Below are 144,179 nucleotides of genomic sequence, written 5' to 3' on the forward strand. Positions count from 1 at the left end.
ATTTATATTTTAATTTTGTATGTATTTGATGATGTACTCGACACTCTGACTTTCATTATTTATATATTGTATTTTTATTGGTCTACCTACTGTTGTCTTTTATTAGAATTTAGCGGTGTATATTTATGAGTACAATAAAGCAACAAGAAAACATTGGGTGATCTACAATAATTCAAAAAATTCAAAAAAAATTGTTCTGTAGATGGATCTACGGAAGTACCTTTGTTCCAAAAACATTGGGTGCTTCCGTAGATGCATCTACGGAAGTATTGCTAAATTGAAAATAAGGTGAAATTAACTGTGTTTTCTTTTGTTTTATACGCTTCCGTAGATGCATCTACGGAAGGAATCAAATTTTTTTAAAATATGGGGTGCTTCCAGATGTGCATCTACGGAAGCTCAAGGCAAAATTGAAATTTTGCATGGTGTGTAAGATAACCATGGGGTGGGTTGAGAAATCTTCTAATTTTATAGTTCATCATGAATGATATCACAAATGATTCCACATGAATCCTTTAGAAATTCTTCAAAGACCATATATCATAGACCTTCGAACAATGATAGACACTTTTATGTGAGATCCTTTAGGGATGCTTCATTTCTAAATTATTCTAGGGTTTATTAAAAATAAATATTAAAAAATAAATAACAAAATAATTTTTAATAAAAATTATATGCACAATAAGAATAATTGACATTAAAAAATTTATGAAAAAAACAAAGTAACAAGATATGTATAGTTATGAAGAAGATGATGAATTCTAAGTTCTAACCTCAAGATCTTTACAAATGATTTTCGTTAACAAAGATAAAAAAAATCATAATATGTGAGCGATCCTTATTTTAAAACTCTTAGTTCTTCAGAAATTATATATCACAAAGGATTTTCGTAGTGATCAAGAATAAACAATTCTTTGCTCAATCCTTCTAGGATGCTCAATAAAAAATCTTCAAAATCATGTCACAAATCTTCACATCGATAAAAAATAATAATTCTTTAAGAAATTCTTATTTTAATATAATTCATGCAATCCTTTTGGGATGCATGAGAATCATCATTAATTTTTTTTAATCAATTGGTTGATACATCATAGGTAGAATCACTAATATATATTATGAAATAAAATAAGAAATAAAGTTACCCTCTAAATCTTGGAGCTTAATGCTGATAACGTATTATAAAATAAGGAGAAAGAGCGTTAAGCATTACTACGAAAAATACATTTAACCATGGTTGGATGAAGTATATTACCATGGGTGGAGGACCGTGGTAAAGTATAGTATGGTAGTAAGTACACTCTTTACCACCATGGATAAGAACTCGTGGTAAAAACACAGTAGCGCTTTACTTATCACCACGATTTCTTATGATAACCATAGTAAAATTTAGAGGTCAGAGGTTCGATTCTCAAGACGCATTTTGGTTTTTTTTTCAACTTTTCACCACGGTTGTTCTTTTCAACCATAGTGAAAGACTGAGCGCACAATTTTTCACTACAATTTTATCTTTCAACCGTGGTGATAGGTTCTTTTGAGTTTAGTATAACATATGTGGAATGCTTATTTCACTAAATAATCACTAAACATATAATATTTCAATGTGATATAGAAATTAATAATTTGATAAATTAATTCATATTAGAATATTAAGTTAATTACGATGATCAATGTTTTCCTGGCTTTTTTCTTTCATTCTCTGTATCTTCGGTCGCTTTTTGAGTGTTAGAATTAGGTTCAATGATTGTGACTCTTCAACCAACACTTCATTCTCTACTAATTCATTGAAATAATAAAGAAAGAAGTGTTGATTGAAGAGCTATAATCATTAAACCAAATTATAACTCTTAAAAAGGGAGATAGTTACATAGAATGGAAGGAAGAAACTCGAAAAACTTTTATCATTGTAAAGTTGTTTTATAACATAACTTAATTGTTTTTTTATAAATTTCTAATTCATTTAGAAAGGTTATTTAGTTAGTGAGGGGTTGGTAAAACACTTAAACTATATATGACATAATAAACTCATCTAATAGAAGTGTTTATTTAACATAGTGAAAGCTATATTGTACAAGGTATATCATTAAAATTTAACAACACACAACAATAAATCATCATTAACAACATCAACTTTTATCAACAACAACATACAACTTTTATCAACAACATACAACTTTTATCAACAACAACATATATCAACAAAAACTAAATCATGAACAACATCCAACTTTTATCAACAACAACACACCTTAAACAAAATACAATACATAACAAAAAAAACTAAATCAATAACAACATACAATTTTTATCAACAACAACATACCTTAAGCAACATACAACATATATCAATAAAAACTAAATCATCAATGACATACAACTTTTATCAACAACAACATAGCTTAAATAACATACAACATGTATCAACAAAAATTAAATCATAAACAACATACAATTGGTGGTCGTGGAGACCTTGATCTTCTCCTCACTGAATCGGGCCAGGTACTCGCGAAGAGTTTCTCCTTGCCCCTGTCTGACGTTGAAAAGGTTGGTCGTGGAGACCTTTCTGTGCTTGCTAGCGGAAAACTGGTGGATTAAATTCTTTTCCAGGTCTTAGTAACTTGTAACCAAATGTTTCGGTAACCCCAAATACAAGCGGAGGGCGGCCTCGGTGAGGGTGCCTGCCATTAGCTTACACTTTAACGAATCACTGGCGCCTATTATTGCCATCTGATTGTAAATGGTGAGGAAGTGCTCCTACGGATCCATCTTTCCTTCAAAGCTAGATAGAGGCGGTGGTTTGAAATTTTCTGGGACTTGGTCGTTCAAAATTTCTTCCGACACAGGTTGAGTGTCCATTGGGTCATATGGATCGTCTTCTTCTGGATGAAGGTTAGGTTGATTTTGTTGCAGATCATGAACGGTGCCCTAGAGTTGTTTGTTCTGTTGGCACAAAAGATCTAGCACTGCGGCAAGCTCCTCCATCGTGACCTGCTGACCTTGTTCATTGCTGTCAGTCCTGTTCTGGTGACGCGAGCCACGTTTGTTCGTAATTTTGACGTGGAAGTAGGAAAGTTTTACGCTTTCCCACAAACGGCGCTAACTGTTCCTGTAGAACAATATTGTTAACTTCCCCGTGCGGGTCGAGAGAAGTCACAGTGAAGTTTGTGTTTCAGTTTTATGGATTGCTTGCCTCTCTCTAGGAGAGGATGACTCTATTTATATTATTTTCTTGTTATGGTATAATTCTCGTCTTTTATGATCATGAATGTCGTATCCCTTCCTATTCCTTGGATGATTTTTGGTATTCAATGTCGTTAATGGGCTCATAGTTGCTTAATGAAGGGCGATGACCATAGACGGCGGCTTGGAGTGCGTACATTTAGCTGAGGTCTCGGCGGGTTGGTAATTGGCCCAGACTTGGGCGACCTCACGAGAGATCTTTGGGCGTTTTGACTAGGCGTCCTTTGGGAGGCCCCTTCTTCGACAAGACTCATAGCGGGCCCATCTTATCCTGTTCAAGATATTCTCCCCTTGCGTATGATTTAAGTCACCTTCATGCTTCTGAGAGTATATAACCACCAACCGCGAGGCGTGGAAGGGCGAAGCGCTTGAGTTAAGTTGTCTCTAAATTTTTGGAAGTGTATATATATATATATATATATATATATATATATATATATATATATATATATATATATATATATATATATATATATATATATATATACACACAAGGCCGTCACAAGTTTTTGGAGGCCCTGTGTAGATTAGCCGCAATTTAACCATAAAAAATTACTAGAGGCCCTATGTACTCATGATTTAACCTACCTGATATTTTATGAGGCCCTATTTAGCTATAGTTTAATTTTGGAAAATTTGAGGCCCTGTGCGGTAGCCCGCTTTGCACGCCTTCAAAGACGGCCCTGTATATATATATATATATATATATATATATATATATATATATATATATATATATATATATATATATATATATATATATATATATATATATATATATATATATATATATATATATATATATATATATATATATATATATATATATAATCACGTTTGATGTATTGATAATCTCCAATGATGATGAGACAAATAATGACCTGCATGTATACCTTCGTTGAAAACTTTATAGTGAGAGAATAATTTTAATTTTTATGTTATCTTTTAATTGGCTACTATAGAAATCCGTATGAGGTAGAAAACGAACTTAAATATGTTTTTAAATGACAGAAAAAGTAATAGTAATGCAAGAGAAAGAACAATATAACAAAAAAAAGTGCATGGTGTATAATAGAGTAATAGACCAATGATCAATAATTTAAAATCGAGTATTTAATTAGATATTTCCAACCTCTTTTTCTTTGATCTTTTCATGTTATTCTGAAATTTGTAATAAAAGATGAAATCTAATAAATAGCCAATAATATGACCACAAAAAAGATTCTACATTTTAATGGGAATCAAGAGCTTATGCTATCAATGATCAAATACAGCATATATATTATTGCGAATATAAATGTATGTGGACTGCGGATAAAAAGAACCAGAGCACAAATAATTTTTTATTTTTTCATCCATATTTTTTTTTTAGGATTTCATATTTAAATTTCAGTGCATAATGTATTCGGATACAAAAAGCAAAAGGTTATGAAATGTGCAAGCAGACAGAATAAAAAGAAAAAGAAAATATATTTTTTGAAAGATTATTAATTATAAAGTTTGTGTATATGAATAGGAAGAACAATGAATTGTAGATCATGGCGAACATTTAAAGACTGATAAAAGAATGTGAATTAAGTTCCTTCTTCACTGGATCTTGTCTTTAATCTTTTCATGTCATTTTCGTTTTGGTTTTCCACTTACATGACTAAAATTTTATCATTTAGCATAAAGTGTTGGATCCTATGATAGTTTATATATATACATATTCTCCCTCCACTTCCTTATATTTCTTTTGCTTTTCTTATAATTTTTTATTTATTTCAAAAATATCAATTTTGTTTTTATTTCAAAAATATGATCAGTTTGCTAAATTTATATTAGAACATAAAAGATATATTTTTGGTAAATATGATTTACTAAAAAAACTATATAATTAAGAAATACTTTAATTCAAATAATATATGAATTTTTTAAAAATATATATTATTTATGAATGGTTGCGATGCACTGACTGTAAAATATTTTACACTGACAATGCATAACAATTAATCTCTTTTAAAAGAATTTAATTGAAATACACTGAAAGTGTAAAGAAGTTTAACACCGTCAGTGAATCATATCCGTTAAAGTTTTATAAATATTTGACTTTTTCTTTAATCACATATAAAATATTATTTATGAATGGTTGTGATGCACCGACGAGTAAAATATTTTACACTGACAATGCATAACAAGTAATCTCCAAAAGAATTTAATTGAAATACACTGATAGTGTAAAAAAGTTTTACATCGTCAATGAATCATTGCCGTTAATGTTTTATAAATATTTAACTTTTTTTAATAACATATAAAATGTATATTAGTTATGAATAGTTATGATGCACTGACTGTGTAAAATATTTTACACCGACAATTCATAACAATTAATTTCATTTTAAAAAACACAATTTTAAATAATAAAATAGATAATTACACCAATCTATATAACAACATAGACTAAATCATATAATTATCTCGACCAATCATATTCAAATTATTAAATTTTCATCAAATTAAACCACAATAAAATTCTTTGTATTTTAATTTTAATATGATTTTTTCTTACAAATTCTCCAATAAATATTATTTTAATATAAAAAAATCAATACTCACAAGATGCAATTTAATCATATTCACATATAAAATGGACATATTAATTACCCTATTCATTTTTTAAAATAAAAATAAAATATACAACAATTAAATATTTATTTTTAAATCTTTAAAAAAGGAGAGAGTATTTCTCATCAATCAATTATTCCAAACCACCTAATATCATGACATCTGCCATAATCTTTTAAATCTTCAACCATCTTACCAACCCCATATACATGGACAATATATAGTGATAAAAAAAGAGAGGAATAGAGGACCATTTTGAAACCAAGTCAACCATAAAAATGAGTCCATAAATTATAAGAAACTTGACATGAAAAACAATACTATAAAATAAAGAATAATATACCATAGGTAATTCCCCTTTAATATAATTTTGCATAAAAAAGAAAGGAGTTTATTACCTATACTCAATTACAATGTCCTTAAGTGCCCCTTAAAACAATAAAGAATATATTAAGATGACATGAATTTAAGAAGGAAATATGGGAAAGAGGTTGTGCATTTGTATTGCACTTTGAGACAAGGGTTTGTAATGTCAACATACATGCCAAATTAGAATAAGTATAGTTCAACTAAAAAAGGTATGTCCTTTCATTATTGTGTCATAAACAAAACATTCCGCATGTCTCTCTCAAACAATGACCTCGCATGCCTTTGCTGACCCCTCTTAGTTTAGTGACTGTCTTTCGATGCCATTTGGCTGTTTTTGGGCTTCATATAGTGGAACTAAATATGACAACCAAAGCTTTGTTATTGAGAAATAAAGCTTAAAAGGAGGATGAGTTCAAATACTTGTTGGAACAATCAAGTCACTAGATTTTACTTATCTTCATATCTTACTCCACCATATTACTAAGGTCTAGGGATGATGCATTGTGTTACTAGAAAATGTTGAGTAGAGGTATCATTTATTTAATAAATTTTGGAGCTGTCAAACATATGGAAAATGGTAGTGACACTAAGTACCTTTAGGGTATACGATCATAAATTAAAGAGTCTTAAATTTTTAAGGGTAATAATACTTTTTATGGTATAAAAAAGTTATATAGTAGATAAAATATCAAAATCTTCCAAAATAATTTATAAAATAAAAAATATTTTAAATTGTAAGTTTGAATATATAAAGAAAGATAACTTCGGATCGTTGGTAACATAAATAGTTGGTTAATAGGTGCTCAGCTTAAAATACTACTATCTAAAGGGGTGTTGTGAAACGATGTCAAGAACAAAATATAATAGAGAATTAGGGAAGATAAGAAGAACACAAGAATTGGTTATAACTGTTATTCTTTTACTTTCTCTTAAAACAATATTACAAGTTTACAAGAATAACAAATAACCTCTCTCACCCTAAATTAGGATTTGCAGCTTAGCAATGATAAGAGACTAGTATGCTATTTATAATGAAACCTAACATACTAACTAATAGGCTTCTTCCACAAGACCCATTACACAAGTCAGCTTAATAAACAAGCTAACTTAACAAATTAGGGTTTAAACACTAAAGCCTAATTTAACATGCTAACAACCCTAGCATCTTCGACACAAGCATGTGAACAACCTTCGACTTCATGCTTAATCCTGTCGAACCAAGAAGCTACCCTTCGGCCATACTAGAGTTCGATCCAATATCTCACAAATCTCCACCTTGGACCTAACTCTACAACATCAAGGGAACAAACTAGCTTTCTTCATGCAGCTTTATCAACTGCATACAGTGGAAAAACTTGCAACTCGGCAATGTCTTCTCCGTTGCCGTCAATTCTGCATTCATGGCTGCCTCTTCCTTCAACGCTTCCAAACAACCCTGCTGAACCAGTAGAGCTTTCATCTTCAAGCGCCACAGACCAAAATCATTCACTCCGGTGAACTTTTCAATCTCATACTTTGTTGAGGGCATCTTCTCCACGCTCACCGCACCAATTTGTTGTGAAAAACGATGTCAAGAACAAAATATAATAGAGAATTAGGGATGATAAGAAGAACACAAGAATTGGTTATAACTGTTATTCTTTTACTTTCTCTTAAAACAATATTACAAGTTTACAAGAATAACAAATAACCTTTCTCACCCTAAATTAGGATTTGCAGCTTAGCAATGATAAGAGACTAGTATGCTATTTATAATGAAACCTAACATACTAACTAATGGGCTTTTTCCACAAGACCCATTACACAAGCCAGCTTAATAAACAAGCTAACTTAACAAATTAGGGTTTAAACACTAAAGCCTAATTTAACATGCTAACAACCCTAGCATCTTCGACACAAGCATGTGAATAACCTCCGACTTCATGCTTAATCCTGCCGAACCAATAAGCTACCCTTCGGCCATACTACAGTTCGATCCAATATCTCACAAGGGGTTTGAAGCAAGAGAATCTTCTAACTCTTTTTCCTACTTATGGCTGAGGGGTTAATTGCTTAGTTGTTGGAAATGAGGAGATCGGTCTTTACTCTGCGTTTAGGGTGAGAACATATGATTTGGTAGTATCTCATCTTAAGTATATGGATGATACTCTCCTAGTGGCAATCTTTTCTCTTGAGAATTTGTGGAGTATTAAGGTGATCTTAAGAGGCTTTGAGCTGGTTTTGAGACTTCAAGTTAACTTCTTCAAGAGAAGTCTTATAGGAGTTAATGTGGACCCTGTCTTTTTAACCTTCTCAAGTGATTTTCTTCACTGTAAGATTGAAACACTTCCTTTTAAGTAAATTGGTTTTTCAATGGGGGGCTAACCTTAGGCTTAAATAAACTTGAGACCTTTTAGTCAATCTACTGACAAATAGGCTTCATTCTTGGAAGCACAAATATGTTATTTTTGAAGGTCGAGTGATTCTCATCTTCTTATTGTTTTTTTTAGATACTTGTAAAGGTTTAGAAGAAGTTTGTTATGTTACAAAGAAGGTTTCTTCGAGGAGAGGTAAAGAGAGAATATAAGATTTGATGGGTTGAGTCGAATGATGTTTGTAAGACTAAGAGTAAACGAGGCTAGGAGTTAGGGACCTCCGTCTGGTTAATCTAACTCTTTTGTAGAAATAGAGATGGAGGTTGTTTATAGGTGCATTAGGTATTTGGTGTGATATTGTTATAGCTATGTATGAAGCTTTATTTGTTTCTCCTCTTCGAAAGGGGGAATTGAGTTTTTTATCTACTTCTAGTTGGTGAAAAGTGTCTCTCTTCTTAGGTCCAAAGAGGATGGATTCTCTTATAGGTTTTCCTAAGAAAAATTGGATTGGGCCTCCAAACTTCCTTTTGGAAGGATATTTGGTTAAAAATCATTCGTTTGAAGAATAAGTTCTATGGTTTGCTTTCTAATTCTATTCAAACTTATGGTTGGTGGGAGAGATCGGCCTAGTGATAACGAAGACCAAGTTTGAGTTCTTAGATGGAGGAAAACTTTCTTTCTTCGAGAATCACGTATGAGGTGTTAATCTCCCTTAGGAGAGAGATAAGTAGATTTGGACGCATTCTAAATATGGTTTTTCCCCTGTTACCTCAGTTTACAATGTTCGACTAGTTAGTTCTATCTCTTCTTGGGCGTATCATACATTTGAGAATTTGACTTTTCCTATTATTTGGGTTAGAATGGATCCTTCTAAAATGTTGGTGGTTTCTTGGAATATTTTTTAAAATAGGATCCCTTCTAGAGAAAACCTATCTAAATGGGGTGATTCTTAATTCCAGTGGGATATCTTGTCCCTTGTATGGGTATGTAGTTGAATCAATCTCATATATTTGTGTCACCTATGAGTTAGCCTTGTCTATGTGGTATAAGATCTTCTACTGGTTGGGTTAGAAGATGGGTCTTCCTAGAGAACATAGTATTTTTTTTTACTTTTTCCTCTAGTTAGGTGGTAAGGCTAAGTCTAGGGGTGGTTTTATTATGAATTGGCATGTTGTAGTATGGTCTATTTGGAGATCCCTTAATGATGTTATCTTTAATGATGTTTCAAAAACTATGAAATAGGTGGAAGAGAATAGTATATTTTGGCCTTGAAAAGGTTTCTAGGTAATTTAGGGGTGAACTCTTGTATTTACTTTCATTATCTTAAGAACCCTATTATCTTTCTTAATCAATAGAAGATTAGGTGTTTGCTTTGGGTTCTAAGGAAGGTTGTGGTTGTGGTTTTGTTGCTTTTTTGATGGGTCCTGATTTATTGATTGTGATTTTCGACGGTATAGCTCTAGCCTAAATCATATGAGATTGGATTTTTAGTTGTTTGAATTTTTATCTATTGGGTTACTCTAGCCTTTTTGTATTTGTTGTAATGTTGGTTACTGGTTTTTCTTGTTGTATTTTTAGTTGTATACTCAATAACTCATTAGATACTTCATGTGTTTATGTCTCTTTATACTTGTATAATGGTGTTTTTTCCCTTTATTAACATATTATTTTACCATTAAAAAACTAGAACTATATAGTATATTAAATAATTGCAACATAATAGGAATTAAAGAATATAAACAAAGAATGCAAATGAACGAAGAACAATCTTTAGCCGTGTGCTAAAATATCTTTTGGAAAAACATTATAAAAATAGTAGCCTTTCCATATAACTAAATTAGGAATATTAAATCAATCATGCATGGATTATTATCTTCTAAATGGATATTTTTCTTCTTGTTCTTTTTCCTTTTCTCTATGTGGTAATACATGATCTATGTGTTTACCTTATTTTTCTCCTTTTGGATAATTTCAAGGGGGGAAGTATATTTTCAAGGAGACTACGATGTACTCTCTATATTTTTAGTGGAATTTAACCACTCCAATCTGAGAGATGCATTTTCATAATAAAAAAGTGGAAAGTATTTAGTTATATGCTTGCATGTACAATCATATGTAGATGGTCTTAGTAGGGTATGACCCTTGGTTGTTTTGATGTTGACAACACCTAATATCAAGCGACATTCGGTGAACTCAATCAATATATATGATTAAGAAACCTCTAATGATGGAGTATATCAAATAAGTCATATCAAGCTACATCATATAGAAGAAGTCAAGTTCCATATGAAGTGTTGAATCTATGATGAATATATCAAGGTAAGATTCAAGGTTGTGAAAGAGAGGAAGTGTGAAAGCTCGTCTAGTCTTATGTCTGAGTGATAAGTGTTTTGTAAAAGTATAAGAGTATCTCATGAGAAACTAAGAAACTATCACACACACTAAAAAAATTTAAAATCCTATCTGATTTTATAAAATTACCTAATAATATTTTACGCAAGTAGCTATTTGGTTCCTAGCTTGAATAATTCTTTAGGGGTGTAGTTTACACTAGATAATCGATTAGCACATTAAAGTTAGTTGATTATCTCTTACTTTTATGCCTCCTAAGTGAATTTGAAAATTTTCCATATTTGACCTAAATAATCGATTATAAACATTAAAAAGCCCATGGATTATTTTCCTTTTTGAACCATATATTTTCACACACACACACACACACACATATATAAGACTTCTCCTCATTTCAAAACACTCCAGAATTCAAATTTCTAATATTCTTTTCTTATTTTCTCTCTTCTCTCCTTTTATATTATTTTGCTAAAAGTTGCCTTAGTGCATTGTGAGTGAAAAATACTTCAGAAAGGTCTTTAGTTATACTGGTGTTTGTGTTGAATTATTTTTCATCAAGAGTGTGATACTCTTGTGTTATATCTTTGCTTCTTGAGATTTTTCGTGTAAAATCTTTGTTTGGTTTTTGAGATTAGTCAGTAAAATCTCTATTTGATTTGTGAGCTCAGCCTTCAAAAGCTCTATTTGGTTAGGAGGATCAACATGTATAAAATATATCGTCTTTATAATAAAGTTTGTGGACATAGCAATAAAAACTAAAGATATTTAATAGTGGAACTCGCGAGAATAAATTCTTTGGGAGAGGATATAAATTAAATGGCTTGGTTAAACCTCTACAAATTCTGGTGCAATCTCTTTTTATTTCTATTGATTAATTTTCATTCCTCTTTAATTCCTTCTCTCTCTTTTTTTCGTAGTTTTTATCTTTATACTAACATAAATTGTTTTTAAAGTAATTTTTTTTTAATTAATAACAATTTCTACAATTCATATTTCAAACCCCCCACCCCCCCCCCCCCTCACCCCACCACCACAAATTGTGTTTGGAGTCACTTGTTCAATGTTAGAAATATAATATAAATCTTATTTTTCCTTTAGAAAAAGGAAATGGGAGTTATGACACAGGTACTTTAATCAATATCGTTAGAGACACTAGAATATCTAAAGAGATCAAACACCTCTTTATGAAACATCTTCCAATTCGTAGTCTCACATGTTGATGTTATCCCTAGAGGTCAATAGTTTTACTAGAATTTGGCACTTATATTGAATTATCTATTAAGAGTAATATATAATTTATGTATTATGTTTGTATTTTTCAAAGTAATAAAGCCCCTATAATAGTTAGTCCATTTGATTAAGCATTAAGTGTAACTTAGTCGTGAAACCCCATAAAACATGAGCATATTATTATTAAAGTATCGTTAGTCAAACTTTGTTGTGAAATTACATAACATTAAAATATTGAGACTAAACATGTTAATTCGTATGGATTGCTTAAGGGAATCTTTTCCTTATGTGTATTTTAATTGTGATTTCCCTTCACCACCAAATCTCTTACAACGAGAGTAAATCACTTTATAATGGGAGAACTCGAATCGTAATGGTTTCGCAACCCCCATTCCATCAAGTTCTATTTCACGAATACTCACCATGTCTAAGAAGGGATACAGATAACAAGGCAAATGAAACACAACAAGAAAAGTAAAAAAAAAGTTATACCTTTTGAAAGAGACCAGCACAAAGACAAACAAATAACTTTTCGGATAAAAAAGAATGCAATCACAACTGAGGAAGAAGAGGAAAATAACACTCTTGTATATAAGAGTGTTAGAACAAGATTTGTTCTGATCAATATTCTTAGTTTTGATGATAACAATGATATGAATTTTGTGTGAGATAATGTGGTACTTTAATACATTGAAATTTCCCTTTCAGGAAATATATAAAGAGTATGCACAAATCCGCGCTCAGAAGCTTTGTCTCAGAAGGTTCAGCATGCAACATCAGAACATGGTCTGGCAAGACATCAGAAGATGGTCAAGGCAGAATCAGAACATGGGTCTATGAAAGCATCAGAAGAACTTGAGATCAGAAGCAGAAGCACTGAAGTTCTCATGGTATCACGCTCAGAAGCACTTCAAGGTCAGAAGACAAGAAGATGCTATGCACCAAGCTGTTTGACTCTGATGATTTTCAAACGTTGTATACATAAACATCAGATCAGAAGAAAGTACAGGTGGCAGGCTACGCTGACTGACAAAAGGAACGTTGGAAGCTATTAAAGGCAACGTCAGTAGACACAGCGTGAACAAGGCTCGAGGTAGTTGACAAAAGCGTGAAACATTAAATGCAATGCTGTACAGAATACGCAAAGCATTAAATGCTCCCAACGGTCATCTTCTCAAGTGCCTATAAATATGAAGTTCTGATGAGAAGCAAGGTTACCAATCCTGAACGAACTTATTCTGAAAAACTTGCTGAAACGCTGTTCAACTCAAAGCTCAGAAACTTCATCTTCATCAAAGCTCACTACATTGCTGTTGTAATATATTAGTGAGATTAAGCTTAAACGTTAAGAGAAATATCACTGTTGTGATTATAGCTTTTCAGAAGCATTTGTAATACCCTTAGAATTGATTACATTAATTTGTAAGTAACTAGAGTGATCAAGTGTTGATCAGGATACTCTAGGAAGTCTTAGCTTGTGTCTAAGCAGTTGTAATTAGAGTGATCACGTGGTGGTCAGGATACTCTAAGAAAGTCTTAGCTTGTGTCTAAGCATTTGTTCCTAGAGTGATCAGGTTGTGATCAGGATACTCTAGAAGACTTAGTCATGGGCTAAGTGGAAAACCATTGTAATCTGTTGCGATTAGTGGATTAAATCCTCAAGTGAGGTAAATCACTCCGTGGGGGTGGACTGGAGTAGTTTAGTTAACAACGAACCAGGATAAAAATAACTGCGCAAATTGTTTTTATCGTTCAAGTTTTTAGACTACACTTATTCAAACCCCCCCCCCCCCTTTCTAAGTGTTTTTCTATCCTTCAATTGGCATCAGAGCGCCGGTTCTAAGGTGCAAGCACTTAACCGTGTTTAGAAAAGATTCAGGAAGAGAAAAACGCTTCAGTAAAAGATGGCTGGTGAAATTCCAACAAATACATCTGCATCTACATCTGGCTCTGCTGAGCAATACAATGGTAACAATGGTTATACTAGACCACCAGTATTTGATGGTGAAAACTTTGAATACTGGAAAGATAAACTGGAAAGTTACTTTCTTGGTCTAGATGGTGAACTATGGGATCTTCTGATGGATGGTTACAAACATCCAATGAAAGCTAGTGGCGTAAGGCTTACAAGGCAAGAAATGAATGATGATCAGAAGAAGCTTTTCAAGAATCATCATAAATGTAGAACTGTTTTGCTGAATGCTATCTCTCATGCTGAGTATAAGAAGATATCTAACAGGGAAACGGCCTATGATATATATGAGTCATTGAAAATGACCCATGAAGGAAATGCTCAAGTCAAGGAGACTAAAGCTCTTGCTCTAATCCAGAAATATGAAGCCTTCAAGATGGAGGATGATGAAGATATTGAGAAGATGTTCTTAAGATTTCAAACTCTAACTGCTGGATTGAGAGTTCTGGATAAAAGCTACACCAAGGCTGATCATGTAAAGAAGATCATCAGAAGCTTACCCAGAAGATGGGGTCCAATGGTGACTGCATTCAAGATTGCCAAGAATCTGAATGAAGTTTCGTTGGAAGAGCTTATCAGTGCCTTGAGAAGCCATGAAATAGAGCTGGATGCAAACGAGCCTCAGAAGAAAGGTAAGTCTATTGCGTTAAAATCAAATGTTAAAAAATGTACTAACGCTTTTCAGGCTAGAGAAGAAGATCCTGAAGAATCAGAATCTGAAGAAGAAGATGAACCGTCCATGATCTTCAGAAGGGTAAACCAACTCTGGAAGAGCAAGCAAAGGAAGTTCAGAGGCTTCAGAAGTTCAAAGAGATTTGAACGAGGAGAATCTTCCGGTGATAGAAGATCTGACAAGAAGAAGGTTGTCTTCTATGAGTGCAATGAGCATGGACATCCCAAGAAGAAGTTTCATAACAAGAAAGGTCTTATGGCAACATGGGATGATTCTGAATCAGAATCAGAATCAGAATCAGACTCTGAAGGAGAGCAAGCCAACTTTGCGCTGATGGCTACAGAAGATGATGGATCAGAATCTACATCAGAATCAGATTCTGAAGAGGTATTTTCTGAACTATCTAGAGAAGAGTTAGTTTCCAGTTTAACAGAACTTCTGGAACTCAAGGCTCATCTTAGTATCAAATACAAAAAGCTGAAAAAGCAGTTTGAATTTGAAACTAAGAAGCTGGAATTGGAAAATTCTGAATTAAAGGAAAAAGTTTTAAATCTATCCAAAGATAGTGGATCTCCTTCTGAAACAGAAAAATCCATTCCTAGTATGAATCATATTCTGAAAGAATATGACTCGAGCTTCAGAAAGTTCTTATCTAGAAGTATTGGCAGAAGTCATCTTGCTTCTATGATATATGGTGTTTCTGGAAATAGAAGGTTTGGTTTTGGCTATGAGGGTGATACCTCACATAAATTTGAACCTATTGATGATCTGAAGATCACATACAAGCCATTGTATGATCAGTTCAAATATGGCCATGCACATGATATTAGGCTCACTTCACATGCACAGAGTTTTAACACTGTTCACACCAAGAAGCATGTGCCACATCCTAAGAAATATCATGCTGACAAACCTAAAGAATATCATGCTGTTCCTCCTGTTAAATATTTTGCTAAACCCAAGTTCAATCAGAACTTGAGGAGAACTAACAAGAAAGGACCCAAGAAATTGTGGGTACCTAAGGAGAAGATAATTTTTATTGCAGATATCCTTGGCGGCAAAGAGGACAAAAAGCAAAATGTCATGGTACCTGGACTCTGGGTGCTCGCGACACATGACGGGAAGAAGGTCTACATTCCAAGACCTGGTGCTTAAGCTAGGTGGAGAAGTCAAGTTTGGAGGAGATCAGAAGGGCAAAATCATTGGTTCTGGAACCATAAGTCTTGGTAACTCTCCTTCCATAACTAATGTACTTCTTGTAGAAGGATTAACGCATAACTTATTGTCCATAAGTCAATTAAGTGACAATGGTTATGATATAATCTTCAATCAAAAGTCTTGCAAGGCTGTAAGTCAGAAGGATGGCTCAATCCTATTTACAGGCAAGAGAAAGAACAACATTTATAAGACAGATCTTCAGGATCTTAAGAATCAGAAGGTGACTTGTCTTATGTCTGTTTCTGAAGAGCAATGGGTCTGGCACAGAAGATTAGGACATGCTAGTTTGAGAAAGATTTCTCAGATTAACAAACTAAATCTGGTTAGAGGACTCCCAAATCTGAAATACAAATCAGATGCTCTTTGTGAAGCATGTCAGAAGGGCAAGTTCTCCAGACCTGCATTCAAGTCTAAGAATGTTGTTTCTTCCTCAAGGCCGTTAGAACTCTTGCACATTGATCTGTTTGGCCCAGTCAAAACAGCATCTGTCAGAGGGGAGAAATATGGATTAGTCATTGTAGATGATTATAGCCACTGGACATGGGTAAAGTTCTTAAAACACAAGGATGAGTCTCATTCAGTGTTCTTTGAATTCTGCACTCAGATCCAATCTGAGAAAGAGTGCAAAATCATAAAGGTCAGAAGTGATCATGGTGGTGAATTTGAGAACAAATTCTTTGAGGAGTTCTTCAAAGAAAATGGTATTGCCCATGATTTCTCTTGTCCTAGAACTCCACAGCAAAATGGAGTTGTAGAGCGAAAGAATAGGACTCTACAAGAAATGGCCAGAACCATGATCAATGAAACCAATATGGCTAAGCATTTCTGGGCAGAAGCAATAAACACTGCGTGTTATATTCATAATAGAATCTCTATCAGACCTATTCTAAATAAGACTCCTTATGAATTGTGGAAGAACAGAAAGCCCAACATTTCATATTTCCATCCTTTTGGATGTGTATGTTTTATTCTGAATACTAAAGATTATCTTGGTAAGTTTGATTCTAAGGCACAAAAGTGTTTCCTTCTTGGATATTCTGAACGCTCTAAAGGCTACAGAGTATACAATACTGAAACATTGGTTGTAGAAGAATCAATCAATATCAGGTTTGATGATAAGCTTGGTCTTGAAAAGCCAAAGCAGTTTGAGAATTTTGCAGATATTGATATTGATATCTCAGAAGTTGAAGAACCAAGAAGAAAAGTTTCAGAAGCTGAAAACCTAAGCAGCAAAGAATCAGAAGATCAAGTTGCTGCATCCTTGGAAAATCTGAGAATTTCTGAAGAACCAACTATCAGAAGATCATCTAGACTCACATCTGCTCACTCAGAAGATGTCATTATTGGAAAGAAAGATGATCCTATCAGAACAAGAGCATTCCTCAAGAACAATGCTGAATGTCAATTAGGTCTGGTTTCTCTGATCGAGCCAAATTCTGTTGATCAAGCTCTAGAAGATCCAGACTGGATAATTGTCATGCAGGAAGAACTCAATCAGTTTACAAGGAATGATGTATGGGACTTGGTTCCTAGACCAAAAGGATTTAACATCATCGGCACTAAGTGGGTGTTCAGAAACAAGCTAAGCGAGAAGGGAGAAGTGGTAAGAAACAAAGCCAGACTGGTGGCTCAGGGTTATAGTCAGCAAGAAGGGATTGACTATACAGAAACCTTTGCACCAGTGGCCAGGTTAGAATCTATTCGTCTATTAATTTCTTTTGCCACTCAACACAACATCACTCTTTATCAGATGGATGTTAAGAGTGCCTTCTTAAATGGTTACATAGATGAAGAAGTTTATGTCCATCAACCTCCTGGTTTTGAAGACTCCATGTCTCCAAATCATGTTTTTAAATTAAAGAAATCATTATACGGATTGAAGCAAGCTCCGAGAGCTTGGTATGAACGTTTAAGTTCTTTCCTTCTGGAAAATGGTTTCACTAGAGGAAAAGTGGACACTACTCTCTTTTGTAAAACCTTTAAAAAGGATATTTTAATATGTCAAATATATGTTGATGATATCATCTTTGGAACATCTAATGCTACACTTGGAAAGGAGTTTGCTGAGTCTATGCAGGCTGAATTTGAAATGAGCATGATGGGAGAACTCAAGTATTTTCTTGGGATTCAAATCAACCAAACTTCTGATGGAACCTATGCTCATCAAACGAAGTATGTGAAAGAACTTCTGAAGAAGTTTAATCTTTCTGAAAGTAAAGAAGCCAAAACTCCTATGCATCCAACATGTGTCCTAGGTAAGGATGAGGTAAGTAAAAAGGTAGATCAGAAGTTGTACAGAGGTATGATTGGATCTCTTCTATATTTAACTGCTTCTAGACCTGACATTCTCTTCAGTGTTTGTTTGTGTGCTAGATTCCAATCAGATCCAAGAGAATCTCATTTAACTGCGGTTAAGAGAATTCTGAGGTATCTGAAAGGTACTACTAATGTTGGTTTAGTTTACAGAAGATCCAAAGATTACAACTTAGTAGGATTCTGTGATGCTGACTATGCTGGAGATAGAATTGAAAGGAAGAGCACTTCTGGAAGTTGTCAATTTCTTGGAAGTCATCTGATCTCATGGTACAGCAAGAAGCAAGCTACAATTGCCCTCTCAACAACAGAAGCAGAATATGTTGCTGCTGCTGGTTGTAGCACACAAATGCTCTGGATGAGAAGTCAGCTAGAAGATTATCAGATATATGAGAGTAACATTCCTATTTTCTGTGATAATACTTCTGCTATATGTTTATCTAAGAATCATATCTTGCATTCAAAAGCTAAACATATTGAGATTAAACATCATTTCATAAGGGACTATGTTCAGAAGGGTGTTTTATCTTTAAACTTTGTGGATACAGACCATCAGTGGGCTGATATCTTTACAAAACCCCTGGCTGAAGATAGGTTTAAGTTCATTCTGAAGAATATCAGTATGGATTTATGCCCAGAATGAGAAGATGAGAAGATCTTATGTATGAGTATCTTCTGAAATGAGATTGGATTAGTCTTTTATAAGAAGTTCTGATTGTGATCAATTAGAAGTAGTGATTTTGTTATTACTAACGTTTCATTGTCTAAGTTGACTCAGAATCTCTTTAAAAGAAAAACAGCTGTAACTGGCTATCCAGATGGTAAACACGTGTTCACTATTTCTAGACAAGCGTGCGTGCAGTTGAGGGGACGCCTACTTAGGTAACTGTGCTAATCACTTCTTTTGTCATTATTATCTCTCCTACAGTGGAGGTTCTAGTCTGGACAGGCTTATGACTAGGCTAGGGTCTTAGTCTTCAGTCCTTGTAGTTTTCTTTGTTTGATTGCATCTGTTATTCTGCATACATCTTTTGTAATCCTGTTTGCTTAATTAATGAAAAGTTTAATTCTGTTTCTTTCCTTTTTTCGTTTTCTACATCTGAATCTTTTATATTCTTTTTGATGTTATGACAAAAAGGGGGAGAAAATATATGATAAATGATCTGATTAATATTATCAGTTACCGGGTAAAAAGGCCCCACATTACTAACAGAACTTGCAAAGTTCTATGCTTTAAGTTGTGTTGTTGCAGGAATTGAAAATTCTCTTTAAAGATCAACATGAGAAGCAACAAGATGAATGTTGTGGATTCTTGAAGCAAGATGAGTGCTATGAAGCTTCAGAATCAGAATCAGAAGCAAGAAGGAAGAATGTTCAGATATTCTGATATGATCTGAAACATTATGTCTATATGTTCTGATACATTATATATGGCTCTGATACATATTATGTGTTCTGAAACATATTCTATGTTCTGACTCATTCATGCTGACTTTTGTCGTTTAGTTTTGTTTTGTAACATTTCAGGATGTAGAGATGCTCTGATGATGCTCTGGTACATTCAACAATGTTCTGATACAATCTAGCATGAAGTGATGTAAGAAGAAATTCAAGCTCTGAAGCTGTCCCAATGGAAGCAAGAATCAGAAGTTGTGGATGTTCTGAAGATCTAAAGAAATTCAAGTTCTGAAGCTGTCCAATGGAAGCAGAAGTCAGAAGCTGGGAATGTTCTGAAGATCAAAGAAATTCAAGTTCTGAAGCTGTCCGATGGAAGCAGGAATCATAAGCTGTGAATGTTCTGAGGATTTAAAGAAATTCAATGTTCTGAAGCTGTCCTATGGAAGCAGAAATCAGAAGTCATGAATGTTCTGAAGATCAAACACTGTGAACGTCTCTACTGAAATACTCAGGGAAGTCTTTTATTTATAAAATTCTTCTAGTATTAATTTCAGGGGGAGATTATTCATCTCAGGGGGAGATTGTTAATCTCAGGGGGAGACATATTCACATGCTTATGATTTAGCTGTGTAATTGTCTTTAGCCGTCTGTTTTTTCTGATCGCAAATTCATATCATTTATATATGTTTTTATCATCATCAAAAAGGGGAAGATTGTTAGAACAAGATTTGTTCTGATCAATATTCTTAGTTTTGATGATAACAAGGATATGAATTTTGTGTGAGATAATGTGGTACTCTAATACATTGCAATTTCCCTTTCAGGAAATATATAAAGAGTATGCACAAATCAGCGCTCAGAAGCTTTGTCTCAGAAGGTTCAGCATGCAACATCAGAACATGGTCTGGCAAGACATCAGAAGATGGTCAAGGCAGAATCAGAACATGGGTCTATGGAAGCATCAGAAGAACTTGAGATCAGAAGCAGAAGCACTGAAGTTCTCATGGTATCACGCTCAGAAGCACTTCAAGGTCAGAAGACAAGAAGATGCTATGCACCAAGCTGTTTGACTCTGATGATTTTCAAACGTTGTATACATAAACATCAGATCAGAAGAAAGTACAGGGGGCAGGCTACGCTGACTGACAAAAGGAACGTTGGAAGCTATTAAAGGCAACGTCAGTAGACACAGCGTGAACAAGGCTCGAGGTAGTTGACAAAAGCGTGAAACATTAAATGCAATGCTGTACAGAATACGCAAAGCATTAAATGCTCCCAACGGTCATCTTCTCAAGTGCCTATAAATATGAAGTTCTGATGAGAAGCAAGGTTACCAATCCTGAACGAACTTATTCTGAAAAACTTGCTGAAACGCTGTTCAACTCAAAGCTCAGAAACTTCATCTTCATCAAAGCTCACTACATTGTTGTTGTAATATATTAGTGAGATTAAGCTTAAACGTTAAGAGAAATATCACTGTTGTGATTATAGCTTTTCAGAAGCATTTGTAATACTCTTAGAATTGATTACATTAATTTGTAAGTAACTAGAGTGATCAAGTGTTGATCAGGATACTCTAGGAAGTCTTAGCTTGTGTCTAAGCAGTTGTAATTAGAGTGATCACGTGGTGGTCAGGATACTCTAAGAAAGTCTTAGCTTGTGTCTAAGCATTTGTTCCTAGAGTGATCAGGTTGTGATCAGGATACTCTAGAAGACTTAGTCGTGGGCTAAGTGGAAAACCATTGTAATCTGTTGCGATTAGTGGATTAAATCCTCAGGTGAGGTAAATCACTCCGTGGGGGTGGACTGGAGTAGTTTAGTTAACAATGAACCAGGATAAAAATAACTGCGCAAATTGTTTTTATCGTTCAAGTTTTTAGACTACACTTATTCAAACCCCCCCTTTCTAAGTGTTTTTCTATCCTTCAAAGAGTTTTCTAAAGAAAAAAATTACAGATCCATTAAAGGAACATAATGATTCTCACCCTTTTGGTAAATAAATTGAGTTTGACATATGTTAAACATTGTCTGAAGAGAATGTGTTACGTTGTTAGAGGTAGTGTGCGAGCATAAAGGAAATTAAAATACATACATGTTACACATTGTTTCATATGGGAAGAGAATATTTAATTCTCGCAAATTGAAACTCAAAGGAGCTTATGCAAGTTTCTACACCAACATAAAGTTGTTGACATTTTGTCTTAAACATATCTCGCGCTCAAAGACATCTTATGCACTATAGACCGGTTTTCATATGTCTACTTAAGCATTTCTTCCTTGCATGCTTTGCGTTTGTAGGGATGTCAATTTGTATTTGTTAATGGAGATCCCTGTGGGGATTATCTGTTTGGAGCATCGAAGTTGGAGATTTTTTTCCCTGCAGAGACGGGATGGAGGGAAAAGTTTCTCCGAAAACACTTTGGGGCGGAGATTGAAAAAGTACCCTCCGCCCCGTGGATTCTCCAACTCCGACTATATTATTTAACTTTTATATTTTGTATAATATATAATATATAATTATAAAATTTTATAAAAAAAATATTAATGTATTTGAAAATGAAGAGTCATTAGTGTAACATTTTATTTTTATGTTATATTGTATAATGTATTATTTCACTATCCAAGTACCTAACTCTAGAAAGTGCACCCAATACATAAAATGTACACACCGTCTGCTCATTTTATTTGTCTCCTCCATTCATCTTCTTTTCCGTTCTCTTCATCATCACAACAACCACTCTCTTTTTTCATTGTGCTTATGGTAATTACCCTTCAAATATATGGTAATAACGAAATACTAGTGTCATAGTATTGATCAAAAAGTATAAAAAAAATCTTAAGATTCAATCTCTGTGGGAATCTGTAGGGATGAGAACAGGGGAAATATCCCTCCGTGGCGGAGATAGAGGGTGGGGATGGGGAATAAATTGGGGGGGTGAGGTGGGGAGCGGAGAAGCATCCTCCGAGCATTCCCTGCCCCGTTGACATCCCTATGCGCTTGGAGTTATGGAGCGTCATGGTTTTCAACATCTATTCAATCCTTACCACATGTGATACAATGTAGGTTATAGATGTATTTTTGTATCTGCTTAAACGCTTCCTCATTACAAGCTTCATATTTTGAGGGGTTGTGGACCGTCATTACTTCCAACATCTACTCGGCCCCTGTCACACAAGACTTCTAGGCCCACTACTAAGTAAGAGGACAAAATACTCATGATCAACAAGACAATTTCTTTATAAACCCCCCTGTGGGGATAATCCCTGCTGAAAACCCCAAAATACCTCTGCTTCGGAGATGCATCTCCGAAATATTTTTTTATAGATTTTCCCAGAATTCAGAGATGCATCTCCGAAAACACCCATTATGTGGTGTTTTCGGAGATGCATCTCCGAAAGCACTTAAATTTCAATTTTGCTTCCCTTCTCCTTCTCATTCCTAAAACTTACACGACTCTCTCTCCGTTCTCTATCAACTTCAATTCTCCATCTCAAACCTTTTAAACTGGACAACAACAAATCGCATATACCAATCACAAAATAACCATGATAGCATCATCTCTTACATGATTACTCACTCAAATTCGTGGAAACAATAACAACAAATGCAACCAAAAAAAGGGATGAAGGGTACGAATGGTTTTGTCGACGTGGTGATGGTCGGAAAGAAAGTGGTGCGCCGGATACGGTTTGAGGATGGGTCCGGTGGTTGGTGGCGGTTGCAGTGGGGCGACGCGTCGACTTTAGTTGGATGCGGGTCGGAGAGCATCTCGACGTGATGGAGGCATCGTACAGATCCGGCGGTATCTCGAACTTGGCCTGAAGCGCTTACGATTCTGTTTTAGATTTCTCACTTCTTTGCTTCAATTTTTTCTTTGTATTGGTATTTGTTGTTCATTGTTTTGTTTGAGATGGTTTTGTGATGAACATGCTTTTGCTTAAGGTCTTGAAGTTCGACCATGTTGTTTAGTTGTTATGATGTCACTGCCAAAGCTACACAAATGGTGTAAACTAACACAGTAAAAAACATAGACAATGGTCAAAATTTGGAAGTGCACTTCCGAATATTTTCAAAAAAAAGTGATTTCGGAAGTGCATTTCTGAAAACACTTTTTTTTTTAAAAATGTGTTTTCGGAAGTGCACATCTGAAACCACCTTTTTTTTCATAAAAATGTGACTTCGAAGATGCACTTTCGAAATATGAGGGCATTTTTGAAATTTCCCCGCGAATTTCCAAAAAAGTTGAGGGTAAACTATCCAGCAAAAATCCGAAAACATTAATATAGTTTCACTTATTTATATCATAAATACATGTATATATAAATAAAATTAATTTTAAAAAAAAAAATCAGATGTAATATTTTAAGATAGTATATTTATACTGATTTCTTTATCATGTTAGCATTAGCAGTTATTTTTGTTTTTTTTTAAGCAGTAGCTATAATTATATTTCTCTTATACTATTACTAAATGATATGCATATAAAACTTATTTATCTTATACTTTTATTTTGTTATTATCTCTTTCACATGTTTCTTGTCCATAATTCATTCAGAAACCAAACAAATCCTTATATTCCTTCATGCCTCGGATAAAATTATGTCCGAAGAAAAAACAACCTGTAAATTTCCCCACAAATGCTTGTGGTTTGGGCCCCCAATGCCAATATTATACCATTTGCCAGTAGTACTATTAGTATATGGTCTGCCTAGATTCTTCAATCACTGATTTTTTTTATGCTCTCTTATCACTGTTGCTACAAATATTCTCTTAACGTCAATCATCGCAAGAAACAAAATCTGACAGATGAACTTTATATAAATTTATATCTTAAAATTAATCACCAATTTGTTATTCAAAATCAATTATTTAAATATTCTAAGTATACTCATTAACAGTTTTGGTCAATTTAAACTCTATTTATGACGAAAACATATGTAGTACTACAAACAAATTATATGTAACTAATTAGCCTTAACTTTAATTTAATTTAAAGTTTATACAATAAACTTTTCTCAAGCAAAATTCAAATTATAAATGATTGATTGATTTCTTTTTGTAGACTTCAATCCAATTGGATACACCATTGAATTTGGTTATGAAAAATTAAGTTAATCAAGAATTAATATTTTATCAAGAATTAAGATGAAATTTAATAAGATTTCCCAATTCTCTTTCTAATACTCCCTCCGTTCTTTTTTAAGTGTCGTTTTAGAAGAATTTTTTAGTTCCTATTTAAATGTCGTTTTATAATTTAATGTTATAATTTGTCAATTATACCCTTATTTTCTCAATAAATCATCCTCAAATTTTTCAATTAGTTATTGGAAAAAGAGAGTTTATGAATGAATTTATTTGGAAAGAGAAAAATAAATAAGGGTATGATAGAAAAAGTAACTCTAATAATCCACGATCTTGATTGAAGAGTTTTTTGCTAGAATGACAATTAAAAAGGAACGGAGGGAGTAATTTTTAAATATTTTCTATAAAAAATATTTTAATTTTTTTTTTAAAGTATACTTTCAAACGAGTTTTTTCCACAAATTTCTTTTCAATATATATAATTATATATCAATCAATGTGTTTTTTCTTCTCCACTTCATATTTTTAATATTTAAAATGATAAAAAAAAATATCAAGGGTCAAAGTTTGGTCTATTAAAAGTCGTTGGCAGTGAGTTAGAAGTTTAACCTCAACCACGTCAAAACATTCTATATTGTAGGGTCAAAGTTACTTCAAATTGCCTCAAATGTCAATTATGTGAGAGAATGATTTCTTTCTCTCATGATGATTTTTGTGATCATTTTGATTTTGAGTACAAGGGCATGAAAGTCAATCAATTGAAGCCTTAAGGGTTCAGGCGTGTTGAGTTTGTATAATCAATTTTAAAATCTCAATTCAATGATCATTTGGATACTGCAAGCTTCTATATCAGCCAGATGAAGTGATATGAGAATGTTTCATTAGATCACTCAAAAAATTCTCTACATGAAAGCAAAAAAATGGACAAGAGTCGATGACCAAGATTTTTACTCAGTGTGGTTGTTGTTGACTCAAAAAGAGGTGAATCAGGTCAAGTTTATTATGAATCAAATTTCCATCTCCAAGTCAAAGTTGGAGCATCCATTGTTCTATACCTCGTTCAATCAGTATATTATTGAGAAAAATGGTGTTCGTCAAGTTGATGCTGGTCTTAAAAAAAGCGCTGAAGATCTTTAATGTATTGTTATCAAGCTGATGAAGTATCACCGAGACAAAAATGGTGTTTACTATTACCAGGACGAATTTTCAACGATATATGAGGACACGTTTGTTTCTTATGATAAGACTTCAAAGGTTATGTTACTGGGAAGGAGACTCTCAAATCTGCATTTGCTCATACTCCTCCTCTGTCTCCTATTGGTTCCACTTTAGAGATCCTACCTCTAGCTATGAAGCTTATTGGACGTCTATGGAATGAGAAGTTTCAAAGGCACCATCAACATTTATATCCTTAATGGAACGAGAAGTTTCAAAGGCATCATCGAAAAAGTTTGGCATGGCAAGCCTAATATTCTTGTGTTTGTTCCTTCCATAATATTTTCTCTTGTGAAGGTTACTATTTTTAAAGTAGCTGCAACAGGAAGTTGATAGGAGAAAGAAACTATTATAGCCATAATAGAAAGAAATATGTTAAAATGAAGATGGTTGCTACCATTATAGAGCAAAATGGTGAAGATCATGTTTCAGATATCATGGAAGACATGTTAGAAACTAAAAATAAGCCAAGGTACAAAAAACTTAGGGGTTGTTGAAAAGAAATTTGTCATATGTATACTGATCTCAATGTTGAAGAAGGAAGTAGTTATGAATTTTGCCAACTTCAGAAGCAAATCAAGATGTCTTACAAGATGGTTCAACATCTTACTCATACTTTTGAATTACGACATATGGTATTTATGAGACTCAAACAATGAGTTATCATTAAAGGGAAGGTTTGTGGTAAAGCTAGAAGTCCTCCCAACTTTGTACAACCAACAATGGTTCAGAAGTTGAAGCCAAAGAAGAATATTGATTATGCCATAATTCTTCTTATTCGAGCTACTTCTCATATCTCTAGATTTTTTATCAACCAAAAACATAATTGTTTGCTTGATATTGGTATTCATCTTATTCAATTGAACCTTTTCAATAATATGTATGTTCCAAATATTACTCTCCACAACATTCCATATGCTGATAAGTCTGATCTAGCTGGTGGTGGAAATGTGATTGATGTTTCAATCTTGTATGGGCCTATAAGAAATCATCATCCCATTCAAAAGGATTTTAGTAAGGAGACCCATGCAACCAATCTTGGAAATCAAGATGATGATAAAGATGTGTCAGACATCCTGTCTGACATGTTGACATAGTCTTAAATGCATGAGAAGAATGATGATCATGTCCATGTAAATGTTAAGGTTGATACTGTTATAGCTAGTGGTGGGGTTTTTAATAACCATGATCATACAATAGAAGATGTGGAGACATTATATGAAGATGTGATAAGTAAGGATGAAAGCTTACTTCTAGTTAGTGCTATTAATAGCCATGAGTATAGATTGTTTACCAAGAGCCCGCCATCTAAAAATGATATGACTCCCCTTAATGATGAAGTTTTTGATATCATTGGTCTTGCCGTGGAGCAAGTTGTTACTAACAAATCAGGAAACGTTATGCTTCCTCCAAAAGAAAATTGAAGTTTTTGGGATGCTGAAACTTTTAATCTTATTGCCCAACTTGGAGCCATCATATTGTTAATTAGACTGTCATGTATTCTGAAATTTAAACTTTATTAGATGGATGTGAAAAGTGCCTCTCCCAATAGATATTTGAATATGAAAGTCAATCAGGATGTTAAGAATTATACTACTGACAAGGATGGTGTCATTAATAAAGGTGATTATGTGGAAGTTGAAGACTTTCCTTTTGCCAACATAATGAAGAGAATCATGGAGAATTTAACCAAGTTTCATGATAAGGTTACTCAATAAAAGGATCATATGGTGAATAATGTGAGTGAAAATATTGATGATGTTATTAGTGCTGATGATGGTTCTATACCTATGAATAATTAAGTTCATGATGGGTCTGAATCAATCAATGAAGGTGGTAATAAAGATGCTTGTATTTGTAAAAGCTTTGACAGGAAGTACAAGAAAACAGTTGATGACAATAAGATTTCCACAAATGTTTCTATTCCTTTCTTATACTTTATGTCTTTCCATTATGAGAAAAGTGTGATGAAGTGGAAGTATTTGTATTAGAAGTGGATAGTCCTTGAAAGGAAGATGTCAGAAGAAGCTTTGACATTTGAAGAGGTTGTTTTGCTATTGAAGGATATCATTGTGAAAGACAATGAGAATCTTATGTCAGATAAGATGTTAGAGAATCTTGTTCAACAAATGCAGTCTGAATTTGAGTTGAGCATTGTAGGAAATGTTACTAACTTTCCTAATTCTCGAGTGAAGCAAATGAAAGACTACTCCTTTGATTCCCAAAGTATATATGATGGAAGTAGTTGCACTTAACTACTATGGAGAAACCAATTTCTCAAAGATATCACAGAAGGTTGTAATGAGGATGCCAACCAATATGTGCTAGACAACAGGTATGACATGTTGGTCACTGAGTTTCCAACTCAGAGGAAGGATGAACAAGTTGCTTGTGTCAATTATGAAGTGAATAGAAGGCTTGTTCAAAAATGTGATTCTAAGATAGGTGTTAAAGAAAATGCCTAGAATATTGTGTCCACCATAAGGAGAAAGGATGATCGGTAGAGAAATCATGTGAATGTCACCTCTGTTCACATGGATAATGTGTCATTTCATAAAAAAGTGTTAAGAAGTGGAAGTATGTTTTTCAAAGAAGGAGTGAACTTGATAGGGAGTTTGGTAAAAAAAATCTCTTGATAGTAAAGAAATCATGGAAGCGGATGGGCTAATGAAGATTGTTACTGATATTGGTTCTTGCCTTGAAAAGATGGTCAAGAGGTTTATTGTGAACATTCCTATTGTGTGTAATGTTGAAGGCATCAAGGTGTATAGAAGGGTGTACGATAAAGGAAAGTATGTGAAGATTTCATTTATTAATTAATTGGACAGAAGCAATGTTTCCTCTACTAACAAGATTAGTACCTAGGCAAAGGAAACTAAAGAAGAAAAAGAAACTGCAAATGAGGATGCAGAAGATCTATTTATTGAAGCACTGAAGTATAATGAATTTATGGAGTTTCTTAGTGATACATAGTTGTTGAAGATAACGATTGTATGTTGGGGCTTTTTTTAATTAAGGATAAGAATGGTGGTTTTCCTCATGGGTTGATGGGTAATTTTTTGGTTGGGTAAGATGTCTTAGACATTATGTCGCACATATCAGTTTCACAAACATTGACAATGGTATGATGTCGTCATTTATTAAGAGATGGCCCGTTTATGCATTTTCTTTCCATCTACATATTGTTGAGATGATTGTTAATTCGGTGATGTGTCTTGTCTGTCGCATTTGTCCATCAGTAGTCGAATGTTGGATCATTTGATGATTCATATGTTAAAAGCTTTAGAGATGTTGTTGAAGATTTAATGCATGACTCTAGAGAAGCTAAGATTGTGATATTTGCAAGTTGGAGATGTCATGTGGGATTTAAATGAACGGAGAAAGAGTACGAGAATCATTGACAAATCGTGAAGACGATAAAGTTTAGAGATTAAAATATAAATAATGTGTGATTATGTGTTATCTCGTATTTATTTGACACGACCATGATTGGGTATTAAAATATTATGAAAAAATTAAAAGATTTGCGAAACTGTACTGATTAAGTTTTAAATGTTTGAAAAATCTTATATGTTAAACTATGAAGCATGTACACCCATATACGACCCTAACAATGATACGATAACACTGATAATAATTTTAAAAAATAAATAAACTAAATATAAATATAAGTGTTGGTGCAGAAGTCCGACATCGACACAAATACGCATTATTTTAGAAGTGTCGCTGATACATAGATATTAAACTTCCATGAAAGGTGTCCAAAGTGTTTTTAACAATATATAATACCAAAAATATTATTTTGTGACTCTGCATTTTATGAAAGGTGACGCCATCACACTTATACGACGTCGTCCTCTAGTTAGAAACAATTTCTTTTGTTGTTCTAGACGGTAGGTGGGGTCCATTAGTCAAATTGTGTCGGTGGGTTTACAACCATCTTTTCTTATCCAAACTCAATTTGCATTCCTTTCTTCGTTTTACAAATATTACTTTCCCGAATCTGATTCCTTTTTTGTTTTTTTAAATTAAATTCCTTTCTATCAAAATATGAGGGAAACACGGATATATTTTGTTTTTTGGTTTTTTGTTTATTTTTATGTAATTTTTTTATAAAATAGAAAATGAGAATTTAACGCCTACACCATTCAAACATATCAAAGTTTTGGAGTTAAGTTATATTTACGCAACAGTAGTCTGAATTTTTAAATCATTGTTTTTGTTTTCAATTGAATGTTCATTTTTACTACACGGCATGAAATGTGTCATATTGAATAAGGAAGATTTTGTGGTTAATCAAGTGATTGGTCTATCTAGACGATAATATATTTTAATTTAATAATTAATTTAAAAAAATATTTATTAGATGTAATACTACTATTGAATCCGTGTAATTTTTAATATAATTTTTTGACTATAATTTGATCATTACCTATATATTATTAAAAAATATTATCATATATATTATAGTACAAATTTTTGAATTTAATCTATAATAATTTTATTTATTATTAAATTGTGTCATAATTTTATTTGTTATTAAATTGTGTCAGAAGTAATGTTCTTTGAAAATATTTTTTATGTTAATTTTCATGTATTTTGATGACCATAAATTAAAATTAAAATTTATAAATATGATATATATATATATATATATATATATATATATATATATATATATATATATATATATATTTAATTTAATAATTAAATTAAAAAATGATTAATCGATGTGATATTATTGAGTAAATGTGATATATATATTTTGTGATATAAGCAAATAATGCAATTCTAATATCAGTCTCAGTGCCACCAACACTCACAAACGGTTTGTTTTTGGGCCCCTACCGCCAAACAAATTTATGAAATGATCTTACTGGAATTATAACTAGCCCTCAATTCCTCCCAGCCACGGAGAACAAAAAACAAATGCAGGTTGAAACAATGATACACAAGTATAGTACTAGACTGCTAGTAGTAGTATTGCTATTTGATTAATGTTGTGTTTTCTTTATAATTTATTTCAGATATTTAATTTATTTCGGGCGGGTGTTTTGATTGACCGTGGATAGAATTGACTATAGCATAATTGAATTTGTTAGAATTGATTTTATTAGAATTGAGTTTAATAAAATTTATTTATGTTTGGACACAATTATGTAAAAGTGACGTTAAACAATAAGTTACAGTGTAAAAATCATCCAAAATTAATTTTGAAGATAGAAGCTACAAATTTTAGTTTCAAGTAGAATCAATTCTGGAGACATAATCATTTCTAATTTTGTCTAACTAAAAATTATAAAATCACTCAGAATCAATTATACACATCTAAAATTGTTTTTGGCCTTTCCAAAAGCCAAACCAAACTTGCACTTCACCTTTAATCTTCGCATACAAAACTCACTATTTTTAAAAAAAATATAAGTCTAAAAATATCTATTTATTAAGTTATTTATTCCGATTAAAAATTACGTTTTGTCCTTACTTGTATTTGTGAAATACAATGAGGAAGACCGCTCGTTTCTCTTCGACAATTTTACATTTTCTCTTTGGTATTGCTTTTAATGTGAGATTAATGGCGAGGCGGTGACACAACACTAGTGTTGATTCTTGTCATATATGTGAGAATCCGAACAAATATGTCAATGTTCTTTCTGAGCAAGGCAACAAGGGTTTCCTTCTAGTTTGGTGGTGTGAAATTTCTAAGACTCGATCTGGAGCTTCTTCAGGCCTTTTGTAGGTGTGAGTCCCTCCTTCTAAGGTTCTATCCTACGATTCCAATCGACAAAGTTTATATTGCGGATGTCTGACTGTGGCGCATGGACAACTACTATAATCGCCCTCTTGATCCTTAGATTGTCTTGCTAACATTTTTTTGCGGTTTCTTGATCACCTTGGATCTCATTGATATTCCCATTCGGTAATGGATACTTCATACTCAAGTAAAGCATTGACTGGGAAGCCTTAAGAGGTTGAAAGCATATCACCCAATGATTATTGTACTTGCTAAAAAAATACAATACATGTACATCCCTAGTGATTAACGATTGTCAGAGGTTTTAAGGTATGTTATAGGGTTGAGAGCTAGCTCACGTAAGGGGTGAAAAGCTCTAGATATATGGTTTTTTCTATGAGAGTGAGATTATCCTTCAACTTCAATGTTGAAGTATTTATAGTAGTCTTGAGCTTAAATCCTAGGCCCTTTGGGAATAGCAACTACCAATAAGAAAATGCAGGAGTGGACGATTAATCCAACGTTATTTTGGATATTATGGCCAAATGATCCCTTTTGTACCATTACAAGATAGGGACACATCATTTCCCCATTTCCCCATGTCTGGCAATCATTTCTAGATGGAGTCGATGTATTGTATAACATGGTGACGCACCTACTTAACGGGCGTCTGAACTAGTAAATCGACAACCATGAAGGCGCTATGGACTCAATTAAAGTCCATTGCCTCTACTTCACCCCTTATGGTCCTTTTTTCAAATATATCAATCCACAGTCCCTCAAGCACGGGGGCTTGTAAAAGACGAAGTATTTTAGTTTCTTTTCCTTCATTCGGACGCCATAGAGAGGACCTTAAATGGAGAATTTTAAGTAGGCCTCAAGTTGAGTTCCTCTTACGAGACTCTATTTGAGTCCTTCTTACGAGACTTTTGTTGAGTCCCTCTGGAAAAATTTAGATGAGTCCCTTAGGCGAGACTTTAGTTTAGTCCCTCAGACGAAACTTTAGTTGAGTCCCTCGGGCGTGACTTTAATTGAGTCCCTCGAGCGAGACTTTAGTTGAGTCTCAATGCGAGACTTTAATTGAGTCCCTTAAACGTAATACTTTAGTTGATTTCCCTAGGCGAGACTTTAGTTGAGTCCCTCATGCAAGACTTTAGTTGAGTCGTTCACGCAAGACTTTAGTTGAGTCCCCCAAGCAAGACTTTAGTTGAGATGTCTTATAGAGATGAAGTTTATACTACCCCATTTCTAAGACATCAAGGATCTTATAATGGAAGTCCAAAATTTATATTGCACTTTTTAAGGCAGCAAGGATCTTCATATGAAATTCCATAATTTACATTCTCCTTTTTAAAGTGGCAAAGATCTTCATGTGAAAGTCTAGCATTTACATTACCCTTTTTAAGGCGGCAAGGATCATCCAGAGGAAGTCCAACATTTATATGCCCTTTTTTTAAGGCGACAAGGATCTTCCTTTGGAAGTCTGGAATTAACATTACCCTTTTAAGGCGGCAAGGATCTTCTAGTGAAAGTCCAACATTGATAATATCAGCAAAGCTAAAATAACCTGTTGCAAATGATAAAAGATTTTTTCAAAGATATTCATGCATTGATATGCGACTCGCCTTTCTAAAAATCAACTATAATTAATATCTTTGATTGACTGAATTCCAAGTTTTGGGAATGAGTCATCCATATAACTCCTTAAAGGCTCCATAAGTTAGCTTTCAATATATGTGAGATGGTCCTTTGCAGTTGAGTTGTAGTTTCCCCTACTAGGCAGGCACGACAACCTGTCTCCGTACCAGGCCGCCCTTTTGCATTTCCCTTTGAACCACTTGAGATTTATATCTTATAGCCTCTCTTTTCTTGGCAGAAAATTCTCGAATGTGGGTAACATCTCTTATTTTGTTGACTAGATCGGCATCACATCTTAACCTTGCCTCGTTCTCCTCTACTTGAACTGAGAGCATCGTTAGAAAGGCGTGTCAATTTTGACAGGCAACATGGGGTTCACCCAGTACACCGGAGTGAAGGGATTCTCCTTAGTAGTTGAATAAGGAGCGGTGTTATATGACCATAATACTTTATGCAGCTGCTTCGACCGTAGTCCTTTGGCATCATCCAACTTCTTCTCAATCTCTTTCAGTATTACGTCATTTGTTGATTCTGATTCCCATTCGCATGTGGATGGGAAATGGAAATAAACTTTGTTTGCATTCCCAGGTCATGAAAAAAATCAACTATGAAAATGCTGGCAAACTGAGTTCCATTGTCCAAAACGATGACCACTGCACATAATTCTCTACCAATAAAAATAGAAAACCCTTTCTACTATGATTTTGGATACAACTTCAACCTCTATCCATTTTGTGAAATAATCTACTCCAATGATGAGGAACTTTATATGACAGAGATCTAAGGGAAAAGGATTTAGAATACCCATGCCCCACTAGTAAATGGCTAGGGCATCGTGATAGGGTGGAGGAGTTCAACTAGTGCGTGATAGAGATTGGCGTGCTTTATGGCAATACCATGACCCTATAAAACCTATAAAGACCAATTTACCTAAAAATTTTGTACGTATAAAAAAATAATGACCTCTAACTTTTGATATAAACACCAAGGCTCTTGAAATACTTGTAGAAGAATGAGGAAAAAAGTGAAAAACTAAGTTACATGTTCTAGACCGACCAGAATGGCCATCAGCCGCTACTCATATGAGGAACACTTCTTCGCTCAAATTTCTCATAACATAAAGGAACTACCTTGTGTAAGAGTATAAGAGATCTAGGGTTAGGATACATCAAATGGTTCTCTGCATCACACGTCTAGAGAATAAGAGGTTCTTGTAGCCTCTCCTTTATATAAAAGGGGTTTGTGCTAATTTTAGGTACACAATTTCAATTTCAAATTTCAAATTTCATTCACTATTATCCTCCGTATATTGACGAGAATTAGAGTGATAACCTTGGAATTCAACCCCTTCTTCATCATATTTGAGGTTCAAGTCCACCGTTGCTCATCACATCCATCATTCTCCGATCAACTCTGGCTCCACAAAGGAATAATGGTGTTGTCTGTAGAAATCAACTTCTTATTCATGAGTTTTCTACGATTAAACCTTCTCGCATAGATTCATCTATTCAAACTCTCTCGACCTATTAGATCACAGTTCTTGAGATCGAACATTAGATCCTCTATTTTTTATCTAGTCCAGTAACATTTCAAATTTGATTATCAGAGTTTCAAAATTTCTGATCTCCAAACCTACCAACGATGGTTGGATCTAAAGCTACTCATTCTACTGCTTTATGAGAAGCAGTCACCACTATTATTTTCGCTCAAGCCATAAGAAATCAACCTCCTTCACCTTAATTAATGTAGACCCAATCGTTGTAAACACTCTATTGCATCCATATTTACTACAAAATTCTTAGATAATAGGATTTGTGTCGCATCTTCGACAAGAAGATCCTTCACTCAGACCTCTAGTGTCACCATCAACCTCAAGGCCGAAAACATTGTATGGTTTCCAGCTGTTGTAGGATAACCTCAGAATATAAAGCATTAATGAGTTGTTAAACACTATGTATAATATCGTTCGTCAACATAAATCATGGGAGACATGGGAAATATTGCTTCACCTGGAAAAAAACTTACATAATATGCCTCTGAAGGGGAACACACTACAGGATGTCGTTTTCAAGAGAAGTCGAACTGTCATTCTCAAGTTGGTCGTGTCATGGAGAAACAAAGCTAAAAGTTCTTTGGATCACCAGAAAAGAAATAGGCGTTTAAATCCTCCTCAAATCCTCGGGGGAGACTGAGGTAGCCACATTTTTCTCCTTAGGAGAAGGTAGAGAAATTATCAACGAAGAATATGTTGAAGCATCCTCTCTGCGCCCCACATTCTATACACTAAAATACTGAAGTCACTAGAGAAACCTCCAAAGTTAAACGAGTATGACGAGAAAAGAGATCCCAATGAGTATGTATAACTCGTTGAGGACTGTTTGAACAAATTCCACGCTGATGACGCTTCCAAATGCAAACTATTTGCACTAACTCTGACAGGATCTTCCAAAATCTAGTTTAAAGCTTTACTAGATGGGGCGTTTATTCATGGACTAACCTATGCGAGAGCTTCACCATTCATGTCATAGTTCAAAATAGGAAGCTAGTGACAATATATACCATAAGAGAGATAACACAAGGAAAAAAAGAGAACTTACAAGCGTATATCAAACATTTCACCAGGTAGTGCTGGAAGTAGAGTGAGCAGAAGAGGGACTCAAATGCTATAGATTTGATAATGGTCTATTATAAGATAGTTCTTTTAGGTAGAAGGTAGGGCGCAGGGAGGCCCGCAATATGAAAGAATGGTTGAGCAAGGCAAAACCCTTCATAACCATGGAGGAAAAACTCAACGCCCAATTCGATAATCTGGCCGCAACAAGTACATGTTCCCATTTATTATCCAGGAAAAATTCCCACGAGAGGAAGGATGAATCTGATTGGGGAACCCATGGTCGATATAGTTATACACTCCTCTAAATAAATTTGACAGGGGAACCTGTGGTACATAATAAGTAAATGTAATTCCAAAATGGAAGAGTCAGAAACCCATTTCCCATCAGAGAATCGTCCATAACTAATAAGACAAAATATTGTCGCTTCCACAAGGACCACAGTCACAACATCGATGATTGAATCTAGCTGAAGGATGCCATCAAGGGATTGATAAAGAGGGGTCATTTATTTGAGTAAGTCATGGATGGAAAAGGAGATAGGTAAGAATCTCCCAAGAGCAAGTCCACATCCAAAGTTATGGATGTCGTGACCAACAGAGAGGGACCAGTGAATAATATGAAAGAGAAAGCAAAGGGAATCCTCAATACATTGCTACTATCACCGGAGAAGCACCCTCGACAAACATCTCATCTAAAGGGACGATGAAGAGAAAATTTGTTGAATTGATGGCCATCCATAAAAAGGAAGGGGGCACATCCACCAAGACCCTAAACAGACCAATGCTCTAGTTTTAAGATTGCGAGAAAGTCGGGGGAACCCCGAATGAAATCTTCCTCTAGTCATAACTGCTATGGTTAGGAATTTTGACGTCTCCTGAATCTGAACCAATGGCGGTAACTCATGCGATATAATGTATTCTGAGCTGTTTGGGAAGATGTGCGTCAATAGAGGAAATTTATGGTCGTATGAAGGGTCATACTTACATGTGTTGAACAACACAACTACACGCACGTGGGGGTATGTCAAATTAATGATATCAATAGGATAAGGAAAGGATGTTTGAACCATGAACTTGCAATTCCTTGTGGTCCATTGCAAGAGCATTTACAAATGCATTCTTGGAAGACTTTTTGCAACTTCCCTATACGTTGTGGCTTCACCAGTCCACCTCAAACTCAAATTTCACAATCTTCATGATCAATCCATCATAGTCAATGTTGATCTCGAGGGAGCCAAAAGGACATACCAAGTACTCCAGTAGGACCTGGAAGAGAGAAAGCTCATGGAAATCAATGTAGCCTCCCTAACCGACCAACTCAAGAGCATGAACATCAGACTTCCTAGAAGTGGCTAACCCGACGAGATGTAAAACAAAGAGAATAAGCAGTGGCCAACTCACATGGTTATGTTTTGAAATTTATAGTTGGTCTTATTTCTCATATAAGTAACGACGAGTCTAGGGTATGACCAAAGGGATTGAAGCCCTAATACAAAGAGTCAATGGTGTTGTTGCAAACGCCACAAGCGTGTAACTACTACAATCCTAAATGCGAAGTACACACGTAATAAAATGGTCAAATCACTAAACGACAATAACGGCCCACCCGACCATAGTCTCTAGCCATTCAAAAAGCCGCTGTGGATTGGCCACACGTCAACCTTGAACTAGGTTTTCACCTGGAGGGGAGGTAACGAACCTTCACCGGGAATAGCCCAAGAGACATCCAATAAACTTTGAGGGAAGGCCTCATAAGTTTATACAAATTCCATAGCAATTTACACAAGATCAAATACATATGCCGTAAAAAAGTAAAAACAACGACATGATATCTATTTCATTTCACCTACGTTTTATAATGTAAGGATTACATAAAAAATCTAAGGGAGATGATGTTCCCGTCTTTGAGCATCACGTACGGCCGTACCTGCTCCTTTGAAATACGTAAAGGAAAGTGAAACTGATCTACCTACTACACGACATTCTTAAAGGACTAAAAAACAACTATGATATTAGCAGCGAATTGTTCTTCTAAATTATGAGCCAAAGAGGAAGTCTCACGGTGCTTGTTTTCAAGGTTTCCATGAGCAACATAAAGGGACACCTCCATAGCAAATAAATTAGTCCTCTTAAAAGCCAAAGCTTTATCCTTCCTTGTAGCATTCCTCACTAAAATGATTACCTAATCAACTAACGAGCCATAAATATTGAGGGAACTTAAGACATCACTTACCCGTATAAGAGAAACAAAAGTTCTTGATATTTCCTGTAGGCATGTATCCTGCTGGAGCGCCAATCTACAAATACTTTCCTCCAGTTTTCTACTTCTCCTTGCATCGTTAATCAGAAAGGAAATCTTCCCAACGACCGACCCCACCAATGGCCAGAACAACATGTACATGTCGGGTATAATACGCCAGATTTCACAGTTCCTCCTCAAGATCCTCGCCGATTAGGCTATCCATATAAAAACAATCTTCTTTTGAGGTAGACATCCAATTTTCTTTTGGAGTGCATGGGCCCGAAATCATAAGTGTGTATGAATCATGGATCACTTAGAACACCTTAAGCAGGCCCTAAGAGGGAAGGAGCACTGACCAACTTCGAAGTATTCGAAAGGACCATGATAGTCGTGCTAGAACAAGAAATGTTCTGATCAATATTCTTAGTTTTGATGATAACATTAAGTATGAATTTTGTATAAGACAATGTGGTACTCCAATCCTTTACATTTTCCATTTCAGGAAATATTTAAAGAGTATGCACAAATCAGCGCTTAGAAGCACTGACTCAGAAAGTTTTGGATGGCTTCATCAGAACATGCTCTGGCAAGACATCAGAAGATGGTCATGCAGAATCAAAACATGAACTGGAAAGCATCAGAAGATGGAAGTCAGAAGTAGAAGCTCTGAAGCTCTGATGGTATCACGCTCAAAGCTCTTCAAAGTCAGAAGACAAAAGATGCTCTGCACCAAAGCTGATGACTCTGATATTCAAACGTTGTTATCTACAAATCTGAGTCCAGAAGAAAGTACAAGATGAAAGGCTGAAACGTCAAATCTCTGACTGACAAAAGGAACTTTAGAAGCTACAAAAGGCAAAGTCAGTAAAAGCAGCAAAAGCATGGCTCGAGATAGTTGACAAAAGTGTGAAACATTAAATGCAGCGTTGTACTATTCACGCAAAGCATTAAATGCATCCCAACGGTCACTTCCTCTCAAGCGCCTATAAATAGAAGTTCTGATCAGAAGCAATATACAACACTTGCGCAAACTTACAGAAACGCTGTCAAATTCAAAAGCTAAAGAACTTCATCTTCAACCTCACAAACTCTTTGTAATATTTTAGTGAGTGTTAAGAATAGAACTTAAGAGAAATATCACAGTTGTGATTACAGCTTTATTAGAAGCAATCTAAACTCTTGTAAACTTTATTTTACATTGATTGTAAAAGGATTCCTAGAGTGATCAAGTTGTGGTCTGTAGACTCTAGAAGACTTAGAGGGTATATAAGTAGAAAACCATTGTAATAAGTTGGATTAGTGGATTAAATCCTCAGTTGAGGTAAATCACCTTGTCAGGGGTGGACTGGAGTAGTTTGGTCAACAACAAACAAGGATAAAAATAATTGTGTTCATTGTTTTTATCTTCAAAGTTTTTGAGTTACACTTATTCAATCCCCTCTTTCTAAGTGTTTTTCACTCCTTCAAGTCGGGTGCGTTAGATTCCCCTTCTTAGTAGACAAATTGTTTTTGTATTCTTCATCGAGTATGCAAATAATAATTAACAAAGTAAGCTCATTATAGATAAACGAATTGACGTAGGGGGGGAAATACATAAAAAGTTCACCAAAAATGACCTTCCTCTCCTCCCTGACTCAAGAATCAATCAGCCAATGGGTCTCGATAAGCAATTTCAAATGTTTTTGTGAAGCCTCGTGGTGAGGAATGACGCCTCGTCATAGACCAACTCTTTAACAAAACCAACAAGCCATCTCTTTAGATAAAGTTCCTCCTGAGACGGATCATTTTCTTTTTAGACATACAATTTATTCCCTATCAAGAAATAACCTTTGTTCCAATACTTAGGAAACATGCTAGTACACCTATCTTCCACCCCGCTCCTTACGGTACATACCGCTGCATAAGCCTCTTTATGGACAGATACCAAGAAGAATCTATTTTCGAAATGCTTATGGCCCTCCGAAAATGTTCTGAAGTTACGAACAACTTGCACCAAATTAATTAAACTATGACCCCACGTCTGGGTCGATGAACCAAGTTGTACTTTAAAGAGATGGAAAAAATGGACATAAAAGATTTTCGTTTTTTATATTCGCATCAGTACTGAAAAACTTTAATATACACCCAACTCGTAGGGTGCAGTAGCGAGGGAGCAACAATCAAATGATTCAAAATTTCTATTTAAAAGTTGTTAAAGAGCAACTCAAAATCTAAGATTGAGAAAGTACATTCATAGAAAGGAATGACACATTCGCCATACTCGCTACAATTTTTTTTTATCTTCATTAGGGGTTAATACGCCCTAATTCAAAGATGGGCCTACGTCTAGAAAGGCTTCGTCAAGACCACCCCCTCGAACAAAGACATAAACAATTGATGAAGAAATAAGGTTAAACCATGAGGCCAAAGTATCTTTTTTTATTTTTGACTCATGATGGTCACTACTTTATTCAAGTACAGAAAGAAAATGAGTCATAGAAAATGTAAGTGATAGTGAAGTGAAGATAACGTCTCAAGAAAATACGAAACTGACTATTCGAGAACCCTATGATGACTTACTTAAAGGAATAAACACTATCAACACTCTAGATCACTTCAGCGAGGCACTCAAGTGTTTCAGTTCTCGAAGATAATTATGATGGAACTTACAAAAAGAAGTTTGAAGCACGAGGCACATTAAAGGCGCAAATTCCCAAGAACAGTAACATCGTCCCTGACTCTTCGTTTAAGATAATGTATGACTGATAGGAACTAGACAAGTACGACAAACTCTCGCAATGCTAAACAGAGACGAGGGCTTGGGGGAAACTGTTCTGCGCCGACCATAATGGGCATTCGCCGCGACCTAGAGAAAACAAGGATTCGCTCAAATTGCTCACAGCACATGAAAACTAACTTACATAAGAGTATATGAGATCCAGAGGCAAGATACATCCAACGACCCCCTACATCACACGCCTAGAGAAAAATATATTGTTATAACAACTCTATTATATAAAGGGCAAGCAACTAATTTCATGTACAAATTTTCAAATTTCATTCTCTCTTTTCCTTGAAATACTAACTTGAGTGTTGAAGTGTTAACCTTATTGGTCAGTCTCCCCTTCACCGCATCTGAGGCTCAAGTCTACTGTTGCTCATCGCAACCACCATTCTCGATCAATTCTGATTCCACGAAAAAACATCGCTAAATATTAAATAAACATTGAGTACTTAATCTTGACATGTCATATTTGAGGTCTCTTCATTGATATAAATTTAGTTTTTTTTTAAATTGTTTTGACATGTTAATGGATTAAATAATATAAATAATATTTTTAAAATTATACATTTAATTTATTAAAAATTTAAAAGTTATTATTCTTAATATAAAATTTTTATTTTTAAATTTTTAAAATATAATTTTGGAGTACAAATTAGTAAGATTAATTTTTTTATTCATTTCTTAAAACTCAACATGGATAAGGAGCATTGATTGACTTATCTCCACACCTAATATCATTAAACTCTACTGTTCGAAAATTTATATTCATTCTTGAATTCACCAATTCATAAAGGCTAAAGCCCCTTATTGAATTACTACATGACATTGCATTACTCCTACACTATCCTCGTCTATCTGTTCCCAATAGCCAAGCAGTTACTCTTCCAAATTAGTAGTCTCGAGTTTCTACCCTTATCCTAAACCATTTCCTTGCATGATATCCAAGTGCAAGAATCTCCCTAAATCATGGTTTCAAAGAATAGAGCTAGTAAATACATTTGAACAAATTCAAAAGTAGTCTTCAAATATGGAATTTACAGCACCACTTTCAAACAAGGAAAAAAATCATTAATTAACCTTTCCCCACATCACTACACAAGTGCACGCACCCATTTGGCCATTTTACTTACCCAAAGAGATAAACCCCAGCACACGCATCTTATTACAACCCAAAAATTTACCTCATCCGTAATTATCCACACAATTCTCTTTCTCCCTTTTTCAAACTCACATCACTCAAAGATTCTTCCATTACATGCAACAACATCAACAACCTTCACCCTCACTCTCTCTCCATTCCCTTATAAATAAAACCCATCACCAACACATTCTCAAACCCAAACACAAAACACACACTCTTTGTTATCACTATGGAGCCTCTCTCTTCCACCAAACAAATCAATAATAATATAACCAAGCCTTCTTCTCTCCATGTCGAAACACCACCTCTTGAACCAAGTCCCCTCCGTAAAATCATGGTGGTTGCATCCATCGCAGCCGGTGTTCAATTCGGCTGGGCCCTACAACTATCTCTTTTAACTCCCTACGTCCAGCTCCTCGGTATCCCTCACACCTGGGCCGCTTACATTTGGCTCTGCGGCCCAATTTCCGGTATGCTCGTCCAGCCTATAGTCGGTTACCACAGCGACCGTTGCACTTCCCGCTTCGGTCGCCGTCGTCCGTTTATAGCTGCAGGCTCAATCGCCGTCGCTATCGCCGTCTTCCTTATCGGCTACGCCGCTGACCTCGGTCATTCCTTCGGCGACAACCTCGACAAAAAAGTCCGTCCCCGAGCAATTGGAATCTTCGTCGTTGGATTCTGGATTCTCGACGTCGCTAACAATATGCTTCAGGGACCATGCCGTGCACTTCTCGGCGACCTCTGCGCCGGTAACCAAAGGAAAACGAGAAACGCTAACGCGTTTTTCTCGTTCTTCATGGCGGTTGGTAACGTCCTTGGTTATGCTGCCGGTGCTTACAGTAAACTCTATCACGTGTTTCCGTTCACCAAAACAAAAGCATGTGATGTTTACTGTGCGAACTTGAAAAGCTGTTTCTTCCTTTCAATCGCGCTTTTGACAGTTTTAGCAACTTCCGCTTTGATCTACGTGAAGGAAACTGTTCTTACGCCGGAGAAAACCGTTGTAACGACGGAAGACGGTGGTTCAAGCGGTGGCATGCCGTGTTTTGGGCAGTTATCGGGTGCTTTCAAAGAACTAAAGAGACCCATGTGGATCTTACTATTGGTGACGTGTCTTAATTGGATTGCGTGGTTTCCTTTCCTCTTGTTTGATACTGATTGGATGGGGAAAGAGGTTTATGGAGGAACGGTTGGGGAAGGTCATGCGTATGATATGGGTGTGCGCGCGGGTGCTTTAGGACTCATGTTAAACTCAGTCGTTTTGGGTGCCACGTCACTGGGTGTTGATGTCTTGGCGCGTGGAGTTGGGGGCGTGAAGAGGTTGTGGGGAATCGTTAACTTCTTGCTCGCAATTTGTTTGGGTTTGACCGTTTTGGTTACTAAATTAGCCCAACATTCGCGACAATACGCCCCCGGTACCGGTGGTTTACAAGACCCTCTTCCACCTTCCGGCGGTATCAAGGCCGGCGCGTTAACTCTCTTCTCCGTTCTCGGAATTCCACTCGCGGTATACTTTTCTCCTAATCTTTTTCATTCTTATGGTTTATTTTATTCACTTAAACCAAGTTATCTGATAGCACAGACATTAGATACAAGTCTAAATCTGCGACATCTTATTTATTCTTCCTAGTGAAATCTATTGGACTATCTCTGACAATTTTTTTATAACAAGTTTTTAAATAAAAATTATTTTTCTATAAATAATTCATTAATTACTGAGACAAGGGGAAAGTTGAAATAGTTTGACCAACTTGTAATTAATAGAAGGAATTGGAGTTTGCCATGCATGAAAGAAGACATGTGAATTTTACGATCTCCAAAGATTTTCATTAATTTTTCTTTGGGTGATAGTGCTGTGAGTTGGGTCCCATTCAGTAAATTACAAACAGGGTCATTAATTTTACTTGAGAATTTAAGTTTTGCTTTAGACAAATTTATTTTGGACTTTAGTTTGAAATAAAGATTTTGCTAGTCTGTTGCTTTTGTTTGAATTGGAAAAGACAATTAACAACTTGTTCTGAATTTCTATGTAAAAAATAACATTTTTGAAGTGTTTTAGTTATTCCTTTTGATTATGAACTGTCAATTTAATTATAATAATATATAGTAAAAAACAAACCAATCATGGTTTATTAGATTAATTTTGGAATAAAGGTGCAGATGAGATGATGTATTAGTTTTATATATATCATATTCTAGTTTAATTTTATAATAATAAAATTATACTAATCTTGTGTTATTATTTTTTCAGATTACTTATAGTATACCCTTTGCTCTAGCATCTATATTCTCTAGCACCTCAGGGGCAGGCCAAGGTATAAGAAAATTCATCATAATAATCCACTTAGTTAAACAATTTTACTAACAAAAGTGCTTAACCTTTTGCTTTTTGTTTAATTTTTTGTTTCAGGGTTATCTCTAGGAGTTCTTAATCTTGCAATTGTTATACCACAGGTACTTTACTTTACTTATTAATATATTAAAAAATCAAATGAATCTTATTTAGTATATGAATTAAATTATTGACCAAATGTGTATGTGTAGATGTTTGTCTCTGTTTTGAGTGGACCATGGGATGCTCTATTTGGAGGTGGCAACTTGCCGGCGTTTGTGGTGGGTGCGGTGGCGGCTCTAGCAAGTGGCATACTATCTATAATCTTACTGCCATCTCCACCACCAGATATGGCCAAGTCTGTATCAGCTACTGGAGGAGGCTTTCATTAAAACAGTGTGGAACATTTTCTTCATGTGTCTATCTTTTTTTGTCACCGCTTTTAATATGGAAGAAGAAGAAGGAAAACAAGAATGTTTTTTTTTTTATATAATTTTAATTTGAAGCCGTTGTGTAGAAGGCTTTTTTAGATTCCAACAAAATGCTGCTCTAGAATTGCCATTTTTGTGGCATGAATGACTAATAACCAGTCATTTTTAATTTGTAAAGTTTGATGAGAGGCTGTATACAGATCCTGCTAGAGCAGGACTCAGCCCTTTCTTTATTTATATGTCATCTTTTGGTACATTTTGGATGCTTAGAGGATAATGTAGTGATGAAGTAAACATGCTTAGATGCATGTTTGTTTAATCCATTAATAATACTTATGGGGAGAATGTTCTGAATTGAGCTACTCTTCCTTCTATTGTAATTTGTAACAACAATCTCTCTTTTTTTCCTTCCATCATAGAGAAATAAATGCTTACATTAAGTACTATTTTATGGCTATCAAGTTGTTTACCTCCAGGAATTTTATGCTTACATCCAAGAATTTTTTGGGCCCAACTTGGAATTTGTTTACCTCTTGTTTTTGTTCCATTTGAAAAAGACTAATAAAAGATGTTTCAATGTATTTTTCCTAAAATGAGCTTCGAATTTATTTACAAGTAACTTATATAATAATCGTTAATTATTTACGGTAAAATATGAGAATATTTAATTACAACCATCGTAATGAAAGTGTGAATGTGATTGCTACTCTATGTCTATGCTAGTGAGACTGATGCAGTTCTTAAAAGACTATGTTGGCTAGTTGGCTTCTTATTGGTATGCATAGCGTTTGTTCAGAGCCTACTATCATATTATAGAAGATTTAGTTTACAACTCTGAATTTCCAAAAGAAGAAGGGAATTGGTTTAAGTTGTAGAAATTGAAAATCCCGCAAAAAGTAAAGCTCTTTCTTTGACCAACTGCAAGATGATAATCTTTCTAACTAGACTAAACCTAACTGAAAAATGTCTTTTGTATGAGTCTATATCGTTTTGTAATTTCTTCTGAATAGCAAATATTTGTAGGGTGGAATTATGTAGAATTGAGGTGGAGAGCGGCATGATACAACAAGTCTTATATTACTAAGTAAAGAATCAATATAATGTTTTATTTAGAATTATGCTTCTAAATAATTAATCTTAATATTTTTCTTATTCTTAATAAATTCTGAATTATAGTTTTTCTAGATTTCCCCTACTTTTAGTTAATTGACTTCTTTTTATCTAATCTACTTTGCTTACCACAAAATTTATGAATCTTCTTTCTACATGGCTAAATTCCATAAGTCTATTTTTCACAATCTTTTTTACTACAGATGCTACTCTAATACTCTTTTTAATATTATAGTAGTAGATAGACCACTTTCATGGTCTATCTCCCAAGTATAAAACCAAATTAATTCTCAGTCTCCGTCCAATCACTCTTTCTGATAACTTCATGGTATGATTCATAAGCTTATACCCCCTACATACATCTTCTCCAAGTCAATAAAAAAATAAGTACAAGTCTTGTTGGTCTATCTGATACTGTTCTATCACACGTCGTAGTAGATAGATCGCTTCCATGGTCAACCTCTCAGGCATAAAATCAAAATGATTCTCATTGACTTGAGTCTCTTTTTTTAATATCCATTCAATCACTTTTTCTCTAACTTCATGATATGATTCATAAGCTTAACCCCCTATAATTTGTAAAATTTTGTATATCACCATTGTTTTTATAGATTGAAACTAAAGTGCTTCTTCTCCATTCATCAGTCATTTTGTTTGACCTCATAATTTCATTAAAACATTTTGTGAGTCACTCAATACCTCTATCACCAAGAATTTTCCACACTTTATTATGTATTTTGTTCGATTCAACTTCCTTACTATTACTCATCCTTATCAATGCTTCTTTTACCTCTTGCTTATGAATTCAACGGTAGTAATTATAAGTTTGATCCTCTTTTCTAATGTCAAGACTGCTGGAGTCTATTGTGATATCATATCATTCATTAAATAAACTATAGAAATACGTCTTTCACATATCCCTCATATCTTTTTTCTGAACCAATACTTTGGCTTCTTCATATTTAACACACTTCACCTTGATCCAAATCTCTGGTCTTTCTTTCTCTTCCTTTAGCAAGCCTATATATAGATTTTTCTCTCTCCTTGATTCCTAAATATTGGTATAACCCATAAAAAACCTGAGTTCTTTCTTCACTCACCGTGTTCTTGGTCTTGTTCTTAACTTTATTATACATTTCTCAAGTTTTGGCATTTTTACACTTAAACCATTCTTTAAAACAATCTTTTCACTCTAACTTTACTCTGAACACTTTCATTCTACCCCCGCGATTCTTTACCATTAGGCCTAACACCCCTTGATTCCACACATCATTCGATCTTCCTTGTAGTTGTCCAAATTTTCCCTCAAAAATCGTGTGTTGCAAACTTCCTTGATCCATGACGCTTCCATGTGACTTCTTCTCTTTGTTTTCCTATTGATTCTTCCATCCATAACAAATACTCTATGTTAAGTAGTCAAACTTTCTCCTAGAATAACTTTACATTCCAAACAAATCTTACTGTTCGACTTCCTAATAAAAAAGAAAATTATCTGACAACATATCGCTCCACTCTTATATTGATAAGATGTTCATCATATTTCTAAATCGGGTATTAGTTATAGTAAGATCAAAAGCTGACAAAAACTCTAAGATAGATTTACCTTTTGCATTTACTTCTCTCAGGCAATACCCTAATGCACAATCTCAAGACCTCTTGTTACGCTCCCTACGTGTCAATTTAGATTCCCTCTTAGAAAAAACTTCTCTCCTTGTGGTATTACCCTAAAGTAAGTCTTCTAAATCCTCCCAAAATTTTATCTTAAAACGTTATGCTAACCCTACCCAAGGTGCGTAAGCACTAATAACATTAAAGGTGTTTTGATCTACTTTAGACTCAAAGCTATGATTTGATCTCTTACTCTTTTCATATCCTTAATACCCTTCTTCCACTCCTTGTCCACAATAATTCTCACTCTATTTTTTCGATCTAATTTTTCCTATGCACCCTTTCTTTTACCTTTTCGCATGTCCACTTAGTTTCGTGTAGGGACATGAAATTAATCTTCCCCTAACTATAGAGTCTACTATCTTCATAGATTTTTTAGTATGTCTATATTCCATGAATCCTACTTTCATGAAGTAACTTCTTTACCCACATCTGTTTACGAAAGTGTGGGAACTCTTGTGTATTTTTCACTGCATCCATGAGGCGATGCAACATCCCTTGCTCTTTTGATACTGCAGTCGAGCCATACGTGTTGTTTCAGAACAATGACCTATCATTCAGATTATTTCGTAGATGATCTATGTCATTGAGACTCGAGGAAGTTTTACTTTGGGTGTCGTAGAAGCGAAACAGGTACTTAGTGACTTTAGATCCATGTTCTTCAAGATGCTAGATGTCCTGGATCATGGATCATGAACAGGGCCACAAGCTTGCGATGATTATGTGCTGTATCAGAATCAGTCAAGTGAAATCTGTGCTGTCAGTGCAGCCTCTTAGCGTGTATCTCAATGATCTAGTCCATCACTAAAGTGGACCTCAGGCCCATAACAGAATATATTCACCAAGCATTTGCATTCTTATCCACTTCAGAAGCTTCTTGAACTCATGTCAAAGTGGTGTTAACTGATGTGTACCTTACTTTATTTTTCAGTTATTTTCTGTTGATGGCAGTTAGTGGTAGTTGTAGGAAATTCAGTTCATACTCACTTTTCCTTCACAGTTCACACACTAATTTCTTTCTCCTTTTTTCTTCAACACTCATGTTTACAGATTATCCTTTTCAGATTTGATTCTTTAATTAAGATTAAAGAAACATTTTTCTTACACTTTTACTAACAAGAAAATGGTGTAAAGATAAGTGCTCTTACTATTGCAACATAAGATACGATGTTTTCACTTATCTATAATTTGAGGCCACCACCTTTTTCAATAAGGTGATAGTAACTAATGCATGTAAGTGTTAAACTTTTTCTATACAATTCCCAAACAGCAATGTAGCTTTTCTGTGAAATTCACCAAAGCAAGTTCCTTGGTTGTTTCCATTTTATCCACTTCTTTTATAAAAGAAAAACAGTTAAAAGTGAAATCAAAACACTTTTGCAAAACATAAAGCAAACAAAAGAGAAGTGAAAAGGGTTATGCATGGCAAGATAGTAACAACTCTATACTTTTTCTTAATTACTAAACCATGCATATATTCGTTTGTTTATTAATATGAAACATGGTACAATTAAGGTGGTGAGAGGAATGTAGTGACGAAATAATTAAGCACACATGGTTGTGGTTGATGAGTTAGTAATGGTTGTTGGGAGTGGAAAATTCTGAGTTGGACTTGACTACTTTTCCTATTTTCACACTCACTTTCCATTGTCTTCTTTAGTGTTTTGCCAATTTTTTTATCAACTATCATAATAATAATAACAATAATAATGTGAACTATACTACTGTCAATTATTTCTGATTTATTATTCAAAGTTCAAACTTCATACCAATTGTATTTCTTTATCATTATCAGAATGTAAGAAAGAATATTCTTTAACCAAGTTGCATTATATTAACAGTTATAGAATTATCTTCTAATTAAATAAGAGATTATATGCTGGCCGCAGAGGATCCATTATAGAGTGTTTCAATTACAGTACTGGTTTTTGATGTTACAGTAATCAAATGACAATGTTGGTGGAAGGGGAGAGATTGACGAAAGTTGTCCTGCAATAATGGATATTAGTACACTGTATACACAATCATTGATATTATAAAGGGAAAAGCCGTAGAGCTTTAAAGACTTAAGTTGAACATGTTTAAACACGTGTCTATTCATGTCTCATGTAATAGTGTTATAGTACTACATAAAGAAACTGGGATCAAGTTACTTCCCATCAACTGCTAATGCTAATTTTACCATTAATTGTTGCACGACTCATATACATTTTAGAGTGCACTTGATATCATAGGATGAAGTGAATTACTCTAGATCCCTGGTTTTAAAAAATAGTCTGCAACCGCGTTTTTGGCAGGTACAAATACAGATCGTTATCAATGTTTTTATATTAAATAAAATTGTGGTTAACTCATACCGTGACGACCGCAAATCAATGTCGCTACATTTATACCTACCGAAATCGTTAAAGTCACAATGCGACCAGGTCCGTTTATTAAAACCATGCTCTAGATATTTGTCCAACACAACTAATAAGTTTGATACAGAACTACAAATCAACATTATGAAACAGAAGGGACTGTTCTTGGAATACCCTAAACATATGCATTACTCTAAAAGGTATTACATATATACTAGTTGTGCCCCAATGAAGATAACATGGTAATAAAGCTGTATCACCAAATTGATGGTGCACTCTATGATTGCATATGGAATCTATAGTTGACATCATTAGCTGCCAGTGCATCAATCAGCAGTCGATAAGTGTCCATAACTCTAGAAACGACATGACTCGTTAGTGGCTCTAGGAGTACCGTCCTGGGAGGCCCATTATACTTCGTATAACATAAGCTAAAAAAAATTCTTGTATATCTATCATTGCAATGGAAAATAAAAACTAAAACTACACAACTTTAATTTTAAATAAATAATGATAAAATGATATACTTATAGTAGGGTCATATACTCTCCCAATTGAAAAATGTAGGGTGCCAGAAGTAACGTATGGCTGCTTAAGAAAAATGGGCTTCAAATTGTTAATGGGCCGTTTGGGCCCACAAAACCAAAAGCCCATTTCACTCCACTTGTTTGTTTCTAAGCAGTAGTACATCACGATCAAAGAAACAAATCTCAAACTCATTTGTGATCTTCCAGATTGTTGGAAAAAAACAAATAAAACATAGAGAAAAAAGAAGAACATAATTACTACACAAGAATATAATGTAGAAATCTTAAAATTGAAAAAAAAATTACGGTCATTGTCAATAGACAATCAGAGAATAACGTTATAAAAACTGTTACAACACATAATATCTCTTCAACTAATTCAGACCCCAGTACACTCACACTCTCCAAAATAAATATTTAACTACATAGAAAGTCAAATGCTTAAAGTGCTTTTGATGTGGGACTTTTTCAATCTGTATATTTTCAACCAATCATAACACCAGATCAACGAACAATCGAGTATGTCACTATAGCGGCGGAAAATTTGGAGTTTAAGCTATTAATTAACTTAACTCACACAAGCAAGAGTCGCCACCGAACTTTGTTGTTTCCAAAAGAAGAAAGGAGAAAAAATCGATAAAACCCACAAAGAGAAATCTGGATATGGGGGTTGGTTATGCAAGTGCAAGGTGTTAGCACCCCTCACATCTGTGGTACTCCACATGAACCTTTTGAAATTTTGTGTTATGTTAGAACCATTTTTGTTTGCTAAAGAAGAAAAGAGATAAAAGAAGAAAAGAAAATGTTATTTACAAAAGTGTGCTCGGCAAGATGTCGCATCTTGTGTCTACATACTTCCTCTGTGCGATGAACAAGTTAGAGCATTTGTAGTTGTGAGATATTGGATCGAATTCTAGTATGGTTGAAGGGTAGCTGGTGTCAAAATGTGCATGTTGGAGTCAAAGATGGGTCTAGCATGCAGGTGTCGAAGATGCTAGGGTTGTAAGCATGCTAAATTAGATTTTTGTGTTTAAACCCTAATTTGTTAAGTTAGCATTATTAAGTTAGCTTGTGTAATGGGCCTTGTGGAAAAAACCCATTAGTTTAGTATGTTAGGTTTTATTATAAATAGCATACTAGTCTCTCATCATTGCATAAAGCAAATCCTAATTTAGGGTGAGAGGGTTATTTGTTATTTTTGTAACATTTGTAATCTTGTTTGAAGAGAAAGTAAAAGAATAGCAGTTATAACCAATCCTCGTTGCTCTTTTTGTCTTCTCTAATTCCCTATTATACTTTGTTCTTGACGTCATTTTTCACAATAAATTGGTGCGGTGAGCGTGGAGAAGATGCCTTCAACAAAGTATGAGATTGAAAAATTCACCAGAGTGAATGATTTTGGTCTGTGGCGCTTGAAGATGAAAGCCCTACTGGTTCAGCAGGGTTGTTTGGAAGCGTTGAAGGGAGCGGCAGATATGGATGTTGCGTTAACGGAAAGAGAGAAGACAGCCATGATCGAGAAAGCACACAACGCAATTTTGTTGAGCTTTGGTGATAAAGTTCTTCGACAGGTATCAAAGGATATGACGGCATCAGGGTTATGGGTGAAACTTGAAAGTTTGTACATGACTAAATCACTAGTAAGTCGACTCTACCTAAAGCAAGCTTTGTATTCATTCAAGATGATTGAAGACAAAGTGTTGGTTGAGCAGTTGGATATGTTCAACAAGTTGATTCTTGATCTTGAAAATATTGATGTGAAGACGATGATGAAGATCAAGTGTTATTACTATTGTGCGCTTGGCCTCGATCACATGTTCACTTCAAATAAACTCTCTTGTATGGAAGGGAGTCCGTGACCTTTGAAGAAGTTCAATCAGTCCTGTATTCTAAGGACTTGAACAAACGAAAGGAGCATAAACCTTCTACTGTTGGTGAAGGTTTGATCGTTAAGGACAAATTCTTACGAGAGGATGGTAAGTTCGACAAGAAGAAGGGCAAAAGTCAGTTGAAGTCTTATAATGGCGAAGCATCTGGTATTCGATGCTATCATTGTAAGAAGGAGGGTCACATAAGAAAGGTGTGCCCTAAATGCCTGGAAGATCATGGAGGTAAGGATAATGGCAACGCTGCCATTGTTCAAGATAATTTCGAATCATCTGATGTTCTTGTGGTTTCAAGTGGTGTTTCGAGTAAGGAGTGGATTATGGATTCAGGTTTCACTTGGCACATGACTCAAAACAAAGACTTTTCGAGGAATTATGTGATCAAGATGGTGGATCTGTATTGCTAGGAAACAACAAAGCTTGTAAGATTGCAAGTGTTGGATCTGTGAGATTCAAACTCCATGATGAGTCAATGAAGTTGTTGACTGAAGTCAAGTATGTTCCTGATTTGAAGAGAAATTTGATTTCTCTTGGTGAATTCGACAAGAAAGGGTATGTTTTCCAAGGAGAGAAAAGTATCCTAAGAGTCATGAATGGGTCGAAGGAAGTCTTGAGAGGCGTGAAGAAACGGCTTGTATACCGTTGAGGTTGAAGTTGTAAGTGGTTCGACAAATGTTGTATCCACGAAATCTTTGTCGAAGATAGAAATTTGGCACATGAGATTGGCCCATGTAATTGAAAGGGGTCTGGTCGAATTAGGGAAACAAAATCTGCTTGGTGGAGATAAAGTCGAAAAGCTAAAGTTTTGTGAACCCTGTGTACTTGGAAAATCTTGAAGAGTGAAGTTCAACAAAGGATAACAAAGAACACATGGATCCATTGATTATATCCATGCTGATCTTTAGGGGCCTGCAAGGTGTCCATCATATTCAGGAGCAAGGTATTTTCTATCCATATTAGATGAGTATTCCAGGAAATTGTGGGTTTTCATCCAGAAAACTAAGGATGAAAATTTTGAGAATTTCAAAACTTGGAAGACTCTGGTCAAAAATCAGACTGGCAGGAAGGTCAAGAGGTTGAGAACCAATAATGGCCTTGAATTTTGCAATGAGGCGTTCGACAGCTTCTGTGATGCCTTTGATATTGCAAGGCATGGAACTACTGCAGGTACTCCGTACTCCATAACAAAATAGTTTGGCTGAAAGGTTTAATCGAACAATTTTGGAGAGAGTCAGATGCATGTTGACTAGTGTTGGGTTAAAGAAGGTGTTCTGGGCTGAGGCTGTTTCGACAGCAACATATTTGATAAACAGATGTCCTTCGATAGCGTTAGATATGAAGACATTTGAAGAAGTTTGGTCGGGACATCCACCAGATCTCGATAGACTGAGAGTATTTGGCTGCGTAGCCTATGCTCACATTAGGCAAGACAAGGTTGATCCTAGAGATCTGAAATGCATGTTCATTGGATACCCTGAACGAGTCAAAGCTTATAGGCTATGGTGCGTAGAGCCACGTCACAAGAAGAGTATCACCAGCTAGATGTAGTTTTCAATGAAGCTGAAATGGATTTTAAGAAAACCGATGATGTTGGTCGAAATACAGAAACATCTGACAAAGATCTGGAATAGGTAGAGTTTCTTGTTGAGGTGGAGCATGTTGTTGCTGAATTGCATATTCTTGATGAAGTCGAAGAAGAAGCAGAAGATGCTGAGGAAGTTGAGGAAACTGTCGATGACTACCTATTGTCAAGAGATAGGTCAAGAAGAGTCATCAATCCACCTCAGAGACTTGGGTATGCAGATCTCATAGCTTATGCTTTAATCTCTGCAAGTGAGGTTCTAGACGAAGAACCTAGAGACTACAAGGAAGTTATGAGTAGTCGAAATAAGACTGTATGGTTGAAGGACATGAATGATGAGATGAAATCTCTTCATGATAATCACATCAGGGAACTGGTCAAGAAATCTGCTGGAGCCAGGTTAGTCAGTTGTAAATGGATTTTCAAAGTTAAAGAAGGGATCAAAGGAGTTGCGTTGAAAAGATACAAGGCAAGGCTGGTTGCAAGGGGTTTCACTCCGAAAGAAGGTGTCGACTTCAGTGATGTGTTTTCTCCTGTTGTGAAGCATAGGATCATTCGAATGTTGCTTGCCACAGTGGCACAATTCGATCTTGAACTAGAACAGATGGATGTGAAGACTGCGTTCTTGTATGGTGATTTAGATGAAACGATCTTGATGAGGCAACCTGAATGGTATGTTGAAAAGGGGAAGGAAGATTTTGTGTGCAAACTAAAGAGATCTTTATATGTACCGAAACAATCTCCTCGACAGAAGAATAGGAGATTATACAAGTTCATGGCACGCATAAGTTTCATTAGAAGTCAGTTCGACCATTGCGTTTACTTACGATTTCGACCTGGTAATTCATTTGTTATTTTGTTGCTTTATGTGGATGATATTCTCATAGCAAGCAACAATGTTGAAGATGTATTGAGGGTGAAGGCTGAACTCAATTAGGAGTTCGATATGAAGGATCTGGGAGCTTCATCCAGGATTCTTGGAATTAACATTCGAAGAGATAGAAAGCAGTCGAAATTATGCTTATCTCAAGAGGCATACATATGGAAGATTCTCGAAAAGTTTGATAAGTCGAACTCAAAGCCTGTTGTGACTCCAACAAATCCTCAATTCAAGCTAAGTATTGATCAATGTCCCAGTACTGATGTCGAAAGAGCCTATATGAATAGCATCTCATATGCTAATATAGTTGGTTCTTTGATGTATGATATGGTGTGTACTAGACCCAATATATCATATGCAGTAAGTCTTGTAAGCAGGTACATGCCAAATCTTGGAAAGGCTCACTAGCAAGCATTGAAGTGGATTTTAAGGTACATAAATGGGTCTCTGAATAGGGTCCTAATTTATGGTGGAGCCTTGGGTGAAGATAGTAAAGTGGTAATCGAAGGATATGTCGACTCTGATTATGCATGTTGTATGGATTCTAGAAAATCTATTTCTAGATATGTTTTCACTATGTTTGGCACAACAATTAGTTGGAAAGTAACACTTCAGAAAGTTGTTGCTCTATCAACCACTGAAGTGGAGTATATTACCCTAACTGAAGCTGTGAAATAAGCATTGTGGCTTGAAGGTTTTGCAAATGAGCTGAAATTTCAAGGTCGAGGTATCACTGTTAAATGTGATAGTCAAAATGCAATACACATGTCGAAGAACTCAGCATATCATGAGAGAACTAAGCACATCGATGTGAGGTTGCATTTCGTCAGAGGAGTAATCGAGCGTGGAGAAGTCCAAGTGCTGAAGGTTTTGACAGATCACAATGCTGCTGATATGATCATCAAGATATTGCCGAGTTGCACATTTTTCCATTGTATGCAGTTGATAAAGCTGCATGAAGAAAGCTAGTTTGTTCCCTTGATGCTATAGAGTTAGGTCTAAGGTGGAGATTTGTGAGATATTGGATCGAACTCTAGTATGGTCGAAGGGTAGCTGGTGTCGAAATATGCATGTTATAGTCGAAGATAGGTCTAGCATGCAGGTGTCGAAGATGCTAGGGTTGTTAGCATGTTAAATTAGGTTTTAGTGTTTAAACTGTAATTTGTTAAGTTAGCTTGTGTAATGGGTCTGGTGGAAAGAGTCCATTAGTTTAGTATGTTAGGTTTTATTATAAATAGCATACTAGTCTCTTATCATTGCATATTGCAAATCCTAATTTAAGGCGAGAGGGTTATTTGTTATTCTTGTAACACTTGTAATCTTATTTGAAGAGAAAGTAAAAGAATAGCAGTTATAACCAATCCTTGTTGTTCTTCTTATCTTCTCTAATTCCCTATTATACTTTGTTCTTGACATCGTTTTTCACAACAGTAGTTCTGCTCAAAAGTTTAAAAAAAAGGTTTTTATTAAAAACAATTTTAAAGGAAAGTGCAAGTGCACAAAAGAGTTTAAAGTGGTCACATGACAAAAAGTCAAGGCTTTATTATTATGAAAAGAGTTTCGATAACAGGTCGATGACGATGCACAAAGAAATCGGCTTACAAGGAGTTGGTTGGGACTTGGTAATTGGACCAATTAATGCAGGGTGGAGTGCATGTGTAAGGTACATTTGATGGCGATGTGTGGAGTGCAATGTACTTATTATAGAAAACGACGAAGAACCTAATATTCTTTATTTTGAAATACGGTTAAAAGCATGCAATGCACAATAGTAAAATAAAGCGATAAAGGAAAGCAGTAAAAATTATTTCAAGGCTTCGGGGATGGGGATTAAAAATTTAACTAATGGGGATGAAGTGAAAATTAAAGTGAAAGTAATATATATATATATATATATATATATATATATATATATATATATATATATATATATATATATATATATATATATATATATATAGAATGTATCAAGTAGGAGGGTTTTTAAATAAGAGATAAGAGCATTCAATGCTAACCATTTGATTAATCAAGAGAGAGAAATAATAATTATATTAACACACACACACAAACACACACACACACACACATATATATATATATATATATATATATATATATATATATATATATATATATATATATATATATATATATATCCAAAGAGCTCAATGATTGCATCTCACAAAAACAAGAAAATGTTAGTCACAAATATATATAAGATGATGCAGAAAAAAAGATTCATTCTCTCCTACATCATTTATTTTAATAATGGAGGAGAGAGAGAAAAAATTCACACATAATCTCTACCATTTATTTTAAAATCCAATGGTTTAGATTCATTCTCACATTCTCATACAAAAAAAAGACATTCTCATATGATATATATATATATATATATATATATATATATATATATATATATATATATATATATATATATATATATATATATATATATATATATACTAGTCAGAAACCCGTGCTTCCGCACGGGTGATTTTTTTTCTGGTGTAGTATTTTTGTAATGATATGAATAATATAAATAAAAGGAATTATAAGTAATATGCATAATTAAAAGGAATTGTTTTACTTGAATAGAGTTTGAGTTTTATTGATTGCTCTGTTATACTCCCAATTCTTTGAAAACCGAATATCCATAGGAATCGTTTTGAAATTTGAAAATAAATACTTTAGTTTTCAAATAAAAGTCATTATTGTTTAAAATAAAATAGGCATTGTATTGAAAGTGGCCCTTAAGATTAATCATTATTATCGTATTCATGTGCTAATTTTGTGTGTAATAAAGAACCATATAAAAAAGAACATGTGAGTTGGAGAAAAAAATAAAATTTTAACAAATGCAAATGTAAAATTTTAAATATAAATGAAAAATATGAGATAATTTACTTAATTGTAAATTTAACAATAATTATATAGAAAACAATGATCCACAAAAAAATGTTTAAGATAGGTTAAGAACACAATAGCAAAATTGGGTCAGGTAATTTAATAATTGACGGTCCAACAACAATTAAAAGAAAATGATATAGATCACTATGGTTTAATTATAAATAAAAAATGATCATATAAATTCAATTATATTAAATAATCATATAAAAAAACAATAAGATGGAGATAATAAAAATGAAATATTAACATTTAAAAATAAAAATTATCTCTCAATTAATAGTAATTGTTGATTAAAATAAAATAGCTACTACGTTGATAATGACCCGTGAAATAAAAAAATAATTTGACGCGATATAAAATATATTTAAAAACAAATGTAAAATAAACAATAATCATGTAAATTTAATTGTATTAAATAATGATAAAAAATCGTGAGATGGAGAAAAAAATAAAAATAAAGATATTATCTCTCAAATAAAGACAATGATTGATTAAAATAAAATAGACATTATGTTGATAGTGACCCGTGAGATAATAAATAAATAAATAAATAGAGAAAAAATTAAAATGAAAGTAAGAAAGTGTGAAAAAATGTGAGAGAAATTTGAAATTTTAATTAAGAAAGAGAAAATGTGTAATGATCGATTAAAAAAAATTAAATATTGAGTTGATAGTGGCCCGTGAAATAATTAAATATTTTTGGGAATAATAATTAAATGATCGATTATTAATATTTTTTGCGATAATAGATAAATGTTGAAAAATTAAAATGAAAGTATGGAAAAATTAAATGCGAAAGAAATTTGAAATTTTTAGTAAGATTAAAATTTAAAATTAGATTATTAATATTTTTTGTGATAATAAATAAATTAAGAAAAATTAAAATGAAAGTAAGAAAGTATGGGAAAATGAAATGTAAAAGAAATTTAAATATGACTTCCATCATCCATGGCTTACATGTGATGTCATCATTCATGCAATAAAGTTGTAGGGAAAATGTTATTTAATTTGGACCAATGAAAAGCTAACACTTGGTACATCCATTCAATAAAGTTGAAAGAGTGAATACTTAATTTGTTAGTTACAAAAATGACCTTTTATTAGTGTAAATAAATTTTGGTGAAAGGGTAATTTAGGCAATTTGGTCAATCTATTATTAATGAATAGATAGTAGATATATATATATATATATATATATATATATATATATATATATATATATATATATATATATATATATATATATATATATATATATATATATATATATCCAAAGAGCTCAATGATTGCACCTCACAAAAACAAGAAAATGTTAGTCACAAATATATATAAGATGATGCATAAAAAAAGATTCATTCTCTCCTACATCATTTATTTTAATAATGGAGGAGAGAGAGAAAAAATTCACACATAATCTCTACCATTTATTTTAAAATCCAATGATTTAGATTCATTCTCACATTCTCATACAAAAAAAGACATTCTCATATATATATATATATATATATATATATATATATATATATATATATATATATATATATATATATATATATATATATATATATATATATATATATATATATATATATATATATATTAGAACAAAAAATGGGGTATGACAGTCACAAATTCTGGCTTAATACCTTTTCTCATTATATTCTTTTTATTTATGACAACATGAACATTTAGATAATTAATTACGAAATTTTCTATACTTGATTTTCTAGACTATTTTAGGAATGAAAAATATATACACTTAAGGATGACTAAATTTGATTTTCTAATTTATACTATGAATGAAAAATTTATGATTAAGGATAATCAAATCTTTCCTTATTAACATCCCCTTCATATTGATGCGGCTGGTCAATGAGTATCAATTTGTTTTTTAAAAAATTGATGACTTGGATGTGGAACACTGCCTTCGTAAAATTATCTACAATCTAAAGTTGAGCGCTAACATGAGAAAGTGATATTAATTAATCATCATAAGCATCACGAATGGAATGACAATAGACTTCGATATGTTTGGTGTGTTCATGAAACACAAGATTTGCAACAATTTGGATGACACTTGTATTGTCAGCATAAAGTGATGTAGGCTTTGATTGAGGAAATTCAAGCTCAGTCAAAAGACCTTGAAACCAAATTTTTTCTAAACAAGCAACGAACATAGCATGATACTCAAATTCAATGAAAGGTTTAGAAACTTTTGCTTGTTTCATACTTTTCCATGAGATCAGTGAAAATCCAAGAAACATGCACCAACTGGTGATAGATCGTCTAATGTCAGGACACCCTGCCCAATTAGCATCATTATAAGCACTCAATTGAGGAAATATTCTAGAAGGAAAGAATAAAGCGCGATGTGAGGTTACTTTTAAGTAATGAATTATACAACGAACTGCTACCATGTGAAGATGGCGAGGAGAATGTATGAATTGACTAACGTGTTGAACAACAAATGATATGTCAGAACGAGTAATAGTCAAGTAATTAAGGCTAATCACATGTTGTCGATATACAATAAGGGATAATTTAAAGTAGCGTCATCATCACGATGATATTTAACATTAACCTCGAGGGGAGTGTCCACCTGGTTAGCTATTTGGAGACCATCCATAGAAATCAAATCAGTGGCGTACATGTGTTAATGGAGGAAGATGCCCTTTGATGTAGAATTAACCTCAAAACCAAAAAAATAATGCATGTTTCCAAGATCTTTCATATGAAATGAGACTTGTGACTGTTGTTTAAGACTCTGAATAAGCATGATCAGAACAATGATAACCATATCATTAACATACAAAACAAGTATAATAATACCCTCTTGTCTCTCATGTGCATATCCATAATCTTTCTCTAAATGTCGAGGACTTTTTCTTAAATAAAATCTTAGTTTTAACAAATATATGGAAAACATATTTATTTGGTTCAATTATAAAAATGGTAACTACACCCTGAGAAGTGGTTATTTATAGACTCTTGATAAAGAATAAGGTACCCACACCCCTTAATTACTCCTGGCCTTGGACTTTAAAGCTCAACGTACCAGAAAAAGTTAAATTTTTATTTTGGATCGACAATCACAAATGTGTTCCTACCATATCCATCTTGTATCATCATAGTTTACCTTGCATCACCGCAATATTAGTTCATTTATTTTGTGCACTCGTTGTGGTTTGCAAGATGAGTCATTCCTCCGTTGTAACAGAGATTGTAATGACTCTAAAAATATTTGGCAAAACCTTGGACTCTCTGAGACATGTTTTCTTACAACCCAAGATTGTATTTATTCGACTAGAAAGGGCATATCTAATCCTCGCCACAATCTTTTTGCGATAGAACCCTCTTGGGCTTGGACGAAGAGATTTTGTACTTGAATAGCCCATAAAATCACCCTCATCCCACCTTTCTTTGGTAGCTCACAACATTGTAAACATCCTTACCAATTGCTTCAAAAACACCTGTCATGGGAATACAATTGAGAGGCAACTCAAAATTAAAACATGTTCGACAAAAAATGAGGTTGATTCTTTTGTTCTTAATTTCAAAATAGTTTTCCACTAAAACTCATAACCAGAAAACAGGTTTTAAAATTCTTGTTTTTGTTTTAAAGTTAAGACACCATCACCAATGATCGTCCACCACTACTCTAACCACTATTATGACCATCACCAACGGCCACTTTAACCACTTTTAACCAACGCCAACAACAATCGACCACTTCGACCACCAATCACCACCACTAACTAACAATCTAACCAACACTTTGATTACCTTAAACCACCACTAATTATCACCACCGACTACCACGATTATGATCACCACTGATCATCATGCAAACATGCATTTGCCGACAACCACCACTTTTAACCGCTATTTTTAAAATTATTATTCAATACATTAAATATTTATAATTAAGTATTTTGTAAATATATAGTACGGGTTGTTTAAATTAAGATATGGTTATCATAAATATCTTTTCTATTCTTATGGTTGAAACATATTTTGATTTTTGAAATTTTCATAATTCAAAACTCAAAATGATTTTAGTTTTTAAAATTTTTAAAACTCAAAACCTAAACTGATTTTATTTTTTGAAAATTTGAAAAGTGCAAATAAAAAACTACCTCTCGAATGAGACCTTAGTTTGTTTGTTTTCTTTAACCTTGTAATCCAAGAGCATGCACTATTTTTTTTTTAGGGTTAATACTACTTTACCCCCTGCCATATAAGCGAGATTCGGTTTACCCCCCTCTAAAAAAAAAACTTATTGGACAAACCTTGCAAAATAAAGATTCCATCAATATTGACCCTGATCAGTTTTTTTGGCCAAGATTCTTAGAATCTTGCCTACGTGGCATTTTTGGTAGTGCTGACTGTACAACACATAAGCAATGTGGCACAGTCAGCACTGCCACGTGGAATTTATTTTTTTTTAATTTTTTTTTTGAAATTTTTTTTTAAATTAATATTTTTTTAAAAAAAAAATTAATTTTTTTTAAAATTAATATTTTTTTTTAAAAAAATTTAATATTTTTTTACGTTTTTAAAAAATATTTGACAGTACCTGCGGATTTACGTACGGATTTAAAAATACCTGCGGATTCACCAACGGATTTGACAATACCTGCAGATTTACCTACGAATTTGACAATACCTGGGGATTTACCTGCGAATTTGACAATACCTGCGGATTTACCTACGAATTTGACAATACCTGCGGATTTACCTACGGATTTAAAAATACCTGCGGATTTACCTACGGATTTGACAATACCTGCGAATTTAACTACGAATTTAAAATTACCTGCGGATTTACCTTTAAAAATACATGCGGATTTACCTGCGAATTTGACAATACCTGTGGATTTACCTACGGATTTGAAAATACCTGCGAATTTATATATAATAAAAATAAATTTTAAAAATAATAAAAAAAAACAGTAAAACAATTTTGGAAAAAAAATTTAAAAAAAAATTAATAAAAACGTAAAAACGTAAATTTTTTTTAATTTTTCCAATTTTTTATAATTCTTTTTCAATTTTTTTATAATTTATATATAATAAAAACGTAAAAAAAATATTAATTTTTTTTAAAAAAAAAATTAAAAAAATCAACAAAATTAATAAAAAAATATTAAATTTTTATTAAAAAAAATTAATAAAAAATTTTTTCAAAAAAAAATAAAAAAAAATAAATTCCACGTGGCAGTGCTGACTGTGCCACATAAGCAATGTGCTGTACAGTCAGCACTACCAAAAATGCCACGTAGCAAATTTGATGGAATCTTTATTTTGCAAGATTTGTCCAATAAGTTTTTTTTTTAGAGGGGGGTAAACCGAATCTCGCTTATATGGCAGGGGGTAAAGTAGTATTAACCTTTTTTTTATTAGGTCTTACTAATGAGTGTTCTCAAAATATTCTTTAAGTATACTAAATAAAAAAAATATTTTTTATAAAAGTTAATATTTCAATTTCTAATATATTTTTAATATAAAAAATGTATGTATTTTTAAAAAAATTATCACTTTAATTACTTAAAAAGTGTAAAAAAAAACACTGCTTAACTTTTTTTTTTATTTGATACAAAAGTTTATTTGATACAAAAGACTCTCTACCTTTTATATCCTGTATGTGGTTACTTGTTCTCTTGTCATTTTGACACTCCAACTCAGTGTTTTAAAAACCGGACCGGTCGAACCGGGAACCGGTCAGGTAACCGGTCTGGTTCAATAGTCAGATCGGGTATGCCATCGAACCGGCGGGAACCGGTGAAAACCGGGAAAACCGGAAAACCGGCGGTTTAATTGCTTTTTTTTTAAATTTTTTTTTAAACTTTTTTTTAAATTTTTTTTTAACATTTCTTTTAAACTTTTTTTTTAACTTTTTTTTAATATATTTAGTAGTGTATTACTTAAATAGCATTCTCACATAGTTTTTTTCGTTAGTGACAAATTAAAAACTTTATTGTCTATTTGTTATCTTTGCTAATAAATTTTCTTAAATAGCATAAACATATTGAATTTTATTTGATTTTCTTTTTAGGAGGATCATATTTTGAATTAAATTTGGTACATATTGGAGTTATTTTGTTATAAACTATTCAATTAGATTATGTTGTAATTAGACTTTGTTTAGATTATGTTGTAATTAGACTTTGTTTGCAATTAGACTTTATAATTTTTTACTATTTTGTTATATGTGATACCTTTGTTTAAAATTTGAATTTAAGTTATGAAATTGTGAATTTATGATATGATATTTTTAAAAAATTTAAAAGCTAGTTATATTTTTTTTAGAGACTGAATCATTCGGTTCGACCGGTTTTATACCGATATAATGATAGGTCTATTCAACCGAGTTATCCGGTTTAATCCGGTTTGGTCGTGCGGTTCGACCAGTGACCCAGTGGTTCGACCGATAAACTAGTGACCCAGTACCCTTACCGGTTCGATGACCGGTCCGGTTTTTAAAACACTGCTCCAACTATATATCATACTATTCCAACTTAAATATATAATCTGCCACACAAGCATATGATTTGGCTGATTCATCATGGTTGCTTAAAGCTTTAGCATTAGTATATTTGGCTGAGTCATCAACATTTATGAAAGGTCCATTATACAAATTATTAATTTTTTAGTTAACAAATAACTATATGCATGGTCTATAGTTGTAATCAATATGTGAATAGGCAAATTTGATTGAAAAATATTCAACATAGCTGTTTCGTTACCCTTTGCTGTTGATCTTAATTTAGAAAGAAAAACCAAAAAATATTTAAATCAAAGAAATTATTAATTGTTTTATTGTTATAAAAAGATTAGATGACTTATATATAACTTATAAATATTAAAAATATATTAAAAGTGTGATATATATATATATATATATATATATATATATATATATATATATATATAAAATAATATATTAAAAATATATATAACTTATAAATATATTTTCACACAAAAGTGTGATATATTAAATAAATTATTAATATTAAATGAAGGTAAAAAAATCTTTGAATTAATAAATACTTTTTTAAATCACTATTATAAATAAAAAGATTTTAGTTTATTGAATAATCAACCTATTTTATTGATATACAAACAATTTTTATTTATCAGTGAAGAGAATATAATTTTAAAAAATCTCCAAAAACTCTTTCATCATAAATACTTGAGATAGGTGATATAACACGTTAAATAAATATTAAAATATGTGACTTTTGAAGGAAATATTGTGTCAATGCTAAAAACTTAAATGACTAGTTAATTTTGTACATTTTTTTTCAATTTTAGGACCACCCACATATTGATGTGTTACGGCAAAGCCTCTACTATCCTATGTCAGGTCTATATTTATATTTACAAAAATACAAAGAGTATTTTAGTTTTTTCAAAAATCTAATATCATCCAAACACATTTAAAGATTAATTTTTAGATAGTCGGCCAAATTCTTATTATCAAAAAAATTTATTTTAAAATTTAATATCATCTGTATATAACTGTAAGGACTAATTTTTCAATTTAAATTTTTTTCTGGTAACAAGCGCTTGAGCTTGAACAAAAATAAGTCTCCGAGATGACGATATTCGAAAAATACCGAGTTTCGAGTTTGATTCACTTGGCAGTGGCACACATGCTTAAATAAATTTTTTCCTGTTTATCCTCAAAATTTCTACGACTAATTTGACATTACATAATAATAATCTCTCTTCCCTCGTAGCATTTTGGACTTTCGAGTCCAAAAAACAAACAAGATGAGCAATTTCACGTTTCGTTCCTCACTTCACCATTCCAATGTTCACTCTCTCTCTACTTTCTCTCTCTAAAAAACTGACATAGAAACCAAACACCACCAAACTTTGTTGTTGCTTCCTCTTCCAGCAGCATGCTCGTAGTTCCTCCCAAACCCATCAACACAATCACAATCACCATCATGCTAGCCTTCACCTTCTTCCTCATCTTCTTCTCCTCCGGTTTCCTCCAATTCCCTTCCGTTTCACCCTCTCTCCCGCCCATCCACGAATCCTTCACGCTTCCTTCTACCAATTCCTCCTCCGACCCCTTCACCGATCTGCTTTCTTCCTTCAGGAAATGGGATTCGCGAGTTGGGTGTGCTGAATTCAGAGAGAAAACAAATGGGGTTTTGTTGAATCAGTCAAAGGTTGTTTCTTTGCAAGAGTTTGGTGGTGATTCTGAGTGTAAGAGTTTTAAACTTAATCATGTTAGTGTTTTGGTTAAAGGGTGGACTTGGATTCCTGATAATTTGGATAATTTGTATTCTTGTCGTTGTGGGTTGAGTTGTTTGTGGACCAAATCTAATGTTCTTGCTGATAAGCCTGATGCTTTGTTGTTTGAAACGACTACGCCTCCAATTCAGGTAGTTTTTTTTTTTTGTTGAAATGTTAATGGGTTCCTTACTTTTCTTCATAATCAACATTTTAATATGCCTGATTTTGCAATGGTGGTGGTATTGTGGCAGAGTCATGAAGGTGATCTACGCTGCCATTACTCAGAGTTTGATTTATGATCCTTGCTTTGCAATTGATTCTTTTTGAGTTCGAAATTTTTTCACTTTTGCTTAAGTTTGCATGGCTGAAACAATAGATATTTAGATTTTAATTTGTTTTGGGCACCATTGATCTTAGTTGAAGGCTCAAATTAGGATAATGATGAGAATTATTGTTTTCAACCGATCTTGAAAAACTAATCTAGAGGTTTTTCCATCCTTTATTGTAACCCCCAATCAATGATTTGGGAGATTACATTGAAGATTCTTCCCTTGGTCAAACCCTCATAGGTTGATGGGTAGTAGAATGTTTGCTAAGAATTCTGATGTCAGTTTTATCTGCAAAACTGCAACTATGACCTTTGTGTGAATCTTGCATTTATGATTTTGAGTAAAGTTTCAAAGTGAGTGTAATGCAGATATCTGGTCTAGTGATTTCATAGTGAGGAGTATTTGCTAGTGTAGGATCTGTAGTAGCATTTCTTCATTCTGGTTAATTGTAGTAATTCTAGAAAGTTCTGCTGGTTGTGTGGTGGAGTGCATTTTATTTGGAATTTGGGATAGAGGTAAAAACAGTCAAAACAGGATAGAATTAGGTGTAACTGGATGAGAATGTTGCGTAGGAAGTGTGGTAAGAGTAAACCAGGTAGAGTTAGACATGACAAAATTTGAGAAAGTTGGGGTAACACCTATAGGATAAACGATGGTGGAAACTAGATTCAGGTGGTTTGAGCATGTAGAGAGAAGGCATGTGGATTGTGTTGTAAGGAGAGTAGATGAGATGGAAGATAGTGAAACCACAGAGTCAGAGGAAGACCTAGAAAAATCTTGAAATTAATGAGCTAGGTATATGGTTTTGTGATAGAACATTATGGTGTCATTTGATCCATATAGCCGACCTCTACCGTAGTACCATTTCATGACTTCTTAGCAAGACAAAGTTCTTGATTATTTTATGGCTTAACCAATCACAGATCGCAAAAGGTTCTGTTGGTGATGATGTCCCTTTGCTCTTTTCAAAATGTTAAGAATTTTATTGCCAATTTGGATGTGGTTGGGTCCATTTTTCTTCTATTTGTTAAACTATGTGCTGGTTCTGTTTCTATTTTTCAATGTTAAGGATCAGATTTAAGTAAATCATCAGCCAAGTTGCCTTTTGAATCTGTCTTTAGCATATTACTTATTCAACAACAATAACAACCAAGTCTCATTCATTAATTGGGGTCGGCTATATGGATCAACTTCCGCCATAATGTTTTGACCCCATACAAACTATGAACAAAACATATTATATATGTGAAACACGAAAAGGTTCGTTTGGTAGTATGAATGTGATATATATATATATATATATATATATATATATATATATATATATATATATATATATATATATATATATATATATATATATATATATATATATATATATATATATATATATATATATATCATCACCACGTCATACCGCTCAAGATAGCGTGAGCCTTTAGGTGTTTAGGCGTGGTTAATAACATTCTTATAATATCAACCGTCAGAAAGTACTGAATTTGTAAGCCCGAACAATTTTTTTTCATCTTTGACATATTCAATAATGACCTTTTGTTTGATGTTATTCCAAATATTAGTTTTTTGTATTCATACGAGCTGTTATCGTTGCAGAATGCTTGTCAAGCTCTCAAGATTTTTTTAGCTGGTAATATGTGATATAGTGTAGTATTGGATTTGGCTCACTTTGTTATGATTTCTATTTCTATTTCAGAGACGTGTGGGAGAACCGCTTCGTGCGTACATGGATCTCGAAGCTGGTCGAAAGAGATCAGGCCGAGAGGATATATACATTAGTTACCATGCTGAAGATGATGTACAGTCAACCTATGCCGGTTCCCTGTTTCACAATGGACGAAACTATCACGTCTCTGATACTAAAAACAGTGTAAGTAACAATTTTTACAAACAGGATGTTAAATGACAGATAAAGAAAGGACTCGTAGTAACCTAACCTAAATTATCATCTGTAGGAAATACTTGTTTATTGGTCTTCATCGCGGTGTCTTCCTCAAAGAAATGAACTTGCCAAGAAACTCCTCAGCTTGCTACCTATACATTCATTTGGCAAGTGCCTAAACAATGTCGGTGGTCTAGACATGGCTCTTTCCTTCTTTCCAAAGTGTGAAAACGATGCAAATACTAAACCAAAATGGTGGGATCATTTACATTGTGCCATGTCTCATTACAAGTTTGTTCTTGCAATCGAGAACACTTTCACCGAGAGTTACGTGACAGAGAAGTTATATTATGCATTGGACTCGGGTGCTGTTCCTATATATTTTGGTGCACCAAATGTCATGGATTTTGTTCCTCCACATTCAATAATTAATGGTAGAGAATTCAAATCATTGGAAGAACTGGCTTCGTACGTAAAGGCTGTAGCTAATGACCCGGTAGCCTATGCAGAATACCATGCATGGAGAAGGTGTGGTGTAATGGGTAACTATGCGAAAACACGATCTGTGAGCCTTGACACATTGCCATGCCGGTTATGTGAGGCCGTTAGCAGAAAAGGTGGAAGAAGTGCTAGAAGCTAGCGAGGGTGAATCGTGTTATTGATGGCCCTGCTTGTCAGAGATTGAAAAGATTGAATTTTTACTTGTATAGATGCACACTGGTTGTTTCACAATTGATGAAGAAAGGTAGCAAAGCTTAGCATAGCAATAGAAATAGATTGTGAGGAAGTTGAGTTCATATTTGATAAATATCTTCCGGGTCATTCATTCGATTTGTTTTGAATTTTTGGTACTTTTCTCTGTAGACAAAATGTGGTGATATAAAAGTGTAGTTAGTTGTTGATGATGATGTATAACTTTTAAATGATCATGCATGAAAAATTCAGTAAATGCAATGGAGGTTGAAAGAAGCTTTTATGTTTTGTCTGCAGTTTTGGTCATGTTTATAATTGTGCTAAAAATGATGCTGCATGACTAAACAAGTGTTAGAAATATTTGTTGTTGGAAATATGCTCATCGCTTGAACAAAGAGAATGTTGATGAAGATTGTATTTAGAGAACTTTAAATTGTGTGTTTTCACACTAACTTATAGGATCGATTCACAACTTTATGAATACTAAATACAAATGAAATAAACAAGGAATTCTTTTCATAATATTAGAAGACTTTGAAGTGATTTGCACAAAGCTTTTTTTTTTATATGTTTATAGAAAAAAATGCTACACTTCACTTGTACATTAGAGAAATGAAAATGAAAGATGATTTAAAGTGATATAAATGGAAGAGAGATGACTTAGAATAATTGCAAATTTGTCTCTCTTTCTGGTTCTAAATTCTCTATTTGTAGAGAAATTCATCTCCTTTAATGAAAAAAAAAACTTTTATTTAATTGTATTATGTAATAGTTCAAACTAACCGATGAATATATTTAACATCCATTTTATTTTACACAACAAACACGGAGGTCGAGTGGAAGGCGTGTCTATTCGGTTATCAAGCATTATGTCCATCTTATTATATTTTTAGTATTAATTTATTTCGTTTTAAATATTTTTATTGTTGATCCGTTTTTGTTTTGGTAGATTTTATAAAGATTTATAATAGTTGTGTAAAAGATCAATTTAAGTCAAAAGTATTCTAACTAGATAAATTTTATAGTATTTTATTGTGGAAGTTACGATGATAAATTAAAGAGAGGACTAGCACGCGAGAAACTGAAGAAAAGAGAAACAACAAATAGTGGCAATGTCAGGAGCTCTAGCAACGAAATTAGACTTTACATAAGATAGCGACAGTGTAAACTTCGAGTGGCACTTTTCTGATCCGCTGTCAAGAAAATTAGTGTTGCTTACCATATATGGAGTGGTGTGATTTCTATGATGTCAAACTGTCAAGTCAACAAATTAATTAATCACGGCGTGTCTAGAGTTAATAGTAGTGAGACTTTGCATTATCAAGATTTTTTCTATATAATGTTAAATGTGTTTAGTCATTCCAAATTCTCATGAGACAAAGGTATATTCTTAAAATAGATAGGGAGTGTGAGAAACAAGATTCAACATTAGGGAATCATTCACAATCATTATAATTTTATTATTTTATTTTAATTTTATGTAGTCGTGAATCTCTTAAGGATAAATGGCTAGATCCCTAAGATTAGATTCCTCCATATGAATTTACATCAATAATGTAAACCATGTGATCTACTAAGTTTCGTTCTCTATGAATGAATCTTCTCTTATAATTATTCAATTTTGGTTATGCTTAATGATTTTCTTCTGTATACGAAGTTGGTAGAAACGATCAAGGTAGGAATGAGAACTAGCCGTAAATTTGCATACTATAATCAAATAGTATTGTGGAATTGCTTATGATCGTTAGAGATAAGGCATATTCAATTACTACATGAGATGTTTTACGTGTGATAAACCTTTTTGCAATTATGTTAGGATCACTTGGGTAATGGTAAAAACAAAGAGGGGTTATTTGACAATGAAATTTTTAGTAACTATTTTAAAACACTCGTGATTAAAGATAGATCATTACAAGTTCAAGCAAGGAAACACCACAAGAAAGGGACAAAGGATTTGAAGGGAGAGCTTAATCGTTTCACCCATAGACTAACTCAACCAATTAGTTGTTTAGTTATTCTCGTAGGTATAACACAAACCAATCAATCCCGCTCTACACACCCTCTATTATGATTATGTCTCATTTGATAACAAGTAAAATCTCCTCAGTCTTTTTAAATTAACGATAATTTATCTGGATATGATAAAATATATTCACACTTTGTGATTTTTGTTGGCACGAGATTATAATGAAATTGAACAACGCATTTAACACCAAAAAAAATGGCGCCATTATTGAAAAATATTAATCACTTCAACAAGGAAATAATAGGCGAATGTACTTAATATTAGGAATTTTTAAATTATGTTATTTTAATTTCAATTTTAGTTTTAATTTTTTTTCTTCCTAAAGACTATTGAAAGTATCTGCTTGTTAGTTTATGCGTGGTGCAGGTTCAGAAGATTTGCATTTTGATTCAGAAATTGAAAGAGCTCCAAGGGAAATTCGAAAAGAAATGTGTGTAACTAAAGAAGAATAGAAAAGAATGGTCGACCCTCGTAGACAAACTTTAGGAGATTTTGGACGAAAAACAACAGACAGAGAGATAGCTTACGGGTTCCAAATGATGAATTCATGATATTGATATTAAAAAATATGTCTTTCAAGTTTGAGAGGTGTCCCATTTGATGGAAGTATTCCAATAAATCCCTATGAGCATCTAGCAAGATTTAAATAGACATGTTCATTTTGCAATCCAAATGGAATAAGGGAAAGTCAAAAGAGAATTTGTTTGTTTGCATTAACGCTTACAAGACAAGTTAAAGATGTTGGGGGAGTTTTTCACTAGGGAACATTGATATATAATGTAGGACTAGGCATCTTTGTGAAAGACACACCACTTATCCACCTAAAAGCTTAAGATGATAGGTGAGTGAATTCTCCCACTTATAAATGTTCAAGTTACCACAGTCCTATCCAATGTGGGACTATTTCTCCACTTACTCACACTTGCATTACTATTCGAACACTCCCCCTCAAGTGTGAGTACACAATGCTCCCCCTCACACGGTCACACTTGTACCTCCGTTGACACCTTGCAACGAGACACCACTTCCTGGGCTTTTCGATACAAGTGAGTCAGTCCCTAGGACTATTTCTCCACTTACTCACACTTGTATTACTATTCTAACACCCCCCTCAAGTGTGAGTCCACAATGTTCCCGCCGTTGACACCTTGCATGAGTCGGTCCCTTTCTCAAACCAAAGGCTTTGATATCATTTGTTAGGAGAGTTTTTCACTAGGGAGCATTGGTACATAGTGTAGGACTAGACACCTTTGTGAGAGACACACCACTTATTCACCCAAAACCTTAAGATAATAGGCGAGTGAGTTCTTCCACTTATAAATGTTCAAGTCACCGTATTCCTATCCAATGTGGGACTATTTCTCCAGTTACTCACACTGGCAGTAATATTCTAACAAAAGATTGGATAGAATTACTACCAAGTAGAACGATAAATATCAGAAATTGATTCTCTGCATTTCAAGTCTCTAACTTTACCTAACTTTAGGCAAATTTTATAGAGAGAGAAGTGAGAAAGAGTAGAAAAAGAGAGGGAAACATAATGTGAGAGAGAGAAATAGTGACAAAGTTAGAGGGCAGTTTCCTCTAAAAAGTCAGAGGATCCTTACCCATAAATATCTAGGTGGAACTCAAAAAATTGTTTCTCGAAAGGTTATATTCAATAATCAAGTTAGTAGATAAGATGACTGACATAACTGGATTTGATCAAGAAGATTGTTTCTCGGAAGGTTATATTCAATAATCAAGTTAGTAGATAAGATGACTGACATAACTGGATTTGATCAAGAAGATTGTTTCTCGGAAGGTTATATTCAATAATCAAGTTAGTAGATAAGATGACTGACATAACTGGATTTGATCAAGGAGAGACTGGATCTCTCCACGACACATGAAAAATGTCTAAATTCATGATTTGACGCCGTCTCTCACATAACCATGAAGAATTGGCGCAAGTACAATAGTTCACAAAAGCACTTCAAAAAAAACAAAACTTATTATTGAATGTTTCAGCTAGAGGCACCACATTAAACAACTCCGTTATAGGTGTTAAAGTGTTTATTGAGAATATGTCTTTAAATGAGTATCGAACATTATCCGACCGAATAGGTAGGAATAGTTTTGAAGATTAAGGGTGATTATTTTAGGAAGATTGTGAATTTTCATGTTTGGAGATGAAAATGAGGGACGATGATGTTATGAAAATTGAGAGTTTTAAATTTTAGAAATGAAAAAGAAGATGAAGGCCTAAGTTTGAAAATGAACAAGGAGATAAAGAAAGTTGCCATGTTAGCATTTAAAAGAAGATTTACGGAAGTAAAAAAAAATTACAACATGCACATTTTGAAACTTACTACGAACTTGAGGTGAAAAAATCTATTTGAATTTCGGGGCTAACATAAAGATGGTGTGGAATTGAGTGTCAATACTGTATTATTTCAATTAAAATAAATAAATTAACAATAAACACTTTATTTTATTTCAAAATAATAAAATAAAATCACGGACCTAATTAATAAATCTTTCTACAATAAAAATAATCAGACACCAAAATCTTTGTATAACCACTAGGGAACATCATTCTTCACATATCAAAACAACCTAAAAGATAAGACACAATTACTAGTAAAATATATTAAAATAGCTAGTTTAGTAATAAAAATTACAAACTATAACTACAACAAAAACCCAAAGATTTGTTGCTCAATCATCTAAGGACTTGGCTCAAAAGATATTTTATTGCAAGTAAAATAAATAAATTGAGGCTGTTTTTGTAGGAATTAGTTCCTACTTATTATTTGGCAGTAAAACCAATGACATATCTCATAGGTAATTTATTCAACCCTTGTCTGTAATCTCTATAACCTTTCATTTTAAAATGCAATTTACAAGCCAAAGTGCTTTTCTAAACTTTCTTTGGATGTGCTGCCAAAACCATTAGCTACCTTCTTCATTTCTTCAAATTTCTTCAGTTCTTGCCTTAGCTGTTCATTTCTTTTCTCGACAGTTTGAAGCAAGACACTTGAACGAGATGAGTTGGTTTCGCTTGCTAACTCAGACTTCTCTTTATCCAGTTGCTGAGAAATATTTAGTAAATATTTCTTATGTGTATGAAGCCTTTCCTCTGCCAGCTTATACTCATACTTATGTGATTTTTCAAGATCCTCCATAGTTTTATCAAACTCAGCATCAAGTTTTAATAACTCGGATTGATAATGAAAAGATTTTGTTCCTTTTTGAACATTGAAATTCTTTAAAGGACCTTCATCATCTGTTGTATCAGTGGTAGCAGTGCCGTTACCGGAAGAACCTGTTGATAAACAAAATGTTCAACTGTTGTCGTATTCTTTTCAGCATTTTTACATTAAAGTGGAAGAGGGAAAGTTTCTCACCTTCATAAGCACATAACCAGTGCAAAAGTAACAAATAATATTAATAGAATATTTACCTGAAGAAGTAGCTGCAAAATTGTCATCAGCTTTCAGGCTATCTTCAGTATTAGTCCCATGTTTAAGCTGAGGTAAAAGACCAAATTCGTCATGATATTGTCTTCTAAGTTTAATAGAGGAATATCAAGAAAAGGCATTTTTTCTATCACTAAATTAATTTTACAATACCTTTAACGAAGCCAATGCAATAAGACTCAGAAGCTCCTTTGCAGCGACTTTCTCTGAACCACGCAAGAGGCAAATACCAAGCGTTAGAATTTTCTCCTTAATATCAGCACCGTCTGTTTCAATAGCTTCACATGTCTGTAGAAGCTTATTTGCATGAGAAATCAGTTCAGTCCTCCCATCACAGCGCCAACAAAAATACTCAGCATCCAATCCAATCGTTCCTCCAACAGTGCCAGCCGAATAAGATCGAAGAGCGCATTCCAGATGACACACATGGCCGCAAATATTATTGCCTAGTTTTACTTTGCACATGATGTAACTATAGCCACCATAAGCTGAATCAACTGTTTTGTAACAAAGAATGCAGCAACATTCACGGCAAAATTTAGGTTCGACGCAGCAGATATCACATGGTGTCACTGATGAGTTTTCTTTTTCTTCTTCCAAAATTAAACTGCTGCAGGTCTTATTCCCAGCTTTGCATCCACCAATGTCAAAATCAGATTCTGGCTGCTGTTTTAATTCTAACTGACGAAGACCCCCATCAGCTACAGGATTCATATTGCCTACAATGCAGAACAACCTTGAATGTTATGTAGCACTATAATCATCTAAAGGTGCAGAAAAGCATTACAACAAGTAGGAGGAAATTTACAAAACAAAACAAAAAAGATGCAACACAAAAGAGTCTTAGAAAGTCCTAAATGGAGACAACTGTTTTACTATGCAATGAACTAGAATTGTGAGCAAGTTGGCATACATCCTGCAGTTTAGCAGGCAGTTTTCTAAATAACCTATGGCTCGTTTTAGTTACATTTCAATAAGAACTACTCAGAAAAGAAAATGTTACAATGATCTTATAATAACTACGAGTTTTCAAAATGCTAGTAACTAACGTAAGTAAAAATGAGCTTTTACTGCTCAAACTTTCAAAAGCCCGTTGTATAACTTGTCAATTAACATATATAAATTCAGAAGGGTTTTCTAAGCATCATACTACTTTTTGGTTTGTCTACTGTTCTTACAAAACCAGACGAGTGTGTTTTCAACGCATTTTGTCTTTATTTCTTTAAACATACTCAAGAAGATGTATCTTGTTTCTAGACGCAGTTCTGATCAATTCAGAGAAGTCTGCCACGACGAGTCCCCTCATCTTCTGTGTCTGCAACTCTGAGTGATTTTGTTCAAAAATACACTGTATAAGTGAAAGGGCACCCCGATCAGAAGACACATCTCAAAAACAAGATTATTTTTTTTAATTTCATTAAAAGATAGTTAGAACACAACCACACGAGAGAATTAACTTGTAAGTTGCAACTTGCGACCTGCAACTGGCTTGATTTTGATCTCAGAAAATAAATCTAAATACAAATTATACAATCAGTGACGCAATTTGCGAGATTAATATTTGCTATCTCTTATATCACAAATGGCAACACATTTCATTTTCAGAATCACGTGATCAAATTATTAGGTTTTAAAATACGGTTCCGGTAGCGTAAGGGTATGTTTGGATTGATGGAATAGGATGGAATTGAGCGGAATGAAATGGAATAAGTTTATGTTCCATCGTTTGGATCGATTAAAAATGGATGGAATGGAGTGGTATCGGATGGAATGGAGTGGTATCGGATGGAATGCATTCCATCCCATTCCATCACTTTCCACCATTTTTCGTACCCTCCGATTTGGGCGGAACGAAAAAATTACTCTATTCCATCATGATGTATCCAAACAATGGAATGACGTATTTATTCCATTCCACTACGTTCCGCTCTATTCTATCCCGCTCCGCTCCATTCCGCTCCGTTCTTTTTATTGTATCCAAAAATAGCCTTAGGTTTTCGTGATTTCAGATAGTACAGGTGTTGTTGTGATACTCATTATAGTCATGGCGGTGTGAATTAAACCTAAATTTGTTCTTTATCATAAAAACTGTGAATATCGTCTCAGATATGTATAGTCCGTTTTGACCCGCCTGTTTTCGCGGTAAGAACCGCTTTTAAAATCCAGCATCATAATGAATCATTAGGAAGAAAAGCAAGATCAGAAGAGAGCAAAGAGACGGACCAGGTAGACCAGAAGGAATGCTCCAGCTGAAGGAAGCGAAGAAATCAGCGATATTAACACGAGGGAACGATTCTTTGACGTAGCGTTCAGCCGCGAGCTTGCTTGGAAATCCACCACCGCGGTAAGAGGCAGCAAGACGACGAGGAAGATAAAGATACCGGTCCCGATAGTTACCGTTAGACGAAATTCTCTTGCCTGCTTTCCAGCGCCAAATGTCGCCGGGATTGGGGAAGTTTTCCGGTGCGTAAGGTAAACCTTCGCCGGATTGTTCCGGTGGGACCGGTGCAAGATTTGTTAAGTTGATGCGGCCACCATCATTATCAGAGTTTCCTTCCATTGATGTTAGGGTTTATAGGAGCAGAGAGAATTGATGTGTTAACTTGAGATTTTTAGTTTTTGATAAATCGATTTGCGATTTTTGATTTAGTTAAAATGATGAGAATGGAGAGTGTGGAGGAAATGGTGAAGTTGAAAATGAATTGAGATAGTGGAAGTAGAAAATTATTGAAATTGAGAATGAAGCGCGAAGAGAGTGGATAAAGGTTTTTCAACTTCAAAGTTCGCTCTTTATGTTTTTCAACTTCAAAGATTTGCTGCAGTCGGAACACCCCACCCCACAATCACGCGGTGACGCAGTTGTAAATGTTTGATTATCATCTAACGGTCTTGGTTTAAATTTGATATTTTAGAAATTTAGAAAATCTATTTTTCTGATCATCGAATTAAAATCAAACAACTTCTAGACCCTTGACTTCACTGTTGACTGAATGAAGGCATTAGTGCATCAAGCCATCAACATATTCAAAAATCTTCAAAACATTTAAAAAATTAATAAATATTTGCTCTGTTTTTTATTATAAATCATTTTAAAAAAATTGTAATAAAATATATGTCGCATTAGAATTTCAATGAATAATTAATGATATTTTTTTATTATATTCTTAAATATTTATTATTTTCTCTCTTTTCAATTATGTAAATTTATCTTCCACTAATGAAGGATAATTTTGTAAAAACCTTCATCATTTTATTTTCTTACAACAATTGTTATTTTTCTTAATATGTGTGAAAAGTCCAAAACAACTTATAATAAAAAGTATTCCACACAGTCCTTAAATATGTACTTGTCTTCAGCTCAAAGTTGCTGAACTTAATCTTCCTTTTGTTGTAAACAAACTACAAACATTACTCGACATTCACAATTTTTCAATTGTCGTCGTATGGTAGGAGATTATGCAGTATGTACTTCAGATCTTCAAGAGGGGTGCACTCTCCTCCGAAACAAGGTGACATACAATGGGAAGACTAGCTAGCTTGTCATCCAATCCATGATTATGCATACCAAAAATCACATTAAATTTCCATGTCTCATCCTCCATATGGTATCCGCACAATTTAAACAAACACTCACATTTCTTCAATCTCGTATCATCTCATTTCAAATTCCTAATCTTTGGTTGGTACGTGCCATTTCTTTCGCGTGCCATTGTTACAAATGTTTGTCTTTTATCTGAACCATTGCCGGACCTTCCAATTACAACGCCAAACTCCAATTTTCCGACCATACTACGGACCCATTGTAACAAAATATACTTCTTTATTTGTAAATTATGCACGAACATCTACATCTACAATGGTCAGTCTAACATCCAGTTTAACATTATCATTCGCTTCACCCAATTGAACATCATCATTCGCATTATCATGTTTTTCATCATGCTTCACTTCGAATGATTTAACATCCACACTCACAATAGCTTTAGGAAACTCATTTGGGTGCACCATAATTATCACCTCAAATAACAGAAAATAGTGTAAAATTCAAATTATCAGGACACTTCGAAGATGCACATCCAGATCACACCAAACTTCCTCCGGAGGTGCATCTTCGGACTCAACGTTCATTTTTCAGCTTCAAACTTGGATTAATGCAAAGAATAAAGGATGAAAAGAATGATTTATACATGCAATTCCAGCTTATTTTGCTCCCTTTGAAGTGATGAAATACAATAATGATGTTTTGGTGTGAAAAGATGATTGAGAATTGTTAGAAGTTATAATTCAATGTTTTGTCGAAAGATATTATTCAATTGTATTGATGTAGCCAGTCAAAGTAGTGGGAGTCAGTTGGAATACAACATATAGTTGTTATGTCGAAGTGTAACTTGTAGCATTGTATTTTACACTTTGTATGTTTTAGGCTTTGGTCAATTTGTATAGTTGAGTTTGGGCTTTAGTTGCCCATATAAAGGGCATAGTATTATGTAAATAACAACTCACTCAATAAGGATTTCATTTTTCACAAATTCAGTTTATAGTTTTTCTCTCTTCTTCTTCTTCTTCTACTCTCATCTTTCTTGAAAATCCTAATTGTCCCAACAAATTGTATCAAGGAGCTCGGGTTGCGATTCATAGAGAATCTATAAAGGGAAACAAAACAACAACATCAACACAATTTTAAGCGAACCTAACAATTTTCAAAGGTTAGAACTATGAATAGTGAGTTATGGAGATGAATGTCGTCTTCAGATTTCAAGATGAGTCTGAAATCGTGAACGATGGGGTATCAGCATTGGAAGCGAATGCGGATGATAAGAAGAAGGTTGCGCACAAGGATAAAGGGAAGAAAAATGGAAAAGCTTTGTTCTTGATTCACCATTGTGTGGATCATAACGTGTTCGAGAAAATTATTGAAGAAGAAATGGATAAAAATGTGTGGGACAAGTTAAAAAGCTTATACGACGAAGATGAAAAACTAAAAAGGATGAAGTTGCAGACGTTGAGAAAGAAATTTGAGATGACTCATATGAAGGTAGATGAATTAGTCTCGGAATATCGTTCACACGTGGTGTTATTGATGAACAAGATGAAGGTGTGTGGTGAATCAATCAACGATTTGCAGAAGATTCAGAAAGTTTTGAGATATCTAATTGCAAATTAAGTTACACCTTCGAGTTCATTGAAGAGTCCAAGAACCTAGATGAGATGAAGTAGGAAGAACTTCAAGCTTTCATAGAGGCTCGTGGAATGACGCTGAAGCAGAGGAACTGAAAAAGGGAGAAGGTGTCTGAACAGGCACCACAAGCAAGATTCACCAAGAAATCTGGAAAAGAGAAGGCGAAGCAGGGAAATAATCTTGCTAGTGATGAGAAGTTAAGTAAAAATTCAAAGAATCATCCTGAATCATCCAAGAAAGGCATGGGTAACCAGTATTTTGGGAAGAAAGTTGACATGAAAGAGGTGCAATGTTACAATTGTCAGGAATTTGGCCATTATGCCCAAGACTGTCGAAGAAATAAGGAAGCACGAGCGAAAGATATCGATGAAGCGCAATTTGCACATGCTGGAAATGATGACTCTAATGATGTGCTACTTATGACCAACACTCAATCGAACACTATGGAAATCCACATGTGGTACCTGGATTTAGGATGCAACAACTATATGACTAGTAATAAAATCTGGTTCACCAAGTTAGATGAATCAGTTAAGAAGGTGGTAGACACATCACATCAGGTGGAAAAAGAGACATATTTGTAGTTTGAGAGGATGGTCGAAAAGAGAGCATCACTGATGTATTACATGTACCTTTGATGACAAGTAATTTGATAAGCGTGGATCAATTACTTGCAAAATGATACAACATGAAGCTAGAAAATGATCAAATAAAGGTGCTTGATGGTAGGGGAAGGTTGACTCTGAAAGCAACATTAACATACAACAAGACCTTCAAAGTAGAGATCAACAGGTTGATCATTAATGTTTTGCTTCGACTATAGAAGATGGTGTATGGTTTACCTCAGGTAAAGTAACCAACTCAGGTGCGTGAGGAATGTCGTAAAGCAAAACAAGCTAGAAAATCATTTAAGCATGACTTACCTATAAAGCCGAAAGAAAAGCTATAGCTTGTTCATTCTGACATATATGGACTTTTAGAAGTTAGGTCGAATTTAGGTAATTGTTACTTTCTAACTTTCATAGATGAATTCACCAGATATATGTAGATTTATATTATTGAAAAGAAAAGTGAGTTATTCACACGGTTCAAGAAGCTTAAATTGCATGTCGAGAAATAAAGTGGATGCAAGTTAAAGAAACTAAGAATTGATGGTGGTGGTGAATACTTCTATAAAGAATTTGCTAAGTTCTATAATGAGAAAGGTATAGAGCATGAGGTCATTATAGTCTATACTCCTCAGCATAATAGTATATATGAGAGGAAATATCGAAGTATACTGAACATGACCATAAGTATGTTGAAAGCTAAAGAAATGTCAAAGAGATTTTAGGGATAGGCAGTTTAGACAGCAGCTTACATACTAAATAGATGTCCAATGAAGAAGCTGGTTGACATGACACCTGATGAGGCTTGGACAGGGTCGAAGCCGAATGATAGGCATCTTAGAAGATTTGGATCAATATGCTTCAGGCATGTACCTGAGTAATTCCGGAAGAATCTAAATGATCAAAGTCCGACCATGGTGCTAATAGGTTATCATTCTAATGGTGCATACAAATTGTATTCGCCTGATGGTGATAAATTAGTGATCTATCGATATATTTTGGTAAACGGGAGCAATTGGTGGAACTTGACTAAGGAGTCAGTTCAACATGAATATGATGCAGTCACAATTCTATTTGAAGAAGAAAATCAGCAAAATTAAGAGATTTCCAATTAGAATGTCATAGGGTCATTTAGAATGAGAACTGAGTCGACATAGCTAGCTGGATATGAGATATTTCCAAATCAAGCAGTCGATGCAAATGGTGACTTAATATAAGTAATGATGGTGATTTCTAAAGCAAAACCAATTAATTTGGATCAAGACATGAATGATTTGAGATGGTGTAAAGCCGTGAAAGAAAAACTCGGGGAAATCGAGAAGAATAAGACTTGGGAGCTTGTCGAAAGAGCTAGCAAGTGGGTCTACGAGCTTAAACGAATGCCAAATGGTGAGATTGCCAGATATAAGAACACACTAGTGGCGAGAGTCTTTCTACAAAATATTGGTATTGATTTCGATGAAGTCTATGCACCTGTTGCAAGGTTAGAGACAATCATGATTGTTTTTTTGACAACAACATACAAAGAGTGTACATCATTCAAATATAAAACCAACATTTCTGAATGGACCTTTGGAAAAGAAGCCTATGTCAGTCAACCACTTGGATCAAAATCAAAGGGCACGAGTCAAAGGTGTACTAATTGAGGAATACTCTCTATGGCTTGAAGCAGGCCCCAAGAGATTTGAACAAGATAATAGATAACTTTATGATTGGAGCATGTTTTACAAAGTATGTCTCTAAACATATTGAAGTATATGCCAATAATGCTGATAGGGTCAGTCAAATCATTTTATGCATGTATATCGATGATTTGCTGATTATAAGTGCAGATGAAGTTGGGATAAGGAAAGTTAAGTCGAAGTCGATGCAAGAGTTTAAAATGTTTGACTTAGGGAACTTATCATATATCTCAGGGATAAAGTTCAAAGACACAGGTGAAAGAGTGTTCTTGCACCAGAAGAAGTATGCCTAAGATATCTTGAAAAAGTTCAAGATGAGCAACAACAATGCAGCTGCCACGCCATTAGAAACTGGAGCAGAGTTGAGGAAGGAGACATATGATGAGTTCATAAGTGCGACACTATAAAAACAAATCATTGGATCCTTATGGTACTTTTGCAATACTAGGTCAGATACCTGCCATGGAGAAATCCAAAGAATGTCATCTCATAATAGTGAAAAGAGTGTTGAGATACATCAAAGGGACTAATGATCATGGTGTGTTGATGTCAAGACAATAGGAAACCAACATAAATGCAGAGGTATATGGCTACACTAATTCATTTTTTAGTGGAAACCAAGACGAGAAGAAGAGTATTGCGAGCTAATATTCATGATCGAAGGCGCTCCAATCTCTTGGAGCTCAAGGAAGCAAAGCATTGTGGCTTTGTCATCATGTGAAGCTGAGTACGTAGTTGCATCATATGCATCATGTCAAGCAACATGGATAAAGACGTTGCTAGAAGAGTTAAAGATCAAGGAACCTGGGAAAATGAAGTTGTTTGTCGATAACAAGTCAACTATCGACCTGGGCAATCATCATATGTGTTATGGTCGAAGTAAATACATAGAAAAGATGTTTCATTTTCTTAGGGATCAAGTAAAGAAAGGAAAGCTTGAATTTGAGCATTGCAAGACATAATGACAACTAGTTGATACACTCACTAAACCTTTGAAGAAAGTCAGCTTCGACGAGTTGATGAGAAGCATCACAATGAAAATTCTCAAGAACGTGAATTAAGAGGTGTGTTAAAAGTTGTAATTCAATGTTATGCCAAAAGATGGTATTCGACTATATTGATGTAACTAGACAAAGTAGTAGGAGTCTGCTGTATTTGACATAGTCAAATACAACATACAATTGTTATGTCAAAGTGTAACTTGTAGCTTTGTAAGTTTTGGTCTTGGGTCAATTTGTATAGTTCTCGGGCTGACCTTTAGTTGCCTATATTAATGTAAATAATAACTCACTTAATAGGGATCCCGTTTTTCATAAATTCACTTTATAGTTTTTCTCTCTTTTCTCTCCTCTTCTTTTCTCATCTTTCTTGAAAACCCTAATTGTCCCAACAAGAATGAGCTTTTTTTCAAGGGGTTTTCAATGGTTTCTTCTTTTAGCATGAAGAAGAAGCTCATGCAAGGTGGTGTTTTATCAACTTTCTCACTGAGCACTTTCGGAGATGCATTTCCAAAAATGTCACTAAGATGTTATTGAAATCAATTGCGTGAATAACAAAATTCCAAAAAATGAATGATGGGGGTAATTCAAAGATGCATCTCTGGATACACCCAAACAGTATATGGAGATGCATCTTCGAACTATATTTTTTAAAATTGAAATAAAACTTATAAAAAGAGAAGATTGATGTGATTTTGAATGCACCCAAAGATGCATTTGTCAACACTTAAAAGATAATTTCAAATTTTCAAGGGTGTGATACGGTTATGTAAGATGGATAGAGCATTTCCCTCTTATAAACATAGGGAATTTCTTATTCCACCCCATACCCAAAAGAAAGACCCTATGTAATTCCTAAAATGCCCCTCTGAAAACGGAAGTATATTTATGTGCGCACCTTTTTGGTTAAAAATGATTGTAAAATAGAAGTATATTTGTGGTTGTAAACCGACAATATATTTCCAGTTTTAATGTTGCCATTAGCAGAAAAATTTTAGGCGGAGAAATATAACTGTTTTTCTCGTTGTTTCGCATTAAATACAAAAGCATGTACAATTCATACAACCAAGACAATTGGAACAAAAACGCGCGCGCGCACACACACACAGATATATATGTGTGTGTATATATGTATATATATATATTTATATATATATATATATATATATATATATATATATATATATAGAGAGAGAGAGAGAGAGAGAGAGAGAGAGAGAGAGAGATAAAGAGTAGTACACATCCCAAAAAGGGATAACCCAAAAATGTAATCCAAATACAATAATAAAAAATTAGAATACAAATACAAATACCTCATCAAATACTACTAGGTATGACGAATGATGAGTTGCCCAATCACCCTCGAGGTGTCCCTCAACTGCCTACTTTAAAACAAAGCCTCCTGAGCCTCCTCCATGATGGCATCCAGAACACCTCTAAGATTAGATCCATCAGGAAACATACCTCTACCAATACCATTTGACGCAATCTCCATGATACGACGCCACCTAGGCTACTCATCAGTGGCATGATCTGCCCTAGCCTGCTCCTCCTCTAGAATCTCCTGATGAATTGGCCTCAGTGGGTTCCCAGGAGCATATAGTACCATGTTTGGATGGGACAGCCAGAAGAACCATATCATGTAACCGTCAAAGGATCAGATGCAATAGGATCCTAGGAAATGGTCTAGGTGAACCCGAATTGACGAATCACCCGCTCTTGACATATAAGCACTCGTCTTGCGAATCCCGCAGGTTAACCAACTCGTAAACAATGCAAAATCGTTAAATAGTATCGTCACACTGATAAGTGCCAAAATGTTGTTATTTTGAGTATATAATTGTGGCACTTATCGATTCTATTCATTCCGTTTTTGTAATAAAATCCCCACTTTTGTGTATATATTCACATTATTTAGTTTTCATATGTTTTATATATCGTTTAATAGTTTTTCCTTTGTTTTTATAGGTATTCATTCTTATTGGAGCCTTGAGGAATAAAGTGTCAAAGGCACGACTTCGATTTCGCAGTTTTGGTGCAAGCCTGCTTAGCCACCGTCAAGCGGACTTCCATAGGCTCAAAATAAGGATGACCAAAATCATCATTTTGGTTTCTATTCATTCATTATTGGATAGAGCATTGAATAAGCTTTCCAACGCTTCGAACCGGGCGCAATTCGGAGTTACGGTTCTCAAGTTACGGCGAAAACAAAAATTCACTTTTGCTGTCAGCCGCTAAGCGGGATCCCGCCGCTAAGCGGACCTGCTGAGACAGCAACTCGTTAAAAGGGGCCAAAAACACAATTTTTAGGTTATGTTTTGGGGTAATTGTTCCCAAATCATCAAACCTTCATTCTTTGGATAAATTAGCTTAGAAAACAACTTCGGAGGTTGCATTTGGATGATTGGGGGTGGATTGAGCGTCGAACGGAGCTGACAAACCGGGAGATTTTCAGTTCATTTCTCATCTTCTTTGTGTATTTCTCTTTGGTTGGGTTTTGTTTGTATATTTACTTGAATCTTATGTATATTTACCGATTATAATGTTATATTTAACTTGCTTTACATATCTGTGTTGATATTATCCTGGATTTTTGCTCTATGCTGGGGATTTGGGGTGCTTTAGAGATAAACTTCTTGAATCCTTATCTAGGATGATAATCTGTTGGTTCTGAACTCTAGAGATAGATTTAGAGCTAGCATTCACTGTTTGTATCTGTACTTAATGCTTTCGTGTTTGAGCGGCGCGCGAGAGATCGCCGACGCGAGAATACAGATGTTCTCGCGACTTCGCGTTAGAGATAACCTTAGTTGTGAGATGATCTCGTTTGTGCTCCATAGATGGACGCTTATGTGAGAGATACGTGATGACATAGATGAGTATCGTAGGTTGAGTATAACGGGTTGGTAAGTGTATGTTTCTGAAGTGTGAATATATTTACATTCCTGATAAGTTATTTCTCTTCTAAGAATGTGTTTATTCTTTTACTGTCTATATCTTTGTTTACTTTTTGCTCATTCAATCCAAAGTTTGAAATCATAGAAACTGTCGAATGACATCTCTCCATCTCTGAGGACGATAATTCCTAGATCAATATTTCCAAATCTTTTTAGTTGCTTGCCCTATACTGCATTCAACACACACGGTGGTCGATATATGAACAGGTGCCTGGGTGATTGAGGAGTCGCCTCCGGTGTCGTTTGGGACTGAGGCTGTGATGGAGGTTGTGGCTGGGCATCTAGTGTCGCCTGAGAACTAGACGTCTTTTCCGCCTCAAATGCACTCAGTGAAGAAGTGCGTCTGCGGGAGGAGACAGATGAACGGGAGAATCCCACCTACTACGGGAGGACGAGGTAATAGGAGTAGAAGCAGGAACACCAGATGCTGAAAGCTGTAGGAGGTGCATCCGGTACGACCTGTCTAAAGACAAGAGGAGGTTGGGTTGCCTGACTCCTTTCTCTTTGCACAGAAGCATGTTGTGCAACCCTGCCGTGCCTCATTCGAGATGCTCGGTCAATCATTGCTCCTGTAGAAGTATGAAAAAAATGTTAACTTAAGAAGTGGTGTTCAAAACAAAATTGAAAACAGATACAGACAAAAATCGGAAATGCACTTGCGGTTTTGTTCTTGATAAAATCGGAAATGCATTTTTGGTTCCTGCTGCGATTACAAAAGAACGTTAATGGTTTCCTTGCCCCCCAAATATGCTCACAAAAAAGTCATTGATCATGAAAATGACATTGCCAATCTAAAACACACATTTGAGTGGATTTTACATAAACTTTAAAAATTTCAAAAACAACTTACTTGATTGATTGTGGTTGGTTTTCCTTGATTGACTGTGGTTGAATGCTTGAGAGACTGATGCTTGATGATTTCTAACAACTTCGGTTGCAAATGTGGTTGATTTGGTGAAAATGACTTTGAGAGAATTTTAGTTGATTTTGTTTTGAAACTGTAATGAGAGGGGAAGAAACATCGCACCTTTTAGTTATTCCACCAACCGAAAATATATTTACGATTCTAAATCGTAGTTATATTTTCGATTAATTCCCAACTCTTCTAACATTCATGTCTATCATGATGCAAACTGAAAATATATTTTTAATTTTTAAGGATATCTTTAGAATTTGGCATGGGGCGTTGGAAAATAATGGGGTAGAATAAGAAACCCTCTATACATAATATACATTTGTAAATTGACACCTATTTACTCTTATTTGTTCTAAGAATTCCTTGTTTTAAAATTAATATAAAAAAAAAACTCCGTTGATGTCTATTTGAAGTTGGAAACCCGACCCATATCATGGTACTCTCCATTTCCACAAACCACGACCCAACTTCAATACTCTCATTCAACAACGGTCACGCAAATGCAACGCAATAAATAAAAACAAAACCCATGAGACTCATTCTAAAAACTTCCCTTCTCGCAATTCCCAGACTCACCCCAAGTTCCTTCCCATTCACACCAACTGTTACTCTTCCACTTCACTTTCGCCGTCCCGCCAAAACCCTACTGACAACCATTACGCCGTCGTTTCACAACTCTACATGCGCACCAATGTCGACTCACCAAGTTCGCGACACAATCGACCTCACCACCGTCGAGAAGAACATCTTTAACCGACTTCTCGCCACTCTCACCCATTTCCAACTCCAAACTCAACTCCGAGTCGCCGGCGGCTGGGTTCGCGACAAGGTTTGCACATACACTCCAATTCTTCGAATCATTACTAGCCCTAAATTATTGTTCACTGCTTCATTTTTCGTTTTGATTATGTGCTGCAGCTTTTGGGAAAAGATTGCTATGACATTGATATTGCGCTTGATGATATGATGGGTACTGAGTTTGTGGATAAGGTTAGGGAGTACTTGCTGACCATTGGGGAAGACGCGCAGGGTGTTTGTGTTATTGAGAGGTATTGTTGTTTACTCTTTCTCATGTTGTAATTTGTCAATTTGGCCTATTTTACTTGTCCTAGCAAAATACTATAGAAGGTAGATACTTCATGTTCTGATATCCATTACAAATAAATAAGGAAGGGAGTATAACATTAAAATCTATAAGTTGAACTTAATCTTCAAATTTTGAATTTGATGAGAATTGTTGAGTTTGACTGGATTGTAAGTTAGAAATGAGTATATCCAATTTGTAACAACAGCCTGCGGTTAATGAACTAGCACACGTATACTCACTGTTCTTGGGTTTTTGAAGTTTGTTTTACAGTAATGTTATAAGTCTTATCAATGTAGAGCACGGATGAAATAAAGTTATTCTTTTGATAAATCCATGATATTTTTGTTATGTTATGGTGATAATTCTTATAATTGACAATATTAGAGACTGTTGGGGTAACACCTATAGTAGAAAAGATGGTGGAAAATAGACTTAGATGGTGTGGGCGTGTAGAGAGAAGACCTGTAGATTCTGTGTAAGGAGAGTAGATCAAATGGAGAGAAATCAAACGACTAGAAGTAGAGGAAGACCTAGAAAAACTATAAGAGAAGTTATCGAGAAAGATCTTAAGATTAACAATTTGGATAGAAACATGGTCCTGGATAGAATATTATGGCAAAAGTTGATCTATGTAGCCGACCCCACTTAGTGGGATAAGACTTGGTTGTTGTTGTTGATAATTCTTATAATTCTTATCACAAAAACTTTGCAACTGGAAATCATATTCATATATTTTATGTTTGACTGCATTTTTTACATTCTTTTTGTTGAACTTTGTCTAATTATGCATTTTTGCAGCAACCCTGACCAGTCCAAACATTTGGAAACAGCCAGGATGCGATTGTTTGATATGTGGATTGATTTTGTCAACCTAAGGAGTGAAGAATATGCTGAGAATAGCCGCATTCCTTCTAAGGTATATATTTACCCTATCTCCTTTTATTAGGTAGCTTGTTTTTTTGATTCATTTTGGTCATATAAGATAATTAATGGTTTTCTTCAAATATAACCTGTATTCTTTCTTATATTTAATTACATGTTCTTCTTTACAAAATTTAATTACACGCTTAAGAACGAAGAAGTTTAATTATTCAAAGATGAACACGTATTCTCGCTACCATTTGGCTTGACTTTCCTATATGCTAGTCAATTCTACAGAATTAAGTTTACTTCATGTCTAACAGCAAACGTTTGGCACAGCTGAAGAGGATGCATATAGGAGGGATTTAACAATTAACAGGTATCCTTCTGTACTTTAATTTAAAGTGTTGTTACATAAAATAGAGAAAGAAGTGCTAAACTAGGTGAAGTTAACCATGACTGTGCTTAACACTATAAGTGTTTATGTTCATGAAGCGATACAAATAAGAAATATGCTGGTTTGGGAGAAAAAGTTGGGGTAGCACCTATTATGGAAAAGATGGCAGGATCTCATCTTACGTGATTGAGGCACGAGAAGAGAATGCTTGTTGAAGCCCCAAGTAGAACTGATGGTCTATGGAGATTAGTTTAATTATTAGGGAGACTTAGAAAACTATAGGTCAAACCATTAAGAATGATTTATAGGACACCTTAGTGTTGTCTAATCAGGCAGCAGTTCACCTTGCCAAAATGGACAGTGCCTTTTTTATTGTACTTGTTGACTTAGTGTGCTTTAATATTCACATTGTTTTTTCATATTTTAGATGATAGTTTCTTAAAACGATTTATTTGTGTGACAGCTTATTCTATAATATCAACACTGACGTAGTTGAAGATTTCACTAAAAGAGGTCAGAGTGGATGTTATTACCTAAACAAGTATTTTAAGAGCTACTTGTTTGTTCATCTAATAACTTCTTTGGTTCTCTGCAGGAATTTCGGACCTTAAGTCTGGAAAGATAGTAACCCCTTTACCTCCAAAAGCCACCTTTCTTGATGATCCATTACGAGTTCTTCGAGCCATTCGATTTGGTAGTTTACTTTTTCACGACTTCTGTATTTTTGTATACGCTATGAACCTTTTGTCTTATGCTTTACGCGAAGTTTGAACTTATTTTCCTGCTATATTGACGAGATGCAATTTATTACTTTTAGGTGCTAGATTTGATTTTGCTCTAGATGAAGATCTGAAAGAAGCTGCAGCATGTGATGACGTGAAAAATGCTCTAGCTGCTAAAATTAGCAGAGAGCGCATTGGGACTGAGGTGCATTATAATTCTTCCCTTTCTTCCCTATGGATAACTTCATTCAGACTTAGGCGTGATTTATGACAAATTTGCTCACACTGGTTGTACTTAAAATTTAGCCATTTAAGTTCTTATGCTTATGTCTTTGTATGTAGGTTGATCTAATGATATCTGGAAATCATCCTGTCAAAGCAATGACTTATATTTGTGAGCTGACACTATTCTGGACTGTCTTTACTCTTCCTGCTGAGTATGAACCTGTCATTTCAGATGGATGTGAAAGGTATATGTTGTGGGTAACTTTATAAGTGTTTTGTTTCTAATATGTTGAAAGGTGCATAATGACTGTGAATCTCATTATTAATGAATAATCGCCTTCACATCTTCTAAACACAGTAAGAGTCACGCTTATAGTATATAGTTGCCTTAATCATTCGTATAAAGCGGGTCTTGGCATTGGGTTTATATCTGTGCCATGAATACCTCTTATCAATCTGATATTGTACAGAGCATCAATTCTCTGTTTTTTCCTTTCCTTATCTTGTTTTGTACTTCATTTTGTGTTTGACTTTTCTCTTGTATAGAGATACACATAATTTGTGGGTCATGCTAACCAAGTAATTCTCTCACTTTATCCAGGCTTTGCATTTCTTACATGGATAATGCATCAAACCTTATCCATTTACTTGGAGACTCAACCTTTACAGTAAGTAATGAAGGTTTCCTTTTTACTAAATATTTATTTTCTACATTAATTGTGCCACTATAGTGTTTGACTATTATTTGCTGGCTGATACACAATTTTTATGCATATAGGCTGAACAAAGAAGGCTCACACTTTACACTGCTTTATTTCTACCACTCAGAAAAACCACTTATAGTGAAAAGAAGGCTAAGAAGGTACACACCACTTTTTTCTATGTATTACTATTTATTTTTTTACAATATTAATGTGCATGTGCATTAAGTTTGATCTTTGAGCTTGGAAGTGGAACATCTAGCACAATGTTTTATATGTTTAGATTTTCAACTTGAGTTTCTTGAGGTTGGTAGCAAGGAATTTTTTTTCATGTTAGATGCATAGAAACTTGAATCCACATCGTTAGACTATCATGTGACATTACTAGGGATGAAAATTGAATATAGTTATTTGAGAATATTAGTCGTGACAACTTGGTTCAACTCAAAGCTTACTTACATTGAGTTAAAGTTTTATATCATACGATAATTAAACTATGGATCGAAGGTTGAACACCATATATTATATTATGTCGTAGAAATCTTGCAAGCCAACTCTATAATATGTCTTACTTTATTTCGTAATTATCAAATTCATAACAAAAACAACTATATTTTTTGTTTATTTTATCATTTACTACTTCCGTCCCTAAATATAGAACAATTTTGAGAATTTTTTTGTCCATTTTTATTGAACCCCATTAAAAAACACTCGTGAATTAGGAGGATTAATTAATTCTCTCTTATGAATTGTAATCTTGGTAAACAATATGTTAGAAGTAAGCCTCCTATCGCGAGGATCTATTCTAGAAAAAAAATCATTAATACAAGTGAGCTTAAGACCGGAGATGTGTAATTATAAATAGCAGTGTAGAAATCACGTGTATAATTATTAAGATCTGATTGGTTAGGGAGGAGACATGCTCTAGAATCCCTGTCATTGTTGGTAACTTTTCTAGCTTTCGAACATTGTTTCAAGAGTATTTCATCAATAATATTATTGTAAATTCAGCGCGTTCTATTAAATATAGATACAAGTTCTAACACAATACTAATTGTCAACAAATTTAGTATTACTACCAACTTTCTTAATGCATGTGATTTAGTGAACGAGATCCTAGAAATATGTATTAAGTAGTATTATACTTTATTAATGGTTTACTTGGGATATTATATAGAGAGTACTTTTTTGAAAGCGGTTTTTCTTTATTATACTGAATGGTAAAGGCAAAGAAAAATTTGTCATTTCAAATTACCCACAAAAACCCCATCATTCCCCATTCTACCTACATATAGGGAACATTTTAGATTGATTAGATATGATGCAAAGTTTTCAGTCAATTTCTATTTAGTTTTTGAATTTTAAACTGAAAGAAGAAAGCTAATGTAATCAAATAGAAAATTTTTGCTTCACTGACACCTCTTTTTCCCATTCAGTTATATTGTTGTCTTGGACTCTTGGCTCAATTGCACCCTAGGCATAGAGAGCGTGCCCTGTGTAATATTGTGGTTATTATGTCTAAAGACTCGCTGGTTCAACTACCTAATATGTTATTCTGAATTTTAGATTCCTGTTGTCAATCGTATCATTCGTGAATCCCTCAAGCGAAAAGCTAAGGATGCAGAAACGGTTAGTTTCCTTTGAGCCTCAATATAATCTGAACAGATAAATTATAACATGCAGAATGTTGATAATTTTGTCATTACTTTGGTTGATATTTTATGCTGTTTATTGTAAAAATCCAGGTGCTTGACTTGCACCGATCATCATATAAATTCTTGTCGTTGATTCCTTATCTTGCATCTGGTGAGGATATTCAAGCTGCTGATCTTGATTGGATGAGAGACTTGATTGATGTCCCTGCCTCTTCAAGAGCCCGGGTAATAACAGGTGAAGTGTTCTTGCTATTATATCAGCATTTTGCCTTTTCTCGTAGTTAAACTATTGTTGACCTTTCTTTCCAGTTATACTATTTTCATATTGACATATTGTGCTATAGACATGTAGTTTATCATGATTCTTTATGCTGTCGTTTCAATTAATTTGTAGGCTTTCTAATTCTTGTGGAAAGTAGCCACAAGCTGCACACATTTTTCTGACGACTCTGATATGATACCTGCTCTTCTGTATCTGTTTCCAGTAGAATTTGCTTAGCTCGTGTGCATTATGATTGTTTTTGATACCACTGATATTTTATATTTTATTGATTTAGGGTTTCTCTTGAGAGATCTTAAAGATTTTTGGCGAGTTGCACTGTTGATATCCATTTTATTACATCCCATTGACATTAGTGACTCTGAGGATGAGCACTCGCAGTTGGAAAAGCGAAGAGATCTATTTAATGCCGTGGAAAATTCTATAACCAAATTAGGTGAGGCTTTTATAGTAGTTATTTGTCTGTAGCAGTTTCTCAAATCTTCATCTAATAGTTGTTGGCCTTATTCATGTCAACAACGTTGTTTTATGTCGAATCTTAACTTAGTCAATGTGTTTAGCTTATGATTCTGTTTTTCCTTCTCATTCCTTTGGTTTGGGATGTTTTGCAAAAAAAAAAAAAAGTAATTGTTTATCATGGAGTACAATTATTGATGTGTTTTACTGTTTGCTGATGATTTCAAGTCTGTTGTTTGGCCTCTAAATAAATTTTTAATTAACATGTTTTGGTGGATAAACAGGCCTTGAGAAAGTATGGGACGTAAAGCCATTGATCAACGGCAAAGATATTATGAATGTTCTACAACTTAAAGGAGGACCGCAAGTTAAGGAGTGGGTAAGTCATTTTGCGTACTGCTTTATCTCTCTCAGTTGTGTTCAAAACTGCCTTCAAATTTTAAGGTTTTCATATTCTGTTTAATTTTCACTTGCAGCTGGATAAAACAATGGCTTGGCAACTTGCCTATCCATCTGGAAATGCAGAAGAGTGCATTGAATGGTTGAGAGAAGCCAATTCTAAGCGAGTAAAGTTGGAGTGAGGTTCCTCCTTGGCAGTTGATCAATTTCCACCATGCCATGGATTGAAGAATTTTTGTCTGACCGCGGTGTGATTTTATTAGGAATACTTGCACAAATCATGGCTGGAAATTGCAACACTCCCAACTTTAGACAGGAGTGAATTTGCATCTTGGCAAAAGCATAATTTATTCACATTTCAATGCTTATTACAGAAGAAAGGATTAGAGTAGATATCACTGACCTATTTTTTTATAACGAGATGTTTTGTATTTATTTACCCATGTTTCTTTTTTAAAAAGGAAATAGGTAAGTATAATGCTCTTTTAATTTCGCTAAACGATTGACCATTGTCCATAACTTATACTTGGAACTTGAAGACCTATTTCTAATCTGGATTTAGGAATCTATTAGCCATTTGTATGTTTATATTCCATCTGATCTGACCTTATTCATAAGAAAAATTTGGGCATTACTTTTTCCATCTTTAGTGGTGCTCTCGCATTTTTGTGAAAAATTCAAAATGTTTTTGAAATATGGAATTACATTTCCCACGCACCAAAACTTTAGGAAAATATAGAAGTGTATTTCCAAAATACTACATGTGCTAACTAGAAACAAAAACCGAAATAGATGCAAAAAAATCAACATAAATTAACATCAATTATTGTTATGACATATATTAAAAACCTAACATTAATATAAATTTAACATTACATTTCAGCATCAAGTGATGATTTATGATGTTTTAACATTTTTAGAATATCTTCGGTCTATTTTGTAACCTTCACATTCACCTTGATCGAACCTTTTGGTTCGTAACGATGATATGTACTCTACATATAAGTTAAATCTTCATTCGTCTTTAGTTCAAATTTATTTAAATGTATTTTTTCTTTGTTAATCGAGGGAGGATGATAATATATCTTCACAACTCTTCGATTGTCTGAGTACATATTCTCTAGTATGGATTTTAGATCGACAATATGAGTAATCTCTAAGAACCTAAATTTAAGAGGGTGGTTTTCGCCGTTGAAGTAGACAAAAATAAGATATTCATATTGAGACATTAGTGTGTGTTTGTGCTAACAAGATGAGGGACACCCATATTTACATAAGTTTTAGACCAATATAGACCTTAGAAGCTCAATCTTGTCTCTAAAGATATTTCGGAGATGTAATTTCAGATACACCCTGTTTTTTTTTAGTAAAATCAAGGTGTATACTAACACATACTCTCGAATAAACCTTTAACATTTTTTGAAAAAAATGGGGTGCATTCAGAAATGTATTTTCGGATTCACGTATAACCACTCACACAGAAGCTATTATAGAAACATAAGCTGTTATGAAACACACAAATATAAAAAATTTAGCAAACTGAAATATACATTAAAATTTACTCCCTCCGTTCCCTATTAAGTGTCGTTTTAGAATATTTTTTTGTTTTTATTTAAGTGTCATTTTTTATAATTTAACGTTATAATTTGTTAATTATACACTTACTTTCTCAATAACTCCACTTCACATTTTTCATAAAATTAATTATTTTCTAAATTAGTTATTGGAAAAGGAGAGAGATTGTATGATTGAATTTATTTGGAAAGAGAAAATAAATGAGGGTATAATAGGAAAAATAACTCTAACAATTCACTATCTTGGTTGAAGAGTTTTATCTAAAATGACACTTAAAAAGGAACGAAGGGAGTATTAAAGTTTAGACAGTTTACATCATTAATATCAATCCAACAATACATGCAAAACATGTATGACCATATAAATACATTATTAGATAAAAACTAAAATGAATCAACACGTGTGTCACCACCTAAATCTATATATATGTTTGGTTCTCCTTTTGACTTTTGCTTATTTGATTCTCTTTTAATCTCGCTCAGCTTGGTAAATTCTTCCATCCTATCTAAAATTTTTTTTGGCCAAGTTTCAACTTCCTTTATAGAATGCATTATCCAGTCCGATGATGTTCGTGTTATATGACATCCTGATTTCAAATAAACTTGAAAAAAATGTAGTGATTTTAAAAGTCATCCAATACACATAACGCGTCTGATTTGATTTTGAGGTAGAGAACATGAAAGTGTAAAAAATATTTTCGAGAAGCTGTATCTTATAAGACACCTTATTATATGTACTTTCTATAAGATAACTCATTTCAGGAAAGTGCATCTATTTTTCCTCCGGTGCCGGACCCTTAACACGAGGAATAAGAGATGCATGAATTTCATCGAAATATTTTTTTTCTGTATAGTGTTGTGTATGATTCTTTATGCGCCTTCAACTCTTTGATAAGTTGTTGGGGACAAGTGTATGATTCTCTTCTCCTTTATCGAGGAAAGTTGAAATAATTTGATAACCGCAATTATCGTCACCCTTAACATCTATAATTCGTTCAATGTATTTGTGCATAAAATCAACAATTTTTAAATGTGTATCATTTTTTGTAAAAGTGCTGAAGGAGATAGTTTACTAATGTGAGCATCTTTAACAACAACTTTTTTGAGATTTTGAAGTTGGAGAATCTGGAAAGTTTTTGTCAACATGTTCAAAATATGAAGGAGACCGCATTGTTGTATTGACACTCAGAGTTGGTTTGACCTTCTTAGGAGCACCATTTGTTTTTACCGATTGCGAGGGTGGTTTCAAATATGTGGTATTTTTTATAGACAATCTTCCTCAGTTTCTCTTTGATGTGGAGTTTCATGTTGTCATTGACTTTCAAAAATCTCCCTTGAATCACTTTCCATTCGATCAGGATAGATATATTCAAGTTATCGTCCTTCATCACATTATCATCATCATCAAACCAGAGTCTTTTCCAGTGGGTGTAAACCTCAACCATCCGTATTGCACTACCAAGTTACACCTCGTCTTTGAAATTAAACAAGCATATGGAAGACCGTACGTTTTTCTAAGTGTACAACCACAATTTGAGATATACGAACTTACTTTCTCATATCGTTTGACTTCGTGATGAATAAAATTCAATCATGCTCGAGATACATTGTCCACTAACCGTGAATAAAGATTGTTGTCTTTGAATCTGTGTTCTAACATGATAATCCTGCGACCAAATGATGTTTGTATCTCATTATGCTGATTTTGGTTGATTTGATTCACGGAGTCCCGATCTCAATATAAATAACCTTTACTATTTATCAACCAATTCTTAAATGTAGCAAAATGTCGTTTTATCTCAAGTTCATAACAAGGTGGTTAAGATCTTCGTTGCGTTTTCTGTTAAAGCTTGGCTGCAATGGTTCTTCGTTTGGGCGTGCTTCAACTTCATCAATATCATTCTATATTTGTGTAGCAGTGCTTGCATACTTTAGGTTGGAGGTCACGTGTGATGCTTATGCAGTGATTTTTGGAGGTTAATTTAATTTTAGTAGGAGAAGCAGAGGAGATTTTCATGACATGTTACATATTGATTGTGATAGGAGTGTTATATATTGATTGGAATTTATGTTGATGTAGTGGCTGATTTGTATCTTTATTTTATTTTGGAGTTGCTTAATTATTGTTTGTACAATTCTATTGTTGTGGTGTTTTCATTCTTTAGTATGATTTTTTTTTGGTAAAATAAATTTATTAATAATATTAGTTCTTTTGTTTTTTTTTTAAGTTGGTCATTATTTATACTTATTTAATATTTTAGAAATTCTATCTTCTCTACAAATTTTAAATTACTCCAATTAATAAATATAACAATTTTGATTTGTTGTTCCTCGCCATTACTTGGATTTTTGTAAAACATACATTAAAACGAGCGTATTAACGTTACTAATAATATTTTTCAATTTAATTTTTTATTTTAAATAATTTTTTTACTCAATTTTGAAATTAAATGTAAAGAGTGTATTCTCATATTTTATTTTTTGATATTTAACCATAAATTTTGGAGTTGCGGTGATTGGATGACGATGAATTAAAAAACAACAGTTTCTCACTGCTAGATTTGGATTTGAAGAGAAATTACGAACAAATACGCAACGAATAAACAAATTTTTTTCTTTGGCGGATCCTTACAAATTGTCATAATCAATGATCAAATGATTATCTCTTGTAATGATCATGATGAACCTTTGAAGTTAAATAAAAAAGTGATCATAAGCAATGCACAAACGACATCACCTCTATTCAATCTACACGAACAAAATATCTTCACTTTCACTGTTAACTAATTAGAGTGAAGGCTTAAAAAAAGAATGTGTGATTTTAGGTTTAAGAAAACTATGGTTTATGAAATAAATGGCCAAGTAATTTTACTTAAGTAAAAGGTTTCTATTTATAAAACCTCTTGTGTTGGCTATAAGGTGAATAAACCCACTTAAGAACCATGTACCTTATAGTGTAACTTATTCCACTTAAGCACATTATATCTTACAATTTTATGTATTGCAATTAAGTACACCATGTACCTTACGGTGTTCTGTATTGAACTTAAATACATTGTACCTTATAATATAATACACCTATCTAATTAACGCTAGTGTATTGCAAGACCATAACACTGAATAAGTTTCATTTATTTATCTAATCTCTTATGCATGTAATGTTGGAAATTATATTCATTTAATATATAAACATTGATCGATAGCTGGGAACACACCACTTTTATTCAAGTGACAAAACAAAACATTTTTTTGATAATGCTTATGTGTACATATATCCTTTTACCTTCGTGTCTATATTGAACACAAGACATAGGCCGTGTCACCATTGTCTAGTTCAATAATGATCCCTTAGACAATTATCATGTTATGTAGGATGAATAAATTTCATCTAGGTCACTTATGTCCTTAAAATGATTTATGTTGTAGCCAATAACCATCTTTATGACCATCAAGTTAAGAACAATGTTTGTGTTAAATGTGCTTGGATCTTATACCCAAAAGCTAGCTAAAAGGGTGTGCTTTCACACTTTTATACATTCAACAATACGAGAATCTAAACAATGTTGGGAATTCTAACAAAATTCAACAATGCAAATACAACTTCAATACCCACGCTTATGCCAAAAAGGGGCTTGAGTCCAATTCCCACATTGCAGCTCTAACCCGACTCTGTTACCATGTTAAATGTGATTGAATCTCATCCCTAAAAATTAGTTCAAAGAGTAAGGTTTCCCTCACACATTTATACATTATGTTAGATAATATTATTATATTTTATTATATCTTAGTATGGGTAGTTTGTTCTTTTTCTATTATCTAGTATTTATACTCTATTATAATACTTGTTTTGCAAACTTTTGTCATTTTAATGGAAACACTGACCTCCCTTCTCTTTTCCCTCTTCTTTCTCTTTTGTTAACATGGTATCAAAGCTTGGTTGACTCAATTTGGTATTTGCAACAATAAAAATTCTCCTTCGACTTTGTTGTTATAATTTGTTTCCTTACTCGCTCAACTGATTAGTCTTGTCAATTTGTGTGTTATGATTGATTTCTCTTCACATAAAAATTTGATAGAAGTTCTTATGGGTCGATTTGCATTTGAATCTGTTTCTATTTTAAATTCTTAGAACAGTAAAATGGCCATTGAAAAATATGATTCTCTTCAATCTGTTAGTGTTCAAACCCATGGAAAAATTATGATTATTGGAGTTATGTAATGAAATTCTTTTTGAAAGGAGATAGGATGTGGAGTTTGTTGATGAAAATTCTGTTGAGCCCACAGATAAAAAAGATGAAGCAATATATGTGAAATTTTTTGGAAACATGTGATATTACTAATTTGAATATCATTACTTGGATCAACAATTTTATTTCCCAGTCAATAGATGTGATCAATTTAGGAGGTTTGGGATAATTTGAAACATTTGTATAATCAATCTAATTTGGGATCAATAGATGGGATCCTTACTAAGGAGGTTTAGGATAATTTGAAACATTTGTATAATCAATCTAATTTTTCAAAATGGTATATGTTGGACAGTGATATTAGGGCTCTTAAATAAAACAATATGTTCATTTAAGAATTTTATTCGGCCATGACTAATTTATGGGATCAATTGGCTCTTACGGAATCAATGAAACTAAACACTGTCAAAGCATACACCAACCAAAGAGAAAATTAGCGTCTCATTCAATTCCTCATGGACCTTTGGGATGATATTGAGAGTCTCCGTGGAGAATTTTACATCTTAGTCCTCTTCCCAGTGTTGATTTAGTTGTTAATAAGTTATTGGTAGAAGAAATCAAACTTAAGTCTCACTCTAATATGAGTCAAAATAAAGGAATTCTCTAGAGTCATCCGTCTATTTTCGTTGCTCCATTTACAATGGAAAATATCAAGTTAGAATTGAACTTGATAATGGTGAATGTGGTTTTTGCAAGGAGAAATGTCATTAGAAATTTCAGTGTCACAAATTGTTGAAAGCAAATAAGAAGACTTTTAAAAGTCTCTCTTCCAATGTTGTTGTTGTTGTTCCTAATAGCATTGGTTTTGGTTTTAATTATGTATATCTATTCAAGAACACTTATCAAATATATGATATTTCATGACAACTTCAAATGATTTTCACCACTCAGGCACATGCCATGTCTACCCCATCTATTAAAGGTTCAATCTCTTCTAGTCTGTCAGGTATGCATCCTTCTATATGGATCCTTGATTCTAGAGCATCACATCATATGTCATATGATGATTGTTAATTTGCGTATTTAAATCATTCTTCATATAAGTCTTTTATGATTCTTGATGGTACACATATCCCATTAGCAAGTTTTGGTTTTATCTCTTCAACTAATATGTTACTTTATGATGTTTATTAGACTCCCAATTACATTGAGTGTCACTTCTGTTAATGAGTTGTGTGATTCCGTTTATGATGTTACATTTTTCTTCCATTTCTTGTTGTATTGAGGATCCACATTCCGAGAGGCTGGTTGAAATATGTCACAGACAAGGGACTTTTTGTTTTGGATGAGCAAGAGTCTTAGATTCTACAATTGCAATCTCAGTTTCTACTTCCACTACTTATTTATTAGATTTTTTCATTTGAATTTTTTGTCTTCTAGTTTTTTTTATGACATTCCCGTCTATGATGTGAATCTATGTGCTTGTAGGTACAACAATCTACAACCGCCAAATGACCTTGTAGGTTTTGATGATGACAACACAATATGTAAAATAGTATTATGTGAAATCTTCATTTTTCAAAAAGAAGAAATGATCAATATCTTCTATCAAAATTATCTTTGTGAGATCAAGATGTCAAATTCAATAATCATAACACCTTGTTGGACAAGTGACTCCAAATACAAGAGGGGATTGAGGGGGTGAATTGTGTTCCTTTGAAAATGATGTTTTGTTAAAAATTATTTGGTAGGAGCAATTATTTAAAATAATTTAAAACTAGAACAAATAGTAGATAATAGATAATAGAGTGAATAAAAATAGAGTAAATACGAGATGAAGGCACAATGGAAATAAACAATTAGCATAGATAATAAGAGATAAGGGATAAGAATATCACATCAGAGATTTATAGAATTTCGTACTAACCACTTGTCCTACTTATCTCCCTAAGAATTTATTTTTGAGAGTTTTCATTAAATATGTGAGCTTTTCACATACTATGTTCACAAACCTTTTTACAAGCAGACTGGAGTTTTTACACTAGCTATCCTCTAAACCAGACACGAGATTTTACACCAAACTAATCTCAGAACCAAATGGGAGTTTTTACATGAGGTGCGTCTCACAAACAAAACAAATATTTTTATGGACAATTTCACGAACCAAATTAGAGCTTTTATGCCTGACGAAGCTCACGATCCAAACTGAGATTTTCACAAATAATCTCACGAACCAAACGAAATATTTTATTGGCTAAGCTTACAAAGCAAACAATGACTTCTCACAAAATATATTACACCACATATAACTTACTCTTGCACAAATTACAGTAATATCTCAACACCAGAATACACAAGAGCATCATCACTGATATTTTCACTCTTAAAGTACTAAGAAAAATTAGTGAAAATGAGAGAAATGAAAAGGAATGGAGTAGAGAGTGAGAAAGTGTGTCAAAACTTGTTTTCTGGTGTAGTTTGAAAGTGAGGAGAATCTTCTATTTATAGGTGAGAAATTTGGTTTAAAAAAATATCCATGGGGTTTTTAATGCTCATAATCGATTATGCATTAGGTCAAATAGACTATGTGCTTCATAAAAACGACAACCCTAATTTCTAAAAAAGAAACCCTATGATCAATCAGGAGTGTTCATAATCAATTTAGAATCTTTAAACTTTGTTCTAATCGATTGGCTATGAGTCTTAATCGATTAGACACTATATAAGCCTCATAAATATTTGGGAACACCGTTTACTAATCACACAAATACCTTGTTGGTCCTTCTAAGAGCTTTAAGGAGTTTTATCAAATAGAGAGGTTAAAAACACTTTTGAATTGTGTTTGAGCCTAACTCAACCTTAGAAAAACGACTTGTAAGTGACTTGTAAAACCTTTGATATCATCTTAAGAATTGTGGTTGAGCCTAACTAAACTCTACAAAACTGACTTGTAAGGTGAGAATTTCTCCGTTTATAAACACATGTTCAAGTTATATATTGTTTGATAAGAAACTTCTTTTAATAGGTAGAAAATTCTTGGCCCACATGTATGACATCAAAATAAGCTAATCACATTTTCTTTTCTCACACATTTACATTAGTCTTTGTTGCTTTTTTAAACTTCTAATAATCTATCATCATCCTTAGAAATGCATTTAAAACATTTTTGATGTGTAGGATAACAGACATGATAAAATATATTAATCATATTCGATTTCATTTTAGTGTTTGACGATATAATATGATACAATATAATAAGGTAATTCTAAAACTTAAAATTAAAAATAAAAACAATTAAAATTTAATACAATACAAATATTTTTGTATATATATTTAAAGATAATATTTCCAAAATTAATAATTAGTTTAATTTAATGAAATTCAAAATTTATATCTCATAAATATATTCAATAAAAAAAACAGTGGTCGCAATGGGGTGGGGTGATGAGTGATGACTCAATAGAAGTATCACCATTTTGATTTGAATCAGATCTTCCGTGATTCTGAGAGTGATTCATCCTATAACTATACACTCCCAAGAAGAAGGATCTGTTTGGATCCAACGATGAAGATTTGGCTTGTTTTCTCTCTTGTGCTATTGATCCACTCTTGCCGTGCCGCCGAACCCTTAACTGTCGATGGAAAAGTGTTGATTCTCGACGAATCCAACTTCGATTCCGCCATTTCATCCTTCGATCACATCCTGGTTGATTTCTACGCTCCCTGGTGTGGCCACTGCAAGCGTCTCTCTCCCGAGGTACTCTTTCTCTTCCAACCCCTTTCCTATTTTTTTATCCATTTTCATTCAAACAAACTCCTCTTTTTTAGGTATAATTCCATTTTGCTTGCTTCCTAAATGCGTGATTCATTTTTCGGATATGATTGATGTATTTTACGAATTAGGAGTTAGAATAGTATGCATGGTGAATTTGAACTTCATCATCCATTATTACTCTGATAGAGCTAGACTGGGGTCTCTTTGGATAAACAACTTATTTTCCGTTTATAGCCCGTTTATCAAAATAAGCATTTATTAATAAGCTTGCGTTGCATAAGCTATTTTTATATCAAAACATAAAATACATTTAAGTTGTTTTCTATATGCTATAAGCTATGAAACTCGGATTTCGACACGAACACCGAGAGAATACGATATGACAAGACACTCCGACACCAATAATGTCAAAAATATAAGATACCGACACCACTACATGTATTTGAACTTCATTGATCCATCTATTATTAAAAGAGTTAAAAATATCCTAATCAAAATTATTGTCTTTCATTTTCATTGTTAACACTGTTTCAATACATGTTTAACCCTTTTAAATGGGTCCCAGATTTGTCTTAAAAATGTATAAGGTGTTTTGAAGCAAAGAAAAAAACAATTTTTTTTTAAGTTGTCTAAATTATCCAACACATTTGTATGTGAATTATATGGGTGTCAGACACCAATTTAAAAAGTCACGAAGCAAAGAAAAAAACAATTTTTTTTTTAAGAACTTGTCGGACTTTTCTGACACTTTTATGTCTTTTCTGATACGTGTCGTACGGGTATCATACAAGTGTCGGACACTGACACGTATCGGACACTGCTACACGCCTACTCTTGGAGGTGTCCGTAAGTTATTTTAAAATACTATCTTTGAGAACTTATAAAAATAAGTTAAAAATATGTATGAAAAATATCATAAGTTGTTTTGATAATCTCTCCCAAACAGTGTCACAAAAGTTATGCCAATAATAGGCAATAGATAAGCTCAAATAAGCTAATCTGAAGAGGCCTTGTAAGTTATTATATGTTACATGACCATTAATGTTTGGTTTTGCGTGATATAAGAGATTCTTGTTTGTGCCAATTCTGTTTTATTTTGAATGAGGTGTGAAGCTTGTGTTTTTCTGCCTTACAGTTAGATGCAGCTGCGCCTGTACTTGCAAACTTGAAGGAACCCATACTCATAGCAAAAGTAGATGCAGACAAGCATACCCGCCTTGCAAGAAAACATGATGTTGAGTATGTTTTCCTTGGTCCTTTTTATATATTTGTTTGTTTGAACCAAATTTATTTCTTCCTAACTTGTTTTAAGTGTTGCTTTCTTTGGGCATTCTGTGATGTAGTGCCTATCCAACCATTTTGATGTTTAATCACGGCGTCCCTACAGAATACCGTGGACCGAGGAAAGCTGATTTGCTTGTTCGTTATCTTAAGAAATTTGCTGCTTCTGATGTTTCTGTTCTCGACTCAGATTCTGCTGTGAATAGTTTTGTTGAAGAAGCTGGCACTTTTTTCCCGGTTTTTATTGGTTTTGGGTTGGACAGTTCGGTTATAGAAAAGTTGGGCATAAAGTATAAGAAAAATGCATGGTTTTCTGTCGCAAAGGATTTTTCAGAGGATCTCATGATAACATATGACTTTGATAAGATTCCTGCTTTAGTTTCCCTCAATCAACAGTACAATGAGCGGAACACATTTTATGGCCCATTTGAAGGTTAGTTTATTTCACACATGATCAAGGGCACTTGACAGTTATTGTACATACTAGTTTGTATAACTCACTTATCTACATTTTTTCACACTGAGTTGATTTTGGCATACTCTACTTTGATAGTTAACTGGTTGTCGATTTGTTTTTAATTTTTAAGAATGAACGAATGAAGGGTTTTGGATTTATTTATTGAACTATTTTCTTGAAGTTATAAGAAGCTCGTTTTGTTAGGCATGCTTGGTGGGCTGAAACCTAGAAGTATATGTCAAAGATTAACTCTCCTACGACTTAAGTTACTATGTAGAGCCTAGGAATACCAAGCACACTCCTTCTTACAAATTCCCCGTCACTTGGTCGAAGAGGCATCAATTTCAATTTCAAACAGCAAAGTTCATAAATGCTATAGTCTATATCTTCTAGGTGGAGTCCCAAGACTGATTTGTACATCTCTAAGACTCATAGTTCATGATATGATGACCTTGCCTGCATCACGTGTTTATTTGTCAAACCTTATCGCTATCTAAGGTCCATTTGATACTAATACTTAGCCAGTTTTTAAACAATTTATTTGGACTCCAACCAGCAAGATTGTGGCCAGCACTACACTCTTGCTGGTTGTTTCTGATAGTTTAGGTTAGGCTACTGCTTCTTTATTTTCCCTTAAAAACTTGTACACATGAAGTTGCCATTGATTGGATTTAAAAATAATTTGGAAACTTTGAAGTAATATTTTTGCTACTGTTAGGTTTGTCGCTTTATCTGCACTCTATTGTTAGGAAATTAGTTCATCCAGATTTTACGCGGAATAGAAATTGTAAGGCTGTATGGAACCAAGCTCTGTTTTTAATCTTTGACGTGTTTCACGTGACTGGAGTGGTAGAAAAGCTGTTAGACAAGGGTGTTTTATATGCAATTTTTATGTCATTAGATCGGGTGATATTTATAGCCTCCCCATGTATTTCCATCTCTTGGTTTCATTAGTTTTTTTTGGCCTAGTTATTACTAGTAAATCAAATAGGGTATGACAAATTACCTATAGAAATTAACTGAAGCTGAAACCTAACCTTAACATACATTAGGTCCATCTGAAAGAACTTTATTTTTTCAGGGTTGGAATCGACGTAGACTTGAGAAGTCAAATACTACTTTTTTTTTTTTTTACTTCTAAATTAAATCTGAACTCGAATGCTTGTGATTAGTCTAGAATGCTTTTCTTTCTTCACTGGACGCTACCGTGGTGTTGTGAGCTTATCATTCCTTCTTAAATTCAACTGTATTTTATTTAATTTTTCCTACTCATATAATGTTATGCTGGAAAATATTCGCTTTTGTTCATGACTATTAAAATGCTTTAGCTTTGGTATATCATTACAGGATTCTTTTAATTTGCTATGTTTATTTTTCTCCATAAAGCAGATGATTTTTTGGAAGACTTTGTAAAACAAAATCTCATTCCTTTGGTTGTGCCTGTATCCTATGAAACACTAAAGTTGATAAAAGCTGATGGAAGGAAAATAGTTTTGACTATTGTGGAGGATGAAAATGAAGAAAGATCAAAAGAACTGGTTAAGTTATTGAGGGGTGCTGCATCTGCAAACCGTGACTTAATATTTGGTTATGTTGGCGTTAAACAGCTTGATGAATTTGCTGATAAATTCGATACCAGTTCTAAACTACCAAAAATGGTCGTTTGGGATAAAGAAGATGATTATCTTTCAGTAAGTCTATGATTTTTAAATAGTTTGTTCAAATTATGCTATAGTACTATAACCGCTATTTGACAAAACTTTGTTCTAAATAGTTTATTATGGAATAATAGCGATTTGTTCAAATTTTTACTATGCTATAGCGTTACACGTTACAGTTACAACGCCATTGTATCTGCTAGTTGACAAAACTAGTTACACATACATAATGTTCATAACCTATATGGAACAAGTGATTAGTTAGAAAATATGTTCAACAAAATTGAAGCTAATACCAATTTTTACGTTAACTTTCAGGTTGTTGGTTCAGAAAACATCGAGGAAGAGGATCAAGGAACTCAAATCACTAAATTTCTAGAAGGATACAGAGAAGGAAGAACCATAAAGAAAACACTTAGCGGGCCAACATTCATGCAATTTCTCCATAGATCTTTTGACATTAGAATGGTGTACATAGTTGTTTTTATGATTGCAGTGCTAATGCTGATTCAAACCTTAGGCAAAGGAGGTGACAGTGGTGAATATCAGAGAGTAGCAAACCAAGATAAGGTGGATCAACCAAGCAGCTCAACAACAGAAGGTGAAAGTAAAGAGTATAAAGAAGGTGACAAAGAAGACTAAGTTAGTTACAACATATACAATGATTATCACTGAATTAACTGGCTTTAGAATTACCATGCCTTTGGTATGTGTAAATATTTTAGAGTCTTAGTATTTTTCATAAATTTTGAGTGCTGTCCAAGCTAAACTGAAATTGTTATTTGCACGTTTTCGCTTGTTATTGTTTCAAGAAATGAAAGTGTCTTCAATTATTGTCTTAGCTCCACTTTAAGATTAAGAGTTTTAAAGTTGATGATATGAATCATTTTTGCTCCACTTTAGGATCAATACTTCTAAAAGAAAAAGATTAATAGTAATGAAATATTGTTAAGTAAAGTTGCCAAAAACAAGTGTCTTTATTTTAAGGTTTAATTGTTAAAAAACATGATAAACTTGACAACTCATACATACAGCACACACTTGATTGATTTAGATAAGATTTTGTAATTTCGGATGTTGTTGTTGGTTTGAAATCCTTTGACTTGAAGTTTCTTGGGGTCATTACATATCCATTAAAAAATCTATTTTTCATGAACTATGTGAAGGGTTTTTTTGATTTTGATGGAAATAGAGAACAATTTAAGGCAAAAATAAATAAATATTAAAAGAAAAATGCTAATTGTTAAGAAAACATAAAAACAAGAAAGGCAAGAATAAATCTCAACCATTCATTATCACCACCACCCCATGATTCCTATTAAAAAGGAAATTAAATTAAAAATAAATTAAAAATTTTCCTATAATATAGTGACATGTGTTCATTCTTGCATTTCTTCTCCAAATTCCTTCGTACTAAATAGCATTACTCATATTAAAATAAAGAGTGTTTTGGATGAGGCTCCTATTATTTTTTTTAACGGTGGGCATGATGAGCCCCAGCAGAAGGTTACAATCAAATTAGAGACAAAATAGACATAAAAACATAAACACACCGGCACCTGGTCTAAATTATGTGGTGGTAGATAGGTCTTTCAACAACTTGTATAGGAAATAGTACAAAATACTACTAGTAGTAGTATATACTTAACTAAATATATATAATAATATACTATGAAAAATAATACTGGTAGAGTGGTAGTAGTACGATAAAAAAAGGTTGTGGTTTTATAAAATATATTTGTTACAATAGTAAAAGTGTTGAGATATTTTGTTTTTTATTCATAGTATGAAGTCCTAACCCATAAAAAATAACTTATTTGTATTTTTTTTTTCAATTTCAAAATAATTGTTCTTTTACACTACTAATAAAACATTTATTATTATTTTTTATTATTATATTTTTAGTTATTAACTTTTATTTTATTCAACTACTCTATTAACTATATTTAATAAGAATATTATAATAAATGATATTAGTTTTATTATTGAAATCAACACAATTAGAGTATGTTTGGTAAGATAAATTTTTGAGTTTATAACTTATGGTTTATAGCTTATAAACTCAAATAATAATTTAGACTATTTAGTAACAGTCTTGTCATCACGAGCTTATAACTTATTTTGCTAGTTTATAACTTATTTTTCATACACTATTTTAAATAGTGTTTTAGCTTATAACTTATCATTTTTTCTTTCTTTTTTATCCTTATTATTTTAACAAAAACTCACTTTTATCCTTTATAATTTAGTTTAATTTTAAATAAAATAAGTATATATTAAATAACTTTTATGTCATTTTACATTTATAAGTTAGTTGAATCGGCTAATTTTACCAAACACTTCAATTAGCTTTTCACTTATTAGTCTCAACCATAAGCTATAAGCTGTAAGCTATCAATCATCAGCCATCAGCCATAAACTATCAGCTAGTTTATCAGTCAACCACTATTTTTACCAAACAGACCGTTAATCATTTTTTTAAAAATCACACATTATTCAAATAAGACACTTTTTATGAGACGGATGGAGTATCAATTAGTTAATAAAAATTACTATTAAATGTTTTAAATTGTTTTTTATGTTAATAGTATTATACTATTAGAGATTATTTAATAATTATCTAATAAATGAATTATTTCTTTTCTAAATTAACGATAACTTGACAATAGGGGTGGGAATAGGCTGGGTCGAGATAGACTTTGCCAAGCCTAAGTCTGACCTATTAAAAAATTCAAAGCCTAAGCTTGCCCTAATGCCCTGTAGTCTATCGTAGGTTTATTTTTCTGGCCTGAGCCTGATCTTTTTGAATGCATATTTGATTTATTAGCCTATTTAAAAGCGTATTTCATTTGAACATTTATAAATAAGTCATTCAACTCAAATTTATATAGACTAACAAATTAAAAAATCAGTGAGATTAAATGTTTGTTTGGATTGACTTATTTGAGTTTACCTAATAGCATAAATTTTGTGATACTATTTATTTGAGAGAGCTTATGGAAGCAACTTATGACATTGTTTATAAGATTTTTTTACACTACTATTTATATTTATTTAAATAGGCCGACTTCATAGACTTAAAATGCTTTTTATATAGCTTGTGGCCTACTCTTTTTAGCTAAATAGGCTTATAAAAAAGTCTAGGCCTTTTCTATTTATATAGAAAGCCTGGCCTGACTTAGGCCTATGTAGGCTGGGTCGTAGGTACATGTTAGTCGGTCTGACCTATTCTCACCCCTACTTGACAAGTGACAAAATTATTTTTCAAATTTTACATCTCTCTCTTTTTTTTCTCAAGCTTTCTCATTTTTATTTTAATTTTTTCTCTCTCCATTTTCTCTTTCTCTTTTTATTTTTTAAGTATAATAAATACAAAATTTAACCTCATTAGAATGAAATGAAGAAAAACATATTATAATTTTTCAATTTACGGGTGATGATGAACACAGTATATATATATATATATATATATATATATATATATATATATATATATATATATATATATATATATATATATATATATATATATATATATATATATATATATATATATATATATATATATATATATATATATATATATATATATATATATATATATATATATGGGATAGGATCAAATGACATCAAGGTGTCAAAGTTTAATTTGACACCAAAATCTCAACCGTTAAAAGAATTGATCTAACGGTGATACTAAATGAAATAAAATAATAATAAAAAAATACATAGCATATTTTTCTCCTAAAAAGTAGGCTATTTAGTATCACCGTTAGACCAATTCTTTTAACGGTTGAGATTTGGTGTCAAGTTAAACTTTGACACCTTGGTGTCATTTGATCCTATCCCTATATATATATGTTGGTGATTTTAGTATCATCAATGCATTTTGGTAGTAATGTGATTTACTATAGGCCAATGCAATTATGCGTTAAGTTTGAAACGAGTTAGGGTAGTGCGGAGTGCACGCTCGTCGAGCCAAACGCGTAATTGAATATGAATAATAGAAACGGGCATAACGTTTCATTTGAATAGTTGCACCCGTTCCCAACGGACATAACGATTCGTTTGAATAGTTGCACCCGTTCCAACAGACATAACTGTTTTCCGAAAAGGTGTGTCTGTTCGTTTCTATTATTGGTCTCCTATATAAGGAGTCTTTTGGTCTCGATTTGATATACGAAATTACACACTTCCTCTCTACATTCTGATCTGTTCTCCATTGTCAGAAACAGATCGTTCTTCAAGAATTATCCCCGCAAAGATTTCGTGAACCCAGACAAAAAATAGGGTCGAAATACTTTGTTCGGAAAGTGAACAAACACGATTCTTGAAGATATCCAGGATTATCATACCATATATCTAACAAACGAACAAAGTATTTATTCCGATAATCATGGCTGGAGGAGGAAGCACCGTGAAGGAGATGACTAAAAGTTTCAGAAAATTGGACAAGTTTCATGGACAAGAATCGTCATCATAAATCTGGTTTCATACTACATGAATTTTTGTATGCTCGTAACAGTACCGTAATTCTTATATGCAAACTGAAAACGATAACACTAATGCATATATGCATAAAAGTATCAGTATGATACACCAAACAAAACAAGACATAGAAGACACATGAAGATCATTTAAAGATGGTTCATGACTATGAATTTGGAGTCTTATTAAATCCCCTTATATAGAATTTTGAGAACCTTATTGCGGAGGATAAAGAATTCGAGATTCTCACAAGTTAAAAACCTTGTGAGGAAGGTTCTCCAACGATTGTTGAAAACAGAAATCAAAATTTCGTCGACGATTGCTATGCATTAAATATATTTTGGATATATATTTAAAAGGAAAGTATTATAGTGATGATACACTAAACATCTACAAGAATTGATTAGTAACCAAAGGCTTCAGACAAAAAGAAGGGATTGATTATTTTGATACCTATGCTCCAGTTGCCTGTATCATTACTATTAGATTGTTGATTGCCTTGGCGGCTATTCATAATCTAGTGATTCATCAAATGGATGTCAAAACAACATTTCTGAATGGTGATTTGGAAGAAGAAGTGTATATGAAGCAACCTGAAGGTTTTGTAATGCCTGGTAATGAGCATAAAGTGTGTAAGCTAGTTAAGTCGTTGTATGGGCTGAAACAAGCTCCGAAGCAGTGGCATCAAAAGTTTGATGAGGTTGTTTTGTCTAATGGTTTCATTCTAAACCAAGCTGACAAATGTGTATATAGCAAATTTGATACATCCGGTAAAGGAGTTTTCATTTGTCTATATGTTGATGACATGTTCATCTTTGGCACCGACCAAAATCAAGATGATAAAACAAAGAATTTCTTGTCGTCAAAGTTCTCCATGAAAGATATGGGAGAAGCGGACGTTATTCTTGGTATTAAGATTAAACGGGAGAATAAGGGGATTATAATTATGAAATCTCATTACATTGAGAAAATACTCAAGAAGTTCAATTATGAAAATTGTTCTCCAGTAAGTACTCCCATGGATCCAGGAGAAAAGCTTATGCCAAATACAGATAAACCTGTGGATCAACTCGAATACTCAAGAGCCATAGGCTCTTTGATGTATGCTATGATTAGCACTAGACCGGATATTGCGTATGCGGTTGGCAAGTTGAGCAGATTTACTAGTAATCCTAGTAGACATCATTGGCATGCGATAACTAGGGTATTCAAGTACTTGAAGGGTACTATGAATTATGGATTGTCATATATGGGATTTCCTTCGGTGTTAGAGGGTTATTCGGATGCTAGTTGGATGTCATCTCATGGGCTTCCAAGAAGCAAACATGTATAACTAGTTCCACAATGGAATCTGAGTTTCTAGCATTAGCTGCCGCTGGTAAAGAAGCAGAATGGCTAAGGAACTTGGTATATGAGATTCCGATATGGCCTAAACCGATATCACCAATTTCTATCCGTTGTGATAGCAGTGCCACACTGCTAAAGCATATAGTCAAATACACAATGGAAAGTCTAGACATTTGGGTATTAGACATAGTATGATTAGGGAATTAATCATGAATGGGGTGATATCTATTGAGTTTGTTCGGTCGCAACAAAACTTAGCTAACCACTTGACGAAGGGGTTAGCTAGAGACTTAGTGAAGAAGTCGGTAATTGGGATGAGATTAAAGTTCATTTAAATCTATTAGCTATGGTATACCCAATTCCCTTCTAATACAACGTTAGAAGCAGAATTCAATGTGGAAAGATCATAGTTAAAGATTGGAGCAATTGTGTTTATCTTCCCAAGGTATGTGCTCAGATCTGCAAGTGATGGCTAGGTTGAAGTATATCTTCTTAATGGTTCTTTTGAAAAATTGCTAATGCAGGTGCAAGATTAAAAGGATCACCTATGTGAGCATGAAGTTTTGTCGCTTCAAGAAGCTTGGACTTGGCTTCCTATATGCTTATTAATGGATAAGGACACATGGCTTGTAAAGTGTCAAGTATGAATAGTAGAGTATTGTAAGAAACATATGTGTACTATATCTTTAGATATTCAAATGGATTGACGGGTTCAATCATTATGACACCCCGATTTTCGAATATTTGGAATGTGTATTTGTACTAAGATGAAAATTCAATCGTAAGACATTTTCTTCTATGCATTTGTTTGATCGTTATACCTGTAAAGTAAATCAAGGATTATACTAAAATGGGGGGAGTTTGTTGGTGATTTTAGTATCATCAATGCATTTTGGTAGTAATATGATTTACTACAGGCCAATGCAATTATGCGTTAAGTTTGAAACGAGTTAGGGTAGTGCGGAGTGCACGCTCGTCGAGCTAAACGCGTAATTGAATATGAATAATAGAAACGGGCATAACGTTTCATTTGAATAGTTGCACCCGTTCCCAATGGACATAACGATTCGTTTGAATAGTTGCACCCGTTCCAACAGACATAACTGTTTTCCGAAAAGGTGTGTCTGTTCGTTTCTATTATTGGTCTCCTATATAAGGAGTCTTTTGGTCTCGATTTGATATACGAAATTACACACTTCCTCTCTACATTCTGATCTGTTCTCCATTGTCAGAAACAGATCGTTCTTCAAGAATTATCCCCGCAAAGATTTCGTGAACCCAGACAAAAAATAGGGTCGAAATACTTTGTTCGGAAAGTGAACAAACACGATTCTTGAAGATATCCAGGATTATCATACCATATATCTAACAATATATATAATTTTCAATTAACAATTGTCTTATTTGGGAGACAAAATTCTTATGTCTAAATATTAATTTTTTTCATTCTCTATTTTACAAATCCTTTTAATCTTTTTGAATGGTTATTTAATGCAATTGAGCATATATGATCATTGCTCATTTTACAATTAAGTAATTAATTTCAAATTTATATGTATATCTAAATACATTTTATACCGTATCAAATTGGATAATACTCAATAATCGTGCAGACAACTAACTTTTCATCTTACGGATCAGTATTTTAAGCAACATTAATTGAGTTTATTTCATCATTGTTTATTTTACAAGTAAGCAACTCATCTCAAATTTACATGTGTATCTAAATGTATTTTATATTGTATCAAATTAGATAATATTCAATAGTAATGCAGACAACTAATTTTTTTTCTCACGGGTCACTATCTACACAATACATATTTTATTTTTAATCAACATTAATTGAATTTATCTCATCACAGTTTATCTTACAATTAAGTAACTCATTTCAAATTTACATATGTATCTAAATACATTTTATGTCGTATCAAATTGGATAATACTCAATAGCAGTGTATACAACTAACTTTGCTTATCACGGGGTCACTATATGAACATTTTATCTATTTTATTTTAATCAACAATTATCTTTATTTGAGAGATAGAATCTTTATTTCCAAATGTCAATTTTTTTCTCCATCTCCCGAGTTTTTTAATTATTTTTGTACGATTATTTAATACAATTGAGCTATTTAATACAGTTGAGTTTATATGATCATTGTTCATTTTATAATTAAGTAACTCATTTCACATTTACATGTATAACTAAATACATTTTATATCATATCAAATTGGATAATACTCTATAGTTGTGCAAACAACTAACTTCCCATCTCACGGGTCACTATCAGCACAATACCTATTTTATATTTAATCAACATTAATTGATTTTATATGATCATTGTTCATTTACAATTAAGTAACTTATTTCAAAGTTACATGTTTATCTATGTACATTTTATACCGTATCAAATGGATAACACTCAACAGCCATATGTAAACAACTAATTTTTTATCTCACAAGTCACTATCAGTATAATACCTATTTAATACAATTGAGTTTATATGATCATTGTTTATTTTATGATTAATTAACTCATTTCAAATTTACATGTATACCTAAATACATTTTATGTTGTATCAAATATATTTATCCGTGCAGACGCACGGGTATCTTGCTAGTATAGATATAATATGCGACATATTATTTTTAAAATTTGTTTGACAGACAATTCTTTATGTTGTTATTTGGCCAAAGTGAGGATAATATTGACTTAATAAGGTATTGGTTATGTAAAAGTCGATGCGGTCTCAACATTGATTCTTGTGAACGATTGGATTAAGGGATCTCGAGAAAAGACACATTAAAAGAGATGTGCGAGACTCCGGAAACACTCTAAGTTTCATTTTAGGGATACACTTGATCAAGACACGTGATCGAAGACAAGTCGTTAGATGTTATATATGTTGGAAAAAATCGACTTAGAGAAAATAAAATAAGAAAATTACAACACAATAATATAACGTGGAAACTCCAATGTTATGACATCAAGTCGAGATGTGGGGAGATTGATTTAGAGGTTCAACACGAGGGGACATTTTAGAATGAGATATTTCTTTATGAGCAACACACCTTATGAAAGACACACCACATACTCATCCAAAACCTTAACGTGATAGGTGTGTGAGTTCTCTCACTTATAAATGCTTAAGTATTCACATTTCTAATCATTATGGGACTTCCCCACACTAATCATACTTGTTATTCTTAACATTCAAAACCAGAGAAAAAACACGACTATTGTCAAATAACAAATAGATAATAGCATTATGTAAAGATTATTATAATACATAATTTATCCTCAACCACCGTCAGACTTCCAATACACCCACACCCTCCAAAACAAATATTTAACTACATCTCGCAATATTCTAACACTAGAGTATAAGAGAAAAAAAGTCAAATGAAAATTTAAAGTGTATTTGATTGGTGCATTTCATAATTAATAACTTTAAGTTATTATATAGCCTTGAACTCCTTTTTCCTTTATAAAACTAAGCGATGTGACACTTCTTTAACATGTATATTTTCAACCAACACCAACAATTCGATGACACTTGCCCCAAATGAAGAATGTTCTAGATGAATGAAATCCTATAATCCATCTCTAAAAAGAGAATAAATGTTATAATCAATGTACACATTCTCTAAAACCTAATATATTTCCCTATACCGCATTAAGTCACTAATTTGAGAATTAGAGTGTTTGCAAGTACCACCACAACATCGACCATAACCTTGACGAAGAAAATACTATTAAAATCTGTTATCTCACCAAAATTAAGTTTCTCATCAAGATTCTTTAGGTCTAGACATGATCATTGGTGTTGTCTGTGGAAATCATACAACACTTTCTTATCTTCCACTTCACAACAAGATGATGTGTTTTAATATCACACGTACACTTGATGAGTGATGACCAAAGGTTCAAGACTCTAAAAAAGACATGGGATAAGTGATAACCCAACTCTAACTCTCATTCAAAATATTCACTGACCATTCAGAAAGGTATTCAATTGGTAAGGAGATATCTCCACCGTGGCTTATGCCGATAGACAACTATGCACTAGCTGGGATAACTTACCCATAAACTTGCACCTTAGTAGCAAGAAAAGTAATTTTCATCAAATTTTTATTGTCGACAATCACCACTCTCTTTCTGACGCGAGAGATATCATTTCCATTAGTAAAGGGACCCTGAAGGAAAAGTAAGTGAGATGCACCTGTTTAATTTATGACATCAAATTTGTCAATGACGTTCGAAACCACCACATACTCACTCTCATTAGAGCAACAATGGAAGGTCGTGACGTTCTTCGTGCACTAGTAGACCAAGAAAGTTCATGTGATATCATGAACTTTGATATCTACGTGAAACCAGGTTTGCGCCAAACTCTATAACCATACTGCAAAGTCTCTAGAATTTTGACAGAACGGTCACAAGAAAATTGAGACACGTTGAGCTTTTAGTGGCCTTTAGGATCAGAGAAGAGATGAGAATCATTATGATAAAAGTTCTTGATCATCAAATGCGACTTTGTTTACAATTGCATCTTTAGGAGATTGACACTAGAAACCTTAAGAGTAGTCTCATCGGTGGTTCAACTAAAGGTCAAATTTCATTATATGGAGAACTAAATTGTATTATTAGAAACATATTTGATATTGTTCGATACATGTTTCCTAGTTCTCTTAACTAAGTAACATTCACGGAAGCAGCATTACTTCAGAAAAAATGTTATTAGATTTTGCTATCTCACCCATATTCAGTCTCTTATCAAAATTCTTTAGGTCCGAACAAAATAATTTCATATGAATTCGAATATAATATTTTGTAGTTATGTGAATGAATTTTAATGAGGCTTATTATTTCACTTATAAAAGAAATATATGTTAGGACTTTGAAATCTTGGTATTTTGATCTCGCGACCGACTAAATCTAGGAGGCCCGTTCACTTGCGGGGGGTCCTGTTGAACAAAGTTAAAATTCGAATATGAGACCATGAGAGGAATACACTCTCAAAACTCAAGTCTCAACAACTAGGCGAACCCATGAGATTTAATTAAATATTATTATATAAATATAAAATATTTGTAAAGAAATGAATATTTATAATACATCATGAATCTATATCCTCAATGTATGAAAGACACGTGTAATTAAAAGAAATTTTTTGAGTTTTTATTTAAGCTAAAATATTTTACTCCCTCTAATCCTATTTATAAGAAAATATTCTTTTTTTAGATATATTAAATAAATAATGTATTTGAACAATATATTGTTCTAATACATTATTTGTTCAATGTATCTAAAAAGACAACCTTTTCTTATAAATGGGACCGGGGGTAGTAACATTATTGCTAACACAACAACAAAAATATAACTTTTAGACAAACATATCTTAAAAAAAATATAAGAATTAAATACAATGTGAACATTGTGTTTCGTTTGTATCGCATTTAGGGTGGCAAACGAATTTGTATGTCACGTTTAAAGTCGTCATGTAAAAATTCATAAGAAGTAGAGTAGATAGACATATTTGAGAGTGCAAATTTAAAATTTCCACCACGCACTAAAAGTGACGATAGAGCGGGATTACAGACATTGTAACTTTTAAGTTTAAAGATACAAAATTTTATGTAAATATCAGTATTCGCAAAAACTCACAAAAAATAATGCAGACGTAAACTCTTGACCCATCCCGCACTAAAGTTCAAACGAAATATCTGGATGCATTTTGTCACCCCTAATCGCACCTTAACAAAACCTATGAACAAAATACCTTACAAATTTTTTAATAAAACTAAAAAAAATTAATACTTCTAAAATACATATTCAAAGTATCATATAGATATTCAAAAAGTAATCCAAAATTCAAAGACTCCAACAACTTTTCTAACAATTGAAAATATTAAATATTTTTAAAAATAGGTATCCAAAGATATTATAATATTGGTATTTGATAAAATCCATCAAGATATTTATTTCATTTTGTACCATTCGAGGTTCACATTTCAAAACATTGTTTTTGTAAGATCATGCACTTAGCTGGAATTAGCTGGAAAATTGTTAGTATCAGAACAAACTGGAACATCAACACATGTTATCCACGAGAAAGGAAACATTAAACATGATTTCAACTCAATTTTTTTTCTTTCAAAACTTTGAAATATTGTTTATTTTCAAAATAGATAAGGTATTATTATTTTTTGCATTTTATTCTTGATTTTTTTATTATCTTAGAATTTATATCTAATAATAATAATTTTCCAAAAAACAAAATTGACAACATGCAGCCACGTGTATCTCAAATGTTCTAGTCCCCACTCCCTAAAAGTTCAAGTAACCTACTTATGTCTTCATGATAACTCCATTCTTAATTTTATTCTTTTTTTTTCACAATGCAAATAATAAACATAAAATATTTATATTTTAATATGTATTATTAAATTAGGTGAAAAATAACAATAAAATAAGTTTATGAATGAATGTAATGTATTTGGCCACTCCATCTTATACCAATTCATTAACCCATTATCAAAAACAAAATACATATCCAAGTTCTAAATAAATACTAACTAATGAATATATTTGTCAACACTAAAATTCATGGAAATTTCTAATCTTTTAATAAATAAAGATAAAATAATAATTTATGCACTATATTTCTGGAGTTTAGTTAAATATAATTATGATATACTCCCTCCTCCGTTTTTTTTAAGTGTCGTTTTAGCAAAAAATTCTTCAACCAAGATAGTGGATTATTAGAGTTATTTTTCCTATTATACCCTTATTTATTTTTTTCTTTCCAAATAAATTCAATCACACACTTTTTTTTTTAATAACTAATTGAAAAATTTGAGGTGGAGTTATTGAGAAAATAAGGGTATAAATGACAAATTATAACATTAAATTATAAAACGACATTTAAATAGGAAAAAAATTCTTCTAAAACGACACTTAAAAAGAAATGGAGGGAATATCTCAGTACGTTCCGTTCAACAAGCCAGTTCTATTAGATCGCTTACAGTCCTCGTAGTGTCCAGTAGCTGTCTCTTTTTCTTACCGACAAGCGGCTTGAAAAAAAAGTGAAAATATCTCCATCCGGTGGGAGTTGCTATCCATATAGTTCCATGGCAGTTCTACTTGCAGTCATTGAGAGTTCTCTTGCATCCCATCTCAGTTTTTAATTATACATAAATATTTAATTACAAAAACATGTATTTAAATTTGTGATACTATCTTATTTATTTTTGAAAGATAAAATTTTAACAAATAGTTAAAAAAATATGAGTATGATATTTACAAAATGACGATTTTTCAAATTTACTTTTTATTAAAATTATAATGTTGATAATATTGTGTTTTGTAACATTATATAGTTTTTGTTTTAATTTTTTTTTTTTATAAAAAAACTATATATGTTTAGCATTTAAAATAATTCTCTAAAAATACAATTACGAACTAAAAATATAATTCTTTTTTATGGAAAAAAACTTAAAAATTTATAATTATATAGAGATTTTTTTGAAACAACTAAGTTTGAGTTTGACTTAAAAATTAAGAAGAATCATATAAAAATCGAAGGCAAATTGAAACAAGTCAAAACTGCTTTTTGAATGATGAATTCAATTTTCTTAAAAATTATGTTCATATTTTTAGGAGACAAAACATTGTTATGCACGAATTTCCGAATTCTCTTTAAAAGATCCATAAACTTTAGTATTAGGAATTTAAAAGTGTCAAATGAAAATAATATAAATTTTATAAAAATATATTGATTGTCTTAATACACTTTTTCATTTTTGAATACTTTACTTGAAGCGGATTTGAAGACTGTCTTTCCCACAATAAAACTTATAGTTATCAATTTCACAAATGGAAAATCTCAGTCAAGTCCACACATATATGTTTCTATCTTACTCTCCCGTACACCAGAATATTTGTTGGCCTAAGTTTCAATCTTCCTTCTTGTGGGTTAGTCAAGATATTCATAAACACATATTTCTTTACAGACACTCCCATCCACTTATAAAAATTGGCATCTATAACAAAGTCGTTCTAATATTTGAAATCTAAAAGCTATGTTTCTCAAAGCTATCTAAACACGTCTTACAACAAACAAGGAAAGCCTCATTAATATAAAACAAGGAAATCATAATATGATATCTAAGGATAGCACGATATTCTACTGGTGAAATATGCTAGCCTAACCCATCAATATGAATAACTAGGAGAAAATCATGAGCACGCATTGCTTGCAAATAACCAAAAAGTGCTTTATATGTGATGGTCATGTCAAACTTTCCTTCCATATCCAAAACAATTTTACTAAAAAGGATACTCACCAAATTATGTTGGGCTTTAGGGAGGACGATGTCCTTGCCAGCAAAACTGCAAAGGTTAAAATTTAGAATCGTACTACTAAACTCATCCAGAGCTTTGTAAAAATCATAGTAGATACCTTATATCCATTGTCTCTTAGTATATTATATTGTAACACCCAAAATTGGACCCTGGAAACCACAAAAGCATACGCGAAAACATCTATTTCGAAGTAAAAACACAAACCCAACTCTAATAGGTAAAATAGCCAATCTCTATTAAAGATCCCCGAAGAAAGAACCTCCACCAACCACGTTGTCTTCAATCGCCCTTTGCAACTCTTCATCAAACCAAATAGCTCCCTCCTCCATATGAATCAGTTGAGACGTTCTAAGGCAAAAAATAGTTTGACGATACTTATGAAGGATCGAAGTAGAAGAAATTTACTTTGCGGATCTCTTAATTGTGGGATAGAATGCATTAACTCAATAGCTCTGACAACTTTCTCTATGGGCAACCTCCCAAAAAAATTTCTATCCCGACTAACAAAACCTCTATGCAGTTTTATCTCCAATAACTCCTATTAACTTTACTGCCACCATACGAAGGTCAAAAGATCTCATTACTATGGATATTTAATTCAAGACCCCATCTTGGACCCATCTTCATAATAATACAAGGGTTTTAGCCACCTACTTTGAATCCCCTATAATGGGACCATCGTTAAAATAACATCCATAAAGAAAAATATTGCAATTGTCTCTGATCTTATGAATAAGAAGGTGTAAATCAATAGCAAAAAGAAACGACCGTAACAGGATATCTTATTGCACTCTAGTGGCTGCCATAATATGCTTATCCTCGCTGCTGATTATGAAAAACTAAATCCACAAAGAAATAGACGGGAATCTCACCTTTACCTCGCGCAGTAGTGCCAATTGGTTTCCCAAGTTGAAAACATTTGAGAGATCTACAGTGAGCATTACCAATGAACTCTCTTTTATGTCGCTTGCTCAACACCATGTGTGACACTGTATAAAATGACATAAGCATCATCTAATATCCCAACCCTAAGCTATAAGTCATTGAGGTATTGTGTCACATCTTTATAGACTCCTTTTATAGAAACCTTAGGTACAAAACAACTTAAAACAGAACCTACAGTAATAGGGCGTATCCCAACGTCATATTTTAATAAAGGAGTCAGGGGTGCCGGAAGCTACAAACTCTACCAAACTCATCAATCATCTTCATTCTAGGCATAAGTTAACAACTAGAATGATTCCGCATAAAAGATCTCTTGCAAGAACAAAACCTTTTCCACATTGCACGTCTAATATGTGTTGGACTTGCAAATCATCTTTACCACATTGCATGCCTAATATGTGTTGGACTTGCAAATCATCTTTACCACATGATGCCACTTTGGGAAACAATTTAATGCATATGAGAATAATGTCAACTTCAGCCACAAGGGTAACTTCAGAAAACAAGGTGGTTGGCATGGAGGGAGGGGGCATGTACGAGTATTTAACCTCTAAAACCTTCATGGTATCTGGATTATAGGATGCCACTTCATATGATATTAACAATTTTACAACTACAATGAAGTGGCCATTTGCAACCATGCGGAGACATTGCTTGATGTTAATGCTCATTTTTTATCTTCCTCCTCAATCCAAACTCCCTTATGACGCAAATTATCTTACTTAGAACTTACCAACAAACTATCAACTAACTTGGCAAAACCGTTTGCGTCTCTCCAAGTAGTCAAGCATTCTAAAATGTGATGTTGTTGCAAGAACTTCCGGTTCTTGGACCTACAATTCTGCCTATTCTAAGACTTAACCATGTGTAAAGTGGAACGAGGAAGAAGTGACATCGGACCTAAGCACCTACAACTACTGACTCAATGATCATCTTATAAAGAATTTTTTAATGGTTGAGAGAAATCAAGGCGACAACTAAGGGATATATAATTCACTGTAAAGATAGGTGTTGTGACCACTCTCTCTAACAACCTTGTATCTAAAACCAGCCTCTCCTTTGTGCTGAATGTATCAAGATCTATTGTAGATGATTTTAAATAGGAAAATACTATTTGCGACGAAGGGCAAATGCAAGAAAGGCAAGAATTACACTAATCTCACCCATGTTTCAGAAAAAACAGAATTTGTTTTTTCAGGAACTAATCATTTTGGTCTTTCGTGTGTTTCGTTTCGTACTATATAACATCTCTCTTTTAAATAACCTACAATGTGGCCCGACCTCCCTTATTCTATGAGTAATATGAATCAGACGATCAAGATGATGACATGTCCGACTCATGACACGAATACTCATACATCTTTCACACATCCATTGCTCGACCCTCTTATAGAAATTAAAAGCACATTTAATTATATAAAATAATAAACCACCTACTTTTAAAATATACCTCTCCTTTAAATTTAATCAAAAACCATATAAATATAGTTAATAGTTTCTTTTTTATTCAATAATTAATAATTTCTAAAATATGAAATTTGACAATTTGATCCTTGAAATATATGAAATTTTTTCAATAAAAGTCTTAAAAAATTAAATAATAAACAATAGTACAAGAACTAAATTGATAATCTATTTTATTATTATAATGTCTTTTATATATACAAGACAAATACCATAATGTAAAATATAACCACTCATGAAACCACAAACAAAGTATCTAACCAGTCAAAACAACAATTACATTGTAAAAATTTGTTTGATTACCCAATAATACTGTTTATTTATTTGTTTCTTAACAAATTTGTTATGACAAAGATAATAACAATATCTTATATTTGATGGTTAGTACCAATCAGATAGAAGAAACTTTAGAAGAAACTTTATGACATAGTATTGATTATTTTTCTCTTTAGGTCAAAAACATATTTTTAATTTGCAATATTATATTTCCCATTTTGTTATCATCATAATATTATTATTTCAATTTTGTAATCAATTTGAAGAGAGAGCAGAGAGCATGAAGGAATAGAACGAGGGCAAATTTCATTTTTGACATGGAAGCTGATGTTTCGCTTCTTTTTGCACTTTTTCCCAAACCCTAATTTTCAAAATCCCCAATTTCTTCTTCACAGTTCCTGCTTTGTATAATTCTCATCCCAAAATCTCTTCTTTCGTACCTTTTGAATCTATTGCTTTAATGGGTACCTCGAATCTCTGCTTGTTTTTCTTCTCTCTGGTGAGTTTGTCTGCTATGGCGGCTGCTAAGGTGGTTCTGATTGGGAATAACATCACTCTCTCGTTCGATGATATCGAAGCTAATTTCTGTGAGTTTTTTGTGCTTTTTGTTTTTTAAAGCTTCAAATTTGGATACACTGTGGTTTGATTTTAGCTTGTTTGAATATGATTTTGGTTTATGTTGCTTGTGAGTATTGAAAATTTCTACTATGGTAGTGTTTTTGTTATGTTGAAAAAGTCAAATCTTATCTAATAAATAAAAAAAATGAAAGAGTGGGAGAAAGAAAATGTTTTGAAATGATTCTGGAATAGGTCAACAAAGAGTGGAAGCATGCAAAGTATGTACTTTGTTGCATGTACTTATAACAGATACTTGTCTCTCTGAAGTTAAAATCTAGATTTTGTATTACTAAATTTGTGTTTCTTTTGTGAAAGAACAAAAAAGCCAAGAAGGATACAAGTTTGATCAATTGATGTGATGTTGTTGTTCCAATGTTTTTGTTGAGTTTGATGGAGGTGGAGATCATGGTTTTAAATTGCGGTCGCGGTTGGTTGTAGTTGTGGGGGTTGCAGTTGTGGGGGTTGCAGTTGTTGCAATAATGTTAAGATTGATCATGTAAACTGAGTTTTGGAGTTCTGTAATTTTGAGTTTTGATGAAAATACTTGAAAAAACATACGAGAAGAAGTCTAATGCAGTTCCTAATGTGGCCAGTTGCCCGATTTTAAATTACACTGCAATTGCGGTCCGATGCGGTTGCGGAGACTACCCTATCAGAAATACTGTGGCTGCAATTGCGATTGCGGACTGCAATTTAAAACCATGGTGGGGATTTTAAGCATGTACTTGACATTCCAAAGAAAAACTGTGGTTTTTTGTATTATTAAACTTGTGCTTTGATTGGGGAGAAGGTGGTGAAAAAAGAATGAAAATTTGGTGTGTGTTATTGTTCTAGTATTGTTGTATTGGGTGTGAAGGTTGTGCTGGTATTAATTTATATGTATCGTTATGTTAACTTGAATGGCTTTTGATTTCAGCTCCGTCGGTTAAAGGGTCTGGAGAATACGGAGCCTTATTCTTGGCAGAGCCACTAGATGCATGTACAGAACTTACAAATAAAGCTAAACAATTGCCGAATGCTAGTTCACCTTTTCTTTTGATGATTAGAGGAGGGTGTAGCTTTGAGGACAAGGTTAGGATGGCACAAAAGGCTGGCTACAAAGCTGCAATAGTCTATGACAATGAAGATGGCGGCATGCTAGTTGCAAGTAATGACCAATTCTTTCATGTGGCAATATTTTGTTCTTCATCTTTCTCTTCAAACGTGCGATTGTCATTAAACTTTTTCTTTTGACACATCATGAAGGCTAATAGGAGTTGTATGGCATACTCACTGGTTTTGGCACAATGTTTTATTATAGACTAGAGATTCATTTTCTTGAGTTTGTTGTAGCTGTAGATTTTACAATGATTATGCTTATTATAACCCTAAAATGAAATTACAATGGCTTATTTACAAGTTGGCAATCAAGTTTGTTAATACAATGTCTCTTGGAAGTTGGAAATCATTTGTCAGGTTGATGCTTTCGATGCAGTGCATATTGATTCAGTATTTTGAAATTTTTATCTGCTGAAACATTTGTACCCTCAGTTGTATATAGCAAGCAAAGAATGTCATTTGGAAGTATTTTTTGAATTTTAATTGGGGATTCACTTTCATCTTCTTAACTTACAAAATAAAGTTTCAACTATATGATCTTGCATTGCTACTGCCCGAGTGCTTGAGTAGTTCTCTGTTTACAGAATATGCTAAGCTGCAAGAGTTTAAAATGGATTGGCTATAGGCTAGATGTTTTTCTCTATTAAAGGTGTCCTTCAGTATCTGGTGGAAATGGAAGTCTTGAACATGTAATCAACTGTCGAATGCTTAAGTTTATATACACCTCTCGAGACAATTGGAATAAAGAAAGGTTCTTTTGGCGATGAGGTCTAGGTTTATTGGGCGATACCTTTAAATTGAATGTTAAAAGAAATAATTGTCTATTTTTCTCCTCAGATGTGGTATTCTTTATATTTGTTGAGATTGGGACGTTAGTAACTATCAAACATACTTCTAGAAAAACTTAGGGGTGACAATTAAAATAATTGACACTTGGCAATCATGTATATTCTGCTGTGAAAGAAATGATATTGACTATAATTTCTTGTTGGATTGATTTCTTTTGATATATCTGTATATACGAACTTACCTTAGTTGTATTTTGATAATTATCGATTCACGGTTTTTGAATTTCAGTGGCAGGAAATGCTGCTGGTATAAGAATACATGCTGTATTTATATCAAAAGCTTCGGGTGAAATACTAAAGAAATACGCTGGTTTGACGAATGTGGAAACATGGCTCATTCCAACTTTTGAAAACTCAGCATGGTCTATCATGGCGATTTCGTTTATTTCCCTGCTAGCTATGTCTGCAGTGCTGGCTACTTGTTTCTTCGTCCGCAGGCATCGCATAAGAAGAGAAAGGCCTCGAACTTCTTCTCATGTTCGTGAGTTTCATGGTATGAGTAGTCGCCTAGTGAAAGCAATGCCAAGTTTGATCTTCACTTCTGCTTTGGAAGATAACTGTACATCAAGAACATGTGCTATCTGCCTTGAAGACTATTGCCCTGGAGAGAAACTCAGGATTCTGCCCTGTTGTCACAGTAAGTCTTCCCATGTTAAATTTATTTCCTTTTCAGATTCAGTGTATTGTTATTTTCAAGGAACACTTATGCACTGTGCAATTGATTATTGGATCAAATGTTGTTCCTGTGTTGAGACATATGAAAGCATGTGGCAACATGGTGTGAACTTCTAATGTAAATGCTAGTTACCATCTATGAAGCACGGACACCGAAAACACGACACTGACACTGACATGTCAACACCGGTATTAATTTGAAAAAATAAACTAATCGTAATCACAAGTGCCAGTTTCGGACACAGACACTGACACAAACACACCTGTTTTTCTGTGGTGTCGTGTCGGTGCTTCAGAGGTTACCATTACCCGGAATTCCAACCCCACACTATGGTTTTATTGAAAATAAGTATTCAATAAATGTTTTAGAATTTTATTTTGAGATGGCAGTAGGGCATGAAATGATTTATATTACTTGTCGGCCAAAAATGGGTTTTCCAGGGGACCCTCTTACACTCAGTTCCATTTAATTGTTCAAACTGTGGTATCTTCTGTATTGACCTTTAACAATATGAGAGTTTAAATCTGAGTATCATCACCCTTACCCCTTGATGAAACGAGGCATTTATATTTCTTGTTTTTCTTTGTTTTGTATTTTGTATACTCTTCCTGGCTGTTTATCTGTTGTTCCAAAGGAAGGTTAGTCTATGTAGCCTGTTTTGGAGTTACTAGCGTATTGAGCTGTGCTATGAATTGTTTTAATTCATTTTTTTTTCTGGTGAATTGTTGACAGAGTTTCACGCTGCCTGTGTGGATTCTTGGCTTACGTCATGGAGAACCTTTTGCCCAGTTTGCAAACGAGATGCAAGAACGGGTTTGTCTGACCCACCACCTTCCGAATCCACACCTCTGCTGTTTTCAACCCCATCATCTGCGGCATCCTCTTTCATGTCATCATATGCTTCATCTTCAGCAATACAAATAGGTTCACATTCACAATCTGCTTCACGAAACCACTCTTTAGCTAGTACCCCTTTCATGCAGCCATCTCTAAGATCCTACCGCCAATCCCCTTCTCTTAGCGTCAGCCGTAGCTCTGTAGATCTTAGGAATGCATCCCAAAGATCTCTAGCTTCGCACATGAATTCACCGCGTTCCAATGGTTACCCATCTTTGTCGTCTCTTAACTCAAGATACCTGTCTTCACATGTTCCAAGTCCAAGCAACGGTTCAGTAAGTTTCCTTGGTTCATCCAGTCATCAGCAACATCCTCTCCGTTATAGTGAGTCAGCCGCTAGCTTCTCACCATTTGTGTCTGCCAGCTCCCTCCCGGACTGTTGAATTGTTCAATTTGAATTAATCATATGATTGAGATATATGTGCAGTTGAACCCGTGATTGCCTAGTCATTGAACGTAAAAGTGGGCAAATGATGATGACTGTCAGTCTATTTCCATGTAAACGCTTCGGCATTCCCTACCTCTGTGTCTCCTCTGGCAAACGATTTCCTTGTTGGCATCTGGTGTGTACATTGTAGCATCTTTGTGATGTTAGTTTTCTTAATTTTTCAGGTTGGTGAGGGTTGAGTATAGTAGTCACCAATGTGTTGTTTGTGCTTTGAATATTGATGTTTTTCAAAGTATAGTTAACTGCTGCTAACAAGAGAAATGTTGGACTGTATAGACAGATTGAAGTCAGAAGAGTTGTTTGTATTTTGTCTAATGTGTTTGTCCAATTGAATGATGAGATTATGTGATACTCTTCAAGTTACCTATACCTTATCATCTACCTGCAACAGTGAGTGTCAATAATACATGTACAAATTTTCGGTGGGATTTTGCTTTTCTGTTGATTTTAATATATATTGGCCAATGTCATCAATTTCTTTAAACCATAAGGGCTGCATTGGGAGCTGTAGGATTCTCTGCATAGAACTTTTCTTTCTAGTGAGTCCTGGTAAAATTCATTAGCAAGTTATGTTAAATTCATTGAAAGAGTTTTATGAGGTTTATTATCGATGTAAATTAGTTTTACGTTGATATTTTGGTAGAAACTGGTTACAGATTTTTCTTGGGCGTCATTATTTCAAACATTTTATAATGATATGATTGTGTTAGCAATCAAAGTAATACATTTCATACATACTAATGAAATTATTTTGCCAAAGTTGCACATGTAAGACATTCTTGAATTGAGTCTGCAGCAAGAGCCTGCTTAATTATGCAGATTGATAATACGAGGCACTGCTTAATTAAGCAGATTGTTAATACGAGGCATTGTAACCAGGGGTGGCAGGCAAAACGGGCCAGTCCTGCCGGTTAGGTCTGTTTGACCCGCCATTTTTGGTGGGCTGGGCTGAGGTTTTCGGCTAAAAACCTCTACATATCATTCTTGATGATTTTAAAGTTTCTCACTTGTTCCTTGGGATAATCTGCTCTACTTCTTTCAAAGGAAAAATTATCAAGCACAACTCATTGTATCCTTCTAAATAACTTATGTTCTTTTTCAAATTCCTAAGCGAGTCTAGATCGTATGCTTCTAAAGGTATCAGCCGATCTACTAAAGATAATGTTGAGCAACTTGTTATTATTAGATTTATTGATCAATTAGAAAGATAATTGGAACTTAAAATGAAACACATACACAATGTAAAAGTGTTTCTTAGAAAGCTATGATAAGGTAGCTCCACAAGTTGTTTCTTGGAAAGGTAGGTTCTTGAACAAGGCAGAATATGTAACTTTTGCCTAGGACGTTCTTATGTTCGTGTCTATATATAGTATTCAAATTTGTTGATTTTCTTGATATGTTTGAGAGATCATAGATGAAGTTGCGAGGAATTTCATTTTGCATTGTACTACATATTGCTGGTTGGCTAGAAACAATAGCCGCCTAGGGTGTTGAAAACCAAACCGGCCCAATAGAAAACCGTAAAATCGAACCAAACTAAATTGAAATTGTAAAAAACTGCATTTGGTTTGGATGTGTTTGAGTCATTTTTTAACAAACCGCGCGGTTTGGTTCGGTTTGCGTTTTGTATTTTATAAACCGAACCAAACCGCATTATGTTACAACCCCCAACTTTAATTAGCTTATATCCAACCCAACTCAAACTTATTATGCTTTAGTCTTACGATTACGAATAATTTTTTATTCCTCACACTTAAGGTTTCAGTTTAAGTCTTCTTAAATATCTCTTAGCGGTATTGCACCTTCTTCTCATCATCTTTTTTTTATTTCATTATAATATTTTTGATATTATTTTATGCTACTATTTTATGTTTTTTATTCCGCTTTTATCTAATATTATTTTTTTATATTAAATGGAAAGTTGTTATCTAAATATGATGAATTTTGTTGTTATTTGATAACGCAGAAATGACTAAATACAAAATTATGTTGTCATCAATATGTATATGTATGAGTCAATAAATTTTTGTAAAAAAACGAACCAATTTGAACCGCATTGGTTTGGTTCGGTTTTATTTCTAAAAGTCAACCGAACCAAACTGAATCGCACACTTTTTCCTCTTGCGATTTGGATGATTTTTTACATCCCGGCTAGTTTGCAAAACACTCATTTGTTAGAAAAATTTGTTTGTAGCTTAGAGTAATAAAATAAAAAATTTTGATTCTCACATTTTGAAGATAAAATATAATTTGGAAGATAATATACTCTCCCGACTAAAAAGATTTAGCTCACATATAAGGAACGTCATTCTAGATTGCATTTTTAATAAGGAACGTCATTCTAGATTGCATTTTTAATATATTTGATAACGATATCATAATCTTTTTTGGTTTTAACCATGACTCTCAAAACATTTAAAAAAAAAAAAAACTATGATACGGGGTTGAAGATCAAAGATCTATGAATTGATGATAAAAACATAATTGTAGACATAAACCTCGCTACCTCTAAAACTTACTACTTTAATACGTAGTAAAAATCTTAATTGATGAATATATTACCAGAAGCGGGTTTCATTGATTGTCATCTATAGATCGAGATTATGATTCTAAAGATCATTGAAAATGGGTAAGAAAGTTACCTCTTGCCGCAAGTATTTAATTTTTATTTGGCATATATGACACAACTCTCTTTAACATATGTTTGTCCTACAACTTTAATGTGTTAATATTTCTCCTACACATTCTTCTTGTGTTGGAAATATCAAAATTATTATCCATTATGTTGTAAAAAATTGGTAGAATAATTCAGAACACTTGGTAGAATTATTTAGAGTTCAAACACATCAAAAATTTGTATGTGTGTGGACAAATAATAATGACAACTAGATTAAATGGCCTAAAGCAACCAAAATAATTTACAATTGCTGATAGCAAATTCACATTAAGCAAGCAAGGGGATGATAGAATACAAGAACACAAAGAAATTGTTTACCTAGTTCGATCAAACCGATCTTCTATGGGAGAGAGAATAACTCTTTGATTTATTATACTTTCACTAATTGTTACATGAAATTACAAAAGTCTTATGAAACTAGTCACTTAAAGTTTCCAAGAACAAGTCCTATTTTCTACACAAATGTTTTTCAATCTCTCAAACTCTCTATATGAATCACACAAGTCCAAAGCGTCCATATTTTCCAATTCTCTTAGATACCTTCAAAGATTTCTCAAATTCCAAGAACAAAATTACATGGATTTCTACTTTCCCTTCTCTAAGTTTTCTACAACAATGCCACCTCACATGTTTGTCTTTCATACTATATTCTAAAGGCTATAAAGACAATAATGACAGAGATACATATTTATAAATGCTGAAATTCAAAGCATCCTGCTCAAAACACATCCCATTAATTGTTAGAATAAAAAAAATTATAAATATATTATAATATCCTCTAAATTATTTTATGTATCTACAATGTCTCTTAGCATATTAGATTATCTCTAATCAACTTATAGTGTCTCTAAATTAAAATAAAATATATTTATAATATCCTACAATCACAAACAGATCTTTAAAGTGAATAATCAATATGATAATCGAGAACTTCCCAGACCTATTGATATTGACCCTCCACCCTCTAGACTCCCTCAACACCATCGAACCATCTTTACCACGACTCCGATGCTGTAGGACGGTCACCAAACCGCCACCATCGGGCTTCCTCCACTGTCAGTGGCCACTACCTGATGCACTTCCCTCGCGACCCGACCTCGTTGGTCGACTTTTCCGGTGCTTTTGGGAGTTATGATTTTTTCAATCTTGAAACATGTTTTCTTTAGTCAGAAAGAAGCACTAAAAAGGAAGGTTACTTGTTTTGAATGTGAAAAAGGGAACATGTCAAAAGTGAATGCCCTGCACTTCAAAAGAAGATAAGTCAAAAGCAAGACAGACAAACGACCAAAGAAAGCATAAGTGGCATGTGATGACAATGAGATAAGTTCATCTTCAGATGACGAGAAAGCAATCATGGCATTAATGGCTTTACACCATTCCGATGATGAAGAAAATGAGGTTAGTGATTTCAAAATTAATGATACCTTCATACGATGAATTACAAAATGACTTCCATGAATTACACGAGGAATGTTTGAAACTTTCTAGAAAATGTTCAAAGAAAAAAAAAGATTTTAACTCTAGAAAGTAAGTCTAATGACATGAAAGTGGAATTAGGCCAAGTTAAAAATTTAGTATGTAATAAATGTTAAGAACATGATTCCAAAATAGTCGAACTAAATCAAGTTATAAAGAAATATGAAAAAGGTCAAATTGGTTTAGAAGATGTGCTAAGTAAACAAAAATATTCAAATGATAAATGTGGGCTTTTATTTTCTATTTTTGATAAAACAAGCACGAGTAAAACCATCTTTATTAAAGCTAGCACAAAATTCAACAAGGTGGAACCAAATAAAGTGCATGTTGTAAATCATTCTAAAATGCCTTATGTTAGAAATAATTATTATGTCTATAAAAGGAATCATGTTTTTAGACTTACATGCTTTTATTGTAATACAAAAGACCATACTCCTAATGCTTCCTCCATAAGAAACTATAGTATATGGTGAGTATGTATGGAAAAGGAAGGGAACTAACACAGGAGGACTCAAAGAACATTAGGTAGCTAGAAATAATTTTGAATTCTATTTTGTAGGTACTTGGAGATCATATGCTAATATTTTCAAATTAATATTGATTTCTGAAGATACAAGACCATATGATATAGTATGATTAAACTTTCTTTTAAAGATGATTTTAAGAACATCAATATTGATATCATCTTTGACATCAAATAGTTGTGTAAAAGATAAATATTTTTATATCTAATATGTTATTTCCTTCATATAGTATGTTTATTTGGATTTTACTTTTTTTTCTTTCTTTTTGATAATGTTAAAAAGGGGGCGAAGAGAGACGATTGTTTTTGTTATTTTTCAGGATACCAAAAATAAAGGAATAAATTGCAAAACAAGGGGGGGGGATATTCAAGATAATAAGAGATATACAAGATTGGGGAAGCAATCAAGTATCGAGCAAAAACTTCCCATCAATATATTTTATCATCTTTAAAAAGGGGGAGATTGTGAAGAAGATGTTTATCATCTATCTTAACTTAGTTTTGATGAAGGCAACATATTATTAATGAATAAAGATAAAAGAATAAAAAGATTGATATCAAGTATCAATATTTCATAAGCTTTGGAAATCAAAGGATTGGATCGTGAAATTTAAGGTACAAAGACAATTCATATGTATACGGGCTTTAAGTGCTCAAAGACATTTCAAATTATTGCAATTAATCATGAACATTTTCCAAGCATTTCTACTCATTTACGAGGCATCTTGTGATGTATTTAAAGCATGAATGTTTAAATTTCAAATAAACTCTTTCATGACAATTTTCAAACAATTCTTACTATTTTCCAAGTGTTCATACATAATGACTTAGAAAAGTTACTGCATAATTTTCATACATTGAGAAAAAATCCATAAACCATTGAGCACTTAATGTTGACATATCTTGAACTATTCATTGAAAGAGAAGATTATATTTTCAAAATATTGGAAAGCATACAAAAATTGTATGCACTCAATTTATCTGTCTGTTGTAAATTATTCACCAAGTGTGTAGTGATATTATTTATAAAGAAAGTGTGTGTACTTTCTACACGTATTTGTAAATAGGAAGTGATGTTCTTTCTGTTTGTTGTAAAAAGGTCATTTGAATTGGGGAGATTCAAAGTCCACCATAGGTTTAATATGTTGTGTTAGAAGATTGTAAGAGAGTTTTGATGTGGGATGTAAGAATATCTAACATAGTGAAAGTCTTTCACTGGGTATGGAGGATCTGGACTACCCTTGTTTGAAATGATGAACCAGGATATATCTTTGTGTCACATTTACATTACTCCACATTTATTTTTCTGCACTATCATTCATAAGTTTTTCATTGTTCTTCCAAAAAAATTAAAGAAACAAAACATCAGCAAAATAACAAGAAAGTTTATTAAAACATAATTCATCCCCTTTTAAATTACACTCTATACTGACACACCCCCTTTTTCTTTCAGACTACGTTCTAAAGGTTGTAAAGATAAGAATGACAGAGATACATATATATAATTTCTTAAATCCAGCAAATCCTTAACAGACCCTAAACACAACCCATTAATAGATATATTAAAAAAAGATAAAAAATATCTTATAATATCTTTCATTAATTAAGGGTATTTTAAAGTATTTATTAGTATCTTAGAGTATCTTTAAGTATCTTATAATATCTCTAAATTAATATAAAATTTATTTATAATCGTCTAACATTAATGAACACATATGCAAATTGAAACTATCATGCTAGATATCCGCGAACTAGTCAGATCGAGGCTGCCGCCCGCCGCCCTCTGAACTCCCCCTACACTATACAACTAACGCCACCATAACTACGACACCACCAGGCGACCGCTAGACTGTTTCCACCACGGCTCCTGGCACCGTCATTGGCCCCCATCCACCGGACCGCCTATGTGACCCCAATATCATTGCTAGATATTGAGTTGTGTTTTATTTCTCTTCATCACTCAATGTTTTAAGACTTACTTCAACAAACTACTTTCTACTTTTCATGTAAGTTATGAGTATTTGGTATGACGTGAATTTTCCCCTATCTCTATAATATTTTAAAATTGATAGTGTGAACTTTTTAAATTTCATACAAAATATAGTTATCAAGGTATATGATATACTTTGATATTTTGCTTAGTGCACAAATCAAATAACCAATTTTAATTTTGTTATAATTGTAGTGTGATCTTTTCAAAAAATTTATTTGCAAAGGTTCAAGATCTTTAACATGAAATACTCTCTCTTGGAGATAGGATTCACGAAAATCATGTGCTTTTTTGACCCCCTTCATGTTGTTTAGTTAGTGGCGAGGGAAACACTAGAATTTTATCATTAAGTTAATCTTTTGGAGCTAGTTCAAAGTTATCTAATTAAGGGTTGATACATTTTGTTCCATCATATTCTAAGATAAAAACTCTTTTGCGGATATCTCTGTCAAATTATGTGTTTATTATAAGAGATCTCTTGTAACACTACATAGGCATTTCTCATGTCTTTCTTCAACGTGGTTAGTAGATGATGTAGAGATGTCCTTCAATAGGTGGTATAGCCTCACAAAGGTAAATGCGGGTAAATGTATCCTAAATTTTTTATCGACTTTTGATCTTACTACTAATAATACATACTTTAGCAAAAAAATGGGCATCTTATCACATACAAGAGTTGAGTGACATGTTCTCAGATATATTTCTATCTTATTAGGAAAATAAGTACGAAGATTTGCTTGGATTGAAAAATTATACCTGTAGAGATTTTGACTATCCAACATATAATATTGATTATAAATGTAAGAATCTTGAGGAAAGCGAATAAAAGATGTCACGTAGGAGCGTTACACATCAAGTGATGACATTTGAAGGATGAAAAGTAAAATATTTTCTAAAAGAAGATATTTGAGAGACGTTTTGGGCTGAAAAATGCTTAGGAACCAAGGAGAGAGAAAAATGTATAAATTATATAGGCTATTTAAGGGAATAGAAAGAAAGACAAGAGACTTGGGTCAAGTGAAGTGTGTTAAAGATGGATAATGTAGTCTTTTGGTTTTTGAATAAGATAAGATATATGAAATAAGTATTTTCACAATTTATTTAATGAAGGATGTGTGATTTTATCAAACTCTAATAAGCTAGAAATTAGAGAAGTAGATTGACCCATCGTCAAATTAAAAAAAATGAGATAAAAACTTTGAAAATATGGATAATAACAAGAGATTGTGGCATAAAACATATCTAATGAAGTGCATAAAAGTTTTGGAGATAGAAATTTTGAGTGGCTCAGCAAACCTTTTAACAAAATTATAAGTTCAAATCAAATCTCAGATCAATGAAGACGAAACACTTTAAGTATGATATATAAGGATAAGAGAGATATACAAAATTAGACAAATTATAGAGGGACTAAACTTATGAGTCATACCATGCGGTTATGAGAAAGAGTGATTGAACAAAGGTTAAAAAAATAGACCCAAGTTACTGATAACTAATTTGATTTTATGTTTAGGACATCAACCATAGAAGCGATCTATTTTCTTGTGTGATAAAGCGATACCATATGGTGCAATAAGTTTACATTAGTTTTCATTAATTTAAAAAAGGTGTATGAAGAAGTGCCTAGAAGAAATTTTGTAAAAAATTCTAAAGAAGAAAGAGGTTGTGATTGCATATAATCAGGTTATTCATGATATGTATAAGAGAATTTCGACTAGTGTGAGGATACATAGTGGAGAGACAAATGAGATTCTCATAACAATAGAAATTACATCAAAGTACAATCTTAAGCCTTTATATTTTTACTTTAATTTTGATTTTAGATATTCTTATCTGACACATCAAAAAGTTAACACCAAAATATATGCTTTTGTAAAAAATATAATTCTATTTAGAAAGTTGAAAGAGAAATTAAATGAAATGTTAGAGACTTGGAGAGTTTTAACAAATGGCCGATTGTGTAGTAAGTATAATAGATAAGATGGAGATTTAACAAATCTTAGAGATAATAGAGGAACTCAAAATTAATGAATTAGATAAAATCATGATTTTTAATAAAAGATTATAGTGTAGTTTAATCCGGTTCTACTTATTAAGATAAATCTTAATTGTTATTCTTGTTTTTCTTTTTTCTTCTAATGTAACAAAAAAAAAAAATCCAAAATACAAAAGTACACACATAAGTAAAACAAAATAAAGCATCTTTTGTATTTTGGAGAGCCACGGCCAAGTCCCTTTCTATTGCTGTGTTAGACATTTTGTCAAAAATAGGTTGCAGTTGGTTTGTTTTTGGATTATTAGGCATCAGCACAATAATGAATGAGTTTCCCATTTACACAATGGTATCCGAGGTAGACGGAGCAATATAAAACTCACCATATGATGAAAAAGATGAGGATAGAAATAAAACTAAAACGATGAATAAAGATCATATTTTAGAAAGAACAAATTTTAATACTGACAACTGAACAAAGTTATCTAATAAAGATATAACTGAAATAAAAATGAATATAAATATTTATTAGAGATGAGATATAGATACACCACAATAATTAATATATCTTTCTTTTAAATTTTCTAATAAACAACTTAAAAGTTATATATATATATATATATATATATATATATATATATATATATATATATATATATATATATATATATATATATATATATATATATATATATATATATATATATATATACTTAAGAGTGAACACTCCAGTACCCTTGAATTTAATTGAGTACCGGTACTTTTATTCAATTAAATAATGGTATTCAATGTCACATTACTTTTTTGTTTTATTTTATCTTTTCAAAAAATTAAAATTAAAATTAATTTACACTAAAAATACTGATATTCAACTAAAATTCATAAATACCAAAGAATATACACGCTAACATTCTTATGTGTGAATAAGTGACTCTAAAAATACACTAAACTGTATATTTAATTATAAGAAGTTTCTATTTTCTTTTCTATGATTAAATTATATGAACTATAAGTAATTTAAAATTTAATTATTAATTATAATAAAAAAATCTCATTTTCTATTTGCTGATAAAAAATTTAAAAACTAAATTATTAAATAAAATTTTTATTTTCTCATCTTTAATATTATTTTTGAAAATTAATTTCTTATATGATTTTTATATTTTTTTATAAAAAGCTATATTACTAAATAATTTTTTTTGTATTTGTACTCTTCTTAAAAACACTTTTGAAAATAGTTTTATACAATATATTTTAAAAAGTAAAAAATAAAGCTTATTGAAACATGCTTAAGTATTTGTAAAGACTATTTATAAACTTATTTTTTTCAATAGAGAAACTTGTTATTACAAGTATTGTAGCCATCTTGAAGAAGATGAAGGAAAAATATTTTGAATGTATATGATTTCCGCTTTCTCATTGAATTGTAATCAGCAATATTTTACAATATATATACAAAGAATAATAGGCCTGAATAATATAACCTTAAGGCCCAAAGAGAAACCTAAAGCCCAATAAGGCTATGTATCTAATACCCCCATAAGGTTATGGGTATATGGAAGATAATCCAAACTTATGAATGTTAGATTTGAACAGTGAAACATTCAACAGTTTTGTAAACATATATGCAAGTTGTTGAGATGATGAGACGGGGAGAAGTTGAAAGAGGTGTTGTTGTAGTTTTTTGCAAACAGAGTGACAGTCGAGTTCGATGTGTTTGGTTCTTTCGTGGAAGGAAGGATTATTTGCGATGTGAATGGCGGAGGCGTTATCACAGTATAACAGAGAAGGTTGTTTGAAAGGTAGTAGAAATTCGTGTAGGATGTTAGTTAACCATTGTAATTCACATACAGTCAAGGCCATAGAGCGATATTCGGCTTTATTGGAACTGCGTGAAACAGTGGGTTACTTATTAGATTTCCAAGAGATCAAAGAGTCACCCTTATAAATACAAAAACCTATAACGGACTAGCGTGTTTTCGGGCAAGTTGCCCAATCAGAGTCAAAAAAGGCTTTGAGTTGTAGGCAGGGGGTGGTGGGAAAGAACATACCTTGTGCTGGAGAGGATTTGAGGTATCTGAGGACACGTATAGCTGCGTTGTAATGCACATCAGTAGGCTTGCTCATGTGTTGGCTCGATTTTTGTACATAATAGGAAATATAAGGGCGCATGTTAAGGAGGTTGATGAGTTTTCCAACGAGTCTTCGGTATGTGGAAGGATCGGACAAAGGAGTTCCATCGGTTGTGTTAAGTATGGTGTCACAGGCCATTGGTGTGGAAATAGGTTTGCAACCAAGAAGACCTGTTTGAGAGAGAAGGTCCATAGTATATTTGCGTTGGTTGATGTTGATACCAGATTTTCTTCTGGCGACCTCAAGACCTAAGAAATATTTCAAAGTTCCAAGGTCTTTGATATGGAAGTAATGTTGAAGGAGTTGCTTGGTTTGATCAATGATGTTGATGTTTGTACCTGGAATAAGGAGATCATTGTAAACTCGGTTTTTTGAGGCGAACTGACTCCTTGCTCTTTTTTGTTTTGATTTTTTTTATTTTATGCAAGAGTCGCCACCGACTTTTATTTTGTCCAATATTTAGGAAAGGCATAAAAGAACAGAAAAAAGACCTTTTGACAGATTTTGGGTTCGGGGGGTTGGTTATACAAAGGGAAGGTTTTAAGCACCCTTTGTATCCATGGTTATCCATGGGCTCTTAATTGCTTAGCTCACTTTTTTAAATGCTTTGTTGATTTGAAAATAGAAGAAGTGAAGATGGACAATAGGTCACATAGGTCTCTGAAGAGTTTCACTGGGAATAATGCCCTTCAAATACCAGATAAAAGTTTTGAAAATAGATGAGAAGTTTTGAAAATACGTTGTTTGAAAATGAAAGTGTTTGAGCAAGCAATTAGGAATTACCTACTCTCAATTTATAAGACCTTTCCTATGCATTTAATACTTTTCTTAAATGATGGTATGATTAAAAAAAAAAGTAATAAGAGGGAAAACCATAGAGGTGCAAGTGTGCAAAGTGCTTTTTTTTTAGTTTTATCTTGATTATTAATGTTTTAGCTCAAAGGTAAAAATATGGTCCAAGTGGACAAAAGAAAGATGACAGAAACATAAACAATGCGTCCAAATGGACAAAGAAAAAATAGCGGAAGCATAAATAATATGTCCAAATGGACAAAGAGAAAATAGCGGAAACATAAATAATATGCCCAAATGGACAAAGAAAAAATAGCGGAAACATAAATAATATGTCCAAATGGACAAAGAGAAAATAACAGAAACATAAATAATGCGTCCAAGTGGACAAGGAGAAAATAGCAGAAACATAAATAATGCGTCCAAGTGGACAAAGAGAAAATAACAGAAACATAAATAATGCGTCCAAGTGGACAAAGAGAAAATAACAGAAACATAAATAATGCGTCCAAGTGGACAAAGAGAAAATAACAGAAACATAAATAATACGTCCAAATGGACAAAGAAAAAATAGCAGAAATATAAATAATATGTCCAAATGGACAAATAAAAAATAGCAGAAATATAAATAATATGTCCAAATGGACAAAGAAAAAATAGCAGAAATATAAATAATATGTCCAAATGGACAAAGAAAAAATGACAGAAATATAAATAATATGTCCAAATGGACAAAGAAAAAATGACAGAAACATAAATAATATGTCCAAATGGACGAAGAGAAAATAACATAAACATAAATATGATGAATGATAAAATAAAGTATAAAGCAAGAAATATAAAGAACAATATAATAAAATGCGGAATTTAAAGTTAATTGTTAGTATGTTAGCACGCGAATCATCTTGAAGCTAGTCAAGTATATCCACGATGTTAGTGAAGATCGATGGTGAGTGAATGATGATCTCGGACTTAAAGTTAATGAAAATTTATCAGAAGCTTGATAGAATCATAGCGACTACACGATAAATTTCCAAAAGTCGTAAATCAACTGCATACAATCTCTGCCATATTTGATCTTTTATTCTGATTCGGGACAAAGGAAAAAGATAAGAAATAATATCGAATAATATACAAAAATAAATATAAAACAAATTAAACTTAATTCATTCTTTTTGTGATTTTTTTGGAATTGATTTTAAGTTAATTAACAAGCTAATTAAACAAATAATTATACAAATAATTAAACTTAACAAGAAAAATATTATTTTATATGTCAAAAATTAGATTATAAAAAATATAAACCTAAATCTAAAAGGAAAATATTTTTGGAGTTTTTTGATTGATTGAAAATAATTAAAAAAAAGCAATATTTACATAATTACTAATTAATTAAGCAAAATAAATTAATTATGAAAAGAAATAAAATATTTTTATGTTAAAAATTAAATAAACATTTTATCAACTTAAAACTAAAATTAAAATATTTTTTTTGAGAAATTGAAAATATGCATAAATATGGAGTTTTTAATTCATGAACTCCTAACACTACTACATATTAAAAATTACATTGTACTTACTCTATGATGTCCCAAGTGTGGAATAGAGTGATTGAAATTGATTGAAAGTGGCTATTTGAATGAGCCTTGATTTTTACAAGTTTCTTGAAACTTTTGCAAAAAATATAAACTTAAACTATGACTTTGTGGTGATTGTTGTTGTTCTTTGTGTTCCTCCCCCTTTTTTTTTTCTCTTCTTGAATGAAGAAAATGAAGTTCTATTTATAGGCAAATGATTTGATATGGAAGTCTTGCAAGTTGGAATTGTCATGATTAATTTTGTGGAAAAAGAATGGAATATTCTTTCAATGAGTGCATTTCTTTAACCATGGTTAAAACACTCAAGTGTTATTCTCTTCAATCTTGCAATAATATCTTTAAGCATCTTGAATTGGTCTTGATTGGCAACCATAAGCATCTTTGATAATATCTTTGAATTATCTCACTTTAATTAAACTTTAAATGAATAAAATTTAATTAAAATGAAATAAAAGTGTCATGAATCATGGATAGGTTGTGAATATCTTTAAACATATGAGAATCAAGATTGAATCACAAAAGAATTGGCCTTTTTGAAAAAAAATCAAATTTTGGTCATTACTTGTTTCATGCATTCTTCCAAAAAAGGTCAACTTCATCAAGGCATATCTCCCTCAATTTTGATCTTATGAAAGTGTTCTTGTACTTTTTGGAAAGCCCAAGATGTCCTCTACAAGCCACTTTGGAAGCGTTTTTGAATTTGGAGAAGTTATCTTGATGATATGGGCTTTGACAAAAAACTGCTTTTTGTTGACTTTGAAAATGACCTGTAATGTTTTGGCTTATATCTCTTAGGCGGAAGCATTTCTTGACCTCGGGCCCAACATCAAAGTTGTAGAGAATTGAATTTCCTTGAGAATGAGCTTCGGTTGTAATTTTTATGATGAACGAGTAGAGAGTTATGGCTGGTCAAAGTTCAGTTGACTTTTATGTCAAAAACCTTAATTTTGCAATTTTGAGTTTTGTTGATTTCTGAACTTTTCTTGATGAATTATGATCAATCCTTGATCAAATAGTGAATATTACTTCAAATGATTGATGTTGACCAAAAATCTTGATTTTTGACTGCAGTTGACTTTTTTCAAATGAACCACAGTTTTGCGATCTTTCAATGAATCAAGGTCTTCTCTTCAATTGAATGACATGAATGGACTATAATGTTGATTTGAAGGCCTTTGAATCATAATTTGAGTCTTGGAATCATCTCCTGATTAAAAGTCAATCCTCTGGTGAAATTAGGTCAAAACCCTAATTTGGTGCTTCAGGCGATCTGGAGAGTTGTCTGCCTTAAACTGAGCCATCCTTGGACTTGAATATTGATTGGAAGAACCTTTGAGTCTTGAGATAATGTTGAACCTCTTGTGGGCCTCAAAACCCTAATTTCTTCAGCTTTCTCTTGATCATTCTCCTGTTTTTAACACACAAGCAACAAACTCTTTTTTTCTTTTTATTTTTTTTGTTAGTAAATAAAAATATGCATGATGATAAATGATAATGATCATGATACTTAGAAAAATGATGGGATCTCAGAGGTCAAAAATTGGGGTGCAACAATCATCAACGTATATAAGAATGAATGTAAAATGATTGTGAGCTTGATGGATAAATAAGAAGTGATTAGAGGAACATTGCTTGAATTTGTTAGCTAAAAGACCTTTGGATAATTTTTCAAACCAAAGTATGCTAGATTGTTTTAATCCATATATGGATTTTAAAAGTTTGTAGACCTGATTAGGGAAGGAGGGTGTTATTCCTTTAGGGAGATATATCTTGATTGGGGGAATACACTTCCTCATCCAAATCACCATGGAGGAATGCATTGTGAACATCTAGTTGATAAAGATGCATATTTAAGGAAGAGGCCAGAGCAAGAATGCGCCTTGCAATAGTGAGTTTAATGATAGGAGAATAAGTATCAAAGAAGTCAATACATTGTACCTGATTGAAACCTTAAGCAACTAACCTTGCTTTCAGTCTTTCTAATGTGCCATCAGAGTGGAACTTGGTTTTGTAAACCCATTAACAGCCTATATATTTCTTACCTGGGGGAAAAGTTGTGAATGTGCAAGTGTTGTTGTTGTTGGTGAGAGCTTGAATTTCATCATTCATAGCTTTGTTCCAATGTTTGTGAAGACTAGCTTGTTTATATGTGACAAGGTCACAAGTAGTAGAGATTTTAGAAATAAAATTGAAATATGCAGGAGAAATATTTTTTTATGAAACATAGCCAAAAATATCATGAATGATGTTATTATGACGAGTATTACAAATAAAATTCTGTAAGTATGCAGGTGCAGATTTATTTCGAGCAGATTTTCTAGTAGCATTAACATGAGGTGTGACATTACTAGGGGTTGATTGGGACTCAATATCAATAAGAGAATTATCAGGAGGGGATATATCTTGATTGGGAGAAGTGGCTGGATTGGGTGAAATATGATTATTGAGAGAAGAAGGGTTAGGCTGAGGTTTTGAAATAGACTTAGGGGTAGATAGAATTGGTTCTGCATAAAAAAGGAATGGGATAATGGAATATGCAGAATCAAAAGTAGGTTCATGTTTGTCATTAGATGAAGGATAAGGTTTGTAAGGAAAGATAGTTTCATGGAAAACACAATTTCTGGAAGTAAACACAACTCTAGTGTTAAGATAAAAAAAGGAGAAAACCCTTGATTCTTATGGTAAAGCTTAGGAAAATACATTTATTAGCACGAGGGTCCAATTTTTGGCTATGTCTAAGTAAAGTTGAAGCATATGCAAGACACCCAAAAGTTTTAATATTGGTAAAAGAAGGATTTCTTTTAAAAAGAAGACTGTAGGGAGTTTGGTTTTGTAATGTAGGACTGCTTAGCCTATTGATTAAATAAGTAGCATGGCATAGGGAATGTGAGTAAAAACATTTAGGAAAATGAGCAAGGAATAATAGAGATCCAGTCACATTAAGGTTATGCATGTATTTTCTATCAACCACAGAG

The 144,179-nt window shown here is 33.2% G+C and overlaps 7 protein-coding genes across 8 annotated transcripts; 6 read left to right on the top strand and 1 right to left on the bottom strand.

The window, feature by feature from the left end:
• Window positions 1-42,268: 42,268 nt before the first annotated feature.
• LOC131643684 (sucrose transport protein-like) lies at window positions 42,269-45,294 on the top strand. The gene is made up of 4 exons (XM_058913976.1): window positions 42,269-43,658; window positions 44,403-44,466; window positions 44,562-44,605; window positions 44,696-45,294. Exons 1-4 carry the CDS (start codon window positions 42,381-42,383, stop codon window positions 44,873-44,875), a joined length of 1,566 nt encoding a protein of 521 aa, XP_058769959.1. The 5' UTR covers window positions 42,269-42,380; the 3' UTR covers window positions 44,876-45,294.
• Window positions 45,295-65,480: 20,186 nt separating this feature from the next.
• Window positions 65,481-69,282, top strand: LOC131643685 (alpha-(1,4)-fucosyltransferase). Its single transcript, XM_058913977.1, has 3 exons — window positions 65,481-66,236; window positions 68,128-68,301; window positions 68,387-69,282. Exons 1-3 carry the CDS (start codon window positions 65,745-65,747, stop codon window positions 68,951-68,953), a joined length of 1,233 nt encoding a protein of 410 aa, XP_058769960.1. The 5' UTR covers window positions 65,481-65,744; the 3' UTR covers window positions 68,954-69,282.
• Window positions 69,283-73,662: 4,380 nt separating this feature from the next.
• On the bottom strand, window positions 73,663-77,253 carry LOC131613325 (protein TITANIA-like). 2 transcript variants are annotated; one of them, XM_058885014.1, is made up of 4 exons: window positions 76,717-77,253; window positions 74,647-75,212; window positions 74,478-74,544; window positions 73,663-74,300 (listed from the first exon to the last, which is right to left on the bottom strand). In XM_058885014.1, exons 1-4 carry the CDS (start codon window positions 77,051-77,053, stop codon window positions 73,915-73,917), a joined length of 1,356 nt encoding a protein of 451 aa, XP_058740997.1. In that variant the 5' UTR covers window positions 77,054-77,253; the 3' UTR covers window positions 73,663-73,914. The 2 variants fall into 2 exon arrangements, with proteins under 2 accessions (XP_058740997.1, XP_058740990.1); XM_058885007.1 differs by having other exon boundaries at window positions 73,663-74,339.
• A 1,969-nt stretch (window positions 77,254-79,222) lies between these two features.
• Window positions 79,223-80,256, top strand: LOC131650109 (uncharacterized). Its single transcript, XM_058919844.1, has 2 exons — window positions 79,223-79,588; window positions 79,792-80,256. The coding sequence occupies exons 1-2, from the start codon at window positions 79,223-79,225 to the stop codon at window positions 80,254-80,256; spliced, it is 831 nt and encodes a 276-aa protein (XP_058775827.1).
• A 7,026-nt stretch (window positions 80,257-87,282) lies between these two features.
• LOC131643686 (tRNA nucleotidyltransferase cca2) lies at window positions 87,283-94,411 on the top strand. The gene is made up of 15 exons (XM_058913978.1): window positions 87,283-87,662; window positions 87,752-87,882; window positions 88,719-88,836; window positions 89,105-89,160; window positions 89,642-89,691; window positions 89,774-89,872; window positions 89,996-90,105; window positions 90,243-90,370; window positions 90,727-90,793; window positions 90,904-90,987; window positions 92,393-92,455; window positions 92,572-92,716; window positions 93,039-93,197; window positions 93,502-93,596; window positions 93,694-94,411. The coding sequence occupies exons 1-15, from the start codon at window positions 87,363-87,365 to the stop codon at window positions 93,796-93,798; spliced, it is 1,710 nt and encodes a 569-aa protein (XP_058769961.1). The 5' UTR covers window positions 87,283-87,362; the 3' UTR covers window positions 93,799-94,411.
• An 8,386-nt stretch (window positions 94,412-102,797) lies between these two features.
• Window positions 102,798-107,381, top strand: LOC131643687 (protein disulfide-isomerase 5-2). Its single transcript, XM_058913979.1, has 5 exons — window positions 102,798-103,134; window positions 104,288-104,391; window positions 104,496-104,866; window positions 106,280-106,581; window positions 106,867-107,381. The coding sequence occupies exons 1-5, from the start codon at window positions 102,943-102,945 to the stop codon at window positions 107,188-107,190; spliced, it is 1,293 nt and encodes a 430-aa protein (XP_058769962.1). The 5' UTR covers window positions 102,798-102,942; the 3' UTR covers window positions 107,191-107,381.
• A 16,196-nt stretch (window positions 107,382-123,577) lies between these two features.
• LOC131643688 (receptor homology region, transmembrane domain- and RING domain-containing protein 2-like) lies at window positions 123,578-128,450 on the top strand. Its single transcript, XM_058913980.1, has 4 exons — window positions 123,578-124,024; window positions 124,972-125,202; window positions 126,231-126,638; window positions 127,410-128,450. The coding sequence occupies exons 1-4, from the start codon at window positions 123,898-123,900 to the stop codon at window positions 127,955-127,957; spliced, it is 1,314 nt and encodes a 437-aa protein (XP_058769963.1). The 5' UTR covers window positions 123,578-123,897; the 3' UTR covers window positions 127,958-128,450.
• The last annotated feature ends 15,729 nt before the right edge of the window (window positions 128,451-144,179 follow it).

This window comes from Vicia villosa, linkage group LG1 (assembly GCF_029867415.1).
Source record: "Vicia villosa cultivar HV-30 ecotype Madison, WI linkage group LG1, Vvil1.0, whole genome shotgun sequence".
NCBI classification, from domain to species: domain Eukaryota; kingdom Viridiplantae; phylum Streptophyta; class Magnoliopsida; order Fabales; family Fabaceae; genus Vicia; species Vicia villosa.

Excerpts from the sequence above, each read along its gene's own strand:
- LOC131643684 (XM_058913976.1), top strand. The coding sequence starts at position 42,381 with ATGGAGCCTCTCTCTTCCACCAAACAAATCAATAATAATATAACCAAG. Across the intron at positions 43,659-44,402 it reads TTCTCGGAATTCCACTCGCG|ATTACTTATAGTATACCCTT; the intron begins GTATACTTTTCT and ends TTATTTTTTCAG. Across the intron at positions 44,606-44,695 it reads TTGCAATTGTTATACCACAG|ATGTTTGTCTCTGTTTTGAG; the intron begins GTACTTTACTTT and ends GTGTATGTGTAG.
- LOC131643685 (XM_058913977.1), top strand. The coding sequence starts at position 65,745 with ATGCTCGTAGTTCCTCCCAAACCCATCAACACAATCACAATCACCATC. Across the intron at positions 66,237-68,127 it reads CGACTACGCCTCCAATTCAG|AGACGTGTGGGAGAACCGCT; the intron begins GTAGTTTTTTTT and ends TTTCTATTTCAG. Across the intron at positions 68,302-68,386 it reads TCTCTGATACTAAAAACAGT|GAAATACTTGTTTATTGGTC; the intron begins GTAAGTAACAAT and ends TATCATCTGTAG.
- LOC131613325 (XM_058885007.1), bottom strand. The coding sequence starts at position 77,053 with ATGGAAGGAAACTCTGATAATGATGGTGGCCGCATCAACTTAACAAAT. Across the intron at positions 75,213-76,716 it reads CATTCCTTCTGGTCTACCTG|GCAATATGAATCCTGTAGCT; the intron begins GTCCGTCTCTTT and ends TCTGCATTGTAG. Across the intron at positions 74,340-74,477 it reads TTTTGCAGCTACTTCTTCAG|GTTCTTCCGGTAACGGCACT; the intron begins GTAAATATTCTA and ends GTTTATCAACAG.
- LOC131650109 (XM_058919844.1), top strand. The coding sequence starts at position 79,223 with ATGGAGATGAATGTCGTCTTCAGATTTCAAGATGAGTCTGAAATCGTG. Across the intron at positions 79,589-79,791 it reads TATTGATGAACAAGATGAAG|GCACCACAAGCAAGATTCAC; the intron begins GTGTGTGGTGAA and ends GTGTCTGAACAG.
- LOC131643686 (XM_058913978.1), top strand. The coding sequence starts at position 87,363 with ATGAGACTCATTCTAAAAACTTCCCTTCTCGCAATTCCCAGACTCACC. Across the intron at positions 87,883-88,718 it reads GGTGTTTGTGTTATTGAGAG|CAACCCTGACCAGTCCAAAC; the intron begins GTATTGTTGTTT and ends GCATTTTTGCAG. Across the intron at positions 90,794-90,903 it reads TTGGAGACTCAACCTTTACA|GCTGAACAAAGAAGGCTCAC; the intron begins GTAAGTAATGAA and ends TTATGCATATAG.
- LOC131643687 (XM_058913979.1), top strand. The coding sequence starts at position 102,943 with ATGAAGATTTGGCTTGTTTTCTCTCTTGTGCTATTGATCCACTCTTGC. Across the intron at positions 104,867-106,279 it reads ATTTTATGGCCCATTTGAAG|ATGATTTTTTGGAAGACTTT; the intron begins GTTAGTTTATTT and ends TCCATAAAGCAG. Across the intron at positions 106,582-106,866 it reads AAGAAGATGATTATCTTTCA|GTTGTTGGTTCAGAAAACAT; the intron begins GTAAGTCTATGA and ends GTTAACTTTCAG.
- LOC131643688 (XM_058913980.1), top strand. The coding sequence starts at position 123,898 with ATGGGTACCTCGAATCTCTGCTTGTTTTTCTTCTCTCTGGTGAGTTTG. Across the intron at positions 124,025-124,971 it reads TGATATCGAAGCTAATTTCT|CTCCGTCGGTTAAAGGGTCT; the intron begins GTGAGTTTTTTG and ends TTTTGATTTCAG. Across the intron at positions 125,203-126,230 it reads TGGCGGCATGCTAGTTGCAA|TGGCAGGAAATGCTGCTGGT; the intron begins GTAATGACCAAT and ends TTTGAATTTCAG.